This window comes from Mchenga conophoros, linkage group LG22 (assembly GCF_057382185.1).
Source record: "Mchenga conophoros isolate Kocher_MC1m ecotype Shallow Benthic linkage group LG22, M_conophoros_male_GT1.1, whole genome shotgun sequence".
NCBI classification, from domain to species: domain Eukaryota; kingdom Metazoa; phylum Chordata; class Actinopteri; order Cichliformes; family Cichlidae; genus Mchenga; species Mchenga conophoros.
In genome coordinates, this window is record NC_140546.1 from 26,399,758 (window position 1) to 26,509,214 (window position 109,457).

The 109,457-nt window shown below is 41.4% G+C and overlaps 6 protein-coding genes and 1 pseudogene across 16 annotated transcripts; all 7 read right to left on the reverse strand.

Annotated features, from left to right (window-relative positions):
- Window positions 1-625: 625 nt before the first annotated feature.
- Window positions 626-3,136, reverse strand: LOC146549577 (glutathione S-transferase A-like). The gene is made up of 6 exons (XM_085263009.1): window positions 2,926-3,136; window positions 2,717-2,782; window positions 2,415-2,538; window positions 1,696-1,814; window positions 1,006-1,091; window positions 626-912 (listed from the first exon to the last, which is right to left on the reverse strand). Exons 1-6 carry the CDS (start codon window positions 3,091-3,093, stop codon window positions 783-785), a joined length of 693 nt encoding a protein of 230 aa, XP_085119135.1. The 5' UTR covers window positions 3,094-3,136; the 3' UTR covers window positions 626-782.
- A 2,185-nt stretch (window positions 3,137-5,321) lies between these two features.
- On the reverse strand, window positions 5,322-8,666 carry LOC146549578 (glutathione S-transferase A-like). The gene is made up of 6 exons (XM_085263011.1): window positions 8,427-8,666; window positions 7,591-7,656; window positions 7,376-7,481; window positions 6,242-6,360; window positions 6,023-6,111; window positions 5,322-5,894 (listed from the first exon to the last, which is right to left on the reverse strand). Exons 1-6 carry the CDS (start codon window positions 8,592-8,594, stop codon window positions 5,762-5,764), a joined length of 681 nt encoding a protein of 226 aa, XP_085119137.1. The 5' UTR covers window positions 8,595-8,666; the 3' UTR covers window positions 5,322-5,761.
- Window positions 8,667-11,608: 2,942 nt separating this feature from the next.
- Window positions 11,609-13,642, reverse strand: LOC146549579 (glutathione S-transferase A-like; annotated as a pseudogene). The gene is made up of 6 exons (XR_014890490.1): window positions 13,467-13,642; window positions 12,695-12,760; window positions 12,493-12,597; window positions 12,169-12,293; window positions 12,004-12,092; window positions 11,609-11,899 (listed from the first exon to the last, which is right to left on the reverse strand). The product of XR_014890490.1 is annotated as a glutathione S-transferase A-like (transcript).
- Window positions 13,643-16,750: 3,108 nt separating this feature from the next.
- On the reverse strand, window positions 16,751-20,414 carry LOC146549580 (glutathione S-transferase A-like). The gene is made up of 6 exons (XM_085263010.1): window positions 20,136-20,414; window positions 19,217-19,282; window positions 19,014-19,119; window positions 17,441-17,559; window positions 17,268-17,356; window positions 16,751-17,163 (listed from the first exon to the last, which is right to left on the reverse strand). The coding sequence occupies exons 1-6, from the start codon at window positions 20,301-20,303 to the stop codon at window positions 17,031-17,033; spliced, it is 681 nt and encodes a 226-aa protein (XP_085119136.1). The 5' UTR covers window positions 20,304-20,414; the 3' UTR covers window positions 16,751-17,030.
- A 4,830-nt stretch (window positions 20,415-25,244) lies between these two features.
- LOC146549581 (glutathione S-transferase A-like) lies at window positions 25,245-31,405 on the reverse strand. The gene is made up of 6 exons (XM_085263008.1): window positions 31,121-31,405; window positions 30,069-30,134; window positions 29,866-29,971; window positions 29,100-29,218; window positions 28,927-29,015; window positions 25,245-28,823 (listed from the first exon to the last, which is right to left on the reverse strand). The coding sequence occupies exons 1-6, from the start codon at window positions 31,286-31,288 to the stop codon at window positions 28,679-28,681; spliced, it is 693 nt and encodes a 230-aa protein (XP_085119134.1). The 5' UTR covers window positions 31,289-31,405; the 3' UTR covers window positions 25,245-28,678.
- An 874-nt stretch (window positions 31,406-32,279) lies between these two features.
- LOC146549582 (glutathione S-transferase A-like) lies at window positions 32,280-34,310 on the reverse strand. Its single transcript, XM_085263012.1, has 6 exons — window positions 34,043-34,310; window positions 33,598-33,663; window positions 33,389-33,494; window positions 33,179-33,297; window positions 33,006-33,091; window positions 32,280-32,925 (listed from the first exon to the last, which is right to left on the reverse strand). Exons 1-6 carry the CDS (start codon window positions 34,208-34,210, stop codon window positions 32,793-32,795), a joined length of 678 nt encoding a protein of 225 aa, XP_085119138.1. The 5' UTR covers window positions 34,211-34,310; the 3' UTR covers window positions 32,280-32,792.
- A 119-nt stretch (window positions 34,311-34,429) lies between these two features.
- Window positions 34,430-103,868, reverse strand: fhod3a (formin homology 2 domain containing 3a). 10 transcript variants are annotated; one of them, XM_085262998.1, is made up of 30 exons: window positions 103,403-103,867; window positions 96,793-96,902; window positions 91,550-91,617; window positions 62,790-62,857; window positions 61,882-61,987; window positions 60,818-60,912; window positions 59,510-59,621; window positions 59,301-59,395; window positions 58,842-58,985; window positions 56,323-56,558; window positions 56,134-56,160; window positions 54,862-54,978; window positions 54,255-54,674; window positions 53,282-53,341; window positions 52,153-52,287; window positions 51,779-51,829; window positions 48,070-48,293; window positions 46,011-46,319; window positions 45,155-45,843; window positions 43,851-43,991; window positions 41,823-41,981; window positions 41,536-41,718; window positions 40,579-40,698; window positions 40,326-40,487; window positions 38,887-39,077; window positions 38,504-38,708; window positions 38,292-38,315; window positions 37,889-38,096; window positions 37,640-37,804; window positions 34,430-36,172 (listed from the first exon to the last, which is right to left on the reverse strand). In XM_085262998.1, the coding sequence occupies exons 1-30, from the start codon at window positions 103,565-103,567 to the stop codon at window positions 36,090-36,092; spliced, it is 4,872 nt and encodes a 1,623-aa protein (XP_085119124.1). In that variant the 5' UTR covers window positions 103,568-103,867; the 3' UTR covers window positions 34,430-36,089. The 10 variants fall into 10 exon arrangements, with proteins under 10 accessions (XP_085119124.1, XP_085119123.1, XP_085119125.1 ...); XM_085262997.1 differs by having other exon boundaries at window positions 46,011-46,322; XM_085262999.1 differs by lacking the exon at window positions 38,292-38,315 and having other exon boundaries at window positions 46,011-46,322; window positions 103,403-103,868.
- Window positions 103,869-109,457: the final 5,589 nt, after the last annotated feature.

Sequence of the window (109,457 nt, forward strand, 5' to 3'; positions counted from 1 at the left end):
CTTGTAAATGCTATAAAAAGGAATTTTACTATAAAGTTAGGCTATTCAAGCTTTTCTGCTGCCTGTTTATATTTTAGCAGCACAACACCACTGAAATTATCGTAGCTTTAGTAACAATAACTTCAACAATCACTAGAGGGTTTTATTGATTTTTTTTGATCAGCTGAAGGCATAATAGTGTTATTGCACATGAATGCCTAAAATGTAGGCATTAATATACATTCATATCAAAAGAGTGGGTGAGAAAAGAAATTACTATGACTTCTACTGCAAAATGAATGCAAAAGCAGTTTCTGCACCACTGCAATGTAAGCAAAGGCCTGGCCACCCCAACAAAAAATCTGATGGCTTTGCCACTGCTCTGATTGTGACACGGCAGCATAATTATAGAAATGTTTTCGTAAACATGACTGTGCGATGTTTTCAGAGAAAACAAAGCAAAAAGTTTAATTTAAAGTTTCTGTTTGGTGATCTCTCCTGTCAAGACTACGCAGCACTAATGTGAGTGGTACCTCGTTAAAAATAGCATCAAAACTTTAAATTTACATTGACGGGCCAGGTTTGACGCCAAAGGTCAAATTTTATTGGTGGAAATTTAACTTGAAAATAATGAAGCAAACAAAAATAAAACTTAGTTTTTATTGCTTTTACTCACAGCACAACAGAAATAAGATGGCATGTTCAGTAACAAATGTTCAAATATCCACTGCAGAGCAGCACAGGGTAACAAATTAAAAATGCAACAGGAAAAATGTGCTCGCCAGCTGATGGGTTTCTCAGTCTCAGATATCTTTTAAAAGTTCCTGTCCTGGGGTCTCCTTCCAAGTAGGAGGCCAGGTGGCTTTGACGCTTGGTCTGCCCTGCAGCTTTTTGTAGTATTCTGCCAGTTTGGGGTATTTATCCTCGCTTAGCCTGCAAGAAAGACGAAAGTTGGTGTGAGTTTGTTGCTGTTTGTTATTCAATCCAGGCAGCTACAAGTCAGTTTTGCAAATTTAGCTTACTTACCCCATGCGTAAGAGAAGAGCAACACTTGGAAAAACAATCACATCAGCCATGGAGAAGTTCTCCCCTGCCAGGAAACCGCCTGGTGTCTTAAAAAAGAAGACAAAGAAAAAAAGATTTTGGATGGAAGCTAAAAAAATCTTTTAAATAGTTGGTGAAACTTGGCTTACTAATTCTTCTACATATATTGTCTCCTTAACAGCAGCTGCTGAGCATATCTCAACAAAAGACTTCAGACAATCAGCTCGTCATCATCCAAGTACTGTGCATCGGCCAACTGTCAACATTCGGTACTTGTTTTTTTGACTTGCCTCTATTTCCTCTTGAGGCAGTCTGGCCACTATTGTAAATAGGAAGGTTTTGCCAATGACTTGCTTAGTTAAATAAACATTACACTGACTTCCTGCACAATCTTGTACTGTGAGTTGGTGTTTTCAGGAACGTAAACATCAAATGTTCAACATCAATTGATATCTCTGTGAACAGATGTTTTGGACATTTTTTTCCCCTTTAAATCGTTATAATGAGTCAAAATACCGAGGGGATAAAAAGAAAAGAAAATAGACAAAGTGCTTTTACACGGTAGCACCCATTACATCCAACAGCTTATAACTTCCTGCTAGGGTTATTGCCTGTTTCTGCAGCTTTGTAGCTGTCGTGCTCTGGGTGCTTGTGAGTGCATGCGCATCATACCTTCTTCAGGTGTCCCTCCCACATCTGCAGCTCAGTAGTCAGCGTCTCCTTGAGTCTCTTAAAGGCAGATTCGTGCCTCTCATTCTCCGGGACCCTCCGGTTGTACATAAAAACATCCGCTGCAAAATATCAGAACAGACAATTACTGTCTAACATCAGGCTGAAGACTATAAAAAGGTACCCAAATAACATCTATAGCAGCTTATTTAAAAATGAGTGATCATGTTAAGCAAATGTTCATTTTGGTTACATGGGATTTTCTGGTGTCATTTCTACACTGTCTCAGGAATTTACTTGCAAGGCTAATTTGAGCAGAGATTAACATCCCAGCATGTTGTGAGGGTTACTCCCCAGAGAAATAATGCATTATGTAACACTCTTAAGTGAAGGCACAGCTCTTTTGTGTGTTGCATGTGTTTTGAACACCTCGGACCACGTCGGTGAAAGTTGATGTCAAAGCCTCTGAGGAGGTTTGCTGAAGACATGAAGTCTCAGCGGGTTAAAGGTTGCAGGTTTGTGCGTGATGTTGCCAAGCATTGTTTAAAATCCCAAAAGGCAAATCTCTGAATGGCAACAACAACAGCTAAGTTATACAGAAAGAACTTTATAAGATTTTCTTTATAAACTCTGTAAATCCCCTGGTTTCAGTGTCCACATCAGCATACAGGGATATCGAGCTCAACAGGTATGTTCAGAAGGCCATGACAGAGTTAACGTACCCATTTTCTGGTGAAGTGTGTTGCCCTCAAACACACGCTGCATTATTAAAGCTATCAAAGCGCAATTGTTGTCGGAGCCGGCGCAGTCAGGAATCAGCTTGGTTCCCTGGGACTTGAACTTGGACTGAAAACAACACATGAAAGCACACGGAAACACATGAAACGAGCAACTGTTCTGAGGTGCAGTGCACCCTGCGGTGTAGGGTGTCTGCTTATACAAAGCATTGCAGAGCATGCAATCACCAGTCGCCCTCCAACTTAACAACTCCTCAGTGACATGAAATTTTAAGTAAGGTTCTCACCTCCAGGAAGAAGCATGCACCGTACGACTCATTGATCACTATGTCCCCAAATTTGAAGGCAGGAAGCTTTAAGATAAAGTAGAATGAATGTTATTAATATATACTTCAAAATTAGGCATTATTATTTGTAATTGCACAGTGAATATAAAGTACTTCAGGAGGTGGGGGTTTGAGTGCAGTTTAAAGGTATGAATGTGATGCAAGCCTACCTGTCCCCTGGGGTTTACATCCATGACTTCCTTCGACTTGTGCTCTCCTTTCTCGAAGGAGAGCAGTTTTTGGTTGTATCCCTGCAGGTTCTTCTCCTCCAGAGCAATCAGCACCCTCCAGCAGGGGGGAGAGCCGGAGCCCCACCACAGAGTCATGTCCTTGGCCATGGTTTCAGAGGTTAACCTGGGAGCTGAAGTTAAAGGGAGGTTAAAGATGAGAAGACTGAAGCTAGAGCAGGTAAAGAGCCTCATTATATAGCAAAACTCCAGCCCTCAACATCCGGATTGGTGGCTTTAAGTCCCGTCCCATTTTGATGCTCTGACAAGAGATTTCTCACAGATAGCGGGGTGTGAATTATTTTTTGAGCGAGATCACGCACCTGCATTTTACCTGACATGCTGCTGTCGGAACATTTTTGTAGCAGCACAGTTTGAAACATTTTGTTTGATAAAGATTGTTGTATTCACAGCTATTGCAAAACCGCACCAATATTCTGAATTTCAGTGAATAATAATGTTTATAACGTTAAAATCAGGTGTAGAAACTAAAGTGAAAGTGAAAGTCTCTGTGGGGTTTATCAGAACCCAACTTTATTCCTGTGGGCTTTATTATTACGGTTGCATGTCAACAATCACAGCTGTAGTTGACATCCATCTGTTATACGTATGTTAAAAACTGTTATCATCCTTGTTCGTGCTTTATAGATTCTTGCAGTGTTGTTGCTGATATTTTGAAACTCACAGTGACTCAGCAGTCGTGTATTTACAACTTCACACGCAGGCACTTACGCAACACTGGCACAGTTTTCACGTCTCTCTGTCTGATACCCCTGATTTTAATGCATTCTTTCATTTGACATCCACATTTCTAGCTTCACCAAATCCCTGCTTCTGTTTTTATTTTCTTCTTTTGTGCTTCTTTCTCATGTTAGTGTGCACTTGGCAGCATGGACTTCTGCATGAACAGCGGTGAAGAGAACTGCATGTTTGCTGCGATCGCTGTCTCTGTTATCTTGGGCTGTTTTTCAAAGAAGAGCTTGCTGTGGGATAAACTTCTGCAAGATTTCCCCATACATGTCAGAATAAGAAGCATGTTTTTCTTCTTGCCTTTGACTGATACATACATACACATATATTGTGTTTGTGCATTACTTTCAGTGTTTTCATTTTGCTTAGTTGGCATGATGTAAGCATTTTTTGCTGACTACAGCAACAGTTTGTTTCTGATGTTTTTATCAGGTCCACTGATAACCTGGCAACCTGGTTGCATGCCACACGCATTACTTGTCCATTAGTGGAATTTTATATCCGTTCTTTTGTTTTCTTTGTCACACAAGGCTCCCATTGAAAATAGAGGAACTCCTTAGTGTACCACCTTATATGAATAAAGGTTAACTGAGAGGCTAAAGAGAGGGCAAAGTCACTAGGTGGAAGTATTTTCTGATCGACTGTACATCTGAACATTTCAAATTCATGTGTATGCGCTCTCCTACTCGGCAGAGGCTTTCGGGCAGGTTTGTGCAGCTCCATGATAGTTACTTTAACCTTTCCAAGCAAGTACAAAACCAGGTGAAGCTCCAAGAACTGAGTACCTGACTCAACTCAATTCAACAGGTACAGCAGAGGCACGTACTATGAAACATGTTTAGCATAGTAGTGATATCTTGGGCCTTATCTGGCTTCATTTAACCATAACAACTGCATTCAGGATAAGCGGTCACACGCAGTGTTTACCAGCTTGGTAATCCAGCCCAGGCTTTTTCCAGCACGTTCACATGAAAGGGGCAGAGCTGGCAGCATATAACCAGTCACAAACTGCTTCCTACAGGAAGACGGGAGGTTTTTTTTGTTTTGTTTTTTACAAAGAAAATCAAAAAATATTAAGAGATTAAATGAACAATAAAGGCTATAAGCAACACAGCTGCTGCTGCTGCTGCTGCTGGGTGTGATAGGAGAAGCACTAGTGTAGCATTGTACAGTATAGTATTAAAACATGCTGCATGAATGTGTGGAGACTTGAAAATGCCGTGGTTACGACTGGAAGGCTATCGTATACAGACTTTATTCTGCGTGACACCAGGCGAAAAACAAAACTGCTGATGTCAGAATGAGTGAAATGACGTTGGTGTGCGACAAAAAAGCAAACAAAATGCTGCAAAGCAAAAGAGAAATAAAACCTGTGTGAGCTGACATTAACTGTGTCCCTCTCATACAAGTTCCCTGATAAGAAGTTGACCAACTTTATAAAACTAAAAAGGCTGGGTTCATCCTGAAATTACCTCACTCAGCTTCTGATCATGCTTTGCAAAAAAACCCTCACGTAAAAGGGTTTTAGTGGTGCCTAGATGTGCAGGATCTGAGTTCATGTTCACAAGCATAATGAAATACGTCAACAATGCTGATTGACACAAGTTTATTTTTAACTGAAGTGACAATGGCCAAAATACAGTACACTCAGTGGGTATACATGAGGCTGTGAATTTAACGTAGCAATGTAAAATCATGCAAATGATATCAAATTGAAGCATGAGGCATTGGAGTTCCCTTTGTGTACAGAAAACTAGTTCTTAGTCCTTTTCTTCTTTAGCAAAAAATGTTCTGACTCCAGTTCACTGATATAAATTTATTAAAGGTTAAAAAAAAGTGTAGATTTAATTTTTTTGACTGTTGGTTGATGCTACATGACATCTCATATTAAAAACAAACAAACAACAAAAAAAAAACTGCTGTTAATGGAACCTGAACTTGTATCAGTCAACAGAAACTGTTGTTCGATATACACACAAACAAAAGCTGCAATATTATTATGTGACATTCATTCACGTCTGCATGAATGTCAGATGTCTTTCAGTGTGTCTTGTCCCTCAGGGTTCTCCAGCCAATGAGGAGGCCAGCTGGCTTTGACACTGGGTCTATCCTTCAGCAGATTGTAGTACTCTCCCAGTTTAGGATAACGCTTTGCAGACAGCCTACAGATCAGAGCAGAAGGTAGAATATAGAATATAAAGTTCAGTGACTACAGATCATCACTTATTATACTGATGAAACATGAAGGAGAAGCAGCTGTCATTTCTATTTCCTTCTCTGCCACTCTTACCCAAATCTGAAAAGATAAGCAACTGTAGGAAAAATGACCACATCTGCCAGTGTGAAGGACGGTCCTGCCACATGAGAGCCTGAGCCCAGCTTGGATAAAAGAAATGCAAATTACAGCACAGTTTGAATAAACCAAAGCAGGTGATGTCAGCTTGTGTTTCTGTGTGTGTGTGTGTTTGTGTGTGTGTGCGTGTGTTTGTGTGTGTGTGCCTTCACATACCTTCTGCAGGTAACCCTCCCAGAGTTTGAGTTCAGTGGTCAGAGCCTCTTTGTTTCTATTCAGCGCCGATTCATGTCTCTCACCTTCAGGAACAAACCAGTCGTAGTAGATAACCGCATCTGAAAATAAACAAAACTCAATCACATGATGCTAAAAACATTTTTTACTGTAAAGGCATCGCAGCACTATTTTTATCAAGCACTATTTTTGGTAAAAGACTACCCACTCTCCAAGAGCCCACACTGTGATTTTGAGTTCACTGTTCTTTACAATATTGATGTTGATTTTATTGGGCAGCTGTAGCTGAGGAGATAGAGCAAGTCATCTACCAACTGGAAGGTCACTGAATTTTATCCCCTGACTACTCCAGACTCCAGTTTTCTCGAGCAAAATCCTGATGATGACCACCTGATGCATCTGTATGTGCGCACAAAAGCATTTAGGTACAGGAAAAAAGTGCTTTTGTGTGACTGGGTGATGAATGAGGCTTGTAGTAAAAAGCACTCTCTGTGCTTTGTTAGTGTTATATAAGCAACACTCCATTTACTATTGTACCATTTCTTTTATCAACTCAGAGTCATTGCCAAGATAAAGTCCGGACTTCCTCAAAAGGGCCTGGAAAACCCTTTTATCACTTCCCACCTGGACGACTTTCTACTTTGGTACAGAATAACTATCTCTGTGCCACCTGCTGTAAGTCAAGAATACAGCAGTTCATCTTTTTACTGGTATTGGAAATCATGAACACGTCCCTTCATTGGTTCCCTGTCCATTTTGGAATTGACGTTAAGATTTTATTGCTAATGTTTAAGATTTTTAAGTGGACTGCGACCTTTGTATCTGTCTGAGCTGCAATCATAAAACACATTCATAAACCTGTAAGAGCTAGGATATAAATGGCTTTCAAATACATACAAAATCCACTGCTCATAAACTGTCTAAAATGTTTTGTTTTGGGTCTGGACTTATTTCAGTTACTTATCTCCATCATCATCTAACGTGATGGAACACCAGTCTAGTAAGTTTGGCAGGCTCTGAAGGGAAGAGACTGCTTCCTCAAAGTTCACCCATATCTCCTCAAGCTGCTACTGCTAAGTCAACTGTAAAACTGTGTAGGCAAAGTTTTCGTCTTACTGAGTTTCTCGTAGAATGTGAGACCCTCAAACATGCGTTGGTACATCAGAGCTTGTTCTTCTTGGCTGTCCGGGATCAGTTTGTTTCCTTGGGACTTAAACTGGCTCTGCCATTGAGGAAAGAAAAAAACGCGCACACATATGAGCTTGTTACTGTTTGTGATGTTGAATTTAGTTTTAGGGTCAGTATAATTCTTAATGAATTAGAATCCTCACCTCCAGGTAAAAACAGACTGCATAGGAGTCGTTCACAATAGTGTTTCCATGTTTGAATGTTGGAAGCTGTGGAAAAAAAATTAGAACGTGAGCAAGACAAACTATCAAAGCTGCCATTTGAATCACTTGGATACCCGAAGTTTGCTATGTTAATTGCACTGAGAGCCGCCAGTAGCAGATTGCTATGATTACATGTTGTAGTGCATCACAAAGTGCAACATATAACATATTGTAGTTTGTTTTTGCCTAAGTTAGCTGCTAAAGCTGTAGCAGGCGTGTCACCCCTCCAATCTGCAGAACAGGTCAATATACAGTACTGTCATGCTAATAACGTCTTGCTAACCTTTAGCTTCACAAAGTATTTGACCCTGTTGTAAAAAACAAAAATCCTCGTGACTTTGACAGCTTTAACTACACTCCAGGTTCTTGGTGCTAACCCGCGTGTGCTGAGCAACTTTTAATCCGTTATGCCCAAGGAGAAATCAGGTGAACAGGCCAGTATGTTAAGATCTACATTGGATAAGATTTTGTAATATACCAACAATCAGTGTTGACAGAAGGGCACTGAACTGAAACAGCTGCTCTTGGGACACAGCCCACCATTGGCCAAAGGTCAACTTTCACAGCTGCCTTTCTAAAACCTAAAAAAAACTAAGATGGGCGGGCTGAATAATGTTGTGTAACCAGCTTTACTTAGCTAGTAGAGCAACAATACATATATCATGTTGATGAGGATGAGGTTGTTGAGGTTATTATGCAAAGTGTTTTTAAGCATTAGACTTAATGATAATATTGTATGGTACATTAGCTAAGGTGTAATTTTCTTAAGGCCCTACCTGTCCCCTGGGATTTATATCTAACACTTCTTTGGACTTGTGCTCCATTTTATCGAAGGACAGCAGTTTTTGGTTGTAGCCCTGCAGGTTCTTCTCCTCCAGAGCGATCATCACCCTCCAACAGGGAGGCGATCCGGCCCCCCACAGGAGAGTCATTGCCTTAGCCATGGTTTCAGAGGGAATTCTTACAACTGAGGGTGAAGTTGTGGAGGGATGATGAAATGAAGACAGCAGCTAGAGGAGCACAGACAGATTTATAGCAAGCTACAGCCCTTCCCATTTTATTGTTACGTAAAAAGATCGGTGCCTCAACACAAGACAGATCAAACACGAGCAGCCCCCTTAGTAACAGCACTGCTGATTAACTATTAACTACATCTGTGTGGATTATGAGTCGCCATGGAGACATTGTGGCTCCCTCTTTACAACGTTGCTTCAGTTCATTGTGGTTTTCAAGCATTCATTCATGGACAGCTTTGTTTTAAAAGGCCTGCGACAGCATTTCAAGGTTGAATCCAAGTTTCTGACTGGGACTCTGCAACACATTAAGTTTTTTCTTTTTCTGTTATAGATTTGCTGTCTTGTCATCTTGTTGCTTGAACCAGATTCAGCCAGGCTTTAGCTGTTGGACAGATGGATTCATTTCACCCTAGAGGACTTTGGGATCCAGAGGAGTTCATGGTTGACTCAACATTTAACATGCTAGCTGAGGTCCTGTGGGTACAAAACAAATCCTCCTCAACCGAGCTGTACAGCTGGTGTGAGGTATTTGTGCTAATATGCTGCATTTGGATTTTGCTACATGTGGCGTTGTGCATTACATCGACTGTACAATTTGGTCTTGTCTGTTTAAAGGACACTGTTCCCGAAGTCTTGTGTTTTGTTGCAGTCTCTCTGAGCATTTCCAGTCTGACCTAGGGATGAAATTACTGGGATGTCCACTGCTAAGAAGATTGTGGCGTTGTGTTAACACAGTGTGTGACCAGCACACTGCCAAAACCTTCCTTTTTATAGTGGTGCTCAAAAATATAATTAAACATTTAATTACCAACACTTGGCTGTGACTTATCCTCTCAGTTTCTATGGAAGCAGAAAGTTTGAACTTAGTTTTTCATAGGACTGCATAGAAGACTTTTTTTTCACATGACTATATAAACGGTATTTTTTTAAAGTGACAAAACCTGTAAAATATAACACAAAAGTTTAGTGAGTGTTTCACTGTGCACATTGGTGGCTAATTTCAGGTTTATAGAGCCCTCGAGTTGTTTTATTTGCAGTTCCTGATACCTCTCAAAATAGTCCTTGATCATGGTTTACATTTTAACAACCTGCTGTTTTCACGTTGCACATCCACTGGTGATATCGCTGGATGATTACAACTGATAAAGGTTATACGGGGGGGCAGATAACATTCACAACTCACGTGATCATCTCTTAATATCTGTTGAAAACTCACGATGACTTAGCATGTCATGTACATGGAAACTGTCCAATGCATGTCTCTGATGCCACCTATGTAAAAGCAACCCCAGTTTCTCTGTGATGCTTCCTCACAAAACTCAGAGTAAATGTCCACCTGAGCAGTTCCAGAATCAGTGTGGCAGTGGAAAAAAACGCAATCACTCTCCACTACTCTAGGTCTGTTGTGGCTTCCAGATGATAATCTACCACAACAAAAGCACGTGGTTTTCCTCCAACACACTCCTGCAAAGTATTATTTTCATGTTTTTAATGGGTTTGACATTATAATTAAAATTTTCTCCATAATAAGAACTTTTGCACAAGTCTTCTTTAGCACGTCATGTTTATTTATTTATTTTTTATTGGATCAAAATGCAAGATTGCGTAACACTGAACTATGTGATTTATGCAAAGTCATGACAACACATGCTTTCCTGTACTATTGTATGACTGAGGGGATGAGCCTGGATAGCTACTATACGACTAACTTTTGTTAAAATGCAAAATCATGCAAATGGTGCACTACTGAACTATCAGCCTAAAGAAATGGTAGCACAATGGATTTGATCAACTGTTGAACAGGAAAAGCCAGTTCTAGTCACGTAGCAGAATTCCTTTACTGTGGTGTGACTGGGAGGATGAAACTGGATAACTACATGGGTTACTATTGAAGTAACCTGAACATGGTTAGATCACAGATTGTCTATTAGGGTAACAAAAGCTGCTGTGATATTACATTAAGTGTGAGGAACTCCCAGCATGAATGTGTGACTGTCTTCATTGCTTCTGCTTGAATTTGTGCAAGTCTAGCATACAGTGTTTCCCGTAAGGGTGAGACCTTCCGTCATGCATCGGTACATTAGTGCTTGTTTCTCAGAACTGAAAATATTCAACATTTTCCATGTTTTAATTCTTGCTGTTTACATCGAGGTGTAAACATGCTGCACGTGGGTGAATGCAGGGAGCTAATAGAAAGAAACTGACAGAAGAAGTCAGGCTGTCCGGCTCAACATTGTGTTCCATAAGCATCTTAAGACTTTTGTTCATTTCAGAAAAACAGAGAAAGCTTTGCACTACACAAAGAGTACTGACAGTAAGAGTGCAATGCCTGAGAACGGATCAGTCAGCAGTTTCCTATATCTGTGATGCCCGAGATGTGAAAAGAGAAGCAGACACACCAAAACGGCTTCAAAGATGCGCTACAGTTTTTTATAGAAGTTCATAGATTCACAATAAATCGACAGCTGTTAATGAAAAAAATCATTTAAATTATTTAAGGTGAAAATTTATTTTGCCACTCTTTCCTACTTCCAATATTACAGTACATTTTAAAACTAGAAACAAGCTTCAGTCTATTCTCTGAAAGCAGCAACAATAAAGCCAGGAGGTGTAAAAAGAAGCAGTGATTTCTGGAAGTGATCCTGGGCCCACGCAGTGATTTCCATGACAGAATCATGCCAGTTTTTAATGCATTGCCGCTTGAGGCAAAACATCCTATAATGATTTTTGGTCTGGGTGCTCGCACACAGAGCTTTCTCCAGATTCACTGAATCTTTTGATGACATAATGTGCTGTTTTTTAGGCTTTTTGTTCTCTCCTTCTTTTTAAGATACATGGTAACTTGTATGGAAGCACAAGAGTTACATTGTTTTAAATGTGAAAATCCTAATAAAAAAGAAATAACTCCACAAAACTAGTGAATGTTTTTGTTTCTTGGAAGGTTTTTTATTGACAGGATAGAAAAAGATGCAAAGTCATGACTTCTGCGGTGAAGTTAAACTGCTGTCAGAAAAAACGGAATACGTATGAGTTACCAAAAGCTGCAAGCAAAAAAACAAGAGCCGCTCTGTCATTATGCAGCATCATCTATGGATGAATATCAGATGTCTTTCAGTGTATCTAGCCTCTTGGGGTTCTCCAACCAATGAGGAGGCCAGCTGGCTTTGACACTGGGTCTCTCCTTCAGCAGATTGTAGTACTCTCCCAGTTTAGGATAACGCTCTGGAGACAACCTACGAATCAGAATTAAGAAGACTTTCAAGTCCCATGTCTACAGATCATCTTTCATTTTACTGATGAGACCACGTGGAAATGCAAACAGCCTCTGCGTGCTTACCCAAACCTGAAGAGTGTGCCAACTGTTGGAAAAACGACCACGTCTGCTAGCGTGAAAGACGGTCCTGCCAGGTAAGAGCCTGAGCCCAGCTTGGAAAAAGAAAATACAGTTGGAACAAATCAAAGCAGGCCGAGTCTGTCTGAGTTTGTGTGTTCATGCACATACCTTCTGCAGGTAACTCTCCCAGAGTCTGAGTTCACTGACCAGAGCTTCTTTGTTTCTCTTCAGAGCCGATTCATGTCTCTCACCTTCAGGGACAAACCAGTTGAAGGTGTAGTAGATAACAACGTCTAAAAAACAAAACATTAAAAGATGGCACATTCATCTGTTAGCAGGTTCACATGATGTGAGAATCTTTCCATTTTAAAACATAAGTTATCCAAAGAGGCATTATTTTGGAAGTTGATCCAAAGGTTTTCTGTGTAATAACTTAATTTTTTTCCTTGAAATTTCCTGAGAGACGAGGCTCAGAGGAATAATAACACTTACTGAGTTTCTCGTAGAATGTGAGACCCTCAAACATGCGCTGGTACATCAGAGCTTGTTCTGCTGGGCCATCTGGATCAGTTTGGTTCCCTGGGATTTAAACTGGCTCTGCAAGACATTAGGAAAAGACACACATTTAACTGGGGCACATTTTGTGATGTTGCATTCAGTGTGAGTGAATATTTTGTCAAAATGACGTTCTCACCTCCAGGTAAAAACAGGCTGCGTAAGATTCATTGATGACATTGTCTCCATGTTTGAAAGTGGGAAGCTGAAAAATAAATAAAGAAATGAATAACAATAATCATAATAATGACAAGTTATAAAAGTGTGTTAGAGTCAATAAGCTGCTGTGCTGGATCAAACAGGAATCCTTAATAATAATTACAAGAACAAGTGAGATTACACACAACGTGTCACATATTCAGACACCAAACCTCACATTTCTGTGTTTTATTTAACGCTGTTCCCTAAACAAACTAAACCCAGTAACACATTTTTAAAAATGGGCCAGTCTGGCCATTCGATTAAACCTGCTCGTCAAGTTCAAACTGGTTCTTTGGCAGTACTGGAAATCATCATGGTACTTGTGGGCAGGGCGCTTCAACTCCAAGCTCTTATTCATTATTATATAACCAAGTGTGAGAAAAAAGAAAGAAAAAGTTTGAAACCCAGCTGCAAACACAAGAGCTCAGTTATCTCTACACCCATATACGTGTCAGCTCACGATAAGTGCTCGTCCAATCAGGTGCTGCAAGGCGTCTCTTGGAGCGTCTTAAAAAATAAAAATTAAAAAAAGTCTACTTGAATAACGGAATCTTTTCCGCCAGAGCAACAACCCATATTTCAATGTTAATTAATGACCGTGATGTCGTCAAGGTTATTGTGCAATGTATTATGCAAAAGGATCAGATTCAAGGATATTTGTCAGTGTTGTGTTAGTAACAAGGGCTTGTTTGCAAAATAGCTCACCCTACCTGTCCCCTGGGATTTATATCTAACACTTCTTTGAACTTGTGCTCCAGTTTTTCTAAGGAGAACAATTTTTGGTTGTATCCTTGCAGGCTCTTCTCCTCCAGAGCGATCAGCACCCTCCAACAGGGAGGAGAGCCGCTTCCCCACAGCAGAGTCATGTCCTTGGCCATGGCTTTAACTTGAGATTCACGGCGTCACGCAAAACACAACAGCACATTTGAACTTCTCTTAACAAGTGTGTCGCTGTCCAGCTTTTAAAAAAGCGCGTATTGCCACCTACTGGTTGGAGAAAGTAACTGCAATTGTTACGAATCCATTTGACTTTTTCGTAGGGTGCACTGCAGTGGTCACTTATACTTAGGAAGGTCATCCTTAGGAGACCCGGATGAACCTGCGTGGCGGCCATAATACGAGCTATACTTATTCTCTAAGGCAGGGATCTCAAACTTAACTGAGCTGTGGGCCACTGCTGGAGCTGTCACCTTGTTTGAGGGACACTTTAGTGTTCAAGTAGTACAACCCCCAAACAAACAAACAAACAAGAAAACAATGCCAAATATTTACAAAAATGTAGTGTAGTGTTTGCTTTTCAAATTTTCAAAAATATTTTTTTAAATATTGTATAACAAGACATAACTGCAGAAGTTTCTCACTCTTAACTACCTGAAGCCTTTCATTGAACCAAATAAACAAACTGGTACTCTCTATCGGGCCACACGCGTGGCAGCACTTCTGCTATAATTTTGTTTGTATTTAACAGAATAAAAATGCAGACATAAGTACACACATTAGTTTTTGACTGCTAGTGAAAACTCTTTTAGTGAAAACATTGCACTCAACAACAAACAAATCCTCCCTAACAAAAAAAGTAACTTTAGGGGCCAATTTGCATTATATTTCTTCACGTCAACATAAAAGGGGTGATGTGGGCTTAGTGGACTTTGGTGTATTAAACATTTTTTAAGCATACTGTAAAAATCATTATGTAGTTTTAATAACAATTCATTACAATGTAAGCACTCACAAAGCTACTTTGTAAGATACTATAGCTCCCTCTTAAAGTTGTCAGTAAAACCTTCTTCCCAGGATTGCTTTTTGAACTCTCTGAGCTAACAAGCTAAAATAGGCTCATGCTGAGACATGAGATGGAAAAAATTCTTAATTTTATGTATTGATTACATGTTTTAAAATAGTAATCATCATCATCAGTAAAAGAAATAATTTTATGGTTTGAAGGTTCCAAATCAAAGAAACCATTGCCTCAAGTTATTTTAAGAGAAAACCCCCAAAATTGAGTAATGATGATGTAAATTTGGTTTCTTATTTGGAAATGTTCTTTTGCAGCAAAGATATCAGACTGTTTTTAACACTGAATGTAGTCAGCTGTATGAAGCTGCATGAAGCTGCATGAGATTTTCTCTGACAACACTAATCTGTCTGATGACAGATAAAAGATCTTCATTTGTATGATAAACTAGAAACTTTAATCTGAAATTATTTAACACTGTGTTAATGTTGCTAATGTTGTGTTAGCAGCTATAAAGTAATTGAGACTCATGCAATTCATACAAGACTAACCAGAGAGGATCATTTCACGTTGAAATATATAAAGTGATACAGGACTGAATATAACATCATTGTGTAAAAGTCCAGAGCCTCTGAGCTTCTAACATTACACAGAGCAAAGGTCACTATCATGAAGTCCTCTGAGGGAGCTGCTGGTGAAGATGGAGAGTCCTGCTTGTTCCCTGCGATGAGCTTACAGATGATGTTCCTGAAAGGACAGCTCAGCTGTGATGTAAGAAAGTTTCTCCAAACCTCTGAACCCCAGAATTCAGACCCATCCCTGTCCTGTCCTCACAGTAAATGTAGCTGTTTATAATAATGTGGGCTCAGGGGGCTCTGTGTTGCATGCCGTCACTGGTTCAAAGCAAAATAAAAAAAGAACACTTGTTATCACACTTTGTCTCTGCTTGTGTACCTTCTATATTTTGTTGTCGGTGATAAAACAATCATATTTGACAGGAGACACTCCCTGCCCCCCCCCTCCATATTCAAATGTGGTCACCCTCTATCACAATATAATATATTTAAATATTACTAGAATGGAAAGTTATCTCAATATTTAATGTATAAGGCCAGTGAATAAAATAATTTAAGACAGAAGAAACGTTCCCACATTGTTTTTTGCACATTTTATATTGCCTATAACATATTGAGTTTGTAGGTTTGTGGCTCGCTTTCAGCTATACAACGTACATCATGTACAGAGGAGAGAAGGGGGTCACAGCTCCTGCGACAGATGAAATGTAGACAAAATGCTCAAAGAATTCTGAATTGAAATCATCATCATTGTCACTTTGTCTTCTGTGGTTTTCAGGCGTTTTGTGCATTCCTTCTTTTTAAGAATGTGCCAGACTGGATTTGGCCACTCGTAGTTTAACACGGCACGGTGGTTAGCACCGTTGCCGCACAGCAAGAAGGTCCTGAGCTCAATTCCAACATCAGGCCGGGGTCTTTCAAATCAAATCACTTTTATTGTCACATCACATGTGCAGGTACATTGGTACAGCACATGTGAGTGAAATTCTTGTGTGCGAGCTGCACAAGCAACAGAGTTGTGCAAAATACAATAACATAAACAGGCAAAATATACGAATGGCTAAATCTGAAACTAATAAATATATGCACAATGTATAATAGTATATGCAAAAAAAAATAAAAAAATTTCTGGATGTGTATACTAAATGTTTTTCTACGTGTGTGTGTGTGTATACACATATTTTACAAATTAAATAGTCAACAATAAATAAAATATATAAACTTTCTGTGTGGAGTTTGCATGTTCTCCCCGTGTTTGCGTGGGTTCCCTCCGGGTACTCCGGCTTCCTCCCACCGTCCAAAGACATTCCGCTTGTGGGGATAGGTTGATTGGATAATCCAAATTGTCACTAGGTGTGAATGTGAGAGCAAATGGTTGTCTGTCCCTGTGTGTTAGCCCTGTGACAGACTGGCGACCTGTCCAGGGTGTACCCCGCCTCTCGCCCTATGACAGCTGGGATAGGCTCCAGCACCCCCCGCGACCCTGAAAAGGATAAGCGGAAGCGAATGGATGGATGGATAGTTTATCACAGCAAGTTCAGGAAAATGTCTAAAAAGCTCAAGAAATGGATCCAACAAAGAATAAAACATGAGGTGACTTTGTATGTGTATGGATTTTTTGTTACAAATGTGCAAGTCTTGAATCAGTGCTCAAACATACAAAAGAAAAACATCTCTACAAAGCTAATGCACATTTTTTTTATTGACAAGACAAAAAAAAGTTGTGGAAAGGATGCATTATTGAACTATGCAAAGTCATGGAAACACAAAGCATTTGAGCTAGCTTTGAGCAGGGAAAACTAGTTCTTTACTTTACGATAGTGTGACTGAGTTATTCTGCTATTAGACAAAGCTGAACATGTATGAGTAACCAGAAACTGTTGTTAGATATACACAGAATGCATAAGGGCAACAAAAGCTGCTCTGTCATTATGCAGCATCATGTTTACATCTGTGTATGAATATCAGATGTCTTTCAGTGTATCTTGGCCCTTGGGGTTCTCCAACCAATGAGGAGGCCAGCTGGCTTTGACACTGGGTCTCTCCTTCAGCAGATTGTAGTACTCTCCCAGTTTAGGATAACGCTCTGGAGACAACCTACGAATCAGAATTAAGAAGACTTTCAAGTCCCGTGTCTACAGATCATCTTTCATTTTACTGATGAGACCACATGGAAATGCAAAAAGCCTCTGCGTGCTTACCCAAACCTGAAGAGAGTGCCAACTGTTGGAAAAACGACCACGTCTGCTAGCGTGAAAGACGGTCCTGCCAGGTAAGAGCCTGAGCCCAGCTTGAAAAAATAAAAAACAAAAATACGGTTGGAACAAATCAAAGCAGGCCGAGTCTGTCTGAGTTTGTGTGTTCATGCACATACCTTCTGCAGGTAACTCTCCCAGAGTTTGAGTTCAGTGACCAGAGCTTCTTTGTTCCTCTTCAGAGCCGATTCATGTCTCTCACCTTCAGGGACATACCACTCATAGTAGATAACTGCATCTGAGAAAACACAAAACTTTATACGTAAAATATTAGCGTTACAGATGCAAAATGTTACCACTAGATGTCAGATTGCAACTGAAAACTGTTCTCGTACCCCTCCCAATTCAAGTGCATAATCGTCCCTATGGTGGCCGCTGTAGGACAAAAATACTTCAGTGAGCCGACAGAGATCATAATAATTACATTTAGACGGTTTCACATCAGAGCTACAGCACTGTTTCTAGTGCTGTTTGTGTAACAAAAGATTGTTGTGCACACTTGACTTTAACATATTCACATAATATCAGCACTTAGTGATAAATCTGGAAATTTAAAAAAAACATATGGTCAATGAAATACACTGCTCAAAAATTACAGGAACACTTTGAAAACACCTCAGTCTCAATGGGAAAAACATGCTTGATATCTACACTGATAGGGAGGAAAATGTGTCAGAAATTAAAATCACCAAGCTACAAAGGGCTGAATTCAAAGATGCCCTGAAAACCAAAGTGAAAACAACGATGTAGCAGGTTAGTCCATTTTACTGAAATGTCAAAGCAGCAACTCAAAATGGTGTGCAGAGGTGCTGAAATGGATTTAGGTCAGATGAGTGTGAGGGCAAGCTGATGTATCAATTCCTTGATCCTCCATGAACTCCCTGCATACTCTCATCATATGAGGCCGGGCACAGTTGTGCTTCTCTAGACCCTTTCCACGTCTGTTACACGTGCTCAGGGTGAACCTGCTCTCATCTGTGAAAAGCACAGAGCACCAGTGATGAACCTGCCAATTCTGCTAGTCTATGGCAAAAGCAAATCTGGCTCCATGGCGTCAGGCAGTGAGGACAGGGGCCACCCTCATGAAGTCAGTTTCTGATTGTTTAGTCAGACATTCATGCCAGTGTCCTGCTGGAGGTCATATTCAAGTTCTGGCAGTGTTTGCCCTGTTCCTTCTTGCACAAAGGAGCAGATACTGGTCCTGTTGATGGGTTAAGGACCATCTACAGCCTTGTACAGGCCTCCTACAGCAACTTCCTGTCTCCTGGAATCTCCTCCATGCTCTTGAGATTGTGCTAGGAGACACAGCAAACCTTCTGTCAATGTTTTGCATTGATGTGCTATCCTGGAGGAGTTGGGCTACCTCTAGGGTCCAGGTATCAGCTCATACTAGCAGTAGTGATAATGACCCCAGTGAAATGCAAAACTAGTGGAAAAAAAACCAGTGAACAGTTAAATTCATCAACAGCAAAGCAGCTGAAACTGATTTAAAAAAACCCTCTGCTACTAAACTGACCAGATCAATATCCTACAAGTGTAACTGACTTTATGCAATACTCTGATTAAAAATGGTTCCTTTAAAATTTGAGATATGCATTTTGCAGCATTCCTAAGTTCCTTGAGAGAATTGAGGCTCAAAGGAATAATTTATAAAAGGAGAAATCAGGATTTGAAAATACAGATAACACTTACTGAGTTTCTCGTAGAATGTGAGACCCTCAAACATGCGCTGGTACATCAGAGCTTGTTCTGCTGGGCCATCTGGGATCAGTTTGGTTCCCTGGGATTTAAACTGGCTCTGCAAGACATTAGGAAAAGACACACATTTAACTGGGGCACATTTTGTGATGTTGCATTCAGTGTGAGTGAATATTTTGTCAAAATGACGTTCTCACCTCCAGGTAAAAACAGGCTGCGTAAGATTCATTGATGACATTGTCTCCATGTTTGAAAGTGGGAAGCTGAAAAAGAAATTATAATAGTGTCAGCAAGAAAACTGTCATTAGGTACTGTATAACAGGTTTTAATGCTAAGGCTACTGGGTGTTATTTAGGTTAACCGTTTGTATATCAAACAAATACAATTAAAAAAAATTGATTACTTATTTTAACAGAACTTTACTGGGATAAAATAACACTCTGCAGTGTTTCCCGTATTTATGGTTAAAGGCCAGTTTCCAGTCTGAGATTTGGAAAGTGTAAAGATGTAAATTAAACTGCTTATTTTACTACACTTAGTCAGCTGCAGGTTATATTCAAGAGCCCATATTCAACGATACAACCCCTCATTTCTACATTTTATTTAACACTGTCCTGCTTTTGTGCTGTTCCCTAATAAATTCAATAAGACGCATTTAAAGTCTGATGGAAGTGTGCTAGTATATGCTAGTCAAGTTCAAACTGGTTATCTTAAAGCTTTAATATGCATTTAAACATTTTAAACTAGTCGGTTTTTATGATAAATGAAGACAGCTACACGGTGCATTTCTCGCCTCAGATGCTTTTATAAACACATTTCCGTTAACTTTTCTCTAACGTAAACGAGCCGCCATGTTGGTGCAGTTCGGCTTCAAACTCGCGTGCTCATTTCTACACGTGTCAGCTCACGAGAAATGTTCGTCCAATCAGGTGCAGCAGGGCGTGTCCTGAAGTGTTTTCCTGCACATCTTTATCCGTTAACCGTCCTGCAGCACAAAAGCGCCGATATCAGCGTTTATAACCGTGACGTTAACGTGAGATTGTTATATAATATTATGGCGCAAAGTCAAGTGTTGTGTCAGTTATAAGGGGTGGTGTGCTAAAAGCTCCTCCCTACCTGTCCCCTGGGGTTTATATCTAACACTTCTTGGGACTTGTGCTCCATTTTCTCGAAGGACAGCAGTTTTTGGTTGTAGCCCTGCAGGCTCTTCTCCTCCAGAGCGATCATCACCCTCCAACAGGGAGGAGAGCCGGTCCCCCACAGCAGAGTCATGTCCTTGGCCATGGCTTTAACTTGAGATTCACAGTTTGGACGGTCACTGAACTGGACGCACAAAGCAACAGCGCATAAGAAAAATACCCAGTTACTTTTCTTATGGTTTGTAGGAGGGGATGTCAAGCTTTTATAAGAGCGTGATTGCCATCTACTGGCTGGAAGAAAAAACTACAACTCTATCATCATCTTTCATTTGCCTTCTTCATATTTTTGATAGTCACCACTGAATGATTTGTTGAAATAATAATAATAATAATAATACTAATAATAAAATAGGTTTGTTTGTACCTTCTGCACTTTGTGTAGTCGATGACAAGATGGTAGTCACATTGTACACTTCCTCCCCCAAATATTCACATATGCTCTGCCTCTATCCCAATACAATATAGTATTATATAGTATTTTAGCATAATTAGAAAGGTGACTGACCTGAAATAAACAAGCTGTTTTTATGAAAAATAACTGATGGAAGCTGTGTCAACATTTAATGCTATAAAACTTAATTCTGTTCCCGAACATTACTTTAAGTCATTTTATTTGTAAGCAAATATATAAACAACAAGCATCAGCCCCGGTGATGTAAAACAAAAATTTAAGTTGGTTTTGAAGACAATGGTCAGGTCCTGATGTGAAGCAGCAAGCAGGTCCAAAGTTCAGTGGCAGCTACAGCAAAGGCCCGATCTCAGGTATATGCAGAAGCATCTGGTCAGAGGACCTCAGTGATATTTTGGGAGAGTGTGTAGTTAAAAGATCAAGAAGGTTGAGATGATGATGTATTCGATGACTCAGAAACAATAAATAGTCATAAAAATTTTTAAATCACCTCTTAAACACATCAAAAAAGCCAAAGCAATGGGACTATGGTCTTATGTGGTGACTGGCAAAAAAAAAAATCCAAAAACATAGCAAAGCCTGGCCGATGCCAAAATAAAGCCTATTTTAGTAGTCAACCCTGGATAAAATACAAACATGAAATACTTTCTCAAAGCCAGCAAAAAAGAGAAAGGGCTTAGCATTTGTAAGGAACCTCAGTTTGAAGAAACTAGCTCTGATTTGTTTATCAACAGCTTTATTAACAGCTTTTATTTGTTTATCAAACTTGAAGCTTCCACCTTTAGAGGAGGGTCAGGAGGCCCGAATACTACCACTTGTGTTTTTTGCTCATTCAGGTTTCAAAATGATTATTTATTTAATTTTGAGAGGGAGATAGATCAATGAGTCATCAGCATAACAGTGAAATGAAATTTCATATTCTTTGAAAATTGATCTTAATGAGAGAATATAAAGGGAATTAAGTCATCCTAGAAATGACCCTTCCAGGACCCTACGTGTCAGTGAAGGAGGTGACGATGAAAACCACCCAACGTCATGGAAAGATTTCTCCTCAAACTACAAAAAGGTCATATTGCCACCCACTACATGGGACAAGGACCCATGACTAAAGTGCTGTATCAAAGCTTTACCTCTTATAACGTGATTTGCTGCTGCTGTGGTCAAGTTTTAAGAATAAAAAAATTAATAAAAAGAAAATCTCGCGAAAAATTAAGTTTACAATAAGCAAGCTGTTAAAATAAAAAAAACGGCCATAAAACGAGCTGTTCTAATCCCTCAACATGTTTGTGCTCTCTGCTCGTATTACCTTCATATTAAATCATTTTTTGGATTTTTTTCTTTTTTTTTTGCCTGTCCCGTTTGGATCTTTAGCCATCAGAATTGTTTTCTGAAGGCCAAGAAATATGCCAAGTGGATTTACTTTACCAAGTGGATCATCATGGCCTTGCCATATTGGTCCATTTGATTGACCTTTATTATAATTATGTATTTATTTGATTTGATTTTAGGTTGTTACAGACGGGACAGACATGACTGGGGGATAGGACAGGGAGAAAGAATGAAAGAAAGAGAGGGAGAGGAAGAAAAAACAGGGGAGAAGAGATGGTGAGAAAGGGAGGAAGAAGAAAAAAAAGAAAAGCAAACAAAACACCTGGATCACCTGTATGGAGATAATTTAAAAAAAACAGAAGAGAAAACAAACAAAAAAGAGCAACATAACAAATACAACACCATCGCAATAAACTAGCTAACAGTAGATACTAAATATTAATTATTGTGCAGCACGTAAGATCGACAGCACACAGTGTGCTTTGAGGTAGGAGCCAAAAAGGGTGTAGTTTGTGTGTGTGAGCACCCGTGTGTACACCTGTGACCATGAGCGCGCTTGTATTCAAAAGGTTCCTTCATGTGATGATCTGCTAGAGGGTGTGGGGAGCCATAGCCCCGTTCTCCAGGGCATGAAGAGACATCCAGACATCCAGAGACCCTCAGAGCACGAGAGACCAAGGAAGACCAACGGAGGGAAAAGAGCTGAGGAGAGCCCCAGATGAGGGGTCACTCAACAGCCGCGGAGCAGAAGCCAGGGGGGGTTGCAGTGACGGCAGCCAGCTGTGCCAGAGTGACCGAGCCCCAGGCCCAGAGGCCGAGGGCACCCCACTCCCCGAAGGGGCCCAAGCTAGCCCCAGGCTCCAGGCCCCGACAAGCAGCCACCAGGAGTGAGCTGGTGAGTACCTGAACGCCCATCCCCGGACACCAAGAACCACCAATGCACTGATGTCTGAGGGCGTCTGCCACTGGCAGGGGGAGTGGTGGGGGAATGCCTCCCCTGCACCCTGGTGACACACTTTCACCCCAAGGCCCTGCATGCGTGGGTCATTGTGGTGGAGCGGGAAGAGGGAGGCAGCTAGAGATGGGGAGGGAAGGAAGGGAGGGGCAAGTGGCAAGTGGTTTTAGCCATCCAGAGATAAATTGAAGCCTGTTGGCTAAGAAGTAGTGCTGAAAGTTAGGTAGATCTAATCCTCCTTTATCCTTGGTCTTTTGTAGTGTTTTTAAGCTTATACGTGGGGGTTTATCTTTCCAAAGGAATTTAGACATATATGAATCTAGAGATCTGAACCAATCTTGTGGCGGTTTCGTTGGGATCATTGAGAATAAATAATTTATTTTTAGTAAGACCATCATTTTTATAGCGGCAACCCTTCCCATGAGTGATATGGGTAAACATTTCCATCTAGCCAGATCACCTTCTACTTTCTTTAAAAGTGGGATATGGTTTAATTTAGTTAGATCTGCAAGCTTGGGAGAAACATTAATACCTAAATATTTTATATTTCCAGATTGCAGGGGAGTAGAAGAATAATTATGGAAGCAGCAATTAATCGGAAGGACTGTAGATTTTAACCAGTTAATTGAGTAATCTGATATTCTTGCAAAAGGGTTTATCAATGCAATTACCCCAGAGGGATTGGTTTGTGAGTTTTGGAGAAAAAGTAACATGTTCTTGCATTTTTTGATTTTTAAAGAATTTAGTTTAACATTGCACTCAACAACAAACAAATCCTCCCTAACAAAAAAAGTAACTTCAATGCCAATTTGCATTATATTTCTTCATGTCAACATAGAAGCGGTGATATGGGCTTAGTGGACTTTTTAATAACAATTCATTACAATGTAAGCACTTACAAAGCTACTTTGTAAGATACTATAGCTCCCTCTTAAAGTTGTCAGTAAAACCTTCTTCCCAGGATTGCTTTTTTGTAACTCTCTCAGCTAACAAGCTCAAATAGGTTCATGCTGAGACATGAGATGGAAAAATTCCTTAATTTTATGTATTGATTACATGTTTTAACAATATCACTCTAGTAATTGAAATATCACTTTTGTGTCATTTAGTTAATTGGAACCCCAATTTGTTTATGCAAAAATATGAATAATCACTGCTGCAGATTAAAAGGAATATTTATATGGTTTAAAGGTTCTAAATCAAAGAAACCATTGCCTCAAGTTATTATAAGAGAAAACCCCGAAAATTAGAGAATCCCCTGTGAGCAAGCACTTGGCGACAGTGGGAAGGAAAAACTCTTAACAGAAAGAAACCTCAGACAGAACCAGGCTCAGGGAGGGCTTCAGCCATCTGCCGTGGCTGGTTGGGATGTCTCTTTCACAACTGAGGAATGATGATGTAAATTTGGTTTCTTATTTGGAATTGTTCTTTTGCAGCAAAGGTGCCAAACAGTTAAATTCTTTACACTCAGGAGCATAAATAGTTTGCTGTTTAAGAAAGCTGCTGATCTCAGACTGTTTTTAACACTGAATGTAGTCAGCTGCATGAAGCTGCATGAAGAGGGCATGAGACAACATTAACAAAAAAAGTAACAGACAAAAGATCTTCATTTGTATGCTGAACCAAAAACTTTAATCTGGAATTATTTAACACTGTGTTAACATTGCTAATGTTGTGTTAGCAGCCATGAAGTAATTAAGACTCATTCATACAAGACTAACCAGAGAGGATCATTTCAAATTGAAATATATAACATGATACAGGACTGAATATAACATCATTGTGTAAAAGTCCAGAGCCTTTGAGGTTCTAACATTGCACAAAGCAAAGATCACAATCATGAAGTCCAGGGGTTGTTCATCTTCTGGGGTGGAGCTGTAAAGATTTCCCTCTGAGGGAGCTGCTGGTGAAGATGGAGAGTCCTGCTTGTTCCCTGCGATGAGCTTACAGATGATGTTCCTGAAAGGACAGCTCAGCTGTGATGAAAGAGAGAAAGTTTCTCCAAACCTCTGAACCCCAGAATTCAGATCCATCCCTGTCCTGATGATCTCAATGTTTTTTTTCTACCAAGAGTAAATGTAGCTGTTTATAATAATGTGGACTCAGGGGGCCACCGTGTTGCATACCATCACAGGTTCAAAGCAAATACAGAAGGACACTTCTGTTATCACACTTTGTTTGCTTGTGTACCATCGATGTTGTTGGTGATAAGACATATTTGATATTTGACAAGCAACCCCCCCTCCATATTCAAATATGGTCACCCTCTATGTCAATATAAAATATTTAGACATTAGTATAATTACAGTGGTTTTCATTAAGAATAACTGATGGAAGGTTATCACAACATTTAATGTATAAGGCCAGTGAGTAAAAAGAACATTTACAACAGAAGAAATGTTCCCAGTTTTTTTTTTTTTCCTATTTTATATTGCCTATTACTGACTTCAAAGGTCTGTGGCTCGCCTTCAGCTATACCACGCACAACATGTACAGAGAAGGGGGTCACAGCTCCGGCAACGGATGAAATGTAGACAAAATGCTCAAAGAATTCTGAATTGAAATCATCATCATTGTCACTTTGTCTTCTGTGGTTTTCAGACTTTTGTGCATTCCTTCTTTTTAAGAATGTGCCAGACTGGATTTGGCCACTCGTAGTTTAACACAGGAAGTTCAGGAAAATGTCTGAAAAGCTCAGGAAATGGATCCAACAAAGAATAAAACATGAGGTGATGTTACGACCCGGCTCAAAGGAGGCAACAAAAAGAAAACAAAAAAAGAAAACAAAAAAAGATGAATACCAGAGTGTTAGTGAGAAGAGGTTTTTTTTTTTTCCTTAAAATGGAATGCCTGGTTGGCTAAAATGGCTGGTGCCACCAAGGCAAAGACAAGTGATCTCCCTAGAAGCTTGCCTCAGGTATGCTTTTATCCACACCTGACTAGGTGTGGCCAATTAGCACCAGCTGAAAACATTGAGATTAGGGGCTGCAGAGGGACGTAACACATCCTCCCTCAAAAGGGTTCCTCTAGGACCCCTAAATTTATTAAAAGCCCCTCTGAAGCCTTCAGGTCCTTGACCCACAAACCTGAAATAAAAGTAAAAGCTAACAGAAGCACAGTGTTCACATTATAGTTGGCATCTTTAAGCATGGATGCCCCTGCATGAGGATTTGAAGTTGCCACACTGAACACACAAAAAGGAACATGTGACCAACACAAAGGAGCACAACAGTCAAACCCAAAATGATTACCTGACCTGCTACAACACAAAACCAAAAGTAGCAACCAGAGATGGGCAGTAACGCGTTACTGTAATCAGATTACTTTTTTCAAGTAACGAGTAAAGGGATTACTATTGCAAAACGGTAATTAGATTACCGTTACTTTCCCGTAGGAACACTGCGTTACTAAAACTGATTTTTTGCGAGAATGTCTCACGACAGTGACGTAAGCGAGTGCGCCGTTAGTGACAACAGCTGTGTGCAGATCAACAATGGATCACATATCGATTGTGGGAGAGAGTATGAGCGTGCAGCGTTTAAAGCGTGGAAGTACTGACCTTACTTTGAGTTTGATTCCATAAAAAGTGACAAAAACATTAGCGTCCATCGTGCGTGGGAAGAAAACTTCTTTTTACAGCGAAAAAACCCCCTAAACTTCCAAGCAAGCACCGAGTGCGCAACGACGTAATGGGAAACTCACAGAGAAACTCGCGGATCCTTCCACTGACCGCTGCGGCACACCTGCACCAGGGTAAACCTCCGCCTACCTCAGTCCTGCTTTACAGGTGAAAATAGAGCAACAGGACCGCTGAGTCTTTGACTATTGATTTTCTGCTGTGTTTTACTTTCATCTATTTGAAAGAGTGAGTGTAAACACAAAAAATATTTTATTTTATGTGCTGGAATGTGCAGAAAATAGCTTTAAATATTAAACTAATTTATTCAAGTCAGAGAATGTTGCATATAATTAAATTTTTGCTTGATGCAAAAAGTTAAAAGATTAAAACTGATAAAACAAGTTAAAAAAAGATACTTTTCCATTTGATTACATTTTGTATGATGAATTATGCAGAAAAAGTAGAATTGGGCTGAAAGATCTATCGCTTTATCACCTATTCAGGTTGTAAATCATGTTTTTAAAAAGTAACTAAGTAATTAATTACTTTTGAAAATAAGTAATCAGTAAAGTAACGGGATTACTTTTTTGGGGAAGTAATCAGTAATTAGTTACTGATTACTTTTTTCAAGTAACTTGACCAACACTGGTAGCAACAAATAATCACAACCAATTGATCGGTTGTCTCCACCACACATACAAGTGGCCTCATACCACAACAAGTTACTTTAATCCACAAGGTTCAGTAAAGCAAGCATACTAGTGACCAACCACAAAATGGAGAGCTATGGCCACACAATGATCACATCAAGGGTGGCTCAGCACCCCACAGTGTTATTGCCATCACCTGGCCAACAACACTCACAAGTGATCCAACAAAAGTAGCTATATTCCCCACAACACTAAAGGTCACAGCACAAAACACTCACCTCATGAGGATCTCATTAGCATCCATCAACACTGACATTAGATGCACACACAGTGTACACACTACGCCAACTTAAAAATGCCCTACCTGCCTCAGCTGCAGACCATAATTAATGGTCTCAAACCTCTTGCCAAGTTTGGTGCCACTGGTTTACTATGTGCAACTCCCAGCCTAAAATGCTTTAAAAAAAATAAAATAAAAATAAAACTTTACCCGTCTAGTCTTCAGTGGTGCACCGGGCTCAAAGCAACTTTAAACGCAAACTCAAGGGTAGGCAGCAGACCGGGGTACAGTCTCCCACCAAACCCTGAAGCGTACCCCCACCCAGGATAACCACCAAACACAATAAACTAAAACAACAAAGCAAAATAACAAACAAGTGCTTTGATGGAAGGGCAGCACAGCCACCCAGCTGAAACACACTTACTAAAGGGACGTTGCTCAATCACAGTGAACACTTTCACTCACCCACTTAAAAGTAAAACAAACTGATATTTAGTCTCCACAAAAATGTTCAAACAATCCTGGACGAGCCCCCACTTATGTTACGACCCGGCTCAAAAGCCGCGACATATAAATTTTTTTTTAAAAAAAGATGAATACCAGAGTGTTAGTGAGAAGAGGGTTTTTTTTGTTTTTTTTCTTAAAATGGAATACCTGGTTGGCTAAAAAGGCTGGTGCCACCAAGGCAAAGACAAGTGATCTCCCTGGAAACTTGCCTCAGGTATGCTTTCATCCACACCTGACTAGGTGTGGCCAATAAGCACCATCTGAAAACATTGAGGAGATTAGAGGCTGCAGGGGGCCAACCGCCAATATAACTGTAAGAAAGAAAGAAGGCTGCAGAGGGATGTAACAGGTGACTTTGTATGTGTATTGCAAATAGAAGATTTTTGTTACAAATGTGCAAGTCTTGAATCAGTGCATGTCTACAAAGCTAACGCACTTTTTTTTAATTATCTGGAAAAAGATGCAAAGTTGTGGAAAGGATGCATTATTGAACTATGCAAAGTCATGGAAACACAAAGCATTTGAGCTAGCTTTGAGCAGGGAAAACTAGTTCTTTACTTTACGATAGTGTGACTGAGTTATTCTGCTATTAGACAAAGCTGAACATGTATGAGTAACCAGAAACTGTTGTTAGATATACACAGAATGCATAAGGGCAACAAAAGCTGCTCTGTCATTATGCAGCATCATGTTTACATCTGTGTATGAATATCAGATGTCTTTCAGTGCATCTTTCAGTTTATCTTCGTCTTTGGGGTTCTCCAACCAATGAGGAGGCCAGCTGGCTTTGACACTGGGTCTCTCCTTCAGCAGATTGTAGTACTCTCCCAGTTTAGGATAACGCTCTGGAGACAACCTACGAATCAGAATAAGGAGACTTTCAAGTCCCATGTCTACAGATCATCCTTCATTTTACTGATGAGACCACGTGGAAATGCAAACAGCCTCTGTGTGCTTACCCAAACCCAAAGAGTGCGCCAACTGTTGGAAAAACGACCACGTCTGCTAGCGTGAAAGATGGTCCTGCCAGGTAAGAGCCTGAGCCCAGCTTGAAAAAAATAAAATAAAAAATACAGTTGGAACAAATCAAAGCAGGCCGAGTCTGTCTGAGTTTGTGTGTTCATGCACATACCTTCTGCAGGTAACTCTCCCAGAGTTTGAGTTCAGTGACCAGAGCTTCTTTGTTCCTCTTCAGAGCCGACTCATGTCTCTCACCTTCAGGGACATACCACTCATAGTAGGCAACTGTAGCTGAAAAACAAAACATACGTAAAATATTAACGTTACAGATGCAAAATGTTACCACTAGATGTCAGATTGCAGACACAGAGCACCAGTGATGAACCTGCCAATTCTGCTAGTCTATGGCAAAAGCAAATCTGGCTCCATGGCGTCAGGCAGTGAGGACAGGGGCCACCCTCATGAAGTCAGTTTCTGATTGTTTAGTCAGACATTCATGCCAGTGTCCTGCTGGGGGTCATATTCAAGTTCTGGCAGTGTTCACCCTGTTCCTTCTTGCACAAAGAAGATGGGTTAAGGACCATCTACAGCCCTGTACAGGCCTCCTACAGCAACTTCCTGTCTCCTGGAATCTCCTCCATGCTCTTGAGATTGTGCTAGGAGACACAGCAAACCTTCTGTCAATGGTTCGTATCCTGGAGGAGTTGGAATACCTCTAGGGTCCAGGTATCGCCTCATGCTACCATCTGCTACTAAACTGACCAGATCAATATCCTACAAGTGTAACTGACTTTATGCAATACTCTGATTAAAAATGGTTCCTTTAAAATCTGAGATATGCATTTTGCAGCATTCCTAAGTTCCTTGAGAGAATTGAGGTTTAGATGAATAATTTATAAAAGGAGAAATCAGGATTTGAAAATACAGATAACACTTACTGAGTTTCTCGTAGAATGTGAGACCCTCAAACATGCGCTGGTACATCAGAGCTTGTTCTGCTGGGCCATCTGGGATCAGTTTGGTTCCCTGGGATTTAAACTGGCTCTGCAAGACATTAGGAAAAGACACACATTTAACTGGGGCACATTTTGTGATGTTGCATTCAGTGTGAGTGAATATTTTGTCAAAATGACGTTCTCACCTCCAGGTAAAAACAGGCTGCGTAAGATTCATTGATGACATTGTCTCCATGTTTGAAAGTGGGAATCTGAAAAAGAAATTATAATAGTGTCAGCAAGAAAACTGTCATTAGGTACTGTATAACAGGTTTTAATGCTAAGGCTACTGGGTGTTAATTAGGTTAACCGTTTGTATATCAAACAAATACAATTAAAAAAAGATTACTTATTTTAACAGAACTTTACTGGGATAAAATAACACTCTGCAGTGTTTCCCGTATTTATGGTTAAAGGCCAGTTTCCAGTCTGAGATTTGGAAAGTGTAAAGATGTAAATTAAACTGCTTATTTTACTACACTTAGTCAGCTGCAGGTTATATTCAAGAGCCCATATTCAACGATACAACCCCTCATTTCTACATTTTATTTAACACTGTCCTGCTTTTGTGCTGTTCCCTAATAAATTCAATAAGACGCATTTAAAGTCTGATGGAAATGTGCTAGTATATGCTAGTCAAGTTCAAACTGGTTATCTTAAAGCTTTAATATGCATTTAAACATTTTAAACTAGTCGGTTTTTATGATAAATGAAGACAGCTACACGGTGCATTTCTCGCCTCAGATGCTTTTATAAACACATTTCCGTTAACTTGTCTCTAACGTAAACGAGCCGCCATGTTGGTGCAGTTCGAAACACGGCTGCAAACTCGCGTGCTCATCTCTACAGCCCATATTTTTTCGAGCACGTGTCAGCTCCCGAGAAATGCTCATCCAATCAGGTGCAGCAGGGCGTGTCCTGAAGCGTCTTCCTTGAAGAAAAAAAATCTCCTTGAGTAAATGAATATACGCTAAATGAAACGTTCAGTTTTTATGATTTTGTAAAAGCATTAATCAGAGTTGACACTATTTGCCGCCGTTACTGCAACTCTTTATCCGTTAACCGTCCTGCAGAGCAACAGCGCAGATATCAGTGTTTATGACCGTGACGTTAACGTGAGGCTATTATATAATATTACGGTGCAAAGTCAAGTGTTTTGTTAGTTATACGGGGTGATTTGATAAAAGATCGTTTCTACCTGTCCCCTGGGGTTTATATCTAACACTTCTTTGGACTTGTGCTCCATTTTATCGAAGGACAGCAGTTTTTGGTTGTAGCCCTGCAGGTTCTTCTCCTCCAGAGCGATCATCACCCTCCAACAGGGACAAGAGCCGGTCGCCCACAGCAGAGTCATTGCCTTGGCCATGGCTTTAACTTGAGATTCACAGTTTGGACGGTCACTGAACTGGACGCACAAAGCAAATGCGCAGACGACAAACTCAACTTACTTTTCTTATGGTTTGTAGGAGGGGATGTCAAGCTTTTATAAGAGCGTGATTGCCATCTACTGGCTGGAAGAAAAAACTACAACTCAGTCATCTTCTATCAGTTTGCCTCCTTTATATTTTTGATAGTCACCACTGAATGATTTGTTGAAATAAATAAAATGAATTAATAAAAAAAAATAAAATATTTGTTTCTTTGTTTACCTTCTGCACTTTGTGTAGTCGATGACAAGATGTACATTGTACACATCCTCCTCCAAATATTCACATATGCCTCTATCCCAATACAATATAGTATTATATAGTATTTAAGCATAATTAGAAAGGTGACTGACCTGAAATAAATAAGCTGTTTTTATGAAGAATAACTGATGGAAGCTGTGTTAATATTTATTGCAAATTGCAACATTAAGTCATTTTATTTTTAAACAAATATATAAACAGCAAGCGTCAGCCTGAGTGATGTAAAAATAAAATAAGCCAGTAAAAGCAATAAAAAAAAAACACAATACACACAAATAACGAATGTTAAGACTCAGAGAAAAAGCCAAGGAATAAAAAATATGTTTTAAAAGACAGTGGTCAGGTCCTGATGTGAAGCAGCAAGCAGGTCCAAAGTTCCGAGTCAGCTACAGCAAAGGCCCGATCTGAGATATATGCAGAAGCATCTGGTCAGACGACCTCAGTGATATTTTGGGAGAGTGTGTAGTTAAAAGCTCAGGAAGGTAGAGACATGCTGATTTTAAAATCACTTCTCAAACACAACAAAGAAGCCAAAGCAGGGGGAATATGGTCTTATATGGTGACTGTCAAAACAACCCAAAACCAAAGCAGAGCCTCAGAACCTCAGTTTGTAGAAACTAGCTCTAACAACAGCTTTTATTTGTTTATCAAACATGAAGCTTTCACCTTTCGAGTAGGAGTGAGGGTCAGGAGGCCCGAATACTACCACTTGTGTTTTATGCTCATTCAGGTTCAAAATTCACTGCATTCATTTATTTATTTGAGAGGGAGATAGATCACTAAGTCATCAGCATAATAGTTAAATGAAATTCCATATTCTTTGACAATTGATCTTAATTGGAGCATATAAAGAGAACAAAGTCATCCTAGAAATGACCCTTCTAGGATCCTACATGTGAATGGAGGAGGTGACTCTGAAAGCCGCCCAACATGATGGAAAACTTTCTCCTCACACTACAAAAAGGTCATATTGCCACTCACTACATGGGAGAAGGACCCAAAACCAAAGTGCTCTAACAAAGCTTTATCTATAAGGTGATTTGTTGCTGCTGTGGTCAAGTTTTAAGAATAAAAAAAAATCTTGTGAAAAATTAAGAGTACAGTAAGCAAGCTGTTTAAATGTTTTTATTTCACAGACTTACAGGAATTCTCTAAAATGACAAAGGGAGGATTCTTTGTGTTTCAGAGGTCCTTCAGGATGTCATAACCCTGTGGACTGGCCACCCAGTGTGGGGGCCACGTGGTTTTAATGCTGGCTCTGTTCTTCAGCAGGCTGTAATATTTGGCCAATTTAGGATAACGCCCCACAGACAGCCTAAAGAGAAAACACATCATGTTACTGGAAAAAGGCGATTGGACTGCAGCTTCACACAAATCAACTGCTTAGCTACCCACCCGAAACGAAATGCACAAGCGATGCTTGGAAAGACGATCACATCGGCTAGGGAGAAGGCCCCTGCTAGGTATGAGCCAGCAGCCACCTAGATGGAGAAGTGAAAGACGCAGTACTGTCAACACAGTGTGTGAGTGCCTGCAAGTGTACACAAGTGTGTGCGTATTGTTCGTACATTCTCCAGGTAACCCTCCCACAGTTTGAGTTCAGCAGTCAGAGCCTCTTTGTTTCTCTTTACAGCAAAGTCGTGCCTCTCCTCTTCAGGGACGGAGCAGTCGTAGTAGATAACTGAATCTGAAGCAGAACGCACATTAATGTGTGACTGTTTTCATGGCTTCTGTCCCCTCTGTAACTCAGCGCTCAGACTTGTGCAAGTGTAACTTACTGAGTTTATCAGTGAGGGCAAGGCCCTCCATCATGTGTTGGTACATCGCGGCTTGGTCATCAGCACTGTCAGGAATCAGCTTGATGCCCTGAGACTTAAACTGATTCTGTTTCAACAGTGAGAAAACAATAATCAAAGCAGTGTACTAAAAGCTAAACAAATTATAAATACAATAAATTCAAGTAATCAATTAAAATATTGCCGTTTACCTCGAGGTATAAGCATGTTGCACAGGACTCATTCAGGATGATGTCTCCGTGCTTGAACGCGGGAAGCTGACAGAAAAAAATTGGCAGAAGACGTCAGGTTTTGAGGCTCATCATTGTGTAGTGCACCTTGTATCTGTGCTGTTAGTGCCTTTGAGAGCACGTTATTTAGGACGAATTAGCAGATGCCCCTGTTTGTGTGTTGTACCCATAGTTTGAAAAACAAGCTTACAGACACACCTGAACAGGGACTCTACAGACATCTTTTACATACAGTCTATGTGTTAGCTGCTCCCACATTGTGCCTTCATCTCTGTCAGTAAGAGACTGGTCTTCTATCCAGACGCTACCGCTGTTGATATGTGTTAAAATAACTATAATACTTTTTTTTTTTAAAGGCTGTTATGTCATGGTTGTACACTTTGCTGTGATCATTATGTGCACCTACCTGTCCTCTTGGGTTGACTTCCAAGACTTCCTGAGATTTGTGCTCTCCTTTCTCAAAGGACAGCAGTTTGCGTTTGTAACCCTGCAGCTTCTTCTCCTCCAGAGTGATCATAACACGCCAGCAGGGAGGTGATCCAGCCCCCCACAGCAGACTCATTAACTTTGCCATGGACGCAGGGACCAAAGACGCAGCGCTGAGCACTGATTAACAAAACCATGAATGAATGCAGAGCTGCACAAACTGGACAAACACCGTAAAGCGAGCAGCAGCAGCAGCAGCGCATTTTACGGCACCTGATTATTCCAAAGGTTATCAAGTAGAACCACACCACGTGGCTCACAATCACAGAGGTGAACGCTGGGGGAAGGAATGACACGCAGATCCAAGTTTGCACTCTATGGTTTTTATTTTATTGCAGAATGTGTATACACGGCATTTCAAGTGAAAGTGTTTATAAGAACGTTCAGCTCACTACATGGCATTCATGCAGTGGTGTTTCCCAGTTTCTTGCGTCTAGACTGTTCAAGTTGGTACGTGACAGAGTGTGACCACAGAGCTCAAATCAAACGTCCAGATAATGCTCCTCCCTCTGTTTCTCTCTCTCTCTCTTAGCAGGGAGCAACACATTTCTTCAATTCACAAAAAGAAAAAACAAGCCACAATTGATCCTTTGTCTCAGACTATAATACACGTTTCTACAGCAATTACAAAAATACACAATGTGAAATGCACTAAACATGCACACTGTAGAGTTTACAGTATTTAGGACCTGGCAGCTGACAAGGGCATTTACACATATCATGCAGAACTGTCTGCATGTTCCTCAAAATAGATTATTAAAATGTTTTTGTTTTGTTTTTTTAAAAAAAAGTCCATTTTTTTTTTCTTTTTACACTTTACAAACAGTTCCTCTGAGATAAAAACTATTTTTTGTGTTTTCAGTCGTTCATTTCAGCATGAGACTATTAAAGTGGACTTATTATGCTCTTCCTCGTTTTCTGGCAAATATGCACTGTTACACTGGCGTATGCAGTTTCAAGTAAGCGTGTCAGCATATATGCAGTAACCCCGTGAGCCACACACTTCAAAACTGAGCCTTTTTTCTTTCCTACTCATGGCACTGTATGATCGATGAGAGCAGATATCCCTAATACGATCAAATCTTTTGTTTTTAAGAGAAAGCCAATCAGAAAAGAGTTGGCTTAAAGGGCGGGGGGGGGAGTTAAAACGGCTTGTGTTAAGATTAAAGAAGATTCTTTTTAAACTAGCGGAGCCAAAAAACTAAAAATATGGAGTGGGAAATGAGCACAATGGGTCCACTTTAATGTTATTTAAGGTGCAAGACGTCAGAGCTTTGCAAATAAATACTGAAAAAAACAAAAAACAAACAAAACAGAGAAGATTTTCAACAGTAATACTCATGAGAACCATGCCTTAGGAAGTGAAATTTAGGACGTGAATACGTTAACGAAGAGAGAACGGAGGTACAGCATCGCCCCTTTGAAGTGAAAGGCACTCATCAGCTTGATAACCTTTCGCGTCCCTACAAAAGCACAGCCACGCTCATTACTTTTCAGATGTGTAGATGCTCTCACTGATAATCTTTGTTTTTTCTCCAGGGAACAAATTCAAATTCATCCTCAGCCTGGCAAACTTCACAACCAAAATTCACAGTTTAAACAAATGAAGAAAAAAAAAAAAAACCACAAACCCCAAAAACGGTGACGTCACAGCTGCTGACACTCACAAGCGAAAATCATCCCAGCATTCAAATCGTTTTCAGATAAATAAATAATTCAGTGTAGAGGCAGCGTCACTTGAATACATTTTCCTTTTCCTTGCCTAACTGAACAGAATCAGTCCTTATGAGAAGCATTCCCTCATGACCTCCACTGTTTCTTCTGGAAGGTGAAAATGTCGTAATGCCGCCTCTTCACTCAGAAACATCAGGCAGAAAGAGCCGCTGGGAAAAACCTAAAAGGACAAAGGCTGACAGAGATTTCACACAGACATCTGAAGCTGAGTTTTCATGGCGAGAGGTGGATGATCACATCTGTGGCTCTGGGGAATCAGTTAGCCCTAAAGCGAGAGCTTCTTCTGGCGTCAGGCCGTTTTTCAGCGTCCGCCTCACTGTGAAGAGAAGACGCGGAGAGTCACCGTGCAGTCGTGTGATGTTTTCATGTTCTCCAGTTCTGCACTACGTACTAACTGAATGCATGCTCCAGGATTTATAATATACTGTAATTAACCTGCTGAGACTTACATCTGCTCTGCATGGGGTTTATTACAATCCATATCTCGGCTTTGGTAACAATCAACAAATAACAGTCATATTTACTTGGTTTTAAACAGAGAAATTAATGGTGAACATGTAATTAAGAGGCCATAAATAACCATTAAACTTATGCAGTTGAGTGCTTACATTAGAAATCTATTTTTTGACGTGAATAGGTTTTTTGAAATTGCATGTTTAAACATGCAGATGAGCTCCTAGCCATCTAAATTACCACCTCGGTATTTGCAAAGAGATGTCTAAGTATGAGATAAAGCCAAATTTCACTTTGTTGACTAATAGAAAAAATAAACTGTTTACACACGGAGGATTCTGAATATTACGTTTTATGACTTTATTTCCTATCAATGTGCTGCTAGAAAAAAAAATCAGGATCTGAAAGGTTCCAACACACAGGACCTGAGCTGGAAAGTCTGGTATGTAAAAACTTATATGTAAAAGCTGCTGAAGTAATGATTTCTGGCTCAGAGTATGTGGAAAACATATCTTCTACTCTGAGCACATTTAATGGAGACATTGGAGAGAAACGTGTATATTTGGCATGCAGAGTGGAGCAGCTGGGGGTTTATGAGAGCCTTTGACTCAAGCATGGGTTAGACTCCTTGATCCGAATGAGCGAATGAAATATACTCTCATTAAATATGCAACAACTTTCTGAAATTTCCAACAAATAAAATACTAAAATATACATCTAAGCAGACATTTACTAGTATGAAATAAAACATGTTTGGGAAGCAAAAAATAACTATATACGTGTGTGTGTGTGTGTGTGAAAACTCGGTTTCATGTTAGACCCACCAGGCACCAGGTAGGTAATGTTTGGTTTTAGAAAGATAAGACAGATAAAACACCATGCTTGTGGTTTCAGCAGCAGGACTTTAATAACCACAGTGTGTCATTTAAGGATCTGTATAGAGTCCATCTTTTATATACAGTCTACAAACTGTACTCTACCTCATGTAGAAACAATTATGTTTTTGCCTGTAGTGACTTTAAGGTGCTTAATTTCCCTTCGCTTTCAGCTACTCTGATTGCTGTATTTAGCTTTATATTTATATGAAAGCAGTGTCATGATTTTGAAGTGTTTTTTTTTTCTTTTTTGAAAAATCTCAAACTATATTTCACATATTTTTTCTTATGCTTGTTTCCTGATGTCTTCTTGGAGGTGTTACTCATCATCCACGGTGCAGTCAGTTTCTTAGATTAGATACATTTTCATGGTCATGCTTTCAGTTTGAAAACCTGATATATTCAGAACTTAAATTAGCGTGACATGTGCAGTTGGGACAGAGGTGAGCTCGTACATGACTTGCGGTTGGCCCTGGATCTCCTCCTCTCTCTGGGCTGGGTTCTGGTTCCTGGACCCTGAGTGGCTGACCTCACTATGCGCTCCATGATTTCGTCTGCAGCATCATCTCCACAGATCTGAGGGTCCTCCACAGGCGGAGTCCATGCCTGCATGCTGCGTCCTGCATAAACAGGTGAGAAAATCTTTAGTAGGGAAATCCTTTCGAGTGACCCAACTCCAGAAATCTTCTTTCTCCCTTCCCCACCTCCTCGTCCAGGCCGTGACCTGGTCCGTGTCCGCAGTCCCGGCACGCCGCTGCCCTCCTTGTCACTGCCACTGAGGCTGGTTCTCAGCACCGCTTTCATGTGCTCGTGCTCTGCAGCATCCTCGGCATGCTCCAAACCCTGAGGCTGCTCAATTTCCTGACCCCCACTGGGGGCGCTGTTGTTGCTCCCTGCGCTACTCCGACCACACTGTTGGAGCGAGACGGAATCAAAGAGGATCAGAATTTAGCAGCTGAGTATTCTGAACTTTAACACGGCAAAGTGGAAGCACCAAGAAAAACATCCAACTGCAAACAGTACAGTGCCTGGTGCCTTTGACGTATCGTTTAGTCGTTTAGATGCAGTTAGTGGATTCATGCACACAAACACACAGACAGTTGATACCTCACGCTCCTCTTCATCATCAGACTATGGGAGAAATAAAGAGTGAAAGTCAAAGAATAGTTGCGGATAGAATAGAATGAAGTTAGAAAGATGAAAAAGCAGCACTTCAGTTTGAAGAACAAAAAGGGGTTGGAAGTGTGTGTGTGTGTGTGTGTGTGTGTGTGTGTGTGTGTGTGTGTGTGTGTGCGTGTTTGAGAGAGAGAAATACTCACAGCAGTGTTTACGTCCATGATCATCTTTCCTCGGGTCTTGTTGCGCTCGCGATGGTCGGCTCGTTTCTGTTTCTGCTGCAGCACACGCTCTCGGGTGGTCCGGTACTCCAGCGCAAACTCGCTGAGGATTTTACTGAACCTGTGGACGCTGATCTCTCTCACACTGTAGGCCGGGTGACCAAGGAACAGCAGGAAGGAGTGGAACCTGAAAGGAAGAAGATGAGGGTGATGGCAACTCTTCCTACCTCCTGTTTTATGTGTTGCACTACACAGATTTCCTCATTCACACAGCACAGTGTTGGTTTTAGTAGACTAATTAGTTTTTTGTTTTTTTTTTGTGGTAAACATCAATAATACATGATTCAAACTGTGAGACGAGCTACCTGTTGATGATCCTGCGGTGAACAATCTTAAGGATGATGATTCGCTCTGCGCAATCTTTGAGGAAGTCGGACATCTTCTGCTTCAGCTGGGGCTTCATCTCGTGCTTGGCAATCACCTTCAGGTGGTCCCACGAGGCTTTGCAGCGCCGCTCCATTTGACACAAGTTCTCCTGCAGCTGGTCAAAATCCACCTGTTGAAAATAACGTTTATACAATCCAATTCAAATTACTCAAACACAGGATATCTTAGTGCCCAGGGGCGTAATTTCCAGGGAGATTTGGGGTTTATGGCCCCTCCAATAATCAGACCCAACCAATATAACCCCCCAATAAAATTAGGAATTATCTTGCATAAATAGGCTGTTGATTTTCTTTACTTATTTCAGTTATTACCAGCAAAATAGTTGCACGTTTAATCATCTGGGAATTTACCCAGATTTATTTATTTATTTAGACAGAGATCTTGACCTCCCCAATGTTCAGCACAAAGTTATGCCGATGTTAGTGCCCATTTACAAGATTTATGTAAAATGATACTAAAGATTTAAAGAATGTCTATATGTGTGTTCATCTTTATGTCCTCGGCTTATATTGAATTTTACTTCAAAAATGATTCTCAGTTGTCTGGATGAACAGCCCCTCTAATGGTTTCAGGTCCATTTTAAAGTCCACTTACCATTTATATAGGTGTTCCACAGGGATCTATTCTTGGACCTCTTTTATTCACTCTCTATATAAGCAACTTTATCTCAGCCACTCAAAACTGCAATGTAGAATTTACATGCTGATGACACTATTCTATATGCCACTGGCTCTTGCCTTGATCTGGCCATTGCAAATCTACAGTTTAATTAATTTAATTTAATCTACAGTGGGTCAAAATCCTCTGGTCATACATAAATTTATTTTAAGCACTAATAAATCAAAATGCATGGTATTTATAAGGTCACCTAAAAGTATCCAACCACATTCAAAACTTTCATGGTGATAGAAGTGAAACTTTTAATTGTTATAAATATTTAGGACAACTACTCTTGCACATACATTTTTTTAAATGTGTGTCTAATAATTCATCCTAAACAACACCAATTTTAAACCAAAAACCACGTCTCAACCTTCAAAAAGGCCCTGGGATCACACACACACATTCAACCAACAACTAACCAGGGATACACTTTTCCTCAACAGCTTTTGTTTGCATGTTTAACAGGTAAGGTTCCTTTCCCCTTCTGCTCTGAAATTTAAATGATTATTGGCTGCGGGTTGATAATTTGATTGTGGCGTGAGGTGCTTCCAACTTCAGTTCAGTCAGGGGAAAAAAATTATGTTTTATCTTTTTAGGTTTTTGGACTTATTTTGACAAAATTCAAGCAAATGTAAGTCTTGATCTTTTACAGTGTAGAGATGCAGAATAGGTTAGCAGTGAATGCACAGCATACTTTTGCAGAGCGCGTGATGGCTCCTATCTCTGAGTAGAGGTCGGTGCTCTGAGGGAAGTTTTCCACCACCACAGAGCAAACGTGATGGAGCAGTGACTGCTTATGGACCGTGTCCTTTACTTCTGGAACCTTCTCCAAATAGGTCAGCTCGAAGCCTTTAGCCTGGAACAGGAATGTTGTGTTTATTTTGAGAAACAAACTCAGATTCTACTGACTTGTCTCCCAGTAATCTGATGTAATAGTCATGACTCACATTGGTGCCGTTGAGGAAGTTTCCGATGGAGAGCAGCGTAGAGAGGACGTAGCGGATAGTTTTGTTCTTCTCCAGCTGATCCATACCCTCCTTCAGATCCTGCAGTGGCTCTGCTACTTCCTAGTAGGAAAACACACACACACACACACACACACACACACACACACACACATACAAGTTAATTAAGACTCCCAAAGACATGTGTTTCATTAGTCTGCCATTAAATAAACAGCGAACAGGTGCATGTTGTCTGCCACCTAAAATCATCTGCTCTTGTTTAAGGTCGCGAGAGGTTGCCACAGAGGTTGCTGCTTCAGTCAAACTTCAGCACGAAACATGTTTCTGATTAAGTCGACCTCTTGTTTCTGTGCAGCCGGTTCTCTTGAGTGCATGTGTTTGTGTGCCTGCATGCTGTGCTTCCCTCCATTAAAGCTTCCACTTCCAAAGCGGAGCCGGGAGCACGGCTCTGCCGAATATGCGGTGGGGGGAATCGTGCCTTACATGGAGATTAAAGACAACAACATCCCGCTGGATGCTGTAAAATTTACAGGGCGGTAACAGAGGGGCAGCATGTTTCTCATACTCCAGGCTTTGGCTTTGAACTTCTCCTCCTGGATGCATTCTTCGCTCAAATAAAACACGACGCCGTGCCAGAAGAAGACGAGGTGCCGCTAATAAGCGTGCATATTTTGTCATGATGTAACTATGTTGATGCTTTGCGGATGTTCTTTGTACTAAAAGGATGTTGATACTTAGTGATACGGGTTTAAAGAGTACACACAATAAGCACACATGCTGAGCACATTTGCTCAAACCTCTGTGGTCTGTTTCTGCTTTAAGGAAACCACTTTTACTTGCTAAGTATCATTTCAAATGTGGATGTAGTGATGGTGTTGGTTCCCTCCCCTTATGGAAAGTACATTTTTCTTAACACTCTTGAGGTTTTTGTTGTTTCACCTTCTCCGTTGCCTCGTAGTCCATTTTAAAGGCCCAGAGCTGGAGTCTGGCAGAGAGCTCACTGATGGAGGACAGGGTGAGGAGAAACTGCTCTGCAGAGCCCAGCGGGACATCAGGGTTGGCCAGCTGAGCCTCCTGAATCTTCTGCTTCTCCTCCTCTGTGGGGATCATCGTCAGGATTTTCTGCGAGTGGAAAAATGAAATTGTGGGATTAGAGAGGACAGCAAAGTGCAGATGTGATCTGTTTATCACTCCCTTTCTTTTTTACCATTGTTTGAATCTCTCACCTCTATGCCCTCCTTGTTGAGAGCATACTCGTCAAAGTTGAGGATGGCTGTCTTGATGGTGCGAGGTGGAGGCAGGACTGTCAGACCAATATTGATGGCGTTGCTCCTTTTGGAATCCAAAACGATGATCTCTTGGCGTTTGCCATCGGCCGCTGTTTTCTGGAGCATAAAAATACAGACGGGGGGAGGGGGGGGTCACTGCTGGATCTCTGTTTTGCTCCCTCCTGTATTTTCTGCGTCTCGTTTCTCAGTGTGGTCTGGTTTATGGGCTTGTAAGGATTAGAAATTTCAACAACGTGGAGCTGCACTCCCAGAATGAAGGAAAAGTTAATATACTGTGTAGGAATTTAAGTACAACACAATGTGAGTTTGTACAAAGACCACAAGACCTTTTTGCCATCCAAACAGAAACTTGTGACTGTTTTTTATTAGAACAAGACGAGGATTAACATGTGTCTTTTTGTAACTATGCAATGTGTAAATACAGTTTATATGTTTGATGTTTCCTTCCAATAGTTTTAAGCTACCTGGAGACAGAGGGGTTGCATGTCTACTCTGCTGGCGGTATGCAATTGCAACAATATTGGGAATAAATAAGCATGTTCATAGCATGTTTTTGTGTGTTAGAGCAGCGGTCTCCAACCTTTTTTGCGCCACGGACCGGTTTATGCCCGACAATATTTTCACGGACCGGCCTTTAAGGTGTCGCGGATAAATACAACAAAATAAAACTAGTACCGGTACCGAAAAAAAGAAGATGTATTCATAACACACGTGAAAAGACCAAGGAAAACCGAGTGAACGATCAAAATGATAACAAAATAACGCTGAAAACCGATAAAAACCCTGAAAACCATACTTTTCACACCTGAGCCTCAACTCTCGCGGCCCGGTACCAAATGACTCACGGACCGGTACCGGTCCGAGGCCCGGGGGTTGGGGACCGCTGTGTTAGAGCGCTGAAATCAATTCAAGAGATTTTTTTCAGATAGTGGTTGTGTTTTGTTTTTTTCACTCCATTTTTCCTTCTTTGATGAACAGGACCCCTCTCAGATGATAAAAAAATGGTATGATCCTTCATATTCAGAGTCGGAACGTGCAGACATGAATTAAAATTTGCCTCCACAGGACGCAAATGCCTGAGTTCCCTTTTTACTCTAACTTTGTTGTACTACATATGTGTCTGCTGTATAGCCACATACATGATGGTGGGACTTCACAAACCAGTGTCTAGTCCTATGTATTTTTCATGTATTGATTAAGCTCATGAGAATACATCAGTTTGTTGGAAGACGTACTTACACGCTACTCAATGTAAATTTATGTGTACAACATTCTTTTTTTTCTATTAAATAAATAAAAAACAAACGACTGACTGTACCTTTAAGCTTGGAGACAAAAGAAATACGTGTCACAAAAGTACACCGGCTGTAGAAGGGAAACTTTATTTGATTTTAAATATTCTAACCATGTTATTTTAATAGGAAGGTTAAGAATGCACATTATGAGAGCAACATGAATGAAGCTTCTTCTGACCTCAGATGGCTTCAGTGCACCGGTGGTCCACTGCTGCTTTGATAACTACAGACCACCATCATGCCGTCACATTATTTGTAGTCCAGTAGCTGAACTGAAGTGACCTACTACTAACTCATTCAGCTCAAAAATATATTTGGGGGGGGGGTAGCAGTGGATCAGGAGTTCAAAGTGCGAGAGGCCTGGCTTTATCTTCCCTTCTTTGCAGATCATATTTTTCTTATTTTGAGGCTTTGTGAGAATTACAACCGACTGCACCGTTTGATCAGGATCAAGACACACATGACCTTGTTTAACCTGTGAAAAATCTGCCTTCAAAGTAAAAAAATAATGGACAAAAACTTTTAACTGCTTGACAAAGATTTGATAATTTATATAAAAAGCAAATTTTGAACTAGTTCTATTTATTGTTATTAAATGGATAATCTCGCGGCACTTCTCTTAGATGCTGCTAGAACTAGTTTTTGGAGTCAGTATCGTACAGTTACATACCTTTGTAACTGGTATTTCCTTTGACTTTGTCTCAAACAGGTGTTCCAGTTTGGCTGTGTCCAACTTCACCGGTTCCAGTTTGGACCAGAATGACTCTCCACTCCTCTTGTAGTCCCTGTACTGACAGTCTGTCGGACGCACCTGATCACAAACAAAACAAGCATGAGTGCATCAGATGGAGACATGTGTCAGACTCCCACTTCCTACAATAAAAGAGGTAAATGAGAGACTCTGAACTCAACGAACCACAAATACCAGCGGCCAAAGGAACATGTTGAGTGAGTCATTGTTTCTGGTGACTGTTTCATCTTAACTGGCTAATGGAAACATGCAGTTAAAAAAAAAAAAAATCAACTTGGTATTTTGGCCCATAGCATCTTCGGCAATAGAGAATACGGACATAGTCGAATAAATCTTAAATGCTTATATTGTTTAGGCCCTCGAGCAGTATTAAAAATCACCACTGAAAGTGATTATACTTCACTGTTGCACAGACGGATCCAAGTTATAAATCTACCGTGCAAGAAATAGAAAACACTCGAAAGACTTCCAGACAAACTAACACATACTCTAGGACTGGACACCTCAGGTCCTGAATGCTCACAATGTGTAACACAGTAGGAATATATTTTTCAAAATGTAATAACAACGTCCTGTTGCCTGTATTTGATGTGTTATTGTCGGTTGAATAAGGGATTTAAATGATGTGCGAATTATAGCATACTATAATGCCGTGCAAAAGTCTTCACCCACCCCTCATTTCTATATATTTTGCTAGCAAATATATAGAAATAGGGAAACATGCACAGCAATTTGTTTCAACGTCAGCAAACACACTTGGAAATATAGTATAAAAAGGTAAAAACAAGAGTAAGTACAATTATAACAAGCTTCAAAGTCCGTATTCAGTACGACCACCTTTATTCTGCCTGAACACTTTTAGGTAAACTTTCCTGTATTTTCCTTTCAGGCTTCAGGAATAGTTCTCCGGGCTTCTTAAAGGACTTTCAAAGCTCTTCTTTGGATATTGACTGTCTTTTATCCTGTTCTCTGTCAGGATGATTCCACGCTGCCTCGATAATGTTGAGGTCTGAGCTCTGGGGAGTCCAATCCATGACTGATTGTTCCATTGTGTGTTTTCCTATCCTATGCTTTTGCTGCACTGACAGTGTGTTTTAGGCAGCTGTCACGCTGTAAAATGAAGCCAATCAGATGCTTTCCAGGTGGTATTTTATTACACTGTATCTGTTGGTACTTTTCTGCATTCATAATTAAAATTATAACGTGAGTGTTTTTTTTCTCACCTCACTCCAGAAGAGTCTGATCGTCTTCTTCTTTTTGTTAAAGAGAGGCGGCTCTGGGGGAGGAGGCACTGGAATTAGGGCGTTAAATGAAGGAGGAGGTGGAGGCCTCATGCTGCCAAATAAGGGTGGTGGCGGAGGGCAACTGCCCAACATGGGTGGGGGTGGAGGGAAGCGGGGGATGCAGGGCGGAGGCGGAGGCAGGGGCGGGAGCTCGCCGCAGCCCCCCATCAAAACGGCATCGAGGATGTCCTTGTCGTCTTCCTCTGTCAGGTCGGTGAAGTTGATGTCCCCGATGCGCAGCTCTCGAGGGCTGGCCAGCAGCTGGTCCCAGATCGTGTCCGATTCCTTTTTGGGCGGGGGAGGAGGGGGCTCGTTGGCTGGGCTGTCCAAATGAGCGTGAGTCGTGCTGATGTCCTTGATCAAGTCTCCGAACCGCTCGGCGATCGGTCGGATGCTGCCGCGATGGTCCGACTTCTCGTCCCTGCTGTTCTTCTCTTGGTCTTCCCCAGGTTGCCTGTTTGCATCCTGCTGAGCCTCTTTGTCCTCCCCTTCCCCCTTCTCCTTGTCCACATCTTCCTCTTCCTCCTCATCGCTGGGCTTCTTGTTCTGGGAGTACAGCATGTCGAGCATAAAGAGTTTGCTGTTGAGGAGTTTGTTGCAGTTCTCATTCACCTCTGCCTCCTTAAAGCCTGGAAAGAGGGCGATGTGGTTAAAGACGGAAAGGAACAAAACGCACACTGCAGCTCAGTGACTTTCTAGTTTCATTAGAGTGAAATGAATCATAAATGCAGGTTCTTGAAACCAAATCTAAATCATAAAAATTTATTAATTTCCACTTTTTCCTTTTAAAACCCACCGCTCTCATTGCTGCCCCTCTCCTCTCTTTCCAGAGTGCTGCTGGCGGAGGAGATGCTGGAGGCTGAGCAGTTGTCCTTTTCATTTACTTCCTCATTCTGCCGTTCCTTGTCGCTCAGGATGCCACTGTCCTCCTCTGCCTCCTCTCTCTCCTTCTCTGGTTCCTCTGCCTGTTCCTCAACTTCTTCCTCTTCCCTTTCTGCTGTCACTTCCTCCTCTATTTCCACATCTTTCCGTCCTTCCTCTTCCTCAGCAGTGGCTTCTGCCTCTTTCTCCTCTGCGTCTACGCTGGCACTAAAGTTGTTGGCTTCTTCTGTCACAAAAACATCAGAGTTATTTACCTCCTCTCATGTTTTTTTACAACTTCCATTGAAGTTCAGTCACACAGAAACATACTGTATGGCACTACATGTGACATATCTATGACAAAATACTGTTTGAAAGATGTATTTTAAAGGCACCTGTGTTGCTCGTGACAAGAAAAGCAAAAACACAGAATGTAAATAATACAGCACATACACAAAGCCAGGCTGTGGCAGGACCAGGATATGAGCAGGAAATGAAGAATTAAGTTCCTGTTTACACCGAAACACACACGTGTACACGGTAGACACCCATAACTCAACAGCACAGTCCACGCACTGAGACCGGCAGGGTTAGAATAACACGGCAGCGCGAGGCCTCAAACACCAGCCTGTGTGAGCGACACAACTTCAGTTTGCGTGCACTCCCAAAACGAGGCTGTTTCCTTGCATGGATGTTTTGGCACGGCACATTCAAAAACGTCTTTCAAAAGTTCATTTCACCCCTTCACCCATATCCCCTCACTCTTTTCCAAAAGTATCCTCTCCTCTTACTACTTTCCACAATCTGTCTCCCTCTTGCTGCTTCTTTTCCCTCGCGTCTGTATGTTAATTTAAATGGTGAGCTGCAAAGTAAAAACCATGCAAGGTTGAGAATAAGTGCCGTAGGCCCCTCAGATAGGAACTGAACAGGACATCCTGTGTTTTTAACTATTAGTTTTCAAAGTATTTGCCAGCAGCACTGGACACCTTTCACACATCATTGCAACCGTCTGTACACACAGTCTATGGTTACAGGTAACATTAAAACTGTTACTAACATTAAAATAAATCCATATTAATCTTGGCAACTGTCTGACAAGCACCACGCAGACACAAGAAACTAGCTTTTTAGTTAGAACTGAATCAGGTGACCACAAAACCTTCTTTAGTTACACTGCAATAGGCCTAGGATGCGTCGGACTTCCCATGATTCACTGGGTGTTTCTACTTCACTCATTTTTTTCCCCTCTGTGTTTATACACCATTATGCATTTAATCATTAGTTGTTATTAATATTTGCCTCTCTTCCACAGTGTGATTTCTGTGGAAGTGGACCCTCCCCTCGGGAACAGCTAGTCATGACAGATGGCTTCCTGCTAAAAAGTAGTTTTTCCCTCCCACTGTCGCCAAAGTGCTTGTTCACAGGGGGTTGTCTCATTGTTCGTTTTTTTTTTCTGTATCGTTTTAAGGTCTTTCCTTTACAATATAAAGCAGCTCTAGGCAATAAAATGAACTGAATTGAAGGCTGTTTTTTTTCTCTTTTGGTACGTTGCACTCGGTACTGAGAAGCGGATGCTCCCAACCTTGATCCCGTTAACGCCTAAAACTTTACATGTATCATAGTAGATCCATGTTGCCTTTGCATGCACTAAGGAGCTGTAACTCAATTTATGTTTGAAATCTTGCAGAAAGCAATGGCATTTTCAATTCAGTTTTATTGATATAGTGCGAAATCACAACAACAGTTGCCCCAAGGTGCATTATATAGTAAGGTAAAGACTGTAAAATAGTAGGTAGGTATGAACCTAAACATTGCTCTGATATTGTTGTGTGCAGGATCCATACCAGTCTGCGGTAGCAGTAATATTTTAGAATACATATCGGTGCCAACTGGCTACAGTTTTGTAACAAGAGACGATTATATCTCCTAATAATCAATCATCCACGTCCTCATTGACAGATCGATGCATCGAACATGATTCTCAGCAATCCTACCAGTCTCAGGTGGAGTGCAGGGAACGGCAGTTGGGGTCTCTGCTTCAAGCTCAGCCTCTGCGTCCTCCTGGGAGGCGAAGGAAGACGGCGTGCTGCTGCGTGATGATGACGGAGGCCAGGCTTCCGAGGGTTCAAAGTTCAGGTCGACGGCAGGTTGATTCCTCGACACCCTTACGCGCTCCCTCTCGTACTCTTCCGCTGCCAGACGTTCCACGTTCTTATACCTGAAAGAGGAAGAGAGGAAAAGGATGGATGTAAAAAACAAGAAAAAAACAGAGAGAGCTTTAGACAATGTCTGTCTCGGCTCTCACAGCAGCGCCATTCTCAGTGTTAGTCTTTGCCAAATCACCCCAAACTAAACCACTTGTCACTGCTCTCTGCCAAAGTACCTGAGTTCATTAAAAAAATACAAAAAAACCCAAACTCCCACCCGGCCTTTTTTCCCCTCTGCAGCTGCCATGCCACTTTACCTCTTCAGAATTTAATCCCACCTCTCTCCTCTACCTCGCCCCATTAATCGTTCACAAAGCGTTCGGTGCGTTCATCACTCATTTCCTGCAGCACAACGGTTCACTGTCTTGCTCCCCACTAGCCTCTTGTCCTCTCTATCCAAATGCTCAGCTTTCAGCAGCAGTTGAAACATGCAGCAACAGGGAGGTTAAAGAAGAGGAGGAGGAGGAGGAGGAGGGGGGAGTGCAAGGAGAAGGACAGGAGAGAAGAATGAGAGAGATGCGGAGAAGTTAATGTTAGTTTGGCTGCTCTAAAGGCTAAACATCAGAAGTGAATCAGAGTAAACCTGTTCAACATGTGCCTCCATCAGCTCTGCTCTCAGGTCCATTTCCCCTCCCTCTCTCTCTCCTCTTCTCCTCTTCCTCCCTTTCTCCTCCTACCAAATGTTGCCATTCTGCGAGCCAGAATGGAGATTTATGGGCATTGATTCAACCTTCTCTCTCTCTCTCTCTTTATAACTCCTCCTCTTTCCCACCGAACCACGAATGTGTGGAGCTTCTGTTCAGGGTTCATTAGCATCAGTCCACTTCAGAGGTCTGAAGAAAGAAGATACTAGCATGTGTTGGTTTGCATTTGCACGCTGGAGTGAGTGAGCTGAATGTACACGAGGTGCCCGAACCAACAGGCAAACTCATAAAAGCTCCAGCTGTTTATGCCAACAAATCACTTTTAAATAAACTGTATCCATCTTTAAAGGGGGACCTGCTCATTTCCAACTCTGGGCCTTTACTGGAGCAGATTTACACAACAATTAGTTTAAAATAATCCTTATGTTATGCTGGGCCACGTTGAAGCCCCACAGTACATCGTCTGTCTGGAAAAAGCTGTTGTAGCTTTTTTTAAACCATTCTTTTCTACTGATTGGCTGCCCCTCACAGCTCAAAGACTTAACAGCAGGTGGGTGGGGCTTTTACTTACACCCAGAGCTGTGCACCTGACATGACCATATTAGGGATATCTGTGCTCCCCAATATAAAGACATAGAAAACAAAAACAGAATGTGAGCATTTAGAGTGCTTGAAGCCTGAGCTTGTTTAGAAAAGCACTTAGCCTAACTCTATAATAACTCACACGCATTGTTCTTGTTCCCTATGTTACCTGACTTATCTGCAGTCATCTATGACTGTCACCTGTATTATTTAAACTGTTTCTGTTAAAAAATATATTCTCTAAAAAACGTACGCACAAGAGCTTAAAGTGCTCTTTAACAAAGTTTTTTGTTATCAGTGCTATAGCTAATCATAATGCGATCATGTTTAACTTTTGTATTTTAGCTACCAAACTAATTTTTTCTTTGTTTTGATGTTAAAATGTTGCCGATATTTTAATTTCAATTAAAACAAAAAACAGTCCAAACATAATATGTGCAAGAAATTTATTTAAAGATGATCTACTCGACTAAGTTGTGCTTTTCAGGTGTGTGTTTATGTTGCTTTTTTTTTTTATTCTGCCAGTTTTCATCATGTTTTAGAAAAATAAAGACATAATTTTTCTACAGACAGTTTTGGAAACAGGGAATCGGACCACCAGAGCCTCCACTTCTGACCTCCACACAATCCACTATGCACTGGACCCCTGCAGCCCTTCCTGCATGTGGTTGTGCCCACAGGAAGGTGGGCCCATGTTGGTCTTTCAGGCTGCACCAGGCCTCAGTCACTGGGTGGTCTCCCTCGAGCAACTCACACACCCACCCATCCTTAAACCCTCTAATCAGTATACAGGGTGGGCCATTTATATGGATACACCGTAATAACATGGGAATGGCTGGTGATACCATTCAAGTTACATTGAAACCAAGCACACCATTGTTTTTCTTGTGACATTACCAATACGTTTGATGTGTCACATGGCCCTCTTCATATTGAAAAAACAAAAGTTGTATCCAAGATGGCCGACTTCTAAATGGCCACCATGGTCACCACCCATCTTGAGGAGTTTGCCCCCTCACATATACTAATGTGCCCCAAACAGGACTTTAATATCACCAACCATTCCCATCTTATTAGGGTGTATCCATATAAATGGCCCACCCTGTACATTAAGGAAATGCTAGCAAAAGAAAAAAGAATGAAAAAAAGAAAAAATTCAAAAGGATGTTTTTATTTTTATGGTGTTTCTATGAAATAAACGTAGTTAAATACAGGCTTATTTGTTTGTCCAGAAGCAGGTGTAATAGTATAATTATTTTAACCATATCGCTCTATTCGCTCATTTTAATTGCATCAATTTGGTGTAAACTGACTCTTTTAGATGAGCTGAGGTATGTTGTTGTTGCTCTGTCTGTTGTCTGTTATTAAAGCCATTGGATTTTATGCACGTCCTTCGTGACCAGGTGTTCCAGTGCTGTTTGGCAGCTAAACGCTAAGCTGGGGAATTAAAAAAAAAAAGGTCATGTTTTTTCTGATGACCATGACACCGTAAATAAATCAGAGTGAAGTCGTGGATAAATCTCCCACATGTTCACTCAGCAGCTCATCTGCAGCTCTGGCTTCTGTCTGTCTCTGCCTTATTTCTTCTGTTCATAGTTGAATCCAACCTTTACCTTTTTTTTTCGCTCTGTCTTATTGACTCTGTGTGCTATTGCATTAACTGAGCTTTAAATGGAGAGTGAAACAAGCCTGGGGTAAAAAGAAAAGCAATAGTGCTCGGCACACACTCTCAGAGAGTGGAGAAGATGAAGAAGAACTATAAGAAGGCGCAAATGTCAGTGATGACCAGCGTAGAGGATATGGCATTTACCCAGCTGTCATCAGCCCTTATTATATGATCGTGACCTCCTTAACCCTTCTGAGTAAATCTCTTTCTTCCTGTGATTCCCATCTGCACACAAACAGATTTATTAGCCTCATGAAAATTCTTCTGGTGTGTGTGTGTGTTTGTGGCCGTGCACGTCCATTCATTGTGAGAGGCTTGACAAATCCAGGAACCTGATTTTCTCACAGCACACAGCCAAAACAATCAGGCCCTTGGCAGAGAGCCGCAGTTAAAATACAGCTTCTTAAGGAAACGAAAGGCGGACGGAGCAAAGAAAATCAGCTCAGTACTCCCCCCACCCGTCCAGCCTCTGGCAGGCAATGGTCACCTTTTAACCTGCGAACAATTACGCTATTACCGAGCTTCCCAAACCAGCGGCTCAAACATAATCCCAACTGATTCAGCGGCTCTGTGCTGTTTTGATTTAGTGTACACACACACTCACCTCTCCTCCCGCGCGAGCCGGGCCTCTTCCATTTTATCCACATAGCCGCGGCTGTGAGAGGAACAACAAACTGTTTCAAAAGGTAGCAATCATATCACGCACACTGTGCTCTGTAGATCTGTCTAACAAGTTTAACCCACAGTCCCACACCTTTGTCTTATGTATGATATGATCTATTCTTGTCAGACTGTTGAGTAATTTAGGAAATTAGGTCAACACACACACACACACACACACACACACACACACACACACACACACACACACACACGTTTTCGGTGTTTGGAAACATAATTACTCATTCTACAAACTAAAACAGCTTTTATTCATTTATTGTTCTCGCATAAAGCATTTTATGACCAAAGATGCCTCACCTGTGCTTGTTCCTCTCCTCTCTTTCTATTTTCTGTAGCCTCTCTTCTCTCTCCACACGGCGGCGCTCTCGCTCAGCTGCCAAAGATTCTTGGTGCTGGCGGTAGGACGAGGACAGAAGGCCTCCCAGAGCAGGTCTGAAGGAGCAGAGACAGAGTGAGGAAAAGGAGGTTTCTGTTAGGATGCCTGGGTCGTTGACCCAGGATGTTTGAGTTTATGTTATTATTTATACTTTCTAGTTTTTGGTTTCTTTGAGTTCCGTCTTATGGCTTATGTCTCCCCTATCACCTGCATCCCCTTGTCTAGTTCGCGTCTGTGTATCCTAAGTTCCTATATCCCCGTGTTCAGTCAGTGTTTGTGTCTGCCCTGTTCCCACGTCTCTGTTCCCTTTGTAGTGCCTGCATATGAGTCTGTGTCTTTGTTCAGTCTGTGTTATGCGTTTCCTGTTTTACTTTGAAAGTCCATGTCTGATGTTAATGTGTCTGGTTTTGCTTCCTCTTGTCTCGTTAGGCCTGATTTGCCCCAGCTGTGTTTCCCTCCTGTTACCCATTCCCTGATTGCTCCCTCTGTGTATTTAAGCCCAGTGTTTCTCTGTGTCCGTGTCGTGATCTACCGTTTATGTTGCTGTGTGTTTTGCATGTCCACCGGTGTAAGTTTATTTTGAGTTTTTCTAGTTATGTCATGTTGCGTTCAGCATTAAAGCCTTTTTGAGTTCACGTCTGTCTCCGGAGTCTGCACCTTGGGTCCTATTCCTGACTGCACACAGCCTCACCTAACAGTTTCCTTCATTTATTGATTTTTATTTCTCTATTCCCTGTCATCCTGATTTCTGCAGCAGAGTTTTAATCTGCTGCTCTCTTCTGATAAAGCAGCCATAACACAACATACGCCCCTTACATAAGACCAGCCTCTATGTGTTTAGGTTTACCAGAGAGTTTAGTAAATCTGGAACCAACTAGCTTAGATCACATTCACTTTAGTATGTCATCGGCACGAAAACACGGTGGGGCCGCACATGCTCCGTATTTTTTACACACATGACTCTGTTCCTGTGTGTGAACCTGTTTACAGTCTGGCGGTGCGTAGTTTAAGGATGTTTCCACACTTCATGTTATTGCTGTGGCTTCTCACCTTGAGCTAGTAGGTGTACTCGGGGTACTGAGAGAGGAGTAGGACGTCAGGGCTCCGTTCCTGAGGGAGAAAAACAGGGAGAGTGACCTCTCAGGGTTGCACAACATGGCATGGACTAACTGGCGAGTGCAAAACTCGTACCCAGAAATGAATGTGACCCTAATTGCTAACTGCTGTCGTGTTTATTCTATTATGCCCCTGGAAATTTTCAGGCAAGGCGTCTGTCCTCACTAAGAGTCTGCTAAAAAGACCTTTGGCCTTGTCAAGCTATTATGCCGGAGCAGACAAGAGCTTTCTTTTTTAAGCTTACGTTATATTATTTAAGGTTCTGTTGCTGCGTGTGCAATACAAAGCAAAAAAACATCTGATTCTTGTTATCTATAACTTGATGCATGTAATTCAACTTCTGATTGGGAACACTTGATTACTCATGCAGCGTTCTCATGACAAATTTGGTACAGATTAAGTGTGAATCTTTTGGAAATCTAGTTTTAACCACAAAGAGAGAAATCTAACAGCTAATCTTTGCCTGACGGTAAAGGTAAGGAAATGCAAAGTTTCAGCAAAAAGCAAAGAGAGACTAGTGAGAAAGGGTTAAAGAAAAGAAAACAGTGGTTGTGCTGTTTTAGAAAAGAGGGGAAAGGAAATGCTACTGGGAGGCCAAGTGGGGATTGCACATTAAAAAAAAATTGCAGTGCATCGAGGTCGTGGAGGAACTAAGAAAAGACGTGAAGGAACGAAAAGTGACAATAAGAGTCGAGAAACTCAAGGTGAGATGCTGTGAGGTGAAAGAACTGAAAAGAAGGGAAGTGATGAATAACAAAAGAGATGCAAAGTGGCTCCAAACTGGTGCCTACACACACACACAAAAAAAGCCAGAAGCAGAAGTGGAAACTGGCAAAGTAAAAAGCAGGACATCTGAAGAGAAGGAAAGCTTCTTGAATTCATTGGTGAGCTTTACTGCCCATCTGACCTGGGAGTCGTTGGTTTGGGTGACTCCTCGCTTGGCTTTCCCAGAGCCGGGGGCGACGGCTCCTCATCGAGATCGTACGAGAAGAGGTGGAAGGGCGAGTGGGGCAGGTAGGGCAGGCGGTCGGGGGAGGGGCGCAACGGCGGGCTCACCTCCTTGGTAGCTGGCACAGTGACGATAGACTTTTTTCTGGCCAGCAGTGTGGCCAGGAGCGAGGGCTGTCCTGGAGGACTGTGAGTGCAGGACACAGTGGGAGAAAGGGTTGGGGTAGAGGGGGAGGAAATGCTGCTGGTGGTAGTTGTTGCTGAGGTCGGTTCACTCCAATTCCTCTGCTCTGTCTCCTTTACAGACCCCTTTCTGGACGTGATGGTGATGGACTGAAGGGTTGTTCTTTGAACAGTGGATGGAAGATGTCTAGCGGGGCTAGGAACAGAGGAATGGATCGAGAGGAATAAATGGGTAAAAGCAGAACTGAGCAGACCGGCAGGCAAATCTACAACAACATGGGCCACCAGAGCAAACCAGCTGGACAGGCAGGGACTAAAGAGACATTCGAGACCATTATGAAAGCATTATTTCATTGCTATGTTACCACTACGTCCTAAAATACCTGGAGGTGGTCTCATTAGCCCCCTCCTGCTCATCCGAATCAGACTCAGTCACAGGAGTCTCCTCTTCCTCTTCCTCCTTCTCCTCCTCAATGCTATCCTCCTCACATTCCTCCACTCTATCGAGGTGGATGGGGGGTGGGTGGGGGGGGGTGGACGAATGAATACACAGACAGGTGGAGGATTTGAGGTAAGGATAGGGGAGAGATGAAGTGATACATAAGAAAAGCATGCAAATAGAAATCTCCACAGAAAAAAAGAGTGTTGGAGCAAAGGCATGGAATGGCTGAGGGGTCATGTGTGCAGAAGATGTTTAAGTCTACACTAAAAAGTCACAGTTAAGACACTCAAGGAAAACAAACAAAGACAAGGCAAGACAAGAGAAAACACACAAGAAATGAAAAGGGGAGAGATGGCAGATGAATGTTTCTGATTATACACTTCATGCCTCCAGTTAGGTGGTTTTACATGCGCATGAACACAGAACATGATAACAAGGAAAGAGGGAAAGGAATGCTGAGAGGAGAAACCGGCTGGGGGATCGCTGTCACCAAACTGCTGCGCTGTTTTATAGTGAAACCAGATGAGTCCTGTTGCAGTCAAGTCCGTCCGCGCTGCCAGGTGTTGTTCCACAAGACCACAGCCATGTGTGTGTGACGAATGGGATGGTCAATAAAACTTGGGTTTGTTTTTCTTGTGTGCGTGCATAATACGAAGCAGGATGCGGTCCCGGACGTAAACAGCTTTCACCCACTGATTAGATTCATTCAAAAATAAATCACGGGATAAAAATGTATCTTTTACAGTACAGCTGACCGTGTTTGAACCCGTTTTTCAGGATTCACAGGTATGCTCAGGTGTGCACGATTTAGCTCTTAAACCCCATTGTTTGTCTACTAATGTGACAAAAGCAGATTACATTTAATCCTTCATCTATTATTATATTCAAATCTAAAGAGGAGAAGAGGACCAATAGATGAAAGATTTGCCTTTAGTAAACAGTTAAAGTCCCATCCTGATCCCATTTTGTTGTGCTCTTACACACAGCGTTGAGAAAAGCCTGTGCTGGTTTAATATCGTGTTCGCCTCTATTAGAATTGCAAGCAAACCCCGAAGGCGTGCGCAGCTGCTGAAAACAATTATTTTTATTCCAGTGCAGCAGAAGTCTGCAGTGGGGTTTAGGTGCAGCAGGAAAACCCACGCTGTGAGTAGGGAGGACACAGCTGTTACAGCAGGTCTGTGAGGAGCAGAGGCTCAGTGACGTTTGGACTTACATGGACTGAAGGTAACCTGACAGTGCTCTGGAGCAGAAAGCAGTAAAACAGTCAGAACTTCTCTGAAGAATGAGAACATATTAAAGAACTATCGCTTTTTTGTTTGCTTTGTCACCACACCTTTTGAGTAACCCTGCACCTAGATTTTAATAAGTGATACGTAACTGTTTTATTTTCCACCACCCTCACCTCTCGCTCACGTCCTCAGATCTGATTCCATTGAAAGGTTGGAAGCCGGCTCTCTGTGGGGACGCGGGGCTGCAGGGCGAGGCGTAACCGGATCGTCCAAGAGAAGCCCTGCGGCTCCGCCTCCTCTCCAGGCCATGTCTTTTGTCCCCGCCCCCAACACTGGCTCGCCTGCGGTCCCGGCGTACCATTGGTGGAGGCTGGCTGTCATCATCACCATCTTCATGCCGTAGGGTCGTCTGGGGAAAGACATGACAGGTTGTAAAGTGAGTGGTACTTAAAAAAAATGTTAGGGTTTAAATGAAGCAAAGTGGTCTGACCAAAATCTAAATCAAAAATTTGTAGATTTTTTGGTAAATGAAAAATGCTGGATCCTTTGGTCTAATGAGTGGAACTTGTTAGCAACACGCATTTCCAAAGCTAACATGCTGTGAGACTAAATTATGGCTTCTTATAGTTCTTGTTCTTCACTTTCTGTTTCATTTATTTATTTTTAGTTATCACCCGTGCCTTGTTTTTAGTTTTACTTCCCTCCCCTGCTTCCATGTCTAGATTGAGTGCAGCTGAGTCTTGTTACTGTTGTGTTTCCACTTCCCTGATTACCCTCGTGTATAAATAGCCCTGACATTCCCTTTACTCCTTGTCATAGCATCTGTTAACCTTCCATGCAGAGATGGGCAGTAACGTGTTACTGTAATCTGATTACTTTTTTCCAAGTAACGAGTAAAGTAAGGGATTACTATTGCAAAATCGGTAATTAGATTACCGTTACTTTCCCGTAGGAACGCTGCGTTACTGCGTTACTAAAACTGTGATTTTTTTGCGAGAATGTCTCACGACAGTGACGTAAGCAAGTGCGCCGTTGGTGACAACAGCTGTGTGCAGATCAACAATGGATCACATATCGATTGTGGGAGAGAGTATGAGCGTGCAGCGTTTAAAGCGTGGAAGTACTGACCTTACTTTGAGTTTGATTCCATAAAAAGTGACAAAAACATTAGTGTCCATTGTGCGTGGGAAGAAAACTTCTTTTTACAGCGATAAAACCCCTAAACTTCCAAGCAAGCACCAAGTGTGCTACGACGTAATGGGAAACTCACAGAGAAACTCGCGGATTCTTCAACTGACCGCGGCACACCTGCACCAGGGTAAACCTCCGCCTACCTCAGTCCTGCTTTACAGGTGAAAATAGAGCAACAGGACCGCTGAGTCTTTGACTTTATTTATTTTCTGCTGTGTTTTACTTGCATCTATTTGAAAGAGTGAGTGTAAACACAAAAAATATTTCATTTTATGTGCTGGAATGTGCATAAAATAGGTTTAAATGTTAAACTAATTTATTCAAGTCAGAGAATGTTGCAGATAATTACATTTTTGCTTGATGCATAAAGTTAAAAGATTAAAACTGATAAAACAAGTTAAAAAAAAGAGACTTTTCCATTTGATTACATTTTGTATGATGGATTATGTAGAAAAAGTAGAATTGGGCTGAAAGATCTATCACTTTATCACCTCTTCAGGTTGTAAATCGTCTTTTTAAAAAGTAACTAAGTAACTAAGTAATTAATTACTTTTGAAAATAAGTAATCAGTAAAGTAACAGGATTACTTTTTTGGGGAAGTAATCAGTAATTAGTTACTGATTACTTTTTTCAAGTAACTTGACCAACACTGCTTCCATGTATACTACAGCCATCTCAGTGTGTTCTTTGCTGAACTTACTCTTTAGGACTTTAGCATAAAACCAAAAATGTTTTTGTATTTGTTTATTCATTCTGCCTCCACGTCTGCATTTAGGTCCACTGTTCAACGCTGTGATTTTCAAACAATAACTGTGAAGGCACCGTTATTGCTGGAGGATGTATTTCACTAGCTGGGCCCACGTCCTCATTTTAGGTTTGACAGCGTTTTAGTAGGTGAAAAAGCTTTGACATGAAGTGAGCTGCGGTTTGTGGAAGGCCTTGAAGGAGACTGGCGATGGCTCCCAGGCCTTGCAGATCCCGATGCACTAAGTAGAAATGAAAAAGTTAAAGAATAGAGAAAAAGGAGGGAGGGTGGGGCACGTAAACGAGAATGAACAGCTTGCAGAACTGGGGGAACCTATATAGATTTCAACCGGAAGGAGCGTGTTTGGAGGGGTGGTCCTACTCCTGAAATTCTGACACATAATCTCCAAAGAAAGTTTTATGAGCAGCATATGCTCCCATCCAGATGACACGTTTTTATACCTTTTTTTTTTTTCACAAGACAATGCCATCCTAAGCCTAAAAGAATGAGCGTTAAGAATAATGCCACCAATTTAAATAGACAAAAACTGGACTTTGATATAAAGTTTTGCACTATTTTCAGCTATTATGTTTGGTTTAAATGACTTACAAACCATAAGATTCTGTTTTTATTTTTATATTTTACATGGCACTCTGACCTTTATTTGGGCTATTAGTACAGCATTTACAAGCTGAAAAGGGATCAGTAATAACCCATTTTCAACCGCTTTTAATGTTTTGTTTGAGTGTCTCAGACCTCATATATATTAAGCTGCTCGACCAAGTCAAGATCGGTTCCTTTCCTCCCCAGATGTCTTTGGGAAACGGTCTCCATGCCCTGCTCCTCCAGACCATCCACCATATCATAAAATGAATCCTGGTCGGGCAGTGCTGCAAGAGTCTGCAAAAAGAAAGGAGACGTCGTCAAGATGTAACCAAGGTTTAAAACGCTTTGCACATTTAAACACTAATGACTAAAACACTGCTTTGATGCACATAATCATATATTTAAGTTTTTCATTTTGGGTTTTGAAGCTGCAGGACTAAAACTTCGCAATACAGTTTATATCTACATGCAGAATGATAAAACACAAAGTCAGTCAATCAACTGATCACTTACTGGAGAAAACCAAGATGCGTTTTCCATAAAACTGAAAATGTTCTATATCCACACAAGAAAGTACTCAGCAAAGCCATAAACTATAGCTTTGCAAACCTTATTGATGAGGGTCATTGCATAGACGAGAAGCTCCGTATCCACTCCATCCTTCTCATGCAAGATCTCCATAGCATTGGACCATGGCTTGCTGCCTAGAAGTCAGTCGATTAAATTCCATTACTTCAAAAATATTATCATGCAGACAAACTACAGTATCTTTCTACTTTAAGCCCTCAGCACATGGTGGCATGTTAAGCTTTTAGTACCTCTCTTCATGTCCACAGAGGTGATGGCTTGGATCAGCAGTGGCGCGTTGGATTCTGAGTACTCCACAAACACCAGCAACAGCTTCAAAGCTGTTTTCACCACCAAACGAAACTAGGGTGGAAATATAAAGAAACTTGCATAAAGTATGGACAACTGTGTTCCTATTGCTCTCTTCATCCACTCTAAACATTTAGAATTCAAATGTTTAGCATTAGTGGCAACCAAAACATACGAGCAGATGCTATTTCATTATTTGTGTGTGTTGTGCTTGTCATCATGCTGCAGGGACATAATCTATTTATACAGTTATACTGTGAGCCTCTGTTTTAGGGATGCTGGTCTGGGGAAACTTCATAATATAAATTACATTTTACAGGATTTGGTTTAAAATTTAGGCAACGTGACATTTTGGTTAATTTTATTGTAACGGACATCATCAGGCAACTAGGAATTATGGTTTTGGTTTGGGTTAGGAAGGAATTTCATGAACTCGTTAACAAAGATGGCTGCAGATGCTGCAGAACCGTAGTTGTTCTGCTTATACTGCTTATATGATCCAGACCATGGACTCTCACATACCCATCTATGATAAAAATACAGCACTACCAAAAAATCTCAAGGAAGTAAATGCTGATCAACATACTCACTTTAGTACTGCGGCGCAATTTATCCCACCTAAGATAGTCTGATAGTATGCCAATGTCTAGGGCAAGACATGGGGCAATGTCTTGTTGGCGAGCAACTCCCTTTACTCATGGTGGGACCATCATCCTACGGGCCTGTAGTCTGCAGGAAGAGCAACAGGGGTCTAGCACATTGTTTTGAGGAAATAATCGCAGGCCAAATTCCACTAGAACTGCCCTGGATGAAAGGGAGAGTGCAGGGTGGCTACGCCTACAGCCCTGTGGTTCATCTGCTGTGAACTAGAAGATCGCTTCAAGTCGAAGAAGGGGTTTTGAATGCTTTTACTCCAGCGTTCGACACGGAAAGCGCCTCCTCTGGAGATTTTATTGCTATATGTTCTCACGCTGGCGACAACAGTGAAACCTGGGGGGTGGTAGTGTAGGGAAAACAGTCCCAGCATGAGTGTCTTGGTGCCTAGTGCACGAGGACACCACAAAACCAACAGAAGCCGCCACCCACAGCTGGAAACACACAACACAATCATTAGGGTATGTGTTTGTGTGTGTTTCTTTGGATAAACGCTAAAAATAATGTTCTGCAAACAATGGCTGGTTAACCAACGTCAGGGTGGTGTGTGTGTGTGTGTCCTCTGAGTTTTTTAGGATGCACGCTTGACTTGATACCTTCGAGCCAACGAGAGTGTAGAGCCACTGGATTGTCTCAGGATGGCCAATGACGCCATTCATCCCGTCCACGTAGAGCATGATCTGCCCGAGAGCTGAGGAAGAAAGGAAAAGTCAGAAAAGTATACGGAAAGATGACTGAGAACTTGTTGTAAAATAAAATAAAATAAGATGAAATAAATAAAAAAAGAACCAAAATGAATTAAATAACAGCAATAAAATCAGTTACAGTGACAGCAATGATTCTGATTATGCTGAGAAAATCAATCAGTCATGACAACGATGGCACAACCATGACTAACAGCTCCATAGAAAACCTCTGAGTGACAAACATGACTTAATTCCATTACATTGCTCTTTTTGTATTGCCATCTTATAATAATATTCAGCAGAAATAATAATAGGGTTAAAAACTCTGTTTAAAGCACTTGAAATGCAGTTTTTCTGCATTTGTTTCTCATTTTTACAATTTTATTTTTCATGCATATCTTCTAAGTAACATGTCCAAATCAGTCGTGACATGCCGTCATGACCACATGTGCCTAGACTAGCTGAGAAACACAAAGGAAAAGCTGATGCTGAATGCAGGCTATTTCAAGAGAAGTGGAACTCTGAAAAGCCCACATCTCGACAGGGTAAGGAAAGATCCTGTGTCTCCGTAATTATTGTCTTCACTTGGATGCTTCTGTCCACACGCCGGCAAAGATGTAGAGCCATAAAGACTGAGTGTTTGCTTTAAAAAGTCACTGAGCCACAGAGGCACACGACTACAGCACGGTAAATTTCTCAGAGGCCAGTCCTTTCACTGAGAACTACGGGCAAATTTTATTTTTATGTGCAGACAATTTCAGGCAATAGAATCATCAGATATCATTTGATCTTGTTTGTTAATTGTTATACAGGATTTCAAAACATGTTAAAATAAATGTCTGGCCCTTGATGTGAGTCCCATTTCACAGTGTTGCCCCAGAGAAAGATAGAATGACCCCCCTGATCTAAGCATGTAGTATATTATTGTTATTATTCTTAGCATATATCATTATGCAGCATGCAGGAGACCATACCTCTTAATATGTAGTTCTGGTAGTTTTGGTCAGCTTCTGCTCCCACCTTGATGAGACACGTCAGACCTTCAGCCATCACAAACTCATGGACCAGGTCTTTGTCATCCTGAAGGAAAATGAGCACAAATAGAGGAAGCACGGGATAACCAGAACCGAGCTCGTAATTTCGTGGATGCAGTTAATGCATTTTCTTGTGTTGCCACTTGATGTCAGTGATGTGGAGGTTTAAGATTTAAGTTGACACAACACAGATTTTCAAACCCTCCTCTGGGATCAGACCAGCTGGTATACACACTCACACTTGTCAGCAGACATGGTTTTTTACAGTTTTCTGCTTTTTATGTGTCATTTCTTAAAGAAACAAAAACACCTTCATGTGCACCGTTAAAGCTCCAGGTTCAGGCATCCTCTGAGGAGAAGGTGGTAGGAAATAAGCATGGAGCTTGCATGGAGGGTTTTTTATGTAGTGTTTAGTTGCAAAAAAAGGGCCACTTTTAATAGCTTGAATGCTGCACTTTTTTGAACAATCTGGAAGTTTGCACAGTGCTGCTCCGTTTGCTGAATCACTGTCTTTTTACGTACGGAGTGCTTCTGTTCTGTTTGTGCTGCAGAGCTCTTCTTTTTTTTAAAGTGGCTAACTCTTCTCCACTTAAAATAAAAGATTCCCACACAAATTTCAATGCAAACACACACACACGCGCGCACATGCACACACAAAGACAGAGAGAGAAACGCCACGTTGATGGAGATCCTGTCATCACAGAAGCACACAGTGGCCACAATAACCGACTGTATTCTGCAACAATGTACTCACGGTAATTGCATTGAAAAATGTGTGTGTGTGTGTGTGTGTGTGTGTGTGTGTGTGTGTGTGTGTGTTTGTGTGTGTGTGTGAGAGAGTGTGTTACCTGAAAAATTTGCTTTAGAGAGAAGAGTGCTCTTCTCAAGTCACGTCCATTGGAGTTATATAGTCTTTCTGCAGAGGGACAGACAGAAAAAGACACATAGATGGTTATCTGAGGTTAAGTGAACAAACATGGGAACGTATGCATAACCATAACGAATAAAACGTCTCCACCTTAAAGCTCTCGCACTCGTTTTTGCTGCCTTTTATGTTTGCTTGTGCATCTTTCATCTCTCGCCAGTCCTCATACTTCTCATTCCGATGAGTCGATCAATAAAACTTGTTAGCAAAACGAGCCTCAGCTGTGCAAAAAAGCTGCGCAACAGCATCCGAGATGTGAGAGGAGAGGTGCGATTCGATGGAACCAATCACCCCACGCGGCTGTAATCACCTGAGGCAGGCACTTCATCAAACACTTTCACCGCGTCCTCGCTCGCGGAGCAACACGTGCATGATCTCTCTTTTCCCTTTTCCCCTCTCTCTGACTCTCTCTCTCTCTCTCTCTCACACACACACACACACACACACACACACACACACACACTTGCAGTGGTGATTAGGGCTGTATTGGAATGTTAATGAGCTGCTGGCTTGGCTTCATCGCTGAGGTATTCAGGTCACGACACGGAAACCACTCAGAACTAAAGGCTCGTATATCATGATGCTGATATTATTGTTATTTCTATCCATGAACACAAAGACGTTATCGCTGTACTTCTACAACAGGCCTTAAAATGACTGGCAACAGTCTTTAATAACCATTGTTTAAGGTCATATGATTATATAACATATTAGTTATTATATAATAGTTGATTAGGAACAAGTTTTACAGCAATAATGGTTAGTTAAGATTACTAACTTTCATCTAGTTATTTCTTAAAAGTGAAATAACTAAACTTAAAAATAACACAAATTTGGGTAATTAAAACCTAAGATGAATGACAAAACATGACATGTTACATCTGTGTCATTATTTAACAAAAATTAAGCCAAAATGCAGAGACGGTGTGTGGAAAAACTAAGTGCACTCTTACTGTTTCCATAGGAATTAAGAAGGTAAATAGCAGCCAGGTGCTGCTAATCAAATGAACTTGATTAACTGATTATCAGCAAGTACCTCTGTAAAAGCAGTATTTTGGCAGTTTGCTGTTTTGGAGCATTCAGATGTGCGTCAACACAACGCCAAGTAAGGACAACATCAGCAATGATCTTACAGAAACAGTTGCTGCTGCCAATTAATCTGAGAAGAGTTACAAAGTAATTTCCAAACTGTTTGAAGTCTAATAAGAAAAAATATTGAAAAGTGGAAAAACATTCAAGACAGTTGCAGATCTCCCCCAGGAGTTAATGTGCCAGGAAAATGCAGTTCAACACCTACGTCTCAGACTCTACAGGCTTCACTTAACATGTTAACATTTTTAAATGTAAAAATTCTTGACAGTACAAATAGAAAAAGACTGAAAAAGTATGGCTTGTTTTTAAAAATTGGCAAGAGGAAGTCTCTTCTCTTTAAAAGAACATATGTACACATTTGTAAAGGTGTATCCGAACAAATCGCAAGACTTCTGGAGCAATGTCCTTTGAACAGATGTGAAAATGTTTGGTTATAATGCACAACACCACGTTTGGAGTAAACCGAAACGCAGCATATCATCACAAACATACCAGCTATCAAGTACTGTGGTGCAGGGGTGGTCAGCTTGTTTTTTGCAGCCATAGGACCTGGACACCTCGCAGTTATTGTGAATTCTAACCATCCGTCTAGCACTTAACGGTTGGCTGACATTGGTTAATGCAACAAGACAATGAACCCAAGAAGAGCAGCAAATCTACATCAGACTGGTTGAACAAGACAAGCTCCAGAAATGATTGTCGTACACAGAACAGCTTTATTACGAAACAAAAGCGCTCTCTGCCTGTGAGCAAAAACAAAACCAACAAACCCCCCAGCCTTTCCTATTGGTCGAAAAATGTATCATGTTGACCAATCAAAAAAATGATATGGCAACATGGCATTTAGATGTTTAGGAAGGGGGGAAGTTTTAGGAGTGACGGCGGTGTTTTGAGATGTGAGAGATTTGCAACGTTTAGCGCAAATCTTGTGTAGTTAGTGTGTAGTGTAGTCAATAGTTTTGTTGTGTGTGTCAGAACAACGAGGCGACTGCTGAATGTTATAGGAGTTACAGGAGTGATACATCTCCTGTTGTCAGGCCTGCAGGTATCAGGCTGTTGTTCTCCTTTATCTCATAGTGGACAGAAATTATTTTTTGGAGTGGCACAAATAATTTGTGTGGCATCAAACTTGATGCAGAACAGCTGATTGTTCTGTAAATAGTTTGAAATGAACGCCTTGGCTGTATTTTTAGGTAAACAGCTGCAAAAAACTTTGTTGTTTGCATAACTCAGTTACTTTTTTTGAAGAAGTAACTATATAATTAATTGCCCAACAGTGGCCATTATATTCTGTTACAGGACTCTCTCCCAGACCACAGACTCATACTCATAATACAAGTCAGAGCTTTATTTAAAAAAAGAAAAGAAAAAGAAATAAAAATAAAATAAAGTTTTGTTTTCAAAATTGGAGTTCAAGTTCTTTTTACTTCCAATAGTGTTAACATACTACACAGGTCATGAACAAGATTCTTTTTTTAATTTTCAGTGTAAGCAGTTAATTAAAAGTAAATGTAAATGCTGTAATTTGATTATTTTAATAAACCATGTAATTTGGATGGATTCGATGCTGGCGTTGATCCCAGTGCACACGTCTGCTGTCGCTCACAGTGGTACTCAGGGAGTATGTGTGTTCGCTCAGACACATGAAAAATTAGAGGGAACATTGGGTGGGACATCAAAAAAGCTGTCCATAAATGATGCCTGTAAACTTCAAAGAACTTTCTTTTTCATATAATTTGACATAGCAAAACAACAAAAACATTTGTTTTTACCAAATAAAGGGCCAAAGATGGGCAGTTAAATTCAAAACATGGCACACTTAGTCCTGACTTATACTAAACTCCAGAAATTAGAATGTTTTAGATAATGTTACCATTTTTTTTTTACAAAGTTCCAGATGTATCTGAAGTTGCAGTACCGTCTTTTTTATTACTTTTGCATTGACTGTATCATCACTGGATTACAGACCTGTAACAATGAATGAAGAAGAGATTAAACTAACATTTACTTTCTGTGAACAATCACACTGTCATTGACAGCCTCTCTTTGGAAGGTCATGCATGATGATGAAATAAGCACCACGGAGGCCAGATGTCAGTGGAAATCTGTTGTAGTCCCCTGTTGTAGACTGGACAAAGATAGATGTACCCACAGTGACTTCATCCGTTGATTAGTGAAATCTGGTTATGAAGCCTTGAGATGAGTATGTTTGTGCCCTGATAGGCATTTAAAAAGATGTTTTAAGAACTTTTATGTTAACCTCACTTTTCAGACTTGGATTCATCATTTACACTTCTATGGCTGCAGTTCATCACAGAAAAATGTTTGTTTGCACAGGTAAGCAGAGTACCCTCTGTAGTGGAATAACAGTACAGACATATTACAGTCTAATATTCCTTGTGATTCATTAGGGATTTTGGGGGGAGGGGGTTCTTCTCAGGGCATTATGTGCTGGGATTGAGTTTTCATGTGTGCTTTATACTGTCTGTATGCTAAAGGGTTGAGAAACAACAAATACTACTGATGAAAACAATAAAGTTAAATATTTGGCAAGACCATGCCATAAAGATGCTTTGCTAAATGTTACTCTTGATTTTCCACCTCTTATGACTACAGACTGCAAGAATAATTTTCCTAAGTGCTCTGTATTAATCCCAACATCTGTTTATCTGGGTGTCCATACTGTCCCTTTGTGTGCATAAACAGTTGTGCATTCCACTGTGTGTCAGCAGGGGGTTTGGAAACCCGTGCGTGTGTGTTTGTGTGTTGATGACAAATCCTCCAATTCCCTTCTTTGGGGGGAGGCTGGGTAAAAAGGTATAGATGTAAGAGCAGGGACAGACAGGGTGCACGCCCCCTGATGTGGGACCGCACGTGGGCCAGCCTGGCTCCGGAGCCTTCCAGTCTGCCCTGCTGTCTGGAGCTCAGTGGTAACCGTTGCTAAGCTAGGCAAGGCTAACCCAAGGCCAGGGTCAGAATCATTATCATTCCTCACGCAGGCGAAGAATTACAGGCCTGTGTCTCTTTTCTGTGAGATCAGCATTCATGAAATACTATATATCTGTGATAGTCTGCAGCAGAAATACTCAAGTCAAATCATCCAGCGATTAGTGCTAAGAGGCAGTCAACATACAACAATAAAAGCATGCGAGAGAACTGAGTACACATATACAAGTGAATGTTTTTATACATAAGAAATCACATGCATGGGTCTGCTGTAAGTTTAGCCAGTTTAGACTGATTTCCTGGTTCTCCCTTCTCTAGGTTTCCCTGGAAATCAAGTGGCCACTTGATGTAAAAATGTCTGACTCTTGAGTGTCACGGTTCATTCAGACAGTCACATGTAATTTTTGTCATCAGGCCACTAATGGGCCTGTTGGTGTAACCTTTACCAAATGTCTGCCATGCATCAGGAGCATGTCAGCAGCACTGATAGGACTGGACTTGTTTTGAACTATTCTGGTGTTTTGCAAAAACGAACGTTGGCTGTTCCAAATCAAGCAAGAGCATAGATACATGGACGGTGTCTGAGTGTGGGTCTGACACATTACTATATTAAAATATCAAACTTTCATTCAGTCATTTAGAAACAGGGAATACAGGTTTTACAATATGAGCTGACTTTATGTTAAATGACTTTCCTGATCCTAAAGTTAGCTAATGCATAAGGGTGAAGTACAGGAAACCAGAATGTCAGTGACGTAGTAGCTCTTCCAGCTCATGACTCAAATCCAATTCATAGTTTACATTAATGTGTGAAGTACAGAAAAAACTGGTTGGCTGCACTGGACAAACTAATGAGAATTAAACTCTAGAAGGCTCGAACAGTCATCCGGGACAAATCATTTCATTAAAATCTGATCTGCTGCCAGATCAAATTTTAGTATGAATGCATAATTTAGCTAATACGTTTCACCTCCTTAAGAATGGCTTCTTGACAGCCACCCTTCTAATGAGACCATTTCTGATGAGGTGAACAGTAGATGGAAAAACTAAAGGTCTTTGCTGAATTTTTAGTGTTCATCTCTGTATTTTGTTTCTTTCAAGCCTTTCACAATTTCTTTGTTTTCCAGATGTAAGATGGCAAGCATACGGTGGCCCTGAGAGGCCAAACAGACTGCAACTTAAGAAGCAATAAGAAAAACGCTGCAAAAGCACACAAAACGCAACTGAAATAGGAAAAAAGAAAACAGAAATAGGAAAAAACAGATTTCCAAAAGCACTAGTGAAGTGTTTCTGGGGAGACAATAACTCGACGGACCAGTTGCAAGAACCAAAATACGCTAAGAATTGCGCTGGGAGACACTTAAAAGAAGTGGAGGATCTATCGGTTTTGTGAGGAAAGAAAAGATGAGAGGTAAATGTGTTAGCCTAACTATTAGCCTAAAAATCCATCACCAGTATTATATGAATCATGAGATTAAAACACACTTACCTAGCATGTTTTGGTTCCTGCAACTGGTCCGTCGGGTTATTGTCTCCCCAGAAACACTTCCCTTGTGCTTTTGGAAATCTGTTTTTTCCTATTTCTTTTTCATTTTTCCTATTTCCATTGTGTTTTGTGTGCTTTTGCAGCGTTTTTCTTAAATTGCAGTCCGTTTGGCCTCTTAGGGCCACCGTATAAATATGAGGTGGCAAAGTGTTCCACATTTTTTGACCAGTGAGAATACACCGTCTGGGCATTCGCTTACAAGTATGAATGCATTTATACAATCAAAGTAACAAGTGTAAGAAAGGAAACACATGATTGGAGAAGCACTGGTTGAGTCTCAGCTGTGCACAGGTGAAACAACAGCCTCAGCCTACATACCTATTACATCACTCGTGCAGTCACAGCAATCACCTGATTTTAACTAAGTCTTGTCACCATAATTACTCCTTCTCTCCAGAGTAAATAGAGTTTGACATGCTAAATATAAATAGACCCATTTCTGAAAAAGGCCTCCAGCTGTCTTAACACCGCTGACAAGCTGAAAATAATTCAAACGTGAACCTCTCTTACGTTTAACTACCTTAACCAGACAACATGGCTTCAGTGCCTGCATCGTTTTAATGGAAGAATTAACTAAATGCCATTTGTCCAAAAAGACACAGACCCAGGAAAACTTAGGAAGGTAAGAAAAATGATGATTTCCACGTCTCTTTTACTGGTCATTCTCTTTTTTTCCTGGCACTGGGTTTTATTACTGTCTCAAGAAAAGCTAAAAGACTCACTGGGATGTGCCATTGTGGCTTGTGCGTGTGCTTGTGAGTGACCGTGTGTGTGTGCCCACGTGTAAGCCTTTGCTTGTGTTTGCTGAGTGAAGAGAGGCAGATGAAGCAAAGACAGAAAGGCACATTTCATTTATAGGTCCGCTTGGAGTTTTACTGTTTTGTTTTGGAGGACTTGCAGTTCTCGTCCACGCTATTTCACCATGACCTCACATGCACTGCAGTATGTCAGACCATTTAGCGCCAGTTCTCCATCTTAAAATCTTAATTTTCTTGAAGTAAGTGGAAAGAAGGAATTATTTCTGCTCCTGAACTAGTCGCCCCCTGTTTACGACTCTCTGTCTCAACTTAAAAATCAGCCTTTGCCCTTTCACTGTTGTAAATCTTGCACTGATGGATGCTTGTGTTAAATACAGCAAAACATCAGGCTTTTTTTTTCTCTATTGGATCTTTATGATGAGGCAGAGTGCTGTCATCCTTAATATGATCATCTCAGGCGTTGTTGTGTCCACACATACTATTGCATTTGTTCTGTAGATGCATTTACCAGAAGCGCTAGAGGGCGCTAGTGAGTATGTTGTTCTGGTTGTGGTTTTAAAGAAGAAAAAAGAAAAATAAAGAAAGGAGTCAACTCCGGTAATCCTCTGTTCCTACCTGCGTGTGTGTGTAATGCTTGCTGAACTAACACCACACAACAAGTGGCGACGAGAGTAGTGGTGATTAAGTTATGGCTCTGCTCTCTTTGCAACCCCCGGCTGTGTTCCTGGATTGCCCGGGCGAACCGAAAATTCCATTTGCTACGTGGAAAAAGTTGTTCGATAACTACTTGCTGGCGATCGGGGGTAATGACTTTGCTACGGAGAGGAAGAGGGCCCTGCTCATTCACTGCTTGGGAACGGAGGGACAACGAATCTACAGCGCCTTACCACTCGCTACGGATGATTACGAGGGATCCGTAAAGGCTTTGGAAACGTACTTTCATCCTAAAGTCAATGTTGTCGCCGAGAGATACCGTTTCAGGCAACGAGCCCAAGCTGTCGGTGAGTCTACAGATCACTACGTTGCAGCACTGCGTGAGCTCGTGAAACAATGTAAGTTCGGGGCTATGGAGAATGAAATGTTGCGGGATCAACTTGTAGAGAAGACAAATAATGCTCGTATACGTGAAAGACTGCTAATGGAGGAGGATTTGACGCTCGATCGAGCTTTGGAAATTGCTAGGCGTACAGAGGCTGCAATAGCTGATGCAAAGGCCATTGCTGTCGGTGAAACAAAGCCTGTTGCCGCTGTTCAAGTACAAAAGAAGATGCGCAAGCCAAAATACAAAGCAGCTAAAAAAACGGATACAGCTCCGACGTGCTACCGTTGTGGTTCAGCTGATCACAAAGCCAATGATAAATCCTGCCCCGCAAAAGACTGCAAATGTAATACGTGTGGGAAAATCGGACATTTTTCGAGAGTGTGTAAATCTTCTCATAAGCTTGTTAATGAAGTGACTGTTCCTGAAATGTGTGTTTTAACTGTTGACAATTGTGTCAGTGGTGATCCGGCTAAATTGATGTGCACTGTTGCTGTCACTGTACCAAATACTGCACAGGCATGCACTGTTAAGCTACTAGTAGACACAGGGTCTGGTGTTTCCATACTGCCTGAACATGTTTACAGCACAAATTTTGGCTCAGTTAAGTTAAGTAATCCAGCTGTTCAGCTTATTACATATTCAAAAGAGAAACTGGATGTATTAGGGTGTCTTAGAGCTGACATTACTTACAATGGCAAGAGTGCCTCCACAGATCTCTACATTGTGAGAACAGGAACACCCATACTGGGAATGGACTTGGTGACTGCCCTCCAGCTACACATAAAAGGGGGACAATTAGTTCTTGACAGTCCCAAGGTCTGTGCTGCACTCCAGCAAACCTCGGCTCTGCCCACTCAATGTAAACAGGAATGTGAGTCTCCAGTTGCATTCGGATGTGCAAAGGACTTTGTACATAAAGTGAAGGTGCGACCTGAAGTGAAGCCAATACAGCAGAAACTTCGACGCTTACCCCTGTCAGTCCGTGATGCTGTTTCCGCAGAACTCAAGAACCTTGAGGAACATGGCATCATAGAGAAAATTGATGCATCTGAATGGGTCTCCCCGATTGTAGTCACTAGAAGGAAGACTGGTGGCATACGCATGTGCGTTGATTTGAGAGAACCTAACAAAGCGGTGGTCGCTGACAGTCATCCCTTGCCACTGATAGAGGACATACTGTCTGAGCTGCGTGGGGCTGTCATGTTCTCCACCCTGGATCTTAAATCCGCCTACCATCAGCTGAAACTACATGAAGAGAGTAGAGGGCTCACTGCTTTCATTACACATGAAGGACTGTACCAGTACTGCAGAGTTCCCTATGGGTTGAGTTCAGCACCTGCAGCCTTCCAAAAGATGATGACACAAATCCTACGCGGCCAGAAAGGGGTGCAATGCTACCTTGATGATGTCATCATATACGGAACGTCAGAAGCTGAACATGAGGCCAACTTGCGTGCTGTGTTACACAGAATCAACAATGCAGGACTGAAACTCAATGTTGACAAATGTCAACTCCGTCAAACTACTCTGAGCTTTTTGGGTCAAAAGATCGGTCCAGAAGGTCTGCTGCCAGATGACTCTCATGTCACTGCCATCCTGCATGCTCCGCCCCCTACTGATCCTGCAACCCTGCGCTCATTTCTTGGCTTGAGTGCATGGTACAGCAAGTTTGTGCCAAATTACGCGACTGTTGTTGAACCTATGAGAGCTCTTCTGCGAAAGGACTGTTCATTCCACTGGAACGAAGCAGCTCAAGCAGCGTTTGATCAAGTCAAGCGGTTAATCGTGCACAGCCCTGCCCTGGTGATGTTCGACCCCAGTAAGCCAACCATAGTCTCAACAGATGCCTCAGACTACGGTGTAGGTGCTGTTTTGACTCAACTTGACGGTAATGATGCAGAACATACTGTTGCATTTGCATCTCGCAGCTTGTCTGATGCAGAGAGGAAATACTCAATCGTTGAGAAGGAAGCTCTAGCTTGCGTCTGGGCTGCTGAAAAATGGCGCACATGGCTCTGGGGCAGAAAATTCCTCCTACGAACAGATCACCAAGCACTGACAACACTGCTGACTACTAAGGGCAATAACAGAGCTGGTCTACGCATAGCCAGATGGTCAGCTCGCCTGTTGGAGTTTGATTATGAAGTGGAATATAGAACTGGGTCACTGAACCATGTTGCTGATTGTCTTTCTAGGCTCCCACTTTCCGAGACAGACATGGCATGTGCAGAGGATGTGGAGTCAGTTGCAGCCATCCTCACTGATCTGAGTGCTGTGTCTGAGGATGACTTCCAGTCAGGGTGCAAAGACTGTCCAGTGTTCACAAAGCTCCGTGTGCAGATACAGAAAGGCTGGCCTGCTAGGAAGACGTCACTGGATCCTGACTTACAGCCGTACTTCCCAATCCGCCATGAACTCGCGGTCTTGAACGAGTGCATCATCAGAGGTACACATCGATTGCTAGTGCCTGAGTCGTTGCAGAAAAAACTCACTGATATAGCTCATGAAACTCACCAAGGCATCGTCCGTACCAAACAACGCCTGAGGGAAATGTACTGGTGGCCCAAAATGGATTGTCATATAGAGACACTGATAAAGAACTGTGCAACGTGCAGACAGAATGACAAGTCCGCTGTCACCCATGATGCTCCACTCCAACCCATTCCTTTACCAGCTGCTGCTTGGGAAAAGGTGTCTGTGGACATCATAGGCCCTTTTGAAATAGCCCCTTCTGACTGTAGATTTGCCATCACATTGGTAGACTACTTTAGCAAGTGGCCTGAAGTAGCTTTTGCTCCCCGAGCTGATGCGGCTACTATCATTCAATTCCTTTCTGTAGTTTTCTCTCGTGAAGGGAATCCAAAGACACTGATAAGTGACAATGGCTCTCAATTTCTCTCTGCTGAGTTCACTGACTTCCTGAAAAGCAGGGGAATCCAACACCTGAGATCCTCAGTGTATTACCCAAGAGCTATTGGGGAAGTTGAGAGATTCAATAGATGCGTTAAAGACTGCCTACAGACTGCCTCGATTCAAGGACAACCCTGGAAATCGTTCCTGAGAACTTACCTGATGGACTACAGAGCAACCCCTCATTCAACAACTGGAGTTTCCCCTTCAGAACTGCTCCATGGACAACGAATGAGAACAAAGTTACAGGTAATGGATATGCCTGTTCCTCAGACAGAGAGGCATACCATGTGCGAAAGAGTTAAGAATAAGCAAATGAAAATGAAAGAATACACTGATGCTCACAGACACGCCAAACCATCCAACTTTCAGCCTGGTGACAAGGTACGGGTTAGGAAGCCGTGGAAGGTAAAGAAAGGCGAGTTAAAGTTTTCCAAACCAAGGACTGTCATGACAAGGAAAGGACCAAACACTTATTTGCTGGATGATGGACGGACCTGGAACGCCTCACACTTATCGGCTCTGTCAGAGCTGAACGCAGGTACTGATTCTGACACAACAATGGACTGTCATAAACCAGGAACTGATCTAGCATCTAACTCTGAGTCTGATAGTAGGCTTAGGCCCACCAGGATGAGGAACCCACCTTGCTGGACCCAAGACTTTGTCATGGGAAAGTGAATGTTACTGAGTAATGTGAAATATGTTAAACGTGTATTAGGTGACATACATCAGAATGATGAAGTCAGGTTCACATAAGAAATCCTTGTTCAAAGGGGGAGATGTTGTGTCCACACATACTATTGCATTTGTTCTGTAGATGCATTTACCAGAAGCGCTAGAGGGCGCTAGTGAGTATGTTGTTCTGGTTGTGGTTTTAAAGAAGAAAAAAGAAAAATAAAGAAAGGAGTCAACTCCGGTAATCCTCTGTTCCTACCTGCGTGTGTGTGTAATGCTTGCTGAACTAACACCACACAACAGGCGTACAGAAGGTCTACCAGCTTTGAAACCTGTTTGCTAAGGGTTAGCTAATCCAAACACGGAGGGTGGCCTTAAAGGAAGACACCAATGTAAAATATTGAACTGAAAATGAACATTCATCCCCGTTAATTATGTTGCACAACGTATAAAAATCCTCCACCATGTGCAGAGTCTATAACTTAATAAGAACTAACTGTTACTGCTACTGTTGGAGCTCAGTTTACATTTTAAAATTTCTTAAATACCACAAATGAGAGCAAACAGAAGAAGATCTTAAGATAAGATATCTGCTGTGTGTTAAAGTCAGTCCTTGTTTTTCCCATCCAGTAACACAACACATTGTATTTTGAAGTGAGTATATAATAGCAGATAATGTAATGGAAGAGCCTTGACTGTCGCACGCGTCCGTGTTGTCAGCGGGGAAGCAGGGATTCCCCTGGTGCCCAGGCTGCCTGTTAAGTTGTTCAGGAGTGGTCAGATCGCTCCTTCTATTCCTGCCATAATAAGATTAGCGCTGTGACCCTTTAGCTTTGACTAATCCCTCAACATTTCCTGCGCCATCTACACATCTCCAAACAGAAAAACACACAGGCCAGCTCAGGCTACTCTAGACCTAATCCTCTGCAGTTACACTCAAACTGCATGGTTTTTGTGGCACTTGTTACACAAGGTCTGTGTTCTACTTGCGCTTAATTGGCATTAGCAAGGGAAAACAACAATCTGCTACTATCATAAGACAGAAAGACAATCACAAGAATCAAATAAGATACTGGATTTACTCTGTGCACTTCTTTTTTTAGCCACAGCAGATACTTCATTGTAGAAAAAGTGCTCTAAAATGAGCTTCCTCCTAACATAAACAGGAAACAGGCAAAGTCATTGACTAGTTAGCATAGTAGAGCATGTGGGAGCTAACTGATGCTCTTATGGGTTGCTAGACAGAACCCAGATTAGACATGCTAACAATTTTATGCTAGCTAGTTTGCTCAACGACTAAAGTGGCAATATGTCAGCAGTGGCTTAGATCATCCTGTCCCCAGGTGGATCTATTATATTTATTCAGTGTTATATGTGTGTTATATATCCTGTTATAGAGCAGTAAATGCACATGAACATGGCCAAAGTTTTAAATAGTAAGTATGTAAGAGTTTATTTAAATATCATTAAATATCACAAAGTGGTTCACAACAAAAAATGTTAAAAAAGAAAAAGAACTTAACTAAAAGCAAGTTTAAAAAGATAAGCTTTTAGCTACTTTTAAAAGAAACCACCCATCTCAGGCTTAGACCACAGTCTGGGGCCCAGTGTGGTAAAACCTCTGTCTCCTGTAGTTCTTAGCCTTGTATGATTCATAGCCAGCAGGCCATAATCACAAGACCTCAGGGACCTGCTGAGGATGTATGGATGTAAAAGTTCACGAGCCCTAAAAGTCAAAAAGCAGAATCCTAAAAAGGACTCTGAAGTTGATGGGGAGGCAGAAGACTTTGTTAGTAGCTTTCTGCAACAACTTGCAGATTTTCCAATGATGCTTTGTTGAGACAAATGATGGAGGAATTACAACAATTTAGATGAATATTTAAAAAAAAAAAAGGTATGAACAATAATTTTTAATTCAGAGTGTGATACAACAGAGATCATCTTGGCAATATTTCTTATATGAAAAAATCAAGTGCCAACTAGAGATATCTTGAGGTCAGCACATGTGGAAATAATCCCTACAAGCCAAAAGCTCAGGCTTCAGACTGCTCTGAACACTTAGTGTCAGACAGGTTTTTTTCTACTTTTGTATCTTTCTGATGCCATAGAACCTGTATATTCCTTATATGGTCATTCCATATGGTTTATGTGAGATCAATAATTTTTCCAAACTGTAAATATTGAAAAGCTCCCAGTAGCTCCCGAGGCTAAAAATATATGACCATTAAACAATTCTGCAAATTGATGAGTAGACTAAAAACCTGCTGCTCCTTTTACAACCATAAGGTGCTGGCTCTAAGCTCAGCGTCAAACTTGTCAAACTTGAAATTTCCAGTAACTAAATATTTAGCCCTCACTCGGGGGGGGGGGGGGGATCTTACTGTACCAACCCTAGCTCCGCCCACCATAAATCCCGTTGGCACCACAGATTGACATAGTGCTGACGGTAAACCCCTATGATACATATGCTACCTCTGCGATCCTTCTGCTTCCCTTTTCTGATCCTTTTCAAGTCACTCTGTAGCTTAAATACTGAACATAATTAAGCTCAGCTATAGCCATTCATTGGAAAAGGAAAAAAAAAAGAGGAAGAGTGTCTACAAAGGAAATACATGCAGGCTAAGGGGAAACCCCATTACAATCCCCGATACACCAAATAAACAAATGTAACCTCTCTACCAACAAAGAGTACACATAAACCATTTCTTCTACTGTATGTGCTTTGAGCGGGGGGGGGTCAGTGTGACACATCATTATTAGGCATGGGATATTTACAGATAACTATGCACTGAGGTCAACCAAGGGTAATATTTTTCTGCAGGGTATAACTGTCTACTGGCCAGCCAAGAGAAGGGTCACAGCTGGTAGCCCTACATTTAATCTCAGTTATAACCGCTGACTCGTGTTTCTGGTGGATTTCATTGCACCCCTTAAAAAAAAAAAAAAAGCCCCCATGCGGCTGTCTGGGCCGATCAGTCAGCTGGCTTTAAACTAGGTCTGATCAGTGTGATCTAAAATAAAGAAGTGCGAGGAGGATGAAGTGTAATGGCACGCTGGAGAGCTTGATTTAATCCCAGGAAGTCTTTCCCTCTCTGTGCCGGTGTCACGCTAAATATAGGAGAGCAGGGTATCAAGCATACTGTAACAGCCCCGGACACTAGGTTCAAGCTTTGTTCAGGTCAGGAGGTGCACTCTGTGTGCGTGCTGCCCTGTAACACTTTACATTCAGTCAAATTAAACAACAATCAACTAGATGAGATGTTGTTTTTGTTTTCACTTCACTTTAAATCAAGTAAAATTCTATAATATTAATAGAATAGAATAGCCTTTATTGTCATTGTACAGAGTACAACGAAATTGGAGTGCCACTCCCTTGGTGCAAGTTTCAATAATAAATATAAATGTAAAATATAAAAAGTACAAAAAAACAATCGTAAGTACTCAAACAATAGTATGTACAATAGGGCTGCCACAAACGATTATTTTGATAGTCGACTAGTCACCGATTATTTTTACGATTAGTCGACTAATCAGATCATCATCCATTGGACGTAAAACTACAGCTTATTGCACCAGCAGCATCTGCTCTTATATAACTATCATTAGCTTACAGCTTTAAGTGTTTAAGGTCTGTGCTAACTAAAAATAAAGACAAGATGATAGTTTATTAAATTTTAATGAAATTTGCAGATTGTTTCGGTGAAGTTTAATAAACTCCTTGCTATCTAAAATATAACAGGACACTGGAGTATATTCTCCAGCATCTCACACTTCTGATAATCAGTTGTCTGCTTGACGTTTATTCAGCTGTGTAAAAACTATAACTTTAATCTCAGACAAACTGATTTACTCAGGAACAAATAAAATACTAAAAAAAAAGCCAAACAATAACATTTTTAAGTTATCTAAGTGACTCATATATATTTAACCTGAGTAGCGAAAGACGGCGGTTGGTTTGAAAACGATTTGCGGGGAGTCCGGTGTTCTCACGGCGCTAGTGAGCCTAGCCCCCGGCTCGCTAACGAGCTAGTGGGTAACAGATGTCTCCGAAAACGTCGGAGCGCTTTTGAAAATATGTGGTGTCCTGATAAACTGAGCAGATATTTGAGGTTTACACAGCTACATTCTCGCCTGAAAATATGTTAAACGTTTATTTTGTGACCCAGAAAGAATAATAAGAGTAACATTAAAACTAACTAGCTGCCGCCATTGTTGGAAACTGCGCTGGGCCGCGCTATGAATTCTGGGACACAGCTGCTTCTTCTTCTTCTTCGGGGTTTAACGGTAGCTGGCATCCTTGTACATGCAATGCTGCCATCTTCTGTTTCAGTCCGTTATTACACTCTTAAATCCTGCCACTTATTCCTGCGTCTTTTGTGATCTTACAAAGCTTCAAACGACACGTCGACTATTAAATCAGTCGTCGACGATTTTGATAGTCGACGTAATCGCGACTAGTCGACAAATCGTGGCAGCCCTAATGTACAATATATACAGGATAGCAGCATTAATATAATGACAGTATGAATAGCAGCATAATATAATGACTGTGACGGTATGGAATAGGTTCAGTTGTTTTTGTGCTTATTTACTACGGTGATAGCTCTGGGAAAGAAGCTATCCCTGAATCTGTTTGTCCTGGTTTTATGTGACCTGTACCGTCGGCCTGACGGTAATAGTTCAAACAGTTGGTTGCTGGGGTGAGAGTGGTCCTTGATGATATTGCCAGCTCTGCTGAGGTACCGAGAGTTTGCAGTGACCTCCAGGCTGGGCAGAGAGCAGCCAGTGATCTTCTGGGCTGTGTTGATGACCCTCTGCAGTGCTTTCCTGTCCGCAGCTGAGCACCCTGCATACCATGTTGTTATGCCGTACGTTAGGATGCTCTTTATGGTGGCTCTGTAAAATGTCACCAGCAGCCTCTCCTCCAGGTTGTTCCTCCTGAGCACTCTCAGAAAGTGGAGACGCTGCTGGGCCTTTTTAACCACCGCCGTAGTATTTGCAGTCCAGGAGAGGTCATCAGATATCTGCACGCCCAGAAACCTCATGGAGTGTACCCTCTCCACACAGTTCCCATGAATGTAAAGTGGCGCCGGGTCTGCTCTGCCCTTCCTGAAGTCCAAGATAAGTTCTTTAGTTTTCGTGGTGTTCAGTTGGAGGTTGTTAACTGAACACCACTCAGTCAGTCTGCTGACCTCATCTCTGTAGTCCGACTCATCCCCCCTTGAGATGAGTACAACCACTGTGGTGTCATCCGCGAACTTTATGATGGTGTTTGAGAGATGGGTAGGGGAGCAGTCGGATGTGTAGAGCGTAAACAGGAGGGGACTCAAAACACATCCTTGTGGAGACCCGGTGCTGAGCGAAATGGTGCTGGACCGGTGGGGGCCGAGTCTGACAGACTGTGGTCTATTTGTCAGGAAGTCCTTGATCCAGAGGCAGATGGGGGTGGAGAGTCCCAGGTGAGACAGTTTCTGGACCAGGATCTCCGGGATGATATGATTGAATGCTGAGCTGAAGTCCAGAATAACAATAATAATAATAACAATAAAAAAGTTTATACACAAATTGAAGATTTGTTTAATTCATTTAATTCAGTTATTGATATTTCAGGTAACTGAACTCTCAATCTAAGGTAAAAGCCAGTGAAAGATTAGCAATTACATAACTGTAACCCTGCTTTTGTTTACCGCACATTTCTCACCATTTACGTGAATGTATGCATCTGCAGAGTGGCATAAAAGATTAAATACTCCATCTGCTGTAACCTCATGTTTGGACAATAATGCGTGCTTTCAGTCACATGTCAAGTGAAGTGAAAAGGAAAAGTTGGCAGACAGAAAAGGTCAGACTGCTGAGGACAACTCGGTTATTTTGCGACTGTCTATTTTTTGTCTGTTGGTCTTGGCCTGCAGTACAAGCACTGGAGGCTGCTGATGGAACAGATAGAGAACTCATAGGCCCTGGCTATGGGTTTGTGTTTGAGAGGGAATGAAAGGAAAACACATATAAACAGCATGTGCAGTTTAATACAATTCCCATAAATTCGTCCCCAGAGAAACCATTCGTGATCATACAACAGCAAACACAGAACTTTGTAGTAAACGACGTGCTTAAATATCTGTGCCGTAAAAGAGCTACATACTACAACCTTGAACCGTGATGAAGGCTATCAGCTGTGAAAGAAGCTCAAAAGCAGATGTCTTCAGTGAAGGAACTCATGACCACATAAACACATTCGAACAACTAAAAATATGCATGCTCACAAAGGCATTCAGTCCCCACACACTGCACTGCAAGACCACACTGTGCCCTGTGCCCTTCACATGCCCCTGGCACCTCTGAATTAGTCCAAACACTCACACATAAATAGTCCCTCACAACACAAACAGAAATATAGCCAGCGTCTCCTACAGGCGCCCTGTGTTACCAGAGCAGTAGCTAACAGACTGTATATGGATGCAGTCACAGTGATGTTTGTTGGTGAGTGAAGCCCTGAAACCTTGAGCTGAGCAATTTATTGTAATGTTTTGAAACTGGATGAGACAAATAAGGGGTGCATTACCCTGTCTGATTATCCTTTTTGTCTCTAATGGGACAATAATTTACAAAATGAATGTTACATTGTATCCAGCGAGGTCTAGAAATAGCGAAGGAGCTGATAAAGTCATACGTGGGCTAATTTTCCAATAAGATTTTGCTGATTTCTGACCGTAACAGAAAAAAAACAGGTTTAAGGGTCTTCCACACTGGTTCATAAGCTAGGCCCATCTTTAATATACAGTTTGTGAGCATCCTTGTCATAGTGCTTTGTAAGTGTGATGTTTTCTCCTAATTAACCACATATTTTTCATAAATACACTTCTGCTACACCAAACAATCCGGTTTCATCAACTTCTTTACATTTTTTCTTTTACAAAGCATTGCTGTTTAACTGCTGATGAGTTGGTCTGTAATAATGCTTTCATATGAAGTGTAATATGTCTTTTTCTCTGGTGTGCAGTCAGACACAACAGCTGGTTGTGGGAAATACTCTGGTGTCCGGGCCCACATGCAAATGTGCACACGTGAAACAAGTGCCCAGTGTTTTCCCTTGCACTTCCCCCACCCTTTGTCATTGTGACTTACGCATTCTCACGCTCCATGACGACATCGCTGCAAGTGACTGGATTCACTGGGCATGTGCAGTGACAATGCGTGTCATAATTAAGGCAAAGAGCAAAGAAACTAGGTTTTGCAGAGCTGCGTATTCAGTTTTGTTGTTAGTTCACAGTGAGTGCTGATGGTCATATAGTGCCAAGTGACACTGTTCCAAAAAAGCCAACACATGATTCTTTAAAGGAGGTTCAAATGGCTGCAAAACTCTTTTGCTGGCTTTGAAAAATTACTTCTCAACAAATGTTCTTGGAAACAGACGTATATATATATATATATATACACATATATATATATATATATATATATATATATATATATATATATATATATATAATAGACAAAAAGAGCATGGACAGCAGACATCAAAGGAAAAGGGAAAACAGATGCAGAGAGTGTGAGCACGTTAAACACAGAGGGTGAATCCAGCAAAAGTCTAACAGCAGTGAGGATGAGTAAACAGAGAGGATATTGGAGGAAGCGTCCTGCTCGCTGAGTGGATTAGCTGGTTGAAATCTTGCTCTGACTCATCACGCTATTGCTTGTTATTACGCCTCCCTTACGTGTATGTGCATATTGTGTTTCCCTTTGTGTGTCCCTAATAGAGATGCCAATGTGGTGTATAAGCACAATCACATCTTCCTGAAACTATTTCCCCTCTTGTTCTCATGACCCACTGTATGAGTACTAGTGGCTGCTAATGGTGTGTGCCTGTGTGTAATTCTGAGAAGGAAAGAGTTTGTGTACCTGAAGCAGTGTTACAGAATTTCTCTGTGTTGGCTTTATAGAAGTAACTAACATGAACTCAAATCATATTAGAAGCAGTCCAGCCAAATCCAGTCACTCTATTAAAGAAGCCCAGTATAACCAACAGATAACCTCAATATGGTTAGTTACTTACTAACTAGTTACTAACTAGTAACTAAGTTTGCGTGAATAGCTGAGCTTCTCTACACAATACAGTATTTGGTACATAATATTGTAGTTCATAAATGTTAACAGGCAGCTAGTGCTAGCTAATACTCAGAAGTGAGTGCGCTGAAACCTCCATGAATCAGGTGACCTGCTGATGTTGGCTATTTTCACCAACAATGGTCAAAGGACTTTTTCAGCTGTCATTCTTCTAGCTAATGTTAGCTAACCTTAGGTCATCTGCTAAAACAAATAAATTGCTTAATACCCAAGGTAGCAGCTAACTGGCTAAGCTTAGCTTGCGGGAACCTGCTATCAATCAAAGCAATCACTATAGCACCTATTTGCAACCACTGATCAGGGTTGTTGCTTGCAAAGGCAGGGGAATTTGGATTTTACTTAATCTTAGACACTTAGAAATTGTCATTGGCAATTATAAAGTTTTAAAACATAAAAAAGTTGCACAGCAGCCAGAAATTCTCAGCCTTTGTTAACTCCAACGCAGATTCACATTATTGAACAAGAAAGCCACAATATATACTAAATCTAGAAAACAGTGCCATATTGGCTTTACTCTTCTTCACCTGTAAGTCAGCAAACCGTTGAGCTGTGACGTTCAGAGATCCTGGCTCGCTGCTTCAGCTCTGTCTGGCAGGTGCATTTCCTCCTTGCTTTGTTTTTCCCTTGTGTTTCTTTCCCTAAGTGCTTTACCATTTCCCTGGAAATCATCCCTCGCCCCGTCTCTTTCCACACATCCCCTAAACCCATCATCTCTGAAACCCTACGGCTGGATAAGATCCCAAGCCCGCAGATTCTCCTGATTCTGGATGTTTAGCTCGGGGTAATTGTAATGTTTTATTGCATTATGTAATACCTTCAAAATGATTAAAACAGACCAGCCAGAGCTTTTTGCCGGCACACTTGGGTGCATATACGAACAAGCCCAGACATAACACTCACAAGAGCGTACAGCCACACACACATACTCTATGTCAATATATATTTCTTACTTTCTTCCATTAAGCCCACAGAGGTTTTGGAGAGCTAACCCCAAAAAGCAGTATGTTGTGCCACAGCGCAACAGTTGGCCTTCTAATGTTTGTCAGCATGACTGGAGCGTAGGGAAAACCCTGCCACATCCACAGAAAACACAGCGTTATAACACACACCACACCACATCAGCGGATCAATAAGGAGACACACAGCTGGAAAGCAAGACCAGATTACACAGAAAAACCATAAAAGCTATGAATACCTAGCTTCCCTGTATGTTCAGCGGATGGCTTAAAGCTAGAGAGAAGGAATAAGCAAGTAAAACCTAAGAGTTTAAGGACTTTTCATTGCCTCTGCAAAATACATTTAAGACCTTACTGTGAGGGAAACGCACTTTAAAAATGAAAATATACTCTGATGTAAGTTCAAACTTAACAGTGAGGTCAAATGAAACTGCATCCAAATGTTAAATTATAAACTGTAAATGGTCTGGTACTAATATGGCCCATTTCTGTTCAGTTGAGCACCAACAGCGCTTTCTATTGCAAGTCATGTTCACCCAAAACACACACAAACAGATACAGCGCGTTTATGATGGATGTGATATTGCCCAAGGGCACTTCGACACACGAATTAGAGGATAAACCTTTAGACTGACCTGACTGGTAGACAGCGTGCTCTACCACATGAGACACAGCTGTATTCTAATAAAGAGACAACAATACACTGTAGCTGTTGTCAAACAGGCCAAGAGACCTATTGTTAACCCCTCTGGCAACCTCTGGTTGCTAGGGAAATTAGTAATTCCCTGACTAGTTGGCGGACTGGAGGTTGATGGCTGTCACCTGGTCCGAGCAGTCATAAAAACAGTGCTGTTGCAGAGCAGCGACCTGCTATTGCAGCTCTTCAGATTCGGTTTCACCCAGCGACTGCCAGCACCCTCCTGCAACAACCCACCAACCAGTGAGAGAACACACATTTTTCCCTAGCAACCTGTGGTTGTCAGGAGGTCACTGACCGCTCTCTTGGGATGCATGACTGGGACTAGGCTTTAGCAATACATTTTACAGCCAGCAACCTTCAGTAATCATTCGCCAGCTGTTTGGGGAATGTACATTTTCCCTGTAGGCCTGTAGTTGCCAGTGAGACTGGACTGGAGACCCGTCCTCAACCACTTGTCCCTAACCACTTACCAACTGGTTGGCAAATGCGCAGTTTCCCCAAGTGACCTGTACAGTAGTTGCCAAAGGGTTGCTTTAGGGTTGCCTAAGCCACAAGTTGGAAACATCGACAAGATAAAGCCTTGCAATTCTTTCCAGAAACCAACATTAACCACCAAAAATCATAAATGCGAATCTCTTTGTCATTAAACTCGCACCTTCCCTCTCTCTAAAAGGCTAGCTAGCAAGCTCTTTTTCATTATCATCAATTTGAACATTTCCATAAGTGCACCGCAAGCTGGAAAATCTGGCGCCAATGCAACTATAAACATTTAATCCCTTCAAACTGGATTCTCCTTCATTGCCTGCACATGTGCTTTTTCCAGAGGTTCCAATTTTAGCAATAGATGCAACATAATCTACTACTGAAGTGTAAATAAAGTCAAACAGCATTAGTGCAGCAGGAGAAGAGAACGACTACAGAAAAGATAAATGCTGGTGGCTTTTCTACAGCAGCCACTGCTGGAAAGTTTTTCACCACTACACCTCCATCGCTAATGCCTCATCTGCACATCTCTCCATCTCTAACAGCAGTAACTAAAGCATGACTCATGTGGGCTCTCCTCAGGGTCTCAGCTGCTGGTGAGGGTAGAGGGGAAACTATTTGAGTGATTTTTTTTTTTTTTTGATTTTTTTTAAATTTCATTCCTTCCTTCTCTCTGTGAAACACACATTAAAATAAGAGCACAGTGTTCTGTATTTGGAATGCAGAAGTGCTGATTTTAGGTGGTGGTGGTGCAGAAAAAAAAATGGACACATAAACATACATTTTCACAGAAGGTGCTCTGGTTGTGCATAGATGAAGCAGACTGAGCGGCAGGACTAAACTTGTCTAACCCTTTGCACACAGTTCATAAGCATAGCGAAATATCTTTGTTGACTCAGAAGTTAGCAGGAGGATAGTGCACAACTTCTTGAGCCAAAGCCACAGGTGTCTATCAGAACAATGAAGCATGAAGATTATATGGAGCTGAGCTGAGTAAATATAGATTCAGAGGAAAAACAATGCAACCCAGGAAAAGTAAGAAATGTTGAGGTTAAACAACTGCAGCTGAGTCTTTTTGAATAATATAATTCAAGATATGGTGGGAAACATCAACAGGGGACAAATGGACGGTGGATTAAAAAGTAGGGTAGCACAGTTATTAGAGGGCACCATGCCAACAACTTGACTGCTCAGTCACAGATGTCCTGCAGCAATACCCCCTCCCAGCTTACCCATTAGCAAGCATTATCTCCATGCCACACCATGCCATTACCCGCCCTTATCTCCCACAGCAGGGGGACACCAATGAAGTAAATCGTTGTCAGAACCAGCTGTAGTCATTTCTTTTTATATAGCATCTTATAGCCAGAGTGAACAGAGGTCCTGTCAGGAAATCTAGCCTAAGTAGCGACTACTCATTTATCACTCAAGACCACCCTGTTGGCAAGCTTAAAAAGATTGTAATTTCTCTAACTCTCACTGATGCCATGAAATCCTTAAAATATCTGTAGTAAACCCTCGTTTGTTTGTTTTTTTCTTGTTGTTTTTTGCATAGGGCCCTGTTTTATTCAGTAAAGGCAGGATCAAATTATAAAACTGAAACTGAAATGAAGATTCTGATGTGTGAATCCTGCAGTGAGCCGAAGATAAGACAGATACAGACACAATCTTCAAGTTTTCAACGAGTTGCTAGTTTGTTATGTAACAGTAGAACCCGCGAAAATCAAAGCGAGTTAAACTTCCCTCCACCCTAACCTCTGGCCTCCACCTCTTCTTGACAATACGATGGGGGGTGATTAGAGACAGATAATTGGCGCGCAGAAATCCAAGCCAATTTTTTTAAAGGGCTAAATTCCAGAGCTCAGTGCTAAGGGATTGAAAAGGGTCCAAAACACATGCAAGGCCTTTTGTTCTGCACTCCGACTCTTTTGTTTCACCTGCTGTACCACTCATTACAGGGAGCTTTACCTGTCAGAGAACATACCCTCGCTGTTTTTGATCACTTGAATTACTGCATATCCTTTGACTTGAGGAGAGGCTGGGAAATGAGGCCGCATGGGAAACAAAAGCTTTGGGAATCTAAAACCATTTACTTCCTCAAGCTCAGGTCCAGAGCCCTGGGAGTTGGAAGGTTCTGCTCATAGACAGCGTAAAAAGAAGGATGTAGCTTTCAGAGGTGGGGCATCGATAAAGGATAGTATTGTAATATTTTTCTTGGCAATATTGTATCGATACTGGGCACTAAACATCCATTTTTTTTAAAAAATTAAATACATCAAATAAGATAAGATAACCTTTATTAGTCCCACACGTGGGAAATTTGTTTTGTTACAGCAGAAAGTGGACAGTGCAAAGCTATATAGCAAAAATTAGAGAACACTGGAATAGAATAAGAATAAGATACTGTACACAACTGTACAGAATAGAATAAAATAAAATACTATATACAATACAATAATATATACAATAGGATAAAATAGAATTCAAATGCTATATACGACTGAGTAAAAATACAACTTTGTCAGAAAAAGACAATTGCACTTAGTCTCATTGCACATGTGTGGGTTTGTGTGTTTGATCAGCTGCAAATATATTCTGAGAATACTACAAAATGGCTAATCTTCTGCACCAACATCCTAAGATAACATTAGCCGAGCAAACTTACATTAAATCAGCTCAGCTGAAAACCCAACGTCGCACTTAGCTTATTATTGCACATGCACAATCACTTTTGACTGTAAGGCGATTACACAGGGCATCTAAAAGGAGGCAACCTTTCTGCAAACAGTTGCAGTCTGACTTGGACTGACTGCAATCACTCTCAGAGAGATGATCAGAAAAGTCTGCAAATAATTGCTAATTTTTAAATTAGACAGATCGGCAACATGTTGCCATCGGTCTTGATTACTCTTTGTCAATGAGCACAACATGAGGGAACTCGACTCAACTGGCTGCAAGCCGATTGCATTGTGAGTGTATTTAATAGCAGACTGTCTTATGGCAGGAGTTCAGTGACAGTGTTGGCAGGTTTGACCATCTCATTCAGCAAAAAAAACCCCAAAAAACAAAACTAAGGTGCGAGAATGTTATCTTACTGGATAAATCAGAGTTTGAGAACATAGTGAAAGAAAGACGACAAAATGCAATATATGTTATTTGCAATACTTAGCATATCACAAAATGTTAAAAACGGAAGTATACTGTATTGTACAAGTATTGTGATAATATCGTATCGTGGGGTGATTCCCGCCTCTAGTAGCTTCCAGGTTTGGTGAAGCCACCAATGCAAAACTGCCTTGAGTCTGCACTTAGTGGACACTTTCCTGATGGCTTCATGGACTCATCGCTTGATTCATGTTATTCAGAGAACAACATTAAATCCATATTGTGAATTTTGATCATTCTAAGCGTCTGAAAGGAGTATTATCTACGGTATGCTCACTGGCTTGTGACTGACCAGTTCTTAGCCACTCGGAATATTGATTTCACAATCATATCCATCCTTTATTAGTAACATCTGGTTTAAAAACATCAAGATGACCACGGTGAAAACACTCATCCCTAGAAACTGATGAGTTACATGACAGCAACTACGTCCATCTTACTGTCTATGTTTCTGCACGGGAAACGGGAAACCGCCAAAAACTGCAGTTCCTTGAATTGCCACTAGGGGCTAGTTCAAAAAGCGAGTCAATCACCAATAATTCTAATATTAAAATTTCCAACTTTAACAGGAGAAATAAACAGGTTTGCAGCCTGGTACGATTTTTTACAAATAGTGGATTTACAGATTGACTGGCTTTAGTCCATATGTAAAATTCCTGCAGTCAGAAAAATCCATCAGAAGTACAACAAGAGGTAAACTTCACATCATCCTTTCCCTTCCTACCTCTAAACTTTTAATACCCCCAGTTCTCCCTGATCTCCATCAATCAACCCCTTTGCTTCCTTTAACGCTCACATTTAGTGCAAAGAGGCTCCACTGTGCTGCCTCCCTCACGTGTTTCTGTGCTGTCAACACTTTCTAAAGATAACACCTCAACTTCACCCCCACCCCAGAACCGCCGCTCTGTACTCATCAGCCACGATCCACAACAACTCTTCGACTGTGAAAGAGGCAGCTAAAATTAACCCTTAAACAAAGGGTTCTGGGCAGGCCGCGTGATGGACCGATAGAAGGGATGTGAGTGTAGGTGGAAGTCTGCACAAGCAGATATTAAAAGTTAAAAGAACAACTGAAAGAGACAGTGCAGCAGTTGAAAGTATAAATAATGAGGTTCGGGCCACAACTTCTTAACCTGAAGCTGAGGACAGTGAGGACACCCACAATGCATAAAAAATGAACAAAACAGCCTGATTTCCCAGCGGGGTTCAGGCTGGAGACGTTCAGAAGACCTGGATCATTAAAATGCCACAAGGGCCTCTCGAGCGCAGACAGAGTGCCTTCACCAGCAGTCAAAGTCATGGCCTTGCTGACCATGTCAGTGTGTGTTTCTGTTCATGTACCAGGGAAAAATTCATTAACTCACAAACATAATCACACTCTGACTCACACAAACTCCCACCGTAGAGCTGCTTTAATCCCAACCGGAACGCCTGCATGTAATTCAATCTATCTGCAGAAAAGCCAAGAAATGCCCAAGAATGCTGCGTTTCTCTTAGTCATTCAAACTTTTCTAATCCCTGCAATCTTGAAAGAAGATCACTGGATGACTGAAGGAGATGTATCCAACATTTAGCCTCAATACAATGATGTTTAGATCTTTGCTAATTGAACCTAGAAGGTCACGAGACCAGTAAGATTAGGAAAATCTGTAAGAAATGGAGCATTTCATGCATTTTAATCATAATAAACGCACAGCTTTTCAGTCACAAACATTTCATTAATGTGCATCCTTGAATGCAACGTGATTTTTCATTTAGCGGACAGTTTGCTGTCCACCACTCGGAGGATTTGAAGGTTAAGGCCTAGAAAGATTAGAGAACGTTAAACGGGTGGATGAGTGGACAGCTGAAGCGACACTGAGTGATGGGGGGTGGACACCAGATCTTTAAAGTGAATAGACTGCTGTGACACGCTTAAGCTATATGCTTGCATGTCTGTTTAATGCGGCAGAATTACACACTGCCACTTCCAAATATCAAGTCCCGTGCAGATTTAGTCGTTGCCCTGCATCTGTGCCGTGCTAACTGAAATCTGGATTGCGGTCAGCATAGTAAACAAACTCTATCATCGCACGTTGGCACTGGATAAAAATAAGCGATGCCCTTCAAAAGAAAATGTCTCTGCGTTGATGATGGCGATGCAACTTTTTCTAATAAGAAGCTGTTTTTCATTTTATGCGTAAAGGGACAAATAAATATAGCCCGGCGCTGTTTTTTCTCCAAACCATGGGAAGATCCCTCATAACGGCTGGATGTGTGGGTGTGTGTATTACATGGTCATGGGTGTGAGAGAAAGATTTAGCTTACATCAATCCTCAGTGCATTCACTCAGGCCCATCAGAGGATGAAGAAAAACACTGTAGCAGTTTTACATCTGTAAGCAAACAGCAGTTTATATGTTTGCAGCAGATGGCTGCAGATCCGGGTCAGTCCTCATCCCTTTCAGAATGAGCCCGTCTGTTTCCAACAGCCCTCGAGCCTAAAATTTTCTTTAGAGGACAGCAACTATACATCCATCATAATCTACTGAAAGGAAGTGGTTTAAGGGAAAGTGGGAGGATGAAAACTGCCGTTGGCAAAAAGAAAACTTCATCTAATTACAATCTAATCACTATAAAAGGTGATCAAATGCAGCCAAATCTCTAACAGGTCCATTTCAGAATACTTTTTTTAAACTATTTTTAAGACAGCAAAAAAAATGCCCCATATATACAAGAACTATATTTTTTGTACCCTTCCTAAGCACTGCTTAGACTGACCTTTCACCTCATTAACATCTCGGCCGGTCTTGATTCTAGGATCCAGAATTAGCTCTGCTATCACTGGCATGAAGAGTGTTGACCAAGTAGGAAAAAGTCATGGAGGAAATGGGTGAAGAAGGACACACCCCGGGGAGAGAAAGCATGATAGAGTGGGATAATTTTAAAGGAGGGTTTTCCCTAACAAAACGTAACCACAGCGCTAAAGTGTTTCAGTGCAGTGCCTCAGCCAAGTGAAAGGAAAAAACACAATCCCAAGAGTTCTCCACTGCTGTGGACAGAAAAGACACTGATAGGGTACAAACTACTGACTAGGAAATTGCACATTATTCATCTCTATACTCTCTTGCTGCCTTATAAGTTTCTTATAACAGCGGTCCTCAACCCCCGGGCCACAGGCGGGTACCGGTCCGTGAGTTGTTTGGTACTTGAGCTACAGTACCAAGATTTGTAACATTTATAAGGTGATTGTTTAAAAGCCTGAACTCAAGAAGTGTTGATCTGATGAGCAGGAAAACTGAAAAATAGGCCAGAAACAGCCTGTTAGGTGTAACTCCACAATACCTCAGTTAGCAGGTGTGTAGCTACACCCAGATCTATCAATGTCTACAGATGGATGACTAAGCAGAAATTTAACACTGTCAAAAAAGCTGTTTTCTTCTGTTTGAGACCCTAATCACAAGTGATCGTCAGCGGAATTCATGTTCATAAAAAATTAAGCTGAAATCCATTCAATAGCTCTCAAGAGATTCAAATAATGACCTGGTAGCATTAAACAAGTTAGCTCTCAAGATCTAACATAAATTATGTGCACGGTCCTTGTCAGCAACACAGAAGATCCAGGTTTGTAGGCTCATCTTAGCTGCCTCTGCCACAGAGTTGTCCCTGTGCTTACTCTCCTCTCATGCCCCTCCTTTGCGTTTAATCTCATAAACGGCTGTGGCTACAACTGTATCTGCCTCCACCAGTGTGTGAATGCGAGAGTAAATGAATAGTGGAATTGTAAAGCGCTTTGGGTGCCTTGAAAAGCGCTATATAAATCCAATCCATTATTATTAATATTAGAACTTTCTCTTCAGACTTATCACTAAATACTTGAACTTTACTGCTGTTATCTTTTTTCCACCCTCTCACATAAAGTGAAAGTCACACCTCTCTCCCTGTTGTTTTTCTCCCCGTATAGCAAAGATGAGTCAGGAGCATCACACTGTGACGGCTTCACCAGAAACCAGAAGCTTCTCTGCAAAAAGGCTCACACACGGCAATGGTTTTTTTCTCAGTGTGTCAAAAGATGTGGCAAAAACATGAAATTGCCACGTTAAATTTAGAGAAGTTTCACACACACCAGTCAATCCAGCTTCCAAGTGGGCGGTTTCGGGTTTGAAGTGTACCACTTGGAAAACCCTGGGATGGCCATTTAAAGGGGGGTTACAATGTGCTCTTAGGCTCGCTGGTGCATCTGACGGCATGTGCATGTGTGTTTCCAGGGAGAAATGTGTTACAAACATGTGGCACAGTACTCACCAATGCAGGCGTGGACGCGGACTGTCAGCTGGGTCCGTAAAATAACGCTGTGCTTCTTCCCTCTGGACCTGAGAGACATTGGAGGGAGGAAACAAGAGAATTAAATTTGAGTCAAAACTAAATTGTCTAAGTTTTGTCTCTTCTATCATAGCCAAAAACAGCTGACATGATGAGACTGATGCACACAAACGTGGGCGTGCATTACATTTATACCCCCATATTGATACACATCTGATTCTTTTCAGACAGCAGAACGGCAGCAGACATAACAGGCATTTTCACAAGTGCGCACCTCCGCGTGGCATCGTTCCCATGAGCAAACACTCATGGAAACCCTATTTTCAGTGGGAAGGCACACAAATGTCAAGATAAAGTACAATATTATGTTACGCTATCTGTTATACCCTTACGTCCTAATCGCTAGGAACTAATCAGCGACTTCAATCACTAACAAACTGATACCATCCAGCCCACGCAGGGAAAGCATGACTCTGATAGCATTTACCGCTGGAATTATGCATAACATGCTCTTAGGAAAAAACAGTCAAACAAGAGAGCACCTGGCCTCTAATCCTTCTATTACAATGTTATCAGATTTGCTAGGAAATAGAGCAAAATGTTAACACAATCTTTGAGATGCGAACAAACACAAATTCATTTTTCTTTCTTTTCTGGTAGTCTGTTGTGTAAGAATGGCAGTCAAAGCAACTGAACTGTGGGAGGAAAGTTAGGCTAGCATGAAACACATAGTGGTGTGGGCACACAGTTTAACTATATACTGACTTGTCAGTCACAAAGTAGGCCCACTCTAAAGTATTCCCATCATTAATTTTGTTGATTGAGCTTTAACATCAAGTTGCCATAAACAAGACGGTCGAGATGGTGAAGGCAGTTTCCAGAGGTTCTCTGTCAGAAGCTTCCACTTTCTGGACTTCCAGTTTCATTGGGGCATTGAGATAGTCCAGAATAAATGAGGCTCCTTTTTTGGGTCATTAATGGTCTTCTGGGGAAAAAATGTGGCAATAAAAAATCATCATGGAGTTGAAAGAAATGGAGTGACTGCAAAATATTGACTGAAAAGGTGTAGCCTGTAGCTTTAGCTTATTACATCCACCCTTTTTACATTGAAAAATCTAACTGGCAACACTTTTATAACTAGATTTTACCAAACAAAGACCAAATCACCAAAGAGAAACTAATGCTTCATAAACAATCGGTCCTTAATTTTATACCTAGTTAGCTTTATACCTAGTTAGCATATTATTTTCATTTTATGCAGTTGAAACAATAGATACAGTTCCAATTTTTGTTTTTTACTTTTTTTTTGTTTTTTACAGATTTCGATTGAAACAAAACACCTTTGGATAAGTATTAGGGACATCACAGTACCGTGGGCCACTTTGGGGCTGCTGCTACACACAGGCAGCAAAAGCAGAAACTTCAAGATTCTTGACCACAGTCACCTTCAGACACCACAACCAGCTGCGTCTTGTACGCACAGGTAAATAAGTGAATAAGCTACACTTGTAACGTCTGAGGTCTTTTTGCAACCACACACAATACACAAATTGGACATAAACAGCTTCAGGATCTGGAAAACGCAAAGCAACGCAAAGTGTGTTGAACCTGCCTTCTTCTTCATGGCCACCAGTGGGCAATACTCATGGTGGGACTTTCTTATTTCCCAATGAGTTCATGGGCTCAGTCACTCATTTATGTCTTTTATGTAAATCTCGGCCATAATACGTTTCAGAAATATCATCCAGGGTGCAGTCATTGGCTAATTATTTGTGATTAATGAGACGTTAGCCAATGAGCTAATGTTTCAAAACAGCAACTCGCCCCCTGTTGGATGTTAGAAGAATGTAGATTTAAGGCACTTCTATATTGCCTTTTCAGACTCATGGAAGCTACAGTTAGAACAGAAGCAAAAGTTATGGGCCTAACTGTACATCCTTCTTTTATACACAGTGGATGCCTGTGATTGACACAAGTATGATATGTTGAAGTCAGGCGTAAAGGGTTCAAAGGGAGATTCCTTTGCATCACAAGCTACAGCCATCTACAGTGACTTCCAGTGGAAGCAGAGCAATTATTGTCACCCGAGGGCTTTGTTTACTGTAAGCTGTGGAGAGCACTGTCCTGCCATAGCTGCAATCACAACACTGTGTTTGATGTGTGGAAGCATAAATTCAGCTAACACCAATGTGCTCTTTAGAAACCTGCAGATATTTTTAGTGATAGAGAAGTTTCCGCTTTCTGGATCAGTTATTTAGTAAAAACTACAGGGAAAAAAACCCTTTTCTCATTATTCTATAAAAGATATTGTATGTGTGTGACCAGCAGACTTTATGGTTATTTATAAATTAAAACTGTTATTGTGGGATTATAGAGGTTGTGGCTGATAACTATTTTAAATGGATCCATCTAGTCAATCCTGATATCCACTGCTTAAAGTTTTTATTTCCCAGATGCTGTTAAAGGGAACCATTGTGTTATCATTATGCTTACAGCTCTTGAATTCTACTGCAGGAGTTTTCTGTGATTCATAATTGCACTTTTTTATCCCATGCTGGGCCTTAATGCAAGTAATGTTCAACGTCGGATCAAATGCAACTTAGCCAAGTTTATTCTGATTGGCTGCCCCTCACAAACAGAAGGTTTGAACAAGAAGTGGGCAGGGCTTCTTGCCTAAGATGACCATATTAGGGGTATCAACCCTCATTGACATCATACAGCTGTCTGAAGATTGACCTTTTTGCTCACAGATATCATTTGCATGTACTGACCTCATTATTTGAAACTCATTCAGCAATGTAACAGTATATACTTAGTATGACAGAAAAATACGTTAACGCATCACTGAGCCTATTAAAGCACATGTTAAAGGTACGTTCTGACATTGGTTGGGATTAATTTAGTCTTTTATAACACTATATAGACAGCTTTCATTGTGGAGAATGAATTTAGAAAGAATTCATCCTCACCCTTTGTGACATTTTGCCAAGACGAGGTCAAACCCAAACCAAAAACGCATGATTCATTTCTTACTGTCAGCTCATTATGACCTCGGTTAAAGCCACAGTTTGATAGAATGACTGACAGAACTGTCCAATCCAACCAGTTCCTCAACACAAACGAGCCTTTCTTCGCCTATCTGTCATCTGTCATATGGCTTACCGAGCGCACAAGAAAGATACACACATTTGAAAACAAATAGATAGATATGCACATGGAAACAACCACTTATAATAAACACAGAGACTAACAAGGCTCTGGGGTCTGCCATCACTTATCAGGCAGCCGCCCCCAGTCCTAAACAGACTGACATACCTACACAAACGTACATTGTCACACACATGTGCTGCTGCTTAACAGCTGCCTTCTCCGTGTGGCGGTCAGAGCTCTTTGTGTATAAACGGCTTTGAGCCAATGTTTGCCCGTTTGTGTTACAGCTAATTAGCTAAAGTTACAAGGACTGATCAGCTAAGCAACTGTTTATACTCGTTTTTTTAGATGAGTCTTGGGCAATCAGATCACAAATGAACAGCGCTAAAGGCAAGTATAAAGACGAGACCACCAAGACACATTGCAATTGTTCAAACCACTTCCCGAGGTGGTCTGGGGAGCTTTTGACCACATATCCTGTGTGCTAAAGTGTCCTGATCAATCCCCAACTCTGGCATAACGGGAAATTTATTCGTGGTGGTCCTGTTTGGTCTGGTTCTGCACCTTCTTGGGTGCCACAAATGACTTTGTCCTAACAAAATAACCAGGAGGAAGAGCTAGGACAAACGTATCAGTTCTTGAAATACTTTGTTTTCTTTGCTAGCCCTTTCTTAAACCAATTTAGAGCTTATCTGGCAACAGATTGACGTAATAACTCCCACATAATCACTTCTGTTAGTGAGAGAGTAGGGAAATCTGACCACAACAGACACTTGAAAGCCCCCAACGGTTACCAGTGAGCCAGCGAACGTGGAGTAATCATGCTACAATAATGGTATAGCATTGACAGCATTCCTAACTTTAATTTGTTCTATTACCTAATTTCAGGATTTTCCAATTTAACTAGCTCTATTAATTGATATTAACAAAATATAGTCAACGTTTACGTTTTTTTGAGTTACTTTTGCCTTCATATCAACTCAAAGCAGTTTGGCCGTTCTACTCAAAGTCACTTAAATCTTCTTCATCCCCATTCTAAAGCTCAGTTTTCATTTCAGCAGGTCACGTTGACCATCTCTACTTGTCTAAATGGGCTGACTAATGAGAAGTTGAACAGCGTGTGTAGCTGGAAGCCACAAAGACAGGATTGCATAATAATGTTGGACTCAAATTCAGGTTTTGGTTGTAACTTGAATCCTATACAAATGTATCCGACGTTGAACCTTAGTTGCTGGTGCTAATATGCTAGCCTCAGGCCCTGAGGTTTTCTCACAGTTTTTAATTGCAGACACTGGCCACCTATCAGAGAAGAAAACTGTTTCCATTTGCAATATAAAAATTAGCACACTTACATGACCTAAAACAATACCATTCAGAGGAATAGGCGGAGAGATGCTAGAGTGCCAGGAAAATTACATGTTATGGGATTTACAACAGATCCAGGGTAGGGTTGCTGTAGCCTAAGTGACACGCTAACACAGTTTAAGGAATAAAAAGAAAATCAGGTTCACCAGGGACTGAAGTAACATTCACTATAATGGAAATCATATGCTTGTCAACACTAATGAGCCACATACGAGTTTATGAGTTTTGAACAATAGCCAAAGCACATAATCTAAGGTGATTAACATATTAAATATTCAATTTTCTGCGTGTAATCCTAATCCTGATTTACTGAGATGTCAATACAGCCAGGAGGTTTGATAGAGGTTTCAAAGCCCTTTTACAAAGTCATCACACCGTCGTCTCTACATTCAAGCTGTAAACTGTGAAATACTGTCACAAAGAAGACGAGAATATTAATCATACAATGGGAGAATAGCTGTTGCTGTGGAAGGGAGGGCACACGTGTCCTGCTTTCCAGAGTGCTTCATACTTTCCATGAACTTGCGCTTCCAAGAAATCCATATCCAACAGCTTGTGATTCTCCCCATTTTATAAGAATGAAGAAACTCAGAAAATATGTGTACGTGTATGAGGGGGGAGAGGGCGCGGGGGTCTCGCTGCTTTAGATATTTTCGAGTGGTGAAGAGAGAGAGACTGTTTGGTATAAAGGGTACATGAGTCACTCTCACCCTGTGTCGTCCTGCTGAAAGCCCTCCAGCTCGTCCCTTTGCTCAGCCAGCGAGGACTCCAGATCCAGATAGGTTCCATTGTGGGACAGCTGAAGTGCACAGTCATCAAGCTACGGGATGGCAGAAACAAAATATACAAAGTTAAAGTAATAAAGGAAATACAACAAACGTGTCACTCTGCACACAGGGATGACCCATTGGGCTTCCTTTGTCTAGCGTCCCTTTACTATGTATATCCATGATTCACACCCCCTTTAAAAAAATAAAACAAGAAAGAACAACACTTTGAGCCTGTAAAATAAAGCCAGTTTATGGGGCAGGGGTTTGAACACAAGTGCACACAGTGGTCTGTGAAGGGGTGAGAAGCATTTGCAGGGTGCCTCTGCTTTCTGCATTAAAAAGCTGTTAAGGGAGTTAACTCGTAATAAAGGCCGCAGAACATGAAACCAAAACCAGAGTGGAACACAGCGACGGAACGGCACATTTTATTGCATTAAATACTAGCTGTGAAAAATATAACTCTCAGCTCGGCTCTATATGTTCGTTGAGCGAGCACAGCCTTGCACATGTCCAAGTTTTCGCGCTGGCGATTGATGACTTTCTGAGTTTTTTCACTTCTCATCCACCTCGCCTTCATGCATTTGCATGATCTAAGGTAACACTGCAGAGGGGCCTTTGTCAGAACTGACCCCCTGTGCTGTGTAAGAAGAAACCCAGCTGAGTTTGCGACCAGGTGCACAGTAATATATCAACCCGCCACTGGCACCAATGTTTATGAGTACGGTCACGGGTCGATAGCAGGTGGGAGCATCCGTCCCAGAGACAACTCTTAAAAAGCAACTTACGTCATTAGCTCGCAACAATCGGCTCTGTTTTTGCAACTGCTTCCTGAAGCTGCTGAAGTACGAATAAGTGAATGAGATCAGAGTCGCGCATTGGTATGTAGCAGCTCGGTGGCATCAGTGGGTTTAACTTAGATTGGCCTCTGGTGTGCTGCCAAATCCACACCCACCCACCCGGACAATCCATTCAGGCTGTGTGACGACAATTTCTGACCACCGATCACAAGACCTGCTGCTGCTTTCTGTCCATTCCTCCCTTTCAATCCTAAACAGAGAGACGGACTGTCGCATGGACTCACAGCATAAATATAACCTTGCTATATTTACTCTCCTCTGAGGCAGCATGAACACTGGAGCTCAAGAGTGGGTGTGTCTATGGGGGCAGGCAGCACTGCCTGAGCTGAAGTATTGGAAAGGGGAACCTAAGAAGCAGCAGGTTAGCATTATTTAGGTAATCCCAGAAACATGACAGTTGATAAGGACACAATGAATCATCTGTGTCAAACCTTCTAAGGCTGAAGGATGACATCAGTGTGGAAGTGCCAAACGCTGCAGTTCCTCTAATGGCCATTCAAGGCTGCCTCCCAAAGCAAGTACACTCATGTGATAAAATATTTATAATAGTATTCTACGGATAGTTTCCCCCTTCATGACAATTCTGCATTTTTTGGGGTTTTTTTTCTCATCTATCTGGATATTTGAGTTAGGGGCGTGGCCACATTGATTGACAAGTGTGCCAGAGCCTGCCTGGCCTCATCCAGCACTCCAAGGCACTGGGTTGGAGTTCTTCACTGCGTGCAGGCTGTTGGTCCCTCTTGGAGGATTTTCAAACAGAATACGTAACTTATATTAAGGCTTGTTGTGCGATGTACAAAGAAACAGTTTGCCCACTCTACCCTCTCATCCACCCTTTCATCCGGTGGTGGAAAACAGTGCTAATGCTAACAAAATCCAAAACCAGGGACTGATATCATGGTGGCTATGTCCCTGTTTTATACTGTCCATGACAGAAGCACATACTGTTTCTTCAAAGTTTAAAAAAAAGTTAACTCTAGCACAGGCACCATGCTAACAATAGGTTGGCATGGTAACGTGCTACTTAGCAAACAATGCATTACTTTGACAGAGTTTAACCACTGTGTGGAAATGTTTAATACCAACGCTGGTGTTGGTATTGGGTCGATACTTTGCTTCTATCCTTCTATTCTAGCCCACTGAACTGTGTTAAAAAAATGTAAAGGTAATTTTTTTGGAAATGAAAAAAAATATAAATAAACTTTTAGACAGGTACATTTAGATTCCAGGTATGAAAAAAATCAAAAAACACATAACTAGCTGAAAGGTATGTTTTTTTTCGATTGAATAATTATTATGAACAGTAAAAAATCAGTGATTTATTGTGCTCCCCTAAATATACTCCCTGTATAGGTTTAAAGTATCAATGTTGGTATTTATTTATTCACTTGGTTTTGGATCGATACCAACATTTGCAATATTGCACAGGAAAGATGGTGAAAAATCAGAATATCATCCAAAAATGGGTGTCATGTTTGCATGCCCTATGTTATTTCCATCCATCCTGAGGCTGTTAAGACATTTCACTGAAAAGCACAGATGTCGTCCTCACAGTGGAAAAAGTCAGGGGATCAGAAACCTCACAGGGATACATTGTCTTTGAAGCAAACACACCAGACCACACTGTGATCCCTCAAAACCTGTGAGGCTGCCACCGTGGCTCAAAATGTTAACCAGCTGAAAAGGAAATGCAAACACTTTAAAGGTAATCTCTGCGCTCCATAAATAGTTTCCCCAGCTGTTAAAGTCAAGCGCGATGCTACTGTCCTTCACACTTTTCATGCACGTGAGATTTGGTAAATCTCAAACCGAAAGAGAGGGGGTGGAGACAGTGGGCAGGTGAGGGTGGGGTTAATCACCCTTTGTCCCAGTGGCCTGGTTTTTCATGGAGGGACTAAAACAAAACAACAAAACATTTCTTGTGTCTAATCTGCTGCCATTATCAGCATTTATTTTCTTTTCAGCAACATCCCAGGCACGCTGTCTGACCCACGCTGCCCTCCTTTACCTCCACACAAGCACACTAACACTGCTTCAGCAGCGAGGAGTAAGCTTGGTCGTCCAAATGATGTCTCTTTTTTCTAAAACACGTAGTAATAACACAACACATCACGCTGCATGAGGCCGAGAGCAGCGGTGGCTCCAAAGAGGAACCGCAGGCTCTTCACAAGTCAAGTCTCTGGGGACTTGCTAGAGCAACACTTATTGGCTTGTATATACTTCGCGCTCGTTTTAATCAAATTCTCCCTCAAGAGCAAAGCAGGAGAAAATAGGGGAGAGTAGAGGGAGTGGGGGGGAGGAGGTGTAATTACTTCCATGTTAAAACAACACCGGGTCTGGTGGTGGTGATCGCATTTAACAACACTCTTACATAACTTACAAGACAACTTTCTTTAAAAAAAACTTTTTTCTTGCATCAAAATCAAAGCCTCAGAGGCTCTTTGAAGAGCGAGGGGGAGGGCGTGTTCAGCGTCGGCCATTAAACCTCCAATGCTGCTTTACTGGGAACCTTTTGGTAGTGGAATAAAAGTCGAGCTGTGAAGTCTGAGCTTGTTTGTGGCAGAAGCTGTAGCTGGTCGACTGATAGCGACCTGAATATCTGATATATTATTTTTATAATTTTTTTTGTCTCATTGCCTAAATTAAGTTGGGAATGTCTACAATCTAGCCTTTAGACTGCCTTTATCATCCACTTTAAGTTGACTTCCTTTAAAGCAGGAAGAGGTCAGTGATGATCTCTGCTGCCAGAATCCAAACTTCTGTTTAGCAGCTGGGACAAAGTGACACATCCCCGTGCACACCAAACCAGCAATACACTAATTTAGCTTTGGCAAGAGGTTCTAACCTTGTGTGTCTGTGTTTGTGTGTTTGAGAGTACGAACTGCTGCACGGCCATAGAGGTGGAGGAAGAGATGGAGGAAGAGGTCAGGAAAACCGCGGCACCCAAAGTGAGGAGAACAAAGTGTCGCAGGGATCCAGGCCCCGGCCGCAGGAATTCTGGGACAAGTGACCTATACTTTACATGCAGCCCAGCCAGCCGTGCACAGAGCTCTACCATCATCACAGCATAATAACACAGCAGGCTTTTTTTTCTTCCCCTTAGAGGAGAGCACAGGAGGTTAAAACAAAAATCAGGGAAAGGCTGTTTAAACAAAGACTAACTGAGAAAGCAAAGAGAACTGTCAGAAACAACTGAGCGCTTTTGACATTTTCCAATTATATAATAACACTCGAGCATTATAAGCACCAAGTTTTAGATCTGGACGGTCTGACGGGCAAATTTGCAACCACTCAAATTCATCCCTATAATCTAAGTGCAATATCCATTTGCCATTGCGCACAGCCTTCCTGGTGATGCGAGCGAAATTGCAAACACAAATGCAGGCTGTGCCATCTGTCCGACTATAGGTTGTAATCATAAGCTTTGCTGTGCTGTGGGCCATTTTTCATTTGTTTCGCGGTTTTTAAAGATGGGGGCAGCTAAAGATCGTCTGGTTCGGAAAACCGCTTCTGCTGCTTTGCTCTCAGGTCTGTGTGCCAGCAGTTAAAACTCCCCATTTTTTCCAGACTGTGCCAGTTTTTGTTTTTTTGTTTTCAACTCTGTTTAATCTACACTTTCAGCTTTAACTGTGTAGCAGCCACATAAATCATAAAAAACAAGGTCACATCTGCTGCACTTGTGCAGCCTCTGTGGGTGTGTTTGTGTGTCTGAGTCAACCTTGTCTGTAAGGAATGCGTTGCTTTTTCCTTCTTTTTTTGGTGGGGGGTTGCTTAAACACTGAAATTGACTGAAAATGGTATCTCTTCTTCTCCATCACACCCACCGTGTCCCATCGCATGTAGGTGAATGAGGCACCTCGGGATAAATCTGGCTGAACTAATGCCTCTGTGCAGCCACCTGTCACTGCCGCATGCAAAGCAGAGAGCAAAAAATACAGTGGGAAGCTTTATTCAGTGTATTTGGGACTTCAGGGAGGTGGGGTGTCCGTTTGTGCGTAGACTTCTCAGCAGAGAAGTTCCATTTTAGAGATTTCCTCAAGCTGGTGGAGATCCAAAGCCTTCCTCTGTGGCACTTTAGTGTCAGAGTGCCCACATTTACGAGTCATCAGGGGCATTTAGAGAAGTTGGTGTGAGGCAGGATGCCATAATAGGACCTGTGATGGAATGTAATTTACTTAGGTACTTTGCTGAAACACACTTTTTCTCAGGTTTTGCAGTTGAAACTGAAGACCCCACCAGTGAGAAGCAGGTATAGCTACTTCAATTCAGCCTTGAGGTGTTTGATGTTGTAAAGTAAAGACCCTACAATGATAAAGTGAAAACCATGACAATTAAATTACCCCCTATTAGCAAGGCTTTGAGCAACAGTGGAAAGGAAAAACTCCCTTTTAACAGGAAGAAACCAATGGCAGAGCCCGGCTCAGAGAGGGGTGTGACCGGTTGGAGGTGATGGAAGGAAAACAGGACAAAACACGCTGTGGAAGAGAGTCAGAGTGATAACAACTAATGATTTTATGCAAATTGTGTATAAACACAAAGTGAATGAAAAAAGGGGTGTGACTAAGAAACAGAGTGCATCATGGGAAGCTCCGAGCAGCTTATATCTATGGCAGCGTAACTAAGGGAGGATTCAGGGTCATCTGATCCAGCCCTATCTATATGCTTTATCAAAAAGGAAGTTTTAAGCCTAATGAAATGAGGGAGAGCCTTCCCTCCCATTCTACTTTTATTTTCTAGGAACCACGAGTGAGCCCGCAGTCTGAAAAAACAGAACTTAAAAAAGCATATTCACTGAAAATTGCAAATGAGCTAAAGGTGCTGCTCAGTATACGCAGGAAAAAGAGAAGCGTAAAGACTAAATGTGCCCAGAGAGGTTGACTGGGATGGGAGACACAGGTGGTGAGGGCAGACATGATGGAAATGAGGGAAAGAAACAAAGACCAGAAATTTAAAAAACAAACATAATGCAGAAAACAAACTTTCAAAGATAACCGAAAATAACTGATAGTTTCTAAACAAAAAGGACCACGACAGTTTTAATGTACTTGTATCTACTCAGCAGTATATTATTGATCAGTAAATAATGGGACAGACACTTACATGTAATCAGTGAATCATTATGATGTCATAATGTGATATATATGATTCTGAAAAGGCCTATTCTGCATAAGTTAACTTTGGATGTAATTTAACTATTAAGCATAATTGTGATTCCAAATAACTAAATTGTGCCAAATTTTCTCCTTTAAAAAAACCCCACTGTATTCATTTGTAATCAAACACAATGTTTTCCCCTCCTCTTGTTTTTGGTACCCTATGCCACCCCAATTTTTAAAATTCCGGAAACGCCCCTGTTAATCAATGTGAAGTGAAGTCCCCTTCTTCAGGAAGCTCCGCGCTTCAAGGCGAACACTTTATTTCAAACCCAGCGAGTTGTGCTTCCATGTGTTCTTTAAATAGCCTCTGGTGGATGGTGGCTCTGGAAGTTTACTTACAAGAGGCTTGAGCATAAAACCAGCATGCGTAAACTGAATGGAGTACGCATGTTCATCTATAAGTGTGTTTGAGTCAAAACATTAAAATAAATAACTAAATAAATAGCTCCTCAGTGACATTGTTAGTTGTCTCTAAGTCCAGAGTCATCTCCTAGCTTTGTGTGCAGCATGACTTGTTTACTACCCTGTTAATCCTACCTTGTGCGGAGCTTTGAGGAGCCGGTGGACTCCTGCGAGCTGGTTGATGAGGGGGATATCCTCTCTGAAGGAGTACAGGGGGGGTCTGGTCGGCTCTGGAAAGTTGGTGCTGTTGAAAGGATCGGTATCATCTAAAAACTGAACCCTGCAGACGAACGTGGCCATGGTGCATCCATGCAAGTGGTTCCTCTGTGAGGGCAGCCCGGCTTAATCAGAAGCGGAGCAGCTTTCTCTCCTGGTAACGACAACAAACCGCGGTCTCCAAGCAGCGCAGCAGCCTGTCCTCCCGCAGGACGGAGTGGATGGCACAGAGCGGTCCTCGCTTTGGTTCTGCTCCCTGAGCCTCCTCCTGCTGCCGCTGTGTTATTCTCGGAGAGGCAGGTGTCTGCAGGCGGACTTCAGCTCGGTGCCGGAGAGTGAAGGATCAGCGCAGCTTGGGACAGCCGGTCTGCTGTCTGAGTCCCAGTAAATCCACCCCCACCCCTCCGGTGTCTATTTTCCCCTCAGCCTCATCTCACCCTCCTCCCCCTCCTCAGATCACTGTCTCCGACTTAGCTGTGGCTTTCTATCTGAAGAGGAACGACACTAATCCTGTGGTACGTTTATGTAGACCAATGCAAATATTGAAATATTAATGCATGACCCAGAAGACCTTAGAAACATTACAGACGAAGCAAACCACCGGCTGAATACAGAGAAGTACATATATAAATACATATAAGAATGAATGTAATTTCCTCCTTAATGAGAGTTTACTTTACTTTATTTCAATACTGTGACACCTTTATTGAATAATGTATCAAATGAAACTATACAGGCATCTACAGTGAAAAGTGTGTTTGATGGAGTTTGAGGTTAGAAAACAATTCAGGTCAATTGTGACCTCTTTTGGCCAAACGCAGAATTGCAAGTGAAGACGTCTTGACACCTGCAATAGACAAACAGCTACCGCAGCTCTCCTTTCTTCTCCTCAGGTTGGCGACCGTTGCCTACCGATTACAGCACCTCATGGCCGTAAACTGGAGAAATGATTTTAAAAATGGATGAATAAAATCCAGACTAGTCTCATTTTTATTTGTTTATTTGATTTATTAACAATTTGACATTGGAGCTGCGTTATTAACCCCTATGTGGACTTACAACTACAAGGTTATTCATCATTTAAATGGTAATCAGCCTCTTGAGAAATACTTCAGTTTAGATGAGGTGCGTGGAGGGGTCAGTGGTTATCGGCTGCTGTTAATTTTAAGTGGGGTCATGAAATAGGAGACAAATTATACCTCACAGCTCCACGTTGTTTTGTGTGCGTGTGGACAGGGCCTCAAACCTGAAACACCCATGCACATTTACAGATATGTTTTGTGGGTTTATTTATGATAGGCTAATGGCAGAGAAGGCCATCTGATATCACCCTGGGTCAACACACAAATGATGATTTCATTACCAGGCCTCTGGAGAACTTCAAGACATATTGAGGAGGTAATTTAGCCATTTGAATCAGCTGTGTTGGATCAAGGTTACATCTAAAGCCTGCAGGACACCAGCCCTTGAGGCCTGGAGTTCCCCCACCCAGGGTTTCCCGTTTTTATCCCCGGCTGTTTTTATTCACATCTCTAACTATAGGCAGGACAATGGAGGCCTCTTGCATAGATGATCAGGTAAGTGCGTCAGGCTACAGTCACACTAAGCCAAATGGTGGTTTGAGACCACATAGTGCAACCAAAATTATTGCCACCATGTGCACCTCACAATGAAAACTAGTTGCCCTGAGGTTGAGGGTGCTGCAAGCTCAGCCTCTGGGTGGCCTTTTGATTGCTGCAACCAAGAGCAATTGATCTTAGACAGCAAAGAAAGTGCAGTCAGTCACCGACCAGAGGTTTTCCTCAACGTCAACCTGTTTTTCGTCTGATCTGACTGGAACCTTAAAGTGGACCTCTTAATGTTTCCCTTATTCTCTACCATTTATCTGCCATCGCTCATATTAAACAATAAGTTCCAAACACTGAGAATTGTGTAAGTGATCCATGAGAGCCAAAAGCTGAGTGCGCACACTGCTCTGTCGCAACAAGGCCCTTTATAAATGGAAATATAAACAATTAACTCATGCAGTCACAGATGAACTTAACAGATAGAGTTGTATATAACAGATCTGAGCATACGTTTGCTACCACAGTGAGTGGGTGACGTGTCTTAGTCTGTTTAACACACCTGTCACCTGTGTACACCGCAAGCACTGTAGTGCAGTGGGCGAAATACCTCTTTATTACCACCAGAGGGCAGAAGGCCAGTCTCTTTATTTATTTATTTTTTGTTTTAACTGCGAATGAAACAGTGAAAAAGTAGAAGGACGTTCAGGAAGCACTTCCACGCTGGGATATACAGTACTTTCCAGAGTCTAAAGTACCACGAAGGAGAGATAAAGGAAAATAAACATCAAGGACAATTATGCAAAACACACGTTTGCGTTATAGCAGCGACCCCAAGTGGTCTAATGAAGCTGTGCCGCTTGTGCTTCCTCAAAACAGGGTCCCAAGTCCATGTTCAAGGTTGGTGATAGATTCTAACTGCTCTACTGTGTGATGCAATCACAGACAACCACCAATCACAGCAAAGCACTGAGTCTATGTATGGGGCCATATACCGAGCGACCTCCTGTTTGTCGCTGAACTGGTTTGACAGACACATTTCTACAAAACAAAAGAATAAATTACAATTTGAAAAATCAAATCCAACCAAGAAAAATCCAAATATGACAATCTGATTTAAAGTTTACATGCAGAAACACTCATCTAGTTGCCACGCACCGATGGCACCATGGTGCTCGAAGGCCAGACTGTGCTCCACCTCTTCAACAAATAAACATAGGATACTCAAAGGCAACTTCCTCAGCAGAGATAAGACTCCACGCAGCATACATCTTATGTTGATTACTGGTTGTAAATAAAGCGTAAAGGGCATAAAGAGTTTCCCACACGCATCGAAAATCACAATTTTACGGCTGTTATCTTATCTGTAGTCTTGGTACATCAGGATTAGGAAACATCACCTTGTCTAAATGTGGGCTTGATCACCTCCCAACCACGCCTTTACACCGTGCATGGAAGTCATCATGAATAAGATCATTTGCAGCACCTTAGTCATTGGGTGGATGGCATTAGCTGCAGGTTATAATACAATCTTTTTGATGGATTATCAAAATTGTACAACTAAAATTATATATATATATACCTCTGACCACCACCAGTAGGCAAACATGGGGTTAGTATCTTGCCCAAGGATATTAGGCAGGAGGCAGCCTGGGATCAAACCACCAACCTTCTGATTAGTGGCTGACCTGCTCTGCCACCTGAGCTACAGCCACCTCATATAAATAGCTGCCTATGGACCTGCACATGTGTCTATACAAGGGGGCTAAATTTGTAAGTTTGTTTGCTTACAAAGAAATGAACAGTCTCTAATTTTTATGATAGTTTTATTTTAATAGAGAGAGAGAATATCAACCAACACATTACATGAAAGTGATTAAATAATTTGGTCCATTCCTCTTGGCTGCTGCTGGGCAACTCAAAGTTTCGGCTCCTTCCACACATTTCCTGTAGGACGGAGGCCTGAAGACTGGTAAGGCCAGTACATGACCTTAATGTGCTTCTTCTGCAGACACTATTTTGTTGTTTTTGGGATATTTTTTCAGTCATTGTCATCCCAGAAGACCCTTCTTTGAGCTGGTTGTAGGAAGGCGTTTCTCAACCAAGATTTTACAGTACACGGCCCCATACCTTGGCCCCTCAGTCTTGTCTGTTATGATGGAGAGGTTGAAATGGAAGAAACAGATCCTATGTGCTTCATACATATAATGAGTTGAGATCTATCTGTAATTAATCGATTGATTGTAGAATGTCACAGAATTCTGCTGTGGTGAGCTAGAATTCTGTGACATTCAAATCAATGTGTAACCTCTATGTAATGTGTTTTTTCTGTATTTTTAGTTATTCTGTCAATCTCAATTAAAATGAAACCACCACAGAAATGAGGAACTCGTCATTGTTTTGCAATGGGGCAAACTTACAGATATAACAGGGGATGAAAGAAGTGTTCCCCCCACCTCACATCTCTATGCAAATATGTGCATTTCAAACTGTTATACATATGGATGCCACTGTATTGAATCAAAATACATTAAGAGGATGAACAAACAGAAAGGGATGTCATGTACCGAATACAATGTGTGTGTATTTATTGTTTCTTTTGTGTGTCTTTTTTTTTTTTTCAGATCAGAAAACGCAACAAGTGAAATGACCCACACCAAATGTAAGACGGCTCACTAACTGACCCTCGCTGTTTTTTTCACCTGGCATAACAAAACTGCTCAGGGTTTGCAGATTCGTGCTGGCTGACAGACTCTCGAGTGACCTTTGAATGCATCGCTTGAGCAGGCATTGCAGAATTTTTAAAGGTCCACTGAATCTAGCCGGGCTGATACTTTCCCTGAAAACGATCATTGCTTTCTGGTAATGCCTGACTCTGTATGGATGTGTTTGGTTCTGTGAAGTGTCCCCCTGTGTCAGCATTGTTACATAAACGTGTGCTCCATTTGACAGTCTGGGTATGCAACTACTTTTATTACACAATCACTTTGATTCCTACAGCTGAAGTAGACTGAGTGACAAAGCCAGTATGCAGGGATGTTGTAGTTTTCCATATAAAGGACTATGGGTTAAAATTTATTTACCTCCAATCTTCTGCCTGTAGTCACACATATGCAGTTCTCAGTTATTTACCAATAACGCTAAGCTCTGAAGAACGGAGGTTTTTTTTATCTGAAATGGTAACATCTCATCCTGTTCCTTGAAGACGACATGAGTGTGTGCAAACTATGCAAACACACTGATGGCCAATCCAGCAGGACCTGGAATTGCACAGACACCTACGAAGAAGTGGAACATGGGGCAGTGGCAGAGTGGAGATCTGCTCTATGTGCTTTCATGGCTTCACTCCAGCTTCCTCGTGCAGTCCAAAGACATGCGTGTTAGGGTCACTGGTAATTCTACACCAAGAGTTTAAACAAAAATAGACATACTGTAAGGAAATAAAGGTGATTATGATTGTTGACTGATGGTCTGATAGACAGTATTTGCACCATAAACTCCAAATACACTGAATTGGATTTTTCAAAGGAATCATTATCCAGTGTAATCTATTACCTTAAATTATCACATGGAAACTGCATGAACCTTGACCAGTATGCCATAAATAGAGGTGTGTTGCAAGTAATGCAGATTAAATGTTTTCATGATTCAATTTCATGGTCACATGTCTGAACCTCGAGTATTAGTAACAGCCTAGATATGTAAGAGAGGGAGAAGGTGATTTCAGATTGACATCGAACATTAAAAATGGTATTAATTCCTCCCTACTTCAAATTACACCGACTAAAACACATCAGCATGAAATAAAATAATAAAAAAAAACAGTAGGAGGGTTTACATCAGTGAAGAACTGATTTTATTTCACTTGTGTATCTTATTGAAAATGCAGTAAAGTGCAAGTAACTATGCTAGAATCACTTTTGATGATTTTATCTCAACCTCATTGAACAGCTGTAATTCTGTTTCTGTGAATAAGAAATCTGGTGGGAGAATATAAATACCGGAGATAAAAAAAAACTGAGCATGCATAATCTAAAATGCTAGAGACACAATAAAAAGCCCGATGCGTCATTATGGGTTTAATATCCTGGCTCAAAGTAATTTGTGTTAAACATTAACTTACAGGTGAATGGAAATCGCTTCAAAAAGCTAAAACATCCATTTGAGAGCAAAGACCCACCGAAGCGTTAACGCACTGTACATAAAAATTTGTGTCCATAGAGTTGATGTTGTTTTGCTGCAGGGACAGTGGTTGTGACACGATGCTATCAGCACATGCAAACATCAGTTAACAGACACGTCATTCAGAGGAGCATGGAGCCAACATAAACTGGTCAATCTATCACTTTGGCATATTAGCATCAGCTAATTAAGGGCTAAATGCGAATGACTTATTTGTAAATCTAAAA

Excerpts from the sequence above, each read along its gene's own strand:
- LOC146549581 (XM_085263008.1), bottom strand. The coding sequence starts at position 31,288 with ATGGCCAAGGCAATGACTCTGCTGTGGGCGACCGGCTCTTGTCCCTGT. Across the intron at positions 30,135-31,120 it reads ATATAAACCCCAGGGGACAG|ATTCCCACTTTCAAACATGG; the intron begins GTAGAAACGATC and ends TTTCTTTTTCAG. Across the intron at positions 29,219-29,865 it reads CACATTCTACGAGAAACTCA|CTACAGTTGCCTACTATGAG; the intron begins GTAAGTGTTATC and ends TTTGTTTTTCAG.
- LOC146549580 (XM_085263010.1), bottom strand. The coding sequence starts at position 20,303 with ATGGCCAAGGACATGACTCTGCTGTGGGGGACCGGCTCTCCTCCCTGT. Across the intron at positions 17,357-17,440 it reads GGGAGAGTTACCTGCAGAAG|CTGGGCTCAGGCTCTTACCT; the intron begins GTATGTGCATGA and ends TATTTTTTCAAG. Across the intron at positions 17,164-17,267 it reads GGCACTCTCTTCAGGTTTGG|GTTGTCTCCAGAGCGTTATC; the intron begins GTAAGCACGCAG and ends TCTGATTCGTAG.
- LOC146549578 (XM_085263011.1), bottom strand. The coding sequence starts at position 8,594 with ATGGCTAAGGCAATGACTCTCCTGTGGGGGGCCGGATCGCCTCCCTGT. Across the intron at positions 7,482-7,590 it reads CAGTCTGTTTTTACCTGGAG|AGCCAGTTTAAGTCCCAAGG; the intron begins GTGAGGATTCTA and ends CCTCAATGGCAG. Across the intron at positions 6,361-7,375 it reads CACATTCTACGAGAAACTCA|ATGCGGTTATCTACTACGAC; the intron begins GTAAGACGAAAA and ends GTTTATTTTCAG.
- fhod3a (XM_085262997.1), bottom strand. The coding sequence starts at position 103,567 with ATGGCCACGTTCGTCTGCAGGGTTCAGTTTTTAGATGATACCGATCCT. Across the intron at positions 91,618-96,792 it reads TTTCAGCAGGACGACACAGG|GTCCAGAGGGAAGAAGCACA; the intron begins GTGAGAGTGACT and ends AATGTCTCTCAG. Across the intron at positions 60,913-61,881 it reads CCAGAACTACATATTAAGAG|CTCTCGGGCAGATCATGCTC; the intron begins GTATGGTCTCCT and ends TTTCTTCCTCAG.
- LOC146549582 (XM_085263012.1), bottom strand. The coding sequence starts at position 34,210 with ATGGCAAAGTTAATGAGTCTGCTGTGGGGGGCTGGATCACCTCCCTGC. Across the intron at positions 33,495-33,597 it reads CAACATGCTTATACCTCGAG|AATCAGTTTAAGTCTCAGGG; the intron begins GTAAACGGCAAT and ends CTGTTGAAACAG. Across the intron at positions 32,926-33,005 it reads GCTTGTGCATTTCGTTTCGG|GCTGTCTGTGGGGCGTTATC; the intron begins GTGGGTAGCTAA and ends TTTTCTCTTTAG.
- LOC146549577 (XM_085263009.1), bottom strand. The coding sequence starts at position 3,093 with ATGGCCAAGGACATGACTCTGTGGTGGGGCTCCGGCTCTCCCCCCTGC. Across the intron at positions 1,815-2,414 it reads CACACTTCACCAGAAAATGG|CGGATGTTTTTATGTACAAC; the intron begins GTACGTTAACTC and ends GATATTTTGCAG. Across the intron at positions 1,092-1,695 it reads GGGAGGGACACCTGAAGAAG|ACACCAGGCGGTTTCCTGGC; the intron begins GTATGATGCGCA and ends TTCTTTTTTAAG.